The sequence below is a fragment of the Pseudoliparis swirei genome, chromosome 17 (assembly GCF_029220125.1).
Source record: "Pseudoliparis swirei isolate HS2019 ecotype Mariana Trench chromosome 17, NWPU_hadal_v1, whole genome shotgun sequence".
Taxonomy (NCBI): domain Eukaryota; kingdom Metazoa; phylum Chordata; class Actinopteri; order Perciformes; family Liparidae; genus Pseudoliparis; species Pseudoliparis swirei.
In genome coordinates, this window is record NC_079404.1 from 12641346 (window position 1) to 12785524 (window position 144179).

Here is a 144179-nt window from a genome sequence, read left to right on the forward strand (position 1 = left end):
GCTGTTGTTTGTGTGCTTTAGTCCGTGTCTAGATCCCCTATTGGAGTTACAGTGGGCTCTCTCTCTCTCTCTTACTCCACACAGTTTCTTGCCCAGCAGCATCGATATTGAACAATCAAACATGGTCAATATCACCAATATAGGTGTGGTTAAAGTAGTCATTTAAAATGAAGAAGTTCTCCAACTCACAAAAATAAATTGAATGTAATAAATCACCTCATCACTGAATACCTCCTGGAATGTGCTGAACATCGCTGTTGATACAAAGCAGCTGAGGGTGGAGCTTCCCTCGGTAACTCCGGCCTCTGATGAATATCATTGACATACAGCCCCAGTACATCGGCACAGATGGATGTCGTATTTGGAACACATGAGTGGCCATTATTGCTATTAGTCTTGACACACACAGATTCTTCGCAGTCCTCCCAGTAACACTGACTGTGACATAAACAGCATAATGCATTCAGAGTGGCTATTCATCAAACATGCAGAACGCTAACCTTCATCTGATAAGGTCTTTGAAATCAGTGCCAAAACTCTAATTAAGGAGTGCACACACACACACACACACACACACACACACACGGTGGCGAAAACATCAAAGAGAAGGATCTGTGGCCAATTTTCTTTCATCTACCGATCTATTTTTGCCAGTGGAAATCATGGTAACATAACCGGTCTCCTGTCATCTTTATTCAACAATAAAACAATGTTTATTAGGGAAACAAGCAAAGACAGGAAAGGTGTGTGCAGGTAAACTGGTGTGTATATGAATATGGCAGGCCTGCATTTCAGAGGCCCTCTGTGGAGAACAGCTGTATTATTGAGTGAGAATACAGCTGCACGCTTCAGTTGTTGCTATCGTAACTTTGGCCACAATGTAGTGACACACGCTATTATTAGAGGTGGAAACTAATACAATATATTTACTCAAATACTGCACTTGTAATTATAATAATCTGATTATTCCTTGTATTATAATTTTTTTTCTAAAAGCCTAGTAGTTATTGTACCCCACATCATGCCTTAAGTTATTTACTTTTGTTCATTCGATATATACATGCAGTTTTTAATTGAGGGATTCATTTGTATGGTGCGTGTGTGCATGTGTGTGTACGTGCGTGCGTGCTCTGGGTGGAGGTCTTTCCTGCCTGCACCTGATGACATCACGATGACGAGCTGTCAAACAGGAAGTGGTTTCAGCTAGGCGTTTTTCTTTTACCTTTAACATCTGTATCTTTTCTCAGATTTTCTCACACTTTTTTTTAAAGTGGAGCAGGTATGTGTTCCCGCCTCTTCGTCCCGCGGCTCTTTCCTCAGTCGTCTGCCACGCAACATTTGGGCGGATAAGGCGGACAGAAAGTGAACAGACGGTGGATGTCGTCAGAAAACGGGAGCCGCTTCAACAGAGCGCCATTATGTCTTTACGTTTTAATGCCATGTTTGGAATAACTGGACTTTCCAAGAACATCTTCATTTACTGGAACACAAATATAATTTGAGTTTTAATTTGAAGTAGGTCTATGTAAATTCCTTCGGGACCTCCTCGTTGTGGTCGGCAGTATGGCTCTCTTCAGTATCAGCGCAGCCAACAACACAACGTCGTAACCCGCTGAGACCACGTGGGCTTCAGATGGGCGTGTCGTCCTGTGGGGAATCATGCGTGCGCATGCGCCGTATGGATTTGTGCCACTCGCACCAGCTCTAAATCGCTTTCCTATCTTGAGGAAGTGGCTGTCGCACAGGTGGTAATAGTCTGTTTATCTATGTTTGTCTGACATACTCAATGTGCTGATAACTGATGTTTTCAGATTTAAAATTGCTTCAATAATAAAATAGCAGGCCTTTTGACAGCAGCCATTTTGACTTGCCACAGTAGGAAAAGCACATGTGTAAGTAATGAAATCAATCATGGCGTTGTTCTATTCAAGTTTCCCAGAAGAGTGAGCCTTGCATGCACAATACCAGGTGATTATAAACTAATATAAATTATTAAATAACATACGTAACAAAAAAATGTTGTGGTTGCAGACAAAGCTGAAAGTCTGCATCCGACAGATGTTGATGCATTAAACTACAGGTTTTAAATTAGTTACCAGCAAACGGACATCCAATTTGTTATTGTATGCTAATGTTTGCATTGATTTGTACAGGCCGCACACAATAGGCTACATTACTGAAAACGTGCAATAATCATAGGCCTATCCATTGTTTGACCTCGTTCTCAGTGCATGCATGGCCTCGATAAACCTGAACTCGTTTCACATTGACAGATTACCTGCTCTAGATGACGAGGCTGACTTGAAGCTCGGCAGTGACATAATTACAATCAACAATGCATTGTTGTGTGTTTTTAATAATGCTGTTCTTCAGGTGTTGTGGGTGAGCCAGTCTTGAGTGTCTTTGTCAACGACACCAACCACAAAGTAAAGTCATCTTATTTCTCGTCACATGCCAACGGCTTCTCTGTAATTCAAGACAAGGCTCAGAACTACTGATCTGTGAAAGTATTAGAGATCATCATACAGTGCATGGATTACTAATGAAGTACAGTGAGAGCACAACTTCATCTTTGCTAGAAATTGGCTCATAAATATGGCTGATGCTGAATTCTTTTAGCTCATTAAGTTAATGAGGCCATCTTATTTCCCATCCCAGATATATATTTATATATATATATAGATCTTTTTTTATTTTATATATGTTTAGATATAAAATGTATAAATATTATTTATTTTATATATATATATATATATTCTTATTTTTCTGCACTCAATAAAATGCTGTGGTGAACATTTCATTGTCACCATATGGTTGATGGTTAACTAATTATACGTCACAAGCTGTTTGGAGAATTGAGACATTTGCTCATGTCTTCGCTGTTATGGACAGAAAAATAGAACGTTCCAATGCAGAATATAATTCAATAACATTTTTTAAATAACATAAACATATGGTAGAACATTAAACATGTTACAGAGATAAAGATGTATGCACAACGTGTATGTTTATAGTGCATCTATACAAAAAGAGAAAGCCAAAGAGTCACGGGAAAGCCAGAACTGCTGCTTTCACACAAATGTGAAAGCAGCAACATATCATATTGAAATATGATATGTTGTGTGTGGGGGGGGGGGGGCTCTTTTAGCAAGACATTTGATTTTGCATTGAGTGATGCTTCATTTTCAGTCACATTTATTTCAACATGAAATGGACGTTAACCGCACTGGACGCCTCTCCAACCTCTACATGGAAGGTTGAGGACGTCACGCATCACACAGACACTGGACCATAAAACCCTTATATCTCATAAAAGTGGTGTACGGGTTCACAAAACACCCACTCAGCGCACGTGGAGCTGGATGTGGTTTATGAGTCAGAAAATAAGAAGCAGCAGCAGCTGCTTCAAGTCAAGGTGACATTAAATAGTTGGTGCATTGTTACACATTGATATGCTAACTGTCCCTTTGAGAGAGAGAGAGAGAGAGTGAGAAAGAGAGAGGGATGGCATCACTTACAAAACGTGACAACCACATGGGACACTCATGGGCAAGAGCGCGGGTACGACGCTGTGACGATGCTAAATCATCAAAGCATCCCAACCCGACTTGTTTTTGTGCCTCCCCCTCAGCCGCCTCTCCTTGTTAATAGAAAGCTGCCATCAAGGGCATCGCACAGGTGGTCCTTTCTCATGTTACCATGGCAGCACCTGGCATGACTTACGTGTTGGGAGAAAACGTGTCTCACGGACATCTGGTGCTCAGCAGTGTGTCTTGTTCAGCAGTCTCTCCCTCAACCTCTCACTCTTCTACAAGTTTGAGGTACTTGGGCTTTGCTTGAGTCTAAACCAACGATATCTACAGATCTCAAAGGTTAATATACGATGCTTTTTATGTAATGTCTGCAGCTGTAGTTAGCAGGTTCTTTACACATATCCTTCCTTTCCAGTGAAAAGCACGTATCTCCATTTGTGTTGTGTATGAAGGTTTGTGATAAACTGAAAGATGAAGTATTTATTTATGGGTTGAGATCATTCTCCTTCTTCCTACGCTGAGTAATCTCTTTAAACAGCTTCTTGGATCAGCTGCAAAAAGCTGCGTCACAAAGCTGAGCTTATGAAGTATACTTTTCAGAAATGTCTGGATCTCACTGACAGTGACCCTAAAAACATCTTGTGATCGGATAGGATGCGTTACTGTAGCTTTAAATGCCCAACAGAATATAAAGAAGTTTAAAATAGCACAACCTCAAAACTTAATTAAACTAAACTTTTGATTTAATGCAAGTTATAGTTGCGATATTAAAACCATTACTTCAGTGAAGTATCTGAACGCTTCTTCCATTCTGGCTGAATGTTTTTAAGAGGACTGTAATGTATCCATAGCGTTGTGTTGGGTGTAACGGTGCTTCTCCCATCTCTTCCCCGTTTCATCTTCCTGGTGCCTGCAGCCCGTTTACTCTTCCCACAGACGTTATTTTCCAGCAGCTGACCGATGGACACAACTTTGGACTGGACTTCAGTTTATTGGCTTTTTTCGCAGTTGAGTTATTGTCCAGATAAACCGTTTATTAGACAGCAAAGTACAGGTCAGAAACACTCTCAAATGGGGTGTATACGTGATGAAGATCTGTCCTTGTAATTAATTAGCTCTATGTTTGTATCCAATCAGAGTTCAGGAGCTCTAAGATGAAGTGCAGTGTGTCTCGTCCAGTCAGGATCCTGATGAGTCCGTCAGCCGTTCCAGTTACAATCCACAGGGATGTTGTTTACAGCCGACCTGTGTAGATCATGTGTGCACGAGGACGTGTGTACAGTACGTCGTCGTCTTAGTAACCAGAGGCAACCGAATCGGCCTTCATGAAGCTTCAACTGATATCACGATATTTACTTCAATAATTTAAACAGCAAGTTTCTGAGAAAATATGTCTTCACTCATGTCTAGTTTATCTTGAACTTGAAAGACCCTGAAAACCAATGTTTTAAATGAGCAACATAACGTACAAGAATGCAATCTTCAGAGAAAATCTGTTAATTCCCGTAGATTATGTTTATTCTACCATATTGTTAACTTGCTCAACATTGGAATTGAAAACATGTTTCAGGGTCTTAAAATAAAAAGATGGCATTACAAAATGTATCATGACTCAATCACAATGCCTAAATAAAAACATTCTTACGGTGCTTAAATAAAAGCTGTATAATCTTAATGTAATAGGCAAAAAAACTTTTATTTGTGATTTCAAATGTGAGATAAATGAAAACAATGTTTGCTTGATGCATTCACTACAGTACAAAATATTCACATTTATGAAGGCCATATCATATAGAACAATCTTTTGGGAAACAAACAATTGGATATATGCAAGTCATCTGACTTCAGTTGGAATCAGTCTGGAAACACTTATTTGCGCACACACACACAAATGATTTTGCTTTTACAAGAACATCACCTATAAACAATACCAGAATCCACTGGTTGCAAAACACATTCCACAACTGGTGCAACAACTCCATGTCAGTGGTGACTATCACATACAGTCTAAAACACCGGGTAGCATGTAATAGCAAAAACAGTTTTATAAGTAATATCAGTTAAATTCACTGCTGACACTAAGAGATCAGTGAGAAACTGACGGGTGGAAAAGAGGCAAGATTCTGATGTCACTTCCTCCAACAGCGTGCTCGGCTTCCACCACACTAAGCAGTCACATGACTGTGTGGGAGGAGCTTTGAAAAATGTGTCAGTCCTGTACAAAAAAAGGGTTAGTTCTTAAAAACACATCAGTGAGTGAGGTCGTTTCAAAAGACTCTGTGACCTCTCCGCCTACTACTACTACTGCTGCTGCTGCTTCTTCTTCGCTGGTTTGATGGGGCTGATCTCTTCCTCATCATCGGCATCCTCATCATCATCCGACAGGTCGGGCTCTTCAACCTGTGAGACTGCACAACGAGGGCAAAGTTAAATCACAGTATTAACATTGACTCCCAGCATTATACATTTCATTTTGATGTCAGAAGATGTGATATGCAGCTGCACACAGCGAGGAGGCCGACCGGCGGCATCAGCACAGATTCTACAAAATAAGTTATAATCTAAAATTAAAAAACTCTATTGAAAAACATGTTACGTGTCAAAAGAGACATGTAACTTGTGTGACGACCCTCCCCCGCTGCCGCACCCGGCCTGAAAGGGCTTCCTGGTGGGAGGAGCTACGAAAGGGCATAAAAGGGGTCTCTCCCAGCAGGCCTGCTGCACCAGCCTCGTCATGTGTTTCTTGTAGTGTTTGGTTATGTTGCTACAATAAATAGGTTTCATTTGGAAGATCAATATGTGGCTCCCTTTTTGTTCCCAGCCGTGAGCCAGGTGGTAACACTCGTCTTGTAGTCAATTTAAAGACAAAATGGAGAGAAACTATTCTAAACAACATTTTGAACCAAGGATCACTTTTTTTGCAAACAGTGCCCGTTTGTGTGCTGACATAATTAATAATTACTTACTTGAAAAAGTAGAATGGAAAATGTCTGACTTATTACATTCTGCTTTTTATGATATTCTCAGTGAGCCATCAACGAAAGTACGGGGAGGTTAAAATAGACGAGTTACCGATGAGGTGCAACCCGCTGACCGTCACTGGTCCCGTTCCCGCCTTCAGCCGGATGGTCACTGGGGCCTTCAGCTCAAAGTCTCCCAGACTGACCTGAGAGACAGAAGGGACACGTTGAGACACACCTCGACCGTGGACCCGGCATGCACCTGGGTTAGAGGTGTGTGCGGTACCATGGGCAGGCAGCTGAGGTGCAGGTTGGCGATGGGCACCGAGTTGGTCTTTCCCAGGTGGTTCATGGCCGTGACCTCCACCACATTGCTCTCCTCCTTGGCCCCCTCGCCCAGACAAACCTGTCACAATGAAACACGATGTTCAGCTCATTTGAACGAGCTGCTGGCAGTCAGAGCAAAGCATGTTTGAGTCTGAGGAGACACCGCCGTGGCCGCGCGCGTCCCGGTGAAGCCTGCGTGGAGCCGTCTGACTCAAACTGAAACTGTACATACTGTCCTGAGTTCAAGGAACTGCTCCAGGTCCTCATCTTCGTCTCCTTGGAACGTGTAGAAGGGGACTTTAGAGGACAGCTCGCAGCCTGGAAGAAAAACATCAAAACCAGGAAGTATTTTAAACAGTTGGTGCGCTGGCTGAAACCCAGAAGTCTGAACGCAGGCGCTGCGCGGTGGGAACGTCCCGGAAGAAACCCGCGTGTGCGCCGACAGCGCCGATAAACTGGAATAAACGCGACTCACTGAACAGGAAGCTCTCCAACTTCGACTGGCCGGAGTGTTCGTGGTCCGAGCAGTCATCGTGGCTGTGAGACATTTTGACGAAGCACAAATTGTGGCTTTGCTGTTCACACTTTCTCGCCAAATGAATCCTCCGCGAAAAATAACACGCGCGTCGCAGACTATAGGAGCATGCCTGGCGCGTCATCACTGTGCGCCTGTGGTTCGGAAACGTTTTGTCTTCTTCCCTCCAGACAGATCATGATGTATGAGACCATTATATTATAACAACAATACAACTAGATAAACAAGTACATTAATAAGTACAAACGATATATGGTTCCGCTACGTTAAATGCATATTCTAATGGCGTGTGGCTATCAAAGTGACAACGAATCTGTGTTTTTAACACAAGCAACTTTGACATTTAATTGAATTAACATTAGATTAGATATTCCTTTATTAGTCCCAGAGTAGGAACATTTCAGGATCACAGCAGCGGGTACACATAAGAGAATTAATAAAAGATACAAATATAACACAAAACACAATACTAAATATACAGAGAAAACTAAATATATACACAAGGCAGTGACCAAAGTGAATTTCCAGCAGGTTAAAGTTCCAGGGAAATAAAGAGCTGTGTGCCAAGATCTCCAGCAATCTACTGCATGACAGCTCTGGGTGTATTCATATGTATTTTGCCCAGGAACTCATGCCAACTTACGCATAGATATGATTTCCCATAAGTTCGTGGCTTGTTTCAGGAATATTACAACTAGAAAGGGAAGTTTAAAACTCCACAAATCCAAGCGTGGACATTTTGAAGCCAGGATCTCTTCTTGCCAACAGCGGCAATCCTGTGTGTGCAGACATAGCGGCCCCTTTATTTGTCAAAAAGGAGACCGGAGACAACGCCCAGCCCAGAAAGGCTAACAAAGAACACAAAGGAAGTCATCATGGTTTATTAGTTTTTAATCTTATGTATTTTACATACAAATTTTACATTGGTAAAGTGTCACTTATATGACCCCTCCCCTCCTCCCAACCCTAAACTCAGGTCATCAAAATGTACAATTGGAGCCCTTCCCCTCAATCCCAGAGCATTTTCTGTCAAGCAATGTTGGCAGATAAGAAAGCTTGAGCATCGACCAACTGCAACATGAACATTTTAAAACAAGAATGAAAACTCTGCCGTTATGTCAGCAGACGGACAGCAGACCGGTGGGTGTGTTTCACGCCTTGCTGCAACAAAGCAACTTGGATAGCTGGACAAGACATTTTAACTAGACCAGCACTTTCAACAATGATATACAAAATAATAACACTTTATGATTGACTGTCTGAGCTACAGTATCATGCTCATAGAGGCGAGTGGCATGCTTCTTCCTCAATGTAGCATAAGATGAGGTTGTTCTAATGACCGTCACGGCAAATCCAATACACCTCATGCACACTATGAATGTACACAGTATCAAAACATCAGATTGGCAGACAGCTACTGAGAAGCAGCTGATGATCCTCATGTAAGGAACAGGACACGCCTACACAGAGTCAAAGTGCTTCTCTTTAATCAACTACATAAGATTTACAAAAACAAATGGGAACTGCATCAGAATATAAAACATCATATGGACAGATCGGAAAAAGTCGAGGATTTCTGCTCCAAGCCCCCACAACGAGACCGCCCAACTGAGAGTCACTTCGCTGGGCGCATACGGAGAGCGCTCGCCGAGGCTCCGCGAGGAAGACTTTCATTTGAGACGATGCCGTGTTGACACGATGCAGGGAGGGATGCAAGCCGATAGACGTAAACTAATCATTTTATATTACCAATAGAAAGCAAAAATATATAAATATATTTTTTGCAAAGCACATATCTCGATCACTTGCTGCTTTAACAAGTCAGGTTTGGAATTAGTAAGAAAAGCTTAGTGACAGTGGGAAGGTTAATGCTTTTAAGTCTTTAGAAGTCTCACTAATTATAATTAATGCATTCCGAAGGATTACGTTTTTCTTCTTAATAACAGATCAGAAAATCAAGCATTTGGTCCCACGGGTTCTGCTATGAGAACATGTTGATTTGAGTTCATTATTATAAAAGGGTGTAAACTTTAAGTTCTTACTTAAATGAATTTGACATAATTAAACTAGATGGTCTGGATTCTCTCCAATAGGGAAGTCCCTGTCAGTTAGCTTAGCTTCACCAGATGTTTGGGATCGGGCAGAACATGTGACTGTCCATGTCGGGCCACATCTCTGGAATTTGAGCAGCAAGGTCAACGTCCCAAAATGACCGTACTCTGGTTATATCTGACCGATACCTCAAAGAAAGCCTTTAAAAACAAAAAAGACACGAGGGTCTGCCAAATAAACTTAAAATCCGAAAGGCAATGAACCAAAAAGGCAATAGCTCAAAAAGGGAAATAAGTCCACAAGCAAAGCTTTGGTTTGTAAACTTGTGAAAGTGTTTCTATTGCTTTCCAAATGTCGACCATTACTTTAACACTAATTCAGAGGATTTCCTGGTTGAGTATTTAACAATTTTAAAAATATGCTTCCCCCTTCCTGCTCTTTAACAATCTGTTACTGAGTGTTTCAACTCTTTTCAAACGGTCCACCTTCATGTGTGCAGGCTCAGTGTTTGATAGAAACAAGCCACTTAAAAGGCTTCTTTCTCCAAGTCTACTGTGGAGCAACTGGAAAACCCATGATGTGATGATGAAAGATAAACTCTCCTATAGCACCTCACATCCTCTATAAAGGTGTCCTACTTATGTCCACAGCTGCGTTATTTCTCTCTGCCAAAGCTGGGAAAGCCAGATGTAGGGGTAGTAAGACATCGCCTGAGATACAGGACATCCTATTTCACACCTCTGTCTCTTTTAGATACAGACACTTTGCATTAGGGCATGTGGGCAATATCCATGTAATGACTACTGGATTAAATCAGAAAAGGCGTATGGAGTTTTCACTTCCTGTCTCCTGGAGGTATACGAGTCGTGGGAAACCAACAACCATTGCTGGAGTGCCACTCTTCCATGTTGGCTCAAATCAACAGAGTACAAATCACTCGTCGGCCTTTTAGCTTTGAATCTGCTGAATCCAACAGAGCCATAACATCTAAATGGCAGCGCAGGGAATCTGTGTGCGACTGCTGTGCTTCTGTACACAAATCCTAAAAAGAGGTTCCCCGGGGCTTGCCCAGATGGTAATGCAGTATAAAATCATCATGGAAGTTTTTCTCATGAAGGTAGCAAACATGTTTCAGCCACGTTGACTTGCTGTCCCTCTGTCTCTTACTGAAGCCGGATGTTTCTTCATAGGCTTCGTCCCATAATGAGGACGTCTTTGGGAAAGCCCTCCATTTTGGCCACTTCAAAACATCCCAGTTTACTATAAAAGTCCAACATTCTCTTATCAGTCTCACGAACCTGACAGAACGCACCGAGGGATCCTGGAGGAAAAACAGGAAAGAGCAAAGTCAATGACACAAATCATTTCTCCCACATTTAGTATTGCCAAATAAACCGATTATGATCTTCTATTATGACCCTGATCAGTAATTAATTAAGTTAATTAAGTTCAAGACCTCTGTCGCAGGAAGACTATTTCAGTCTGTGCTTTAATCATTTGTGTCTTAAAGCTAATTTAATGGATAAACTAGTCGAATTAAAATTAATTTTCACATTACATCAAGACAAGATCAGTGAGTCTGCTCGTTTTAAACTGTATCAAACTGAGAAAAAGTCCAAACTGTTTCAATCTATTTATGGATTAACATCTTCATCTAATTAAATATTAAATGTCCTGACATCCTTTTTCCAACAACACTAATACAATATGTTCATTTTGTCGTTAGATCAAGTAGCAACAACAAACATGGACGTCGTCACAGAAACCGGCTGCCACCTACCGTTGGCCTTAAGAGACGAGAGAAGACATCCCATCATGCTTTTGGCCACACTGGGGTCAGTGACCTTGGCATGAATGTCAACTTTGATGAGCGAGGGGAAGTTGGAGAGGAAGGAGTCAGGAAGACCCTCCTCCTCTTCGTGGAAACTCAACATCATTTTCTACAGGGACGACAGAGACGGTGAAGTCAAACTGAACAATCCAACGAAGAACGACATCATGATGGGAAAGAGATGGATTAAGATCCTACTTCAGCGTCCGTGAGGTCCTTCTCACAGTCGGGTTTGAGGTACTTCTCCTGCATGAAGGGAATCCAGTTCAACTTGCACGTGTTGACGAAGGGCTGGACGTCCACAGTACCGAGAGCGTAACCGCAGATCCCTTCGTCGTCCTCGAGCACAAACCCGTAGTCTGAACTCAGCGTCAGGAGGCCGCCGACCAACCTGTGCACACACAGGGAGGAAGTGGTCAGCTGTGTTGCGTTGCACTGCGGGGGCGACCTGCAGACCGCGCTTTAGATGTCTCCGTGTCGTTACCTGTCTCCTATGAGATCAGGATCCTCATCGGAGACCAGGATATCCTCCATTCCTTCACTGTACATCTCTTTACATATTTGATAAATCGCAGGCTGAAAGAAAGAAGACAGGTGCAGCTGTAACTTGACCAATTAGGACGCTAGATACACGCGCCAAAGCTAAGCCCAGATGATGACAGAGAAATGGGCTTGTGGAAATTCACAATCTGTAGCCGCCTTTCCAAGCAGCACATTAGCGCCGCTTTGTGCCGCCGTGAGAGCAAAGCATTCACAGCTCAAACTAGGCCAAGTCTGCTGGGGATACGAGCAACTGGCCAATACAATAGCTGCAAAAATACACTTATTACATTTTAATTAAGAAATTATTAACACTTAGTAACTGTTGATGTTCAAGGCGGAACACTTTGGTGCTGGTAACAATACGGGGCACAAGGGCCTGACGAAACATCCTACCTCATCTTTGGGAAAGTACGGCCTTATGGAATAGATTTTGGAGGTTGGCATTGAAGGTGGCGGTTGGAAGAAAAGATCGTTTGCCCCATCTATTGGCAACAATCTCTGTGGGTATCAAAAGGAACAGGTTCAGTTGTACTGAGACCAGGTGGTGTGATGCATTGTTGTGCCACTATCAAACCAAAAGGAACGACAGAAGAAAGCAAAGTGCTTTGCAACGGCAAATATGGTCAAAAAGATAATGCCGATCCGACAGATTTAAACTGATGTTCCTTGTTGAACTGACAGTGGACAACAAGAGCAACCATCACATCTGTCTAAATGCTGCTCACGGAACATAGCACAGCAAGCGCACACTTTTGCTTTTCAAATATTAAAAACAAGGGTGGTATTTTGGTCTGACTAAGGTTTTACTGGCTGAAGGAGATGCTCCTTTCCCTTTTGTAAGACATCGCAATATTTCGCTGCGCGGGACCCTCCTGTTGAGAAAAATAAGGGCGCTGGCGCAGAGGCAGAGAGAACTCCAGGAAAAAAAACAATGAGGCAAATCAAAAATAAGCTAACGTATTCAATGGCATGTCAGTTGCCATTCTGAGTCCTACTCCTCTCCACAGATGGAGATGCTTCTTACGCCTGGATGGGTGAGTTTGATCATGGAGTTTTCCCATTGCAAACATGCTTGCGTTCTCGCGGGCGCTGCAATGCTTGTGCGTGCGCTGGCAAAGGGTTGTGTTGGTAATTTGGACACTGTGCTTTCCTGCAAAGAAATGAGATGTCATGAAAATATAAACCTAGCCATGCTCGCTTGCGCTGCGTTCGCTTGGGGAAAGCAGCATCTCCTTGGGCAGTTGCTGAAAGAAATTAAAATGAATCAATCAGAAAATGCCTTGTCAGGCATTGGCTGTAACCTCCCTCTGTCAGGCTGGGTCGCAGGTCACCCTCCCACAGCCTGACACTTTCCCCAAATAATTGAAGGATTTAAACTTCTCTGGAGTGAAGGGGACCCGGTTGTTATGAAACCCGACCTATTTCAATCAGCTCACCTTCGACAGACCAAAGCCCCACACACATATCATCATTGTCGTCTTTGCTCACAACACTCTTTTTTTCCATAAGACTGCTGTAAATTCGGTGCATTATATACCTGGAACTCTCCTGCTAGACCTCCCCTAAAGGCCAAGGGTTCTTGGTCTTCTCTAAGGAACTGTGCTGAGGACTGACTACGACACCCTGTTAGGAGCAGAGCCAAGCGGACATTGTTACCACAGGATAGGGCTCTCTGGCAGATGAAGTGGGGAAATGGGGAGGAAGGGGGTCATATGTATCTACTTACATAATCCATATTAATTAATTACTTTTATTTTACTCATTAAAACGTAAAAAAAGGACCTCATTTGTGATAAACTATACTCGGAGGAAATATCTTAAATGAGGCTCAAGCAACTAAAGCTTACGTGTTTGCCAGAAGAAATCAGGTCCAAGATATAAATGCTCCTTAAATTGTCTGTGTCAATACAACGATGTCAAACTGCTCCGCACTAATTGGTGTGCAGGTCTTCAGAAATAAGTTACTGCATGCAGAGGAACGCATGCTCTAGAACTGGTGAGAGAACTGGAATAAGAACAGTTCTACCCTTTGGCGTTTCAGTGAGGGCTATACTCTTTGGAAAAACTGACAGACGTCATCAATATTTCACTGATCATCGGAACAGAAACTACAAAAGGTAAGCTTCAGCTGCCGTCACCCCACTCGTCTTAGCACCTCGTGTGAAGTCACATTCTCATCTTATCTGCCTCGTCACATGACTGGGGAGTACGAGTCATCAAACCAGGATGACAGGGCGATGGGTGGCATGAACATTCCCCGAGTTAAAGACCTCTCAGCTTTCCATTACAATCCCCACTCAGCCAGACCAGAGATGAAATACACCGCATGGTTAAAGCACACCAAAAGTATACATCTAAAGCTCACAGGGTCTTAAGAGTCAGCACACATTAGTGTTCCTGCTAACCAAGTCTAACCCTGGTTGACCACAAGCCCCCGTCATGTGACCAGACAAATGCAGCGCGCAGTAAAAACACCTAATAGTGCTTTACATAACACCCCCCGCCCCTAAAACAATCCCTCTGATGAACTGACACAACACAGCACGCAGATGCACCCACGGGAGGAACGCTGACCTTGCTTCAACAAATGAAAAACCACCAAACGGACAAAAGAATGATCTCTTGGTGAATAACTTTGCACCTCAACGATCCATTCAACACAATCACAGCTGTGAAGAAAACACACAACGTTTGGTGTGTGTGTGTCTGTGTGTCTGAGCACACCCTCCAATCAGAAACATCCCGAGTGGGATGAAGATCATTTGCTGTGGTTCAAGTTCAAGGCAAAGTGTAAATTCCCTAAAGTAGGTGCATCAGGCTGGTTTGAGCCAGTTCTATCGGCCGACTGACAGAAACAAAAACACAAGTCAGAGAGATGCTGTCAAAGAGAGAAATTTGGGAGTTAACACTTAGAATTCAAAAGCTAAATCGCTGCACCGCAAAATGTGAGGGCTGCTTCTTTTCCTCCAAATAAATAGTTTACATTTATAAATCTAGTAATAAATGAATACTAAAAACAAAAAAGGTCACGACGCTTGCACTGTGCATTCATGGGTCACTGTTGCTCCAATAGCAGTAGAGACTTGTACTGTGGATTCTTCCATCTGTACAAAACAGTAGAAAATAGTTATTAGTAAGTGTTCTCAGTACAATAGCCAGGGAGGTTGCGACTAAGTGCCGGTTGCACAGCTTCTCTTGGGGTGAAACGTGGGGGCTGATGTAAAAACCTGATAACACCAACAACAGAAGTCAACAGGCTGATAATGACACTGCAGTTAATACAAGGAATACTCAAAGATAACTAGATTTGGGGGGTACTTGATTTCCTCGATGGTTGCCATCATTTACTGATGCATTGAGCCAGTACGGTGGGTTTTTGATGTGGTTGTGCCAGTGTGGGTCTGCTGCCTGCTGTGTACTGTAGGCTAGAGTCCTCAGCGTTACCATGTAGGACAGAAACCTGTGAATGAAACTGGGTTACAGGGGGTACACTACAGGCCATGCTGGTGCTTCAGACTAATTCAAAAAAAGACTCCAAAAAAGATGGAGATGTTATAACAAGGCTGAATGTCACTCAAACTGCATCACAATGGACCACCTGAAAGAAAGTGAGGTGACGGGAGAGACTATGCATGTGGTGGATCACACACTGATACAGATTGAGCAAACAATTCAGAGGTTTAAAATCCACCGACAGCCTCATTTTGAGTTATTTCTGACTCTTGAGTTTATGCACCAGAATGGCTTTCCATAGTCAGTCAGCTTGCTCTCCAAGCTCGCGTGCGCGCTAGGGTATGGAGGGGGGGGGGGACTTCCCCCTCGCTCCCATCCCCACAGACAGAGAGATGGAAGCAGGTGTGTGTGTGTGTGTGTGTGTGTGGGAATGCATCAGTGATGTTACTGGATACACAGCAAGCAGCAGTGACCCTGCTGGGACGTGTGCCACAGAGACCCGAGTTTAGAGATCACCAAAATGGGGCAGCTTGATATGGATTAAATGAAGAGGATGCTAGCAGTGCAAGCGGCATTCAGTCAGAAAAAAATGAAGAGAAAACAAGACAAATTAACAGAAACATAACTATTGAGAGCTGATGCAACTCGCCTGATCGGTGCATAGCGGATCTATATTGAACTGCCATAAATTAAAACTGGGGGTACAAGCCCGTCTAAAGGTGGTGGCTAATATCTCGAGGAGCCACATTTCTCTAAGTCTTAGATTAGTAAGCAGACGATGTGTGAAATAATTATAAATTTTCCTCGTTCAACTACATAGCACTGGACTATGACATAATCCATGCAGTGAACCACTATAGTGCTTTTTTACATTATCTGTTTTTACTTTAACAGGTGAGGTAACTATTTGTGTGTAAGTGTGTGTCTGAGAATAACAAGTCAGGATTACCAGACTTGAGCAGACTATTGCCATGCTACTGTATTGCTGTACGATTAGGTTCCTTAGGGTTGCCTTCATACATACCTAGCCACTGGACAAAAGACTTGATCATAGACATGATGCTCTTGATGTCCCAGATGTAAGAGTAGAGGTCATACAGGATGGTGCGGTTGGCAGAATTGGACAGCCGTCTGAACATCTGGATGACGGAGCCGCACATCTCCTCAAACTTCTCTGCCCTTAATTGCCATTCTGCTACCTGCATGCAACACAGTCAACACAAATAATGAAAGGACAAGCCTAAACCATTTCGTTAGGAAAAGACCAGTTTGTACAACAGACATTTTGAAGAGAAGCAATGAGTTTCATTATAAACATTAACAATGGTTGTGTTTTATTCAAGGGTTTGTCTCTATAATATATATATATATGTCTTTGAGAAAAAGGCAGTTGGTTTAATAAGTTATGCTCTAGTTACACAATCACAGAAAACAATGCTCCATGGTGCACTTCCATCATAACCACACCACCCAATGGGCATTATGGGTAGTACACATCCACCATTTTGTTTTCAACAACCAACACAGGACAACCAAGTCCAGTTAATATTTAACTAGTTTCCCCAGATACACCTCTTTCCTCCAACAGTGTGTTTTAATTCAAGGTATCAACCCACCTTTTCAGTTTCCTTTCTCTTGCAGTTGACACTGACGACGCTGCTGTTGGCTCTGAGCCAGTTGAACTCCTTTAACATCTGCATGGCCTTGGGCCCGTGTTCATAAGGCAGGTAGAAAAGCTCTGCCAGCAAGCTCAGGTCCTCGAGTGTGAGGGGCTCCGCTGTGAACAGGCACGTCTCATTGAGCCCATGCATGAACAAGTCCTGAGAAAACAAACCAGGAATCAGTTTGACTTTGTGGAGAATTCTAATTGTTTTTTTTCTTCAATTGCAGATATAAAAAGGAAAAAGGGAAAGTCGCGAATGTTTGTTGCACCTGCTTGATCTGATCATCTGTCTGCATCGGGGCAATATCACTCCCAAGGTCCTCCTGGATAGACTCCTCGGGGGACTTTGGCTCCGTCTGACTCTCCTTGTCAGTATCCATGGGCTTCAGGTCCTCAGCTAAAACAGGACCAACCTGCTTCTCCTCTGGGTCAGCTTCTGCTTCTGGCTCTGGCTCATCCAGCTTCTCAACCACCATCTCCATGGGCTCCTCATCGGAGTCCTTCTTCTCTGCCTCCACCTGCACAGGAGCAATACAGACGCACTATATACAAATGTTCTTGTCTCGAATACACACATGTTCAAGAAAGAAAATTTTCTGTAATGTACGACAAACCACATAAGAGGCCAAGAATCTTATCAGAAAGAAGCTTGTTCAGCAATTCTTAACTGTACAAATGACACCAAAGCAGCGCTCGATTTCTAGAAGGAACCTTAAATTCTCATTCAAGTCATACTTCTTTGTCTCATAGTAACAATGAGCCTCACCTCCTCTTCCTCCAGAGGTCGTTTGGCCAAGGTGTGTGAGAGTGGATCCAGGCAGAGCGGCGGCATGGCTGCAGACATGATGGGCTGCTGGTACACAGCTGTGTCTGTTGCAGAAGAGCAGAGCGACGGAGCAGCCATGGAAGACACGTCGATGGCAGTGCTCTGGGCACCACTCCGAGACACCTGTCGGCCTGAAAGACAGAGTTAAGCTTCACTGCGTCCTGTTCTTCAGTCACAAAACCATCACTTCAGGCCATCAATGACAACACTTTGAATGTACTCCAAGTATCACCGCTAGAAACACATCAGCATAGAGATACGTTATGATACTGCGACTGCTCTCACTGTTGTATTGATGAGGCTCAATAAAATCCCCAAGCCATTCTGTGAGAGCCAGTTTTAGAGCTAGCTGTGGGCTGTAGAGCATGTCGGTCTCCAGTTCTTCATCACTGCCTTCATTCTCCAACTTGATCTGGATGGACACTGTGCTGTCCTCCCCGTCCGCTGGTGAAGAGCAAGATGGATAATCAAACACAATCAACAGCATTAATGACCAACCTGCATCATGGTAGCACCTCATCAACCGTATCAGAACATTACCACTTAGGATCACACTTACTCATGACCACATCCTTTCGCACCCCATTCATATTAGACTTGTACCAGGTGGCCAGAGTGTGGATCGCTACAAAGTTGGACTCAAACTCGCAGTTTGGGTTCGTGAGGACTCCCTTCAGCCTGGGGATGAGCTCTGTGGAGCGGCCCTTGTATGGACCCAAGAACAGCCTCTTCTGGTCATAGTCATTGGCGTGAATGTTGTCCCAGATCACAGGGGCTCTTCGGATTATTTTTGACACCTCCTCAATTGACTCGACTGAGATGTCTTTGGACACCACCTTGGGGCCTGCCGGGACGAAAACATATCTCAGGTGATTGTTTTATCTACAACTATGCCATGTATTTGACAGCAATTGACAGGAAACTGTAAGACTCACCGGTCCACAGCACTTCAATGCCAAGCAGTAGCTTCTCTCCTACTGTATGGAGGTAGGGGGACTGAGCTACATTTGGGTAGCAGAAGGTCCCACAGTACTCTGTATTACAAGGCAACAAACAAACAAATAAAGAAAATATAAGTAGATGAAACAATTGTGGAAAATGTGCATATTCGGATGTAGAACTGATGTACCTGTGGGACAGAAGAGGAAGGTTTCAGGCTCTCCCAGGTACTGGTAAATTTCGTTGGTAAGGGAAACCTGAGCGTGTGCAAATGAACTGAACACCTCTTTGTCAGCAGAGCACATGTTGTGTTCAATATCGTCAAAAAGTAAGGCAAATGACTTGCAGCCAAAGTGAGAAACCTGTGGGGGACAGAAAGGGATTTGAAAATATATCCATTACAATTTTAAAATAATGCTGCAGCGGGAAAGATGTGGGAACATTTGATGGTATTAAGATGTAAAGACTTTAAACACATTATATATACACTACGGTCATACACAATGTTGCAATACCTGATCGAGTTTCCTCTTGAGTGCAGAAACCTCTTTCTGATTAGAGAAGGTGATGTCCAGTCCAGGGGAAATGGCGTAGATGAACTCTGTCCCATACTCCTTGGCAGCCCCAATTAAAGTCATGAGTTGGTCTAGGAAACAGATGGGAGGAACCTTTAACTGAATGCATGATTGTGCTTTTACAACACTTCGGATGATAGCTGTTTTCTTAATTTCACTCGTGTTTAAAACCAGGCATTACTCGTTTTCCTTTCCCTAAGATCAGTTGTGAATAGTCACCTGCTTCTTCCACAGAGTACAGCTCTCTCCAGAACATTCGGTGTTTGCAGTCATCTTTGGGTGCATAAAGGTATGTGCTCAGTCCCCATTTCTGCTGCCTGTGAAAAGCAATGTTGTACAAACTCAGTATAACAATTCAAATCATCTGGCAGTAATATTATTTGTGTTTGATGATGTGACTGCTTAAATAATTCACACAATTCATACCTTCTGAACAACTCTATCCTCTGTTCCAATGTCCATGGTCGACCATAAAAGCCTGCATTGGCAAACAATACATTCAGTTTACATGAAGTCTGCAGTACTGATTCATTTTCTTACAACTTTTGTGCATATTTAGCTTTTCTTCTTCAAATTACAATTGCATTACTGTCGGAATGTGCCTTATTAATTTTGAACGGAGGCCAAATAACATCAAATATTAAATCTATAATATGACAAACTAATTATTGTCCACCTTAATTGAGCTGCAACCTGACAATGTTTGCTATATGTTCTTGACATAACGATCATATGAATCCCATAACTACTCATTTAATTTGAGAATGATCACATGTAAATAACTTGATACCTTATTTATAAAATTCAACCATCTGTCATTCGTCATCACAGAATCAGAACTATTTTGATCAACTAGTATAACATAATTTTAAGTTTAAACATTTATCTTGAGACAATTAAGATGTTATATTAATCCTAGTGTTATTCCAATTGTGCACAACTGATTTTACAATCTTCTCCACCCAGGAAACAGGACTTCTGCAGGATTTGGATGTCATACTTATGATTGTATGCAGATCACGACTGGATCAAATGTATAGTTTGATTGTTTGAGCTGATATTGAATGTTACCTTCCACGACCCCGCAGATGAACTTCTTGTTGCCCGTCAGCTCGACTCCAATGTCGGACTCTTCTACTGTGACAGAGGCCTCCTCACAAGCCTCTCCGGAGACTGGGCTGGGGCTCAGCTCAGCGTCCACTTGAGGAGTCTCCAGCGCCTTATCTTTTTTAACCATTGTAATATTTCCCTCAGAGGAGGCACCGACTTCAGACAAATCAACGGAGCACCGAGTGATTTCGTATATATATATATATATATATATATATAACGTTAGTTTAGCAGAAAGATTCGCCAAGCAAACACCGTTCACGTTAGCAGGACTGCAGCATAAACAAGACTATCAAAATGCTTCCACAAGATGTTATCTAACTAGCATCCGGTGGTGGAGGACAACGTCTATATCGGTTAATATAAAGGCGAAAAACAAGACGGTCGCTGGTTTTTGACCGACAATTTCCTTCTGTTTATGGGAGATTTGTCCTGGCTTTCGGTCGGTTCTTCCTGTTTACACCGAGTGCGCATGCGCAGAGGACTGGGTTAAACCAGTCAAAACTAGATCTGCGTGACAAAACAGCGTAGATGTCACAATGGCACCGCGATCGACGACATGTTATCTCGTACTACACGCGAGTTACCAATTCAACTATTTGTTTTTTTCACGATACAATTCCCACTAACGACCAACTGAAGACTTTATGCAAATGACGGCATCCGCACCTTTACTTAACAGAAAGGACTTAAACACGATACATAGTTAAAACTATGAATAGTACTCGACCTCTCGTCTCCGTGGTCAGTGGTACTCTCGTGAAGTTGTTAAGTAGTTCTTAATGGTTGCATCATTCCTAAACGTGAAGGTGAAGCTGCACTAACGCCTATTGACTGGCTCTTCTCGGTGATGGAGTTTAACATCTCACCAGCTCTCCAATAGCTTGACATTCCTTATAACAGAGCTGCCAACTCTCACGGTTTCGCCGTGTGACACACGCTTTTGCATGTTTTCACACGCTCTCACGCCACACAACCAATTTCTCACGGCAAAATAAATTCTGATTTTGGGCCGAGGCGCGTTGGTTTCTTTTCAAACTCCGCGACGATAGATGGCGCTAAGGAGCGCATCTATAAACCTATTCGCTGCATAGACATCCTATTTACCCCAAAGAGTCCCGGAGTCAGCAACAGAAGAAGATGTTCAAACAGACACAACGAGCAGAGACTACGATGTGTTAATGCAGGGCTCTCAAGTGTCACGCATTGAGCGTGACACTCACGCATTCGGTCTTACGTCACGCACTCCCGCCACACATCGTATTTCTCACGCTGAAAAAACTCTCGGCTATTTAATGTTTTAATGTGCCGCAGCACGCAGACATGAGCTGGCCGCGCTGCCCTCACCGTGGAGGAATCAAGCGCTCCCCTGGAGTTCTGCTGTGAGGAGCCACTTATCAGCCAATCAAAAAGAAGAAATGGGCTACACAATAGCCAATCAGAAAAAAACCTATCTGGGTAAGATTTAATCCAGCAACCAATGAAAATAAAGCATCCTGGATAGATATGTCACTCTTGCCTGTCTTCAAAACGTAAGAGCCCTGTTAATGACATGTGGTTCAATTAAGTTCTCACTCTCTTAAACTTTAAATCTTGAAATAATGTGTTGTTTGTGCGTGTGATTTTGTGTGGTGATGTAAACTCAGCTGTCATAACAAGCAGCAGGAGAGCACCTTGTTAACCTCTTGGTATACTGCATGCTCAAAACATCATAGCATTGTTTGTTAAGGCTGCCCACATAGCATTTATCACTTTATTTACAGGCCTAGGAAAAGGACCCTCTCAAAAAATTTCCAAACACTTTGAACAAGTAAGATGTATTATAAATAATTTAACATAAAGACAGTACATTTGTGCAATAGAATTAGGCATGTTTTTGTAAATGAGTAGTTATTAAAAAACATTTTAATTCTTTAAGGTAGCAAAGATGTCTCGTAAAAGACCTTTGCCAGGCCAGAATGCAGGGTACAACATGGGTACAACGCCACATTAATTCAAATTACCTGATATAGCCACCAACGTGTGTGGCTGAGTGCGCGGCAAACTTGTTGTCACCCCCGACAAAATCTCACTCCAAGGTTTTTTGAAAAGTTGGCAGCTCTGCTTATAAGGAGCGCATGCGAGCTACATCACCACCTCCAAAAGGGGAGGCGCTGTGCGCTTGTGTACCGGGCCTGCGTAGCCCATCAGCAATACCCACGCTTTGTTCTTAATCTCTAGGATCTTTCCTTCTTATATATTGGTTTTATAACCCAGACATTGCAATACAGCACGTGACCGAGCAGTGGTTCATGTAAACTGAAGTTCGCGTCTATGGAGGGTTTGTCCTTAATTACTTTTTCACAGCAGACATTTTCACTTGTTAATAACCAGTCAAATAGCCATGTACCGGGCGTGTCATCACGTGATTTTGAGCCCATTAAACCCGTTTTAATAGCACATCACAGGTGTGAAAAACGTGCAGTTTCAGTGCCTGGTATTTTGCATGCTGGCTCACTGGGATCTGAGCCAATAGTTAACATAATTCGTTTCACCTGTGCCTTTTCTGCAGTCATTAACATTCGCGTTAAAAAAAATGTCCATGAAAACAAAGCATCAAACACATTTTCCCATTCAGTTATTTATGCATTTAGTTCTCTTTGGACATGTGAAAAAGGCCTATCTGACAGTCGACCTTTGTTTTCTCAAGCTGTAACCAATAACAAAGACAATGCAGACACTTGAGTTCGAATGAAAAGACACACGGTGCACATCATGTTCTTGTTTTATTTAGGTTTGTAGTACATTCAATGCATCACAACCTCCCAGTCATTAGGGAGCTCTATCCCACTTACCTTTCCCCTTTTAAAAATGATTCTCTCCATACAAATGAAATTTGATTATACATTTAAATAACTAAAAAAAGAATTCATTTCACTTTTCCCATTTTTTTTCTTTTCCTACTTTCATTACAAATCTTCACTTCAATAGAAGGTGTTAGCTTGCACAAACATAAAAACAAAATAAAAATAATGCAACAACCAAAATGTAAAAACAGTGTTGCAGGTGAGAAGCCAACCATTGGCTCTGAGGTAAGTGTCAGCTGCTTCCTGCTGCAGGCCTCCTGTTACCTCTTCTGATTCTGCTTGGCCTGCTTCAATAAAGTGTCGAAGTCTAGTGCATGAAACTTGCCTTTCACAGGCAATGGTTCGTACTCTCTACTTGAATCTGAAAAGGTAAAGAAAACAAAGTGAGCAATGTATTACAATAAAAAGGGACAAGGACAGCAGGAAAATCAGGAAATGCTTTCGTGTGGTTGAGCCATTTCATACGACTAGTGACAATGCTAAAGATGTAGCATGACATTTACACCCGCAAAGCCTTCTTAGTGTTTCACATACCAATGAACAATTAGGTTTGTGTGCATATCTCTATATGATCATTTAAGTCAGGGGTCCCCAACCCCCGGGCCGCGGAAAAAAAGTGAATAAAAAAAAGTTGTACATTTTTTTTTTTAATCAGTCGGAAAAATATATTATTTTGAAAAAGGAGTGGATCCACCCGTGTGTACGTCTGAGCCGCGTTCAGGAGTCTTAAAGTTCGGGTTTATCGCTGCAGGCGAGTCTCACCCGCCGAACCCTCTGCTGGCGGCACATTTCAGTGACAAAGAATATTCAAACATATTCAACCTGCTCAATGAATTCTGTCACTTTAGGGAAATGACAACTGTTTTCAAGTTGGCCGATAAAGTCGCTGCTGTGTGGGCGAGTGAACAGCGGAATATTCTACATGTTTCAGACGTTGACCGGGTGGAAGAGGCTTTTAAAAGAGTTTGAGCGGTACACCAACCACAAAAGAGCGGACTGCAAAAGAATAGACCTGCAACCCATTTGTAAACAAACCCACCCAGTGAATCGAGCCCGTCCGAGCTAGAAGAAAATGTGTTCGAGATGCAAATGACGGTGGCCTTAAGGGACATTTCACACAACAACTCTGCCGGTGTTCTAATGACAGCGACCAGAACTCGGTGAGGATGGGGTCCTTGTTCGTTTAATGTTTAATGTAAATTACTTTATGAGTTGAGAACTTTTGAAAACCAAAAGGGCTCGTTTGATTTAAAAACCAAAAGTGGCAGGGTTTTGATTCTTGGGGTTTATTCCAATATTAAAAATCCCAATTTTTAAAAAAAAATTAGTTTAAATAATGTTTATAGGTTTCTTGCAAGTGTGTGTGTTCTGTTAATTTTTCAAATGTTGATCCCTCGTTCAATGACAGTGATCATAATTCGTCTTAAAACATTTTCCACTATGAAATTTTTTCCCCAAATTTGCAGTAATGCTGGAATAGACATAGCAGGGGGTTTTGGGGTGTGGGGGTAAAGGATTGGGGAAAAAGGGGAACAAAACGGGCGACAAGCCACAAGATCACAGCCGAAAATAACGAGATTAAATCTAAGAGTAAGGGCAGTTGTGCAAAGTAGACTGTTACATCGTCGGGGTGACATTCAGGGATGCGCTTCTCCTGCTCCATGCCCAGTCGTCAAATTAGCTTAACCTCTCTCTGTGATTCACCGGGGATTTACAAAAAACGGAAGAACGATGAGGGGCAATTGTGCATCTATGCAGAAAGGGGTTCTGGGTGTATGCATGGAATAAATGTAAATGCACCCAGCCCCTGTCAGTGTTTCATGCGTCATTGTCCTTTTCTCATGCAATTTTGACCTGCCCCCAGTCCACCATGACTTCCTACTTTGGAATTTCCACCTACTCGCTTTCACTTGGGCAATTGTTTATATTTGAAACTAAAAGGGTTTAAGAGAAATTGTTTCTTTGAAACCCCTTTTGCAACCGTCTTTTTCCCCACGTGGATAGAAAGTGAGAGCACCTTACCAACACCCTTTTGGGAATTTTGTTCTGGGTACACACCTCTTGCCTCCCTTTTGCTCATTCTCTTTGTGCTGTTCTCAAGTTCTGGTTACTCTGGTGAAGCGTTCGTCAAGAACAACAACAGGAATTTGAGGTGTAGGGTTGCTGCTTTTCATCAGTAATTCCCTGCTCTGTGCTCCAGTACTCTCAAAGGGCTTACTGCTCGGGGAAACCTTTTTTACTGTCTTTGTTGGTTCATGCTCTAATCAGCACACTTGTTCAGCATAAGGTACAGCCTTGGAAAGTTTTTTTATTGATCATTAAACTGTTTGCTAAGGTTGAATGAGTTCCTGCTTTTTTACAGCGTAAAAATTGTGTTCATCCCTTTTCTCCTCTGCTCTTATGCTTCTTTTTCTCTACTCTTGAAGGTTTGGCAGTTGCTATTCGTTAAATCTTGTGTAGCTAAATAAGGTATCACTTCTTTATCTTAAATTTCTATGGTTCTTGAATGTGTCAAACTCAAGTCTATTCTGCTCAAAGAATGAATTTGGCAGTTATTTAATTATGGTATTGTTTGACTTTGATTGAGCAATTTTTAGCATGTTCTTGATTGTTCCTAAAACATCACGATACTCTGTCAGGTACTGATGGCTTTGCATTGAACTAAGGCGGGAAAGTATAAAGGCAAATTGTCTGTACTACAATCTATAGGATTATAATGGTCCCTCCAATTAGCCTTTTAACGTCTATGGTTCATCATTTTAGCTTGAGTCTCACTTTGCATAAAGCGTGGTCTTCTGCCCAAGTCAGTCTGCCAGAGCTTGACTAGGAGTGTAAGGAGTTGTACTTTCTGCATGTAATGCTGACAGAGCATCTATGTAGTGCAGATTAGTTGATCAATGCCGACTTGTGAGCTTGAGAGTACTAGTGTGCAGAATGTCCTGCGATATATACTTTCAGTGTTCTCTGCACATTCATATCGTCTTGCTGTGGCGAATTATCTTTAGCAACATGATCTGTTCATGATGCTACAAGCTCTAGCTCTATACTGCAACGATCTTCAGTCGACGCCTCTGCAGTTACTTACTTCAAGCTTGAGCATTGTGTCTGCATTCCATGATTCAGTGAACACGACTTCATTGTCTTTACATAGTCAACTGACTCGATATGTGTTGATTGTGCGCTTGCTTCATTACCTCGTGTCTTTAGAATCAATAGCCTTTGACATGTTTGACAGAGCGTATCGTGTGACACTATGTCAGAATTCTGCTTAGTGCATTTGCATGACTCATTGACTTGATTCTAGTTTGACAAGTGGCATGAATGATGTGTCGTACCAGCATGGCACGTATGGATGGTGTGATCAGGCTTTCACAGTGCAGTGATCTAGTTCACTACGGGATACACAACTGTTGATAAAGAGCTCTAGTCAAGTGCTGCTCAGCGATACTCATCTGTCCTGAGTAATTCTCAAATGCTCACTCCTTTACCTCTACTCCCATTTCCTCTATTACTGCTGTCATTTACTCGTACTGTCGCGATACACTAGATCTCTGACTTACAATCTTCATAGAGAGATATGCAAAAGATGGCTGTAGTACGACTACTGGGCATCGTACAGTCTGTTTTGACTGAGATGGCTTAAGCTGGATGGATGAGTAATCTGTTCAACTACTGCAGCACATTTATTGCATGCACTAATGATAATTTGACGTTAGCTGTCTTTATGTTTCCTCTTGCTCTCGATCTCACTGATCTGTCCAATTGATCTGATTTCCATGAACGTGATCATCAAGCTTTGAGACAAATGCTGCAAGAGTTATCTGTAATCTGTCACATTCTTCAGTTGGTTATCATTAACATGCATTATGTTGACGTAGAGAGTGGAAGTTATAAAGACTGCTTGGGACACATGTGACTAAGCATGCACTTTGAGTTACAACAGCAGAAGTGTTATGCTGTGACAGTAGAGCATGTGCTTTAAATTATTGAGGCTTGTCTTGAGTTCTATCAAGTGTGAAGCTTGATGCATGATTGCTTGAGAATAATTGCTATTAGGATTTGACCATTCAGTCATGTTACGATGTATGTGTATATTGTTACATAACTGCTTAAGGAGTAATGATCTGATTAGGTGTTAATATGTCATGGTTAGGAGTAATGTATGATCTGATAAATAAATGATCAGTCATCCAGTTTCACTAGATTGCGATTGCTAATTTCAATATTGTCTTATTGCAAGTGATCAGTTTCACTGTAATGACTGATGCGCTATTAGACATCTAAGAAATGACGTCTCTATGAAGTGTATACGCTTGATTGATCATGATGATTGACTCTTTCGTAGCAGTCTTGACAGTTTTATTATACTTTGTGAGCTTTATCATGAACTTAGTACATGCTGATATGTTACGTTGATATTAGTACTTTGAAATGACAGTCACTGTCATTGGAGTAGCTTTACATCTTGAATGCTTTATTATGGTAAAATCAACCTTGACATGTCTTATCTGCTAAATCTTGATCAGTGATTACATTGAACTCATGCTCAGGATCATTGCACATAATGCTAGTCAACATGACGTAACGTCAATACGATCATTCTGCCTCATTCTCACATGTGCCTACATTGAGTGCTTGTAGTCTCAGTCATTTCCTTATGTCATGTAGTGTGACGCTTCGTGTATATGCTAAAGTAACATATATCAAATGATCTTAGGATCAGCATCTCCGATTTCTGACCATGTAGTCACAACACTTCAGTTATCTGCATCTTTACTATTTAAGCTGTCTCTCGTCAGTACATCATGCCTATCTTGTTTCAGTACTATGCTCTATTCAGTGCTTAAATTGCCTTTGATAGAAGTGCATGTTACTGTCGATCCTGTGTGTTGCATATACTACCTGATTTACTGGACGATCATGTCTGTCAACATTGAGATTCTAATGCAATTGAAATGTTTACTATGTTTATCACTTTATCTTCTTCGTATTTAGTTGATACAGCTTTCACTTGTATGTAATGACAATCAGCTTTTGAAGTTAGTTGAGACCATTTCAAGAGATAGTTATGTGCATCATAAATTGACATGTGATGATACATATGAAACTTGAATGATATAATAAGATGCATGAATGAAATGTGCAATAGTTAAATAATACGTTTAAATAAAGTATCTATCGTCTAAGTCTGTCGCTAGGTTCTAAGTGTTAATGAATACAGTTGGGCCATAATGATAAGCTAATGTGAATAATAATTAGTGAGCAACAGTCAGCATTATACTTAAACATTGATGTATTTAGTTACTTATGAATAGTGAATGTATCAGCTTCTAGATAGCATTATGCATTGTCATTATTTACTTATAGAGTTCATAATTGTGAATTTAATATTGCAGCGATATTGCATTAGTAAATGTAATGTAAATGTTTAATAGATAAATTATCTGTAAACAGAAATTTGAGTATTACAAGTGATGAAATGAATTGTACAGAATTTTAATTCAGATACTGCTATTCATCAATCAGGTCAGTCATTGACTGCAAACTACTGACTCTATATAGAAGATGTGTAATGTTCTTCATATAGACTTCTATTATTAGCTATTGCATGCATTTTGCAAGACTTGCAAGTTTGCTTACTGTCATAATGTAGCTTAAGATTTACAATGTTAGTTCTCTAATAAACTTCGTCTTAATGATTTGTTTAAATGATGTGAGTTATTGCTATTAAAAGCTGTCAGTATTAGCTTAAATATCCTAGAGTCTGTTTCTCTATTTAGTTTAATTATCATCAACACTTTTAGTACAATTGAGCATTACTATGACTTAACCTAACTCTGAATTGCATTCAATGAAATCTGACATGTACTCTATACTAGTGATTTTACTTAAGTATCATATATCAAGTTGACTTCCAAGTGCATTTGTCAAAAGATTTGACAATTCTTGCTTACTAGTTATAGATAAAGCCATGCTCATTGAACTGTAATCATGCATAAACTGCAGTCAAAGTTGTACATGTCTTATTCTTAAATTCGTGGTATGAGCTGAATCAATCTGTCAATGTCAGATATCAATTCGAACTACAGTCAATATCTGGATATATGTCATTATACATATCTGATCTTTAAGTACTGAATTATCCAGTTCAGCTAATTAAGATAATGTATACTGTATAATGAACATTAGTTAAATGATACATTACATTAATACAATATAAGATTATTTAATATCATTGTATGTTGATTCATATAATGTACAACATATTCATAATAATTAAATAATGTCTGCAAATGTTTCATTAAACGTAATCATAACTCTAATCTTACCATGATTAATGTACTAGTAACAATTCTTATCACATATGTCAGCAGATATCAAGTATAGTTGTATTTTTAAATTTCTATAATTCATGACAATATAATTAGCTTGACCCATGTCTTACGTATTATCAACATCTATTTAACTGTACATTTCTAATTAAATCATTTTCATTTTAATTGACTATCATGCACATGTAAATTGTAACTATAATCACATGTACACATCATAACATTGATTTACTAAAGCTGAATTAGACTTGGCTTATTGATAGTATGATTGCTTACGACTTTTAAATGTATTGCTTCGATTGTAATCTATTGTCTGATCATATAAACTTTAGTTAAGTTTACTTATCTAATTATTTAAACTACGCTTGATAATTTAAATTCACAAGGGTTCCATTATTGACCTTCGAGTTACAGTAAACTTTAATGTAATTATTGATCGATCGTCTAAATGCAATCATGATTCTTAAGCCTTAAAATTGAACGTATAATTTACATTACAGTATAATTGCATCGAGTAATGGTAAATTGCCAGATATGCGTAAAGTAGGATAAGTCAGGTGTTAAATTAATTTCATTAAGACAAAGGTGTTATGTAGTTCAGCTTAAATGTTCTATTAAGTTGTTATATTACCTAATTGTTATGTTGTTTATCTTAATTATTTATTAATTATTCATAATATGTATTATTACTTTAGTATTATATTTAGCTTTATTTATGATCACTTGTATTTCTAACTTGCTTGAACCATGTTGATATGACATTATTTTATATGATTATTTATTATTATTCATGTTAATTTATTACAAAACTAGTAGAACCTTCTATATTACTGATCAATCGTTCCTAACAAGACCATATCGAGCACCGGTCATCGTGTTGATCGGTGCTCGGAAAGGGTTCTGCTGATGAGTGCTGTGTTTTGTGTTGGCTGATGTTTCTAGTCTGTAGTTAGAGCAATCTGACCAAGTGCTATATTTTGGATGACCAGGATGTGTTCTCCATTCTCCCCCTGGTCCACAACTTCAAGTAAGATTCCTCCTTCGGGCAACATCTGTTCCCCCTCGTCATCTTCCATACAAATGGACATACAGTACGGGTGCATCTGCCTGACTAGGTCCACCAGGCAAACTGAAATACCACCTTCAAGCTCCTGCTCGAAGGTGACTGGAAGCGGGAGGGCCAGACCTTCCCAGTGTAGCTGGTCAGAGCCAGGAGATGACTCAAGACTCGCTGGACTCAGAGTGAGAAAGCCATCTTCCTCTTCCTCCCCATCACTTCTCTGGAGAGAGTCTGCCAGTATCCTGGGGAGGCTCTGAGAGGATAACAAATATATAATATGATTCAGAAAAATGCCTGTAGCACAATTTAATATGTAGTGCTAATGTGTGAGAAAAGCTACCTTTCCAGTTGATATGGCTCTTGTGGTGCATAGTGTGTCCTTCTCTGGAGGGGAACGGGACAGACATACCCATCTCCTGAGCTGGAAAGTGAAAGAAAAAAGTTTAATGATTTCATTTGTAAAGTCAAACATAAATAAACAACTATTTCAAGAACAACAAAATTAGGGCTAGATATGTCAGACAGCTTGGCACTAACCGGAGAGTGTTCCCTGCCCCTCTGATCCGACAGCAGGTCGGAGTCGGGCAGTGTGTCAAATGGGGACAAGTTCTCATCATCCACATTGTCAAGGATCTCCGTCAGGGCAGTCAGAAGCGTCGCTTCGCTCTCCTCATATAGACTGCGAGTCTATTTTTTTAAAGAAACGTAAAATAGGTCAATGGGGAGTATAAACAAACTGGAATCTCATGCTACTGGAATAGTAATTTCAAACATGTGCCATTTGTCTTGCCTCTATTGTTGGCGTGTCCTCTAATAGAGAAAGAATAGAGCAGTTTTGAAGGGCCTCCAGAGTTTCTGCTGAGGTCAGTCCATCAGCCTAGAGGGGAAATAAAAAAGACTTTATTTGGTAAAAAGACAACTTACAAGAATGAAAACATGATTCAGGCTAAACATATCTGCAGGAAATCTGTGCACAAGTATGTAACACGTAACAGTATTAAGTTGAGACACAATTGCTATTAAAACAGGCAACAACCATTTGCCATCAACTGCAATACTTTCTGCTCTCTAACGGTGCTTTCTTTACTGCTTTCTAAAGGTGTGTAGCTGTGGGGTAATAAGGGGTCTGAGAGTGTAGTCTCTGTTCCATAAGGTAATTAGCTGAGGGGTATTTCCATTACAATCAGTTCTACTTTAACAAATAATGTAAATATTTTAGACAGTTGACTTCCTGTTTCAAAATAACCAAATGACTTAAACAGAAGTTGTTTTGGGAAAAACGTGGGCTCTTTGTAGACGTTGAACAGTGAAATAAGTCTACCTAGCTATTGGATTAGGTGGTTGATGCTGGGAGTCAGCCCGAACTTAAGTAAAGCACTTATGAGAGAGGGCATGTGTTTTTAGTTCCAGCTTGATGTCAAGCCAAACAAATGACTTAGAGACTTCTTATAATATGAAATATTCAAGAGCATTAGAGCAAGTATCAATCAGGCATGCGCGACTCCAGTGTACAGTAGCAATATACAATAACTTAAATATCTAAACAAATAACGTGTTCAAACGTGTTTTTTTAAAAAATAGCTGTAAATCCAATAGTTAGACAGGTAAACACAAACATAACATTAAATATACAGTTTCAAAGTGAAAGATTCCATGTGAATTACGTAGTGTATAACACCTCTTATATTTGTATTATATGAATGACTACAGTAAGTCGGGCACAGAGGTCCATCTTCATAAGCAACCCTAACTGATAAAGGGATGCACTTTGATCTAAAAACGCAGCGGTCTCTTACAGTGACCCACGTGTTGCCGTCTACGCATGCACACACAGCGCGCAGACATTTTTGATCCTCGCCTCACCCCGTCCATAGGGAGGCTACCTAGCCCACGTGTTGCTCTACAATAACACGCGCAGGGCCCTCGCCCTGTTCCTGCTCGACATTCAAAGAATTACCAAATTATACACAACATGTAAATGCCCATTTTACACTGCACTTTTGAAAACGTCACATCGTAATCAATAAACTCGATGGACGGGTGTGTGAAGAGGTTAAATAGAAGGTGCCTGCTGCGCATGTGTGAAGGAAGCCAACATGTGATTCACCAAGACTAAGCCACATGTGGATATACACAGGCTTTGAATGAAAACGTGGTGTGCTGCTGCAGTGATAAAGCCCAGGTGTGTTACTTTATTGATTGCAGTCACTGTCTTAACATAAACGCTTAATCATCATCATACAGTTGACACAATGCTGCAATGTGCTGGCATTGAGACCTTAAATAACACTAGAGCAGAACTAACGTAAGGAAACATCACGGTAACCACGTCAAAGCCAAAAAAAGGAAAGGAGTACGCATACAACCCATTGGGATGTACAGGCTCGTGACCCGCATAGTTTGTTCCCACGTGTGTTCGATCAGTTGGCAAACTACATTGATTACGTTTGATTACATTGATGAGCTTAAATGCGCACCATTGATAAGGATTATACTGCGGGTGCACATGCCAGGCCAACTACCAATACAAATAGACAACTGTCACGTCACATGTTGGAACCAATTTGAGTATTATAAGGGAGGAAACCTGTGTCGTTCACTCACGGGACAGTGAAGCTACACTGGCTCACCAGCTAGCGTGAACATTTAGCTCAAAGACAACAGCACATCTACAGTCACGCATTATGTATTATTCAATCAACATACCACAGAACACATTTCGAGCTGGAGCCATCTCAATACAATAAGTACTTTTAAAAAATAAGTTTTACTCTCGATACTAGGGTGTCATCCACGTGTCACTTTTCCAGGCGCAGTGTACACACACACACTACGCTCTGCGCCGCTTCTGAACAGGCACCAAAGTAGTCACCCTTTGGCGACATGAAAGGAAATAAAGTGTAGAACATATGCTGTACCTCGTCTAGTGTATCCATTGCGAAAAATTCCATGTTGCCGGCTGTTAACATATCCTCGCCTGCTCCCCACCGCGCCGCCATCTTGGTCCTACACGCCCTGCTGCCCCGACTCGTTTCGGAATGAGAAGTAATGAATCGCGCATCCGAGGAACAAGCACGCCGGCAGGAGACACGTGGTCCAACATTCCCGGCAAAATGACGCAAAGTGACCCGCCCGCCAGGGGTTACGCTTCATGCTCACGTCTTATTGTAGTTCTGTTTATTACATCGATACATTGGATACTTCCTCTGCTGCAAAACGAGGAGGACATAGATGCACGTCACACTAGTTTATAGATTATTTAACCTTTTTAAATAACTGAGCTAGTGATTACAGTGGCAGAAACAACAGGATATACACTAATTTACCAGTACATTCACTCATACAAGGAAGTTAGTGGCAGTGTGATAAATCAAAATGCTCAATATTTGATATTTCCAGCTTCACAAATGTGACACAACATGTTTTCTTTCGGTGTAGTTATATTTTAAGTTGAGTATGTTTGTGGTTTAGATTATTAGATGGACAAAATAAGACATTTGAAGACGTCTTCTTGGACTCTCGTGTCGGAGTATTTCACATCAGGCTAATATCCTTTTAGGTGGGGATTATATGCATTTAATATAGTTTGTAACACATAAGATTTTGCATGCTATTATCTAAAAAATCATCATGGGATTGCTTTTTTGTAAGAACAGCCAAATTGCCTGTTTGTCATGGCTACTAACTACTACTTCTTTCTAGAATGTTTACTATATTATTGTAAAGAAAAAAAGTCAGTTTACAATGCACGTGCTGTTTGAAACTCTGTTTAGTTTCTATCTTGTTTTAGGACACATTCTAGTTTGGAACTTAAATTATTGGAGAGAGTTTAGAGAAGTCATCTTTTAAGTTAATTGAAGGTTTCTTGTTATGTTACATCTGTTTGGCTCCCACAGTTTTACTCATTGCTGCTGCTTTCAATGTGGAAACAAGGAAGTAAAGAGGCTATTTAAGAATACTAATGTTGGTCATTGGATGAGAACAACCTAATCTGTGTGGGGACTTTTCTCCTTCAGACAAGATTTTCAAAAATGTTTGCACTATTTTTGAATTAAATCGTTTATTTAATTAAATTTATATTAATAAATAAATACATTTATTGTGGCTTTTGCGTTAAAAGTGTATGTATGCATGTACGCATGTATGTATGTGTGTGTGCGTGTGTGTGTGTATATATATATATATGTGTGTGTGTGTGTGTATGTATAGGTTAGATAAAAGTTCAAGCTCCTGTCCTAAAGTTACTTTATACCTTTTGCAGAAATAACACATTAATCTTCTTGATAATTAAAAGTTTAATTCAAAAGAAGTAAAAGTTGACTTATTTTTAGCACGTATCCTGTAATTGTCTGTTGCGGCTCTAGTGGGCACTGTTTAGCAACACTTATATGAGCTCTCTTTGCTACTCCATCTGTGTAAACACGTTTTAATTTTGAAAGTTGCTGACATTCCTATTTCTGATGCAAACTTTGCCCCAACAATGTATATGAAATTATCTGTTGTCAAGGCATCAGTAGACGGCTGCAAACAGATCCAGGAGGCCATCCCTTGATTTTTTAACAGAGACAAACATTACAATCTCAGCCGACTGCACTAATGGCTGAAGACTTTGAGATGCGGTGAACGCTCTGGGAAAAGCGAATAAGTAGACCTATTATTTTGTTGGAAATTGATATGCTCCTGTTTAGACCTAATAGTGCAAGACCGTAAAAGATGCATACAAAATTAACTCTACAGAACCGAATACCATCGTGAAAACATATATCGCTCACTGAGGACTATAACCAACCAGCACATTGAGAAGTTAAGTAGTTTTCCCTCAGAGCTGGGGAGCTGGTGGTCTTTTTGTTACTGTGTGTAATACATAAAGGGATAAAGAGTGAACAGGAGGACTGTGAAACACACAGGTGAGGATTAAATTGGGTCAAATACAAAAGTGTGGAGGATGTGTCCCTCATTAGGATCCATACTGAATGGCACAGAAAAACCATCGGGTATTCCCTCTGTCCCACAGGCAAAGACAAATTAAAGGTGAGTCCACACACCACACACACATACCTACACACACACACACACACACACACACACGCACACACACACACACACACACACACACGCACACACACTGCCACACGTCTTTCATTGTGGTACACTACTTGTTCTGTGTTGCTGAAGAATACATCTGCTATGTTTGTCATTTGTTTTCTAAAATCTTTTTACATTATTTAACAGCTTCCACACTGTCACAGATCTTTTCAATAAACTCATCCACATGTTATGCTTAATTAGAAAAAAAATACCCTTGTCTCCAAACAACAGACACACCAGGTAAGAGACCCTTTGCAGTTTTTTGTCAGTGAGATGTATTTTTTCTTTCATTGATCCAGGAATCCCTCAGGCCACTATTATAAGTCTCACTGAACAAGAACACAGATTTCTAATGAAGAAAAGGTCCATTTTAGTTATGTGCCATGGCATATACAACTTATTTAATATGATATATCATGTTCATTTAGTATTAGGTTTGCCAACAATTTAAGGGTTGTAGTTTCCTGTCCACATGTTGAATTACCCTTGAGCAAGCCACTGAACCCCAACTGAAGAGGGGTCAACCTTTACTTGAAGGGCAAAAAGGAGGTCGGCACACTGTTAGGTTCCAAATCAATAGTTTATTTCTCTATCTCTTTTGAGGGAACGTTTTGATCTTCATCAAATATTTGACACTGAACAAAAAATATGCTTTAGGTGGAATAACAAAGAAAGTTTTGCACATTTGTTCCTAAGTTAGCTTTGGCTCCACAGAGACAGTAGATCACTGTCTTTATTGTCATTGTGTTTGCCGTGATTTACATTTGACCTCGCCTCTATTTCAAGTGGCCAAAGTAATCAACATGTTTAGAATATTTAACACACTCGTAACTCATTCCCTTCCAGCAGTTAATTGCTGTTGTAGAGGAATTCACTTGTTCTTCCTCGGTGCCGGTTCCCCACGTGTCTGAGACACAACCGGGCCGACTGGTCTGCTTTTCATTACCAGTCACGGTCTAATGAATCCACCACTGCGCCACAGCTTTTCCTGCAGTAAACTAGAGGCTGTACACTGTACATCTGTGGGAGCTGAGAGACGTGTGAGCTTGTCTGTGTGTGTGAGAGAGAGACAGAGAGGAACAACACTGTGGCCCAACGCACTCCTTAACTGCTACCTACCGCTGCTCTGCCGTTGCCATGGATACAGGGCCCTCTCTCCTCTCTCTCGCTGGCTATGGAGGGATGGGGCTAGAGAGGAGAGAAGAGGCTCTGGCTGCTGCCTCTGCGTCATATTCATACCAGTGCAGCTAAGAGCTGCCCCCCTTACCTCCTCCTCCTCCTCCTCCTCTTCTTTCCTTCCTTCCTTCCCTCCCTCCTTCCTTCCTTCTCATCATCCAATTTGCACACTGCTAGACCCCCCCTCCATTTGTGGCTCCTATCTGCATCTCCTCATCACAGTTCTCTGTCTCTGTCTCTCTCTGTCTCACTCTCTCTCTTTTTCTCTCTCTCTCTCTCTCTCCCTCCCTCCCTCTTTCTCTCTGCTGGCGCAGCTTGGTTACTTCTGCGTGGCTGACCCAGGCAGACTTTTTCAAGCGAGTGTGGGCGCAGAAGAAAGAGAGGAAGACAAAGGTAAGCATTGAGATGGAGGACATTCTAGAGTGTTTATGAGAGAGAGAGTGTGAAGAGACAAAAAGCTGTGGAGTAGAGAAGGGGGGGAGGGGGGCAGAACAGCTGCAAGACAAAAGACTAAGAGGTGAGCATCAATGGCATGAACTCACCTGAGATAACAAGTATGCCACCAGTATACTGAAACATTGTGTTTGAATTATGGAGAAACAAGGTTTTCAGTGCATGTTAGCAAGTGTGTGTCTGCTGTCAGAGGACCACAGGAGTGCATTAGAGTGAGAGTAGATGTATGCCTCAGTCAGCGTGTCCGTGTGCAGGCACTTTGCTCTCTGGCACATACTGTTATGGAACTGCTGTGTGTTCCCACAGTGGAGAGAACGGAGGGGGAACTTCATTATTCTCAGAGCAGCCTTTTGAGCGATGTGTGGATGTGTTGACAGAAGGGGAATCTCTGTATCCGCAAGAGTCTCAGAGTGAGAGGAAGAGAGGAGAGAGAGACCGCCTGACAGTGCAGTTAGTGGTGAAGTGCTCAGCTTCAAAGCCTAATCGCTCCTGGAAACAGAAGCCATTTTCCAAATCACATTCACACACCCCTCCTCCTTTTCTCCTCTCTCTTCTTTTTTTCTTCTTCTCTGTTGCAGTGTTTTGGATGCCTCTCTCTACCTCTCACATCTGCCTTTATTCAGAGTTCACCATTTTACAGTGGCAGAATCCTCCATGAATGTCAAACCTGCAAATTGCGACCTAGAAGGCTCACAAAGGACCAAATGGTAACAGAATAGCAACGAGAGATGAGAGGACCCGGAGAGAGGCAGACTTTGTTGAAACCCCAAGCTAAAAGTGTGTGTGAAGTAAAAAGGAAAAGAGTGGGAGAAGATAAGTAAGGGGAAGCGAAGACGAGGCCCGCAGGGTTGTTCATCGTGTCTCGGTCCTGAGAACTGTGTCTGACATCGTGCATGACATTCAACTGTGATGCTTCCGCCAGCGTGCTGGTGTGTGGGGAATTCGTTTGTCAGCTTTCATTTCAGTGGAGACAGTTGCTCGTCTTCTGTGAGCGTATTGGTTGTAAGTGACAGACCACAGAGATGTGAGCTTTGTTAACTGGGCTTTGATTCTCTTGGGGGGCTTTCGGATGTATTCCATCACAATTACACTTTTATTTTAAACTGTTCATGCGTCACTTTTTTTAGCAAGTATTTAAACTATACATTACTTTTAGATAACTTCTCTTCTCGCTGGCCAATTGTTTTTTATACAGTCTCCATTGCAACACGTATGGGTCAGGTGTTAAAGCTGACTCAGTATGGACAAATATTTGCTCATGAAATCAGACTAATAAATAGAATGACCCTCTAGTCTTTACAAATGTAGACTATAATGTAGTCAATGCTGTCAGCCTCAGTGTATTTCTTGCTGTCAGTTAAGACTGATGTTCTGTGTGTCTTGAAACATTTTCCATATTAGATTGATATTGTATTCAGTCACACAGCCTCAATGACACAGTCTGTTATCCACCTGACAGGATCAGGTACACCGGCAACAAAGACATCCAGCTCATGGGAGTCACTTGTGTGCTCGTGTGTTTGTGTTGTGAAGTGTCAGATTATGAGATTATGAGCCAAGAGAAGTTATGGGATGAACGGGAAGGGAAACCAGAGACGTTGAGGGGGAAAAGGAAATGAAACAAAACCACAACCGAGCTGCAGCAAGGCCGAGCAAATATCAACAGGGAGGGGAGATTAAATTGACAGATTAAAAAGCGAGGAAAGAGTTGAAAAGAAGCAGAGGCTGCTGTGCAAACAGTCAGACTGTTTACATGCAGCTCCTGTTGGGTGTGAGCATGTGCACGGTCGTACATGCGCTTTCTTCCTGCCTCCCGTGGGTCTCCAGTGTCCCCAGCTACAGGTGGGCTTTGCATTTTTAATCGATACTGTCTAGTGATTAACACCAGTCCTCACTCTGCAGCAGAAAAAAACAAACGGAAGGAACGCAAGAGGGAGGCAGAAATAGAGATGGAAATATGTCATACACGAGGCAGGGTGTATGAGTGTGTGTGCGTGTGTGTGTGTGTGCGTGTGTGTTTGTTTGGCAGTAATGACTCTCTGCCTCTGGGCTCCTACTGAGTATGTTTATCTCCCACGGCAGCACCGAGCAAAAATGGACGATGCATCATTGCCACGCACACACCTTGTGTATTTTCTCTCTTTCCTCTCCTTCGCTCTAATTGCCTCCCTCTTGCATTCTCCATTTCACAAACGCATGCACACACTCAGGACAGTCCCTTGCTCCATTCCATAGTACTTACTCAAGTCTCACATTATGTAAAGGCTCTTTCTTCCAATTTCACTCCTCTTTCATTTTCCCTCCCACTTGTGTTGCAATATGCCTATTAATGATGCAGTTAGAGCACCACTGCCAACTTCCTGCATCTGACAGAGAGAGAGAGAGAGAGAGAGAGTTGTGGTGTACATGCCCTGCTTTGTACCACTCCCTCTAATCTCTCCACCCCTCTGTCCATGTTGTTTCCCTCACAGTTAGCCCATGCGAGCAGCGTGTGGACTGAGTGCAGCTGTTTCGTTCAGAGCAGAGCCCAACATGTGAGAAGATGTCTGTTGGAGGTTGTGCTTGTCCCGGTGAGTGCCGACTCTCTTTCTCTTTCCTCCTCCGTCTCTGTGCTCAGTGGTGCTGTCAGAAAGATGACTTATGTAAAAGTGCTGCAAAGCCGCCTATAGGGCAAGCTGTGTGAGTTTGTGTGTTGGATAAGCCGTGCTTCACTCTCAACACATGTCCTAAAACAAGGTTATAGACCGAGGGTACCACACTTTGGGATTGAGTTGTTCAGCAGACCCTCTCAGTCACGCTAGCTGGCTGTGCAGCAGATCAATGGCTCTTTGCGTTCTGTCACATACAGAGACACTGAGATATCAATAAGTGCTTTGCTTGCTTTTCACTCCTTTTCTCGGCGTCCTCTGGCCTCCACAGTTCTGCTTCTCTATTATTCGTGCTCTTATATGTCGAGAGGAGTTGGTGGAAATCACTGCTTACTGTTACAATAACTCTTAAATGTGTCTCATGGGCCCAAATGAAGGAGGCAAAAGTACTTTACTCACTGCAAAATGGTTTAAAGCTTGTCTCTCTTGATGAATGTGAACCATTAATGAGGTACTTAAGTATATTTAGCTCAGAGTTGAATTTGAGTTGAGCTGCTTTTTGGATATTAGGCAGCTCATTGTCATTGTGACTTTGCATTCCTGCATATTTTGATTTTTAATGCACTTGTTATGCTTGACTTGGCTTTTCTTGAAATAAACATTCTTGAGTTTTAAATAAATGTGGTATAAAATATGGTTTACTGCTAATGTTATGGTGTCTTATTGATAAACAGTATCCACAATCGCCTCTTGTGGTGTCTCAGAGCCATAGAAATAAAATATAGTCAGTCTTTAGCAAACAAAATGTTGAGACAATTTTGATCAAGTATCTTACAATCCATTCTCTCCCATATAGCGTTGGATCCTGTTTGACTTTGGAGAAATTTCTCTTGAACAGGTACGGTGCCCCGGTAAGACGCTCGCCCCGTGCACACAGTGCCAGGGGACGGGCTTCGTGACGCACAAGGGAGCAAGTAACGGGTAGAAATTGAATCGTAGCATCTGCTCAGGGTGAGCGAGAGAGAGGGCAGATTGAATTAGGGTGTCAGAATCATTTAAATGGGGCCGCTCTGATTCATTGGTAGTCGCCTATCAGATGGAATAATAGGAGAGAGGCCTCTGCATGGTGTTCTCCTCTCAGATCTTTTCTTTACCAACTCGCTTCCGGTGCTTTCTCCTGCCATTTTCCAGAATATCTGCTCCTTCGCTCCCTCTGTGGACGGACTTAAAACCTTTAACGACATCCACATGTTTCTGAAGGATGTAAGGAGAGAGAGGTGAAACCAGAGTTATCTGCCATGTGCATGTTGTGCACCGACACTCGCAGGTTTGCACATGCAGCTTCACGAGGAGCCTGCTTGGACAAGTTTAGCTGATCTGGCAGATAACCACAGGGCAACATTGATCAACACCGGTTTGCAGTCTCTCTCCCTCGCTAACGTGCACTGCAAATCATTACGTTCGAAGACTGGTTTGTTTACATTCTTGTACGATGGTGGATGGAAGATCCTCCCCATCCTTTGTGTGTGAATTTGCATCGGAAAAACAAATCCCCCTCTTATTCTACGGTACTGTCTCTTTTCATCTGGGCCCGTTCATCTTTGTTTGGTTATTGGGTCAGAGCATTACAGAAGAGAGGAATCTGAACTGAGTGCATTTGCATGTGGCAGAATGTGAGCCATAATAAAGAACAGACGTGTCATGTCTGTCTCGTTCATCGACAACCCTGTGGCACCCTGCTGTTGTTGTGACTTTGCTGTGAATCAGCCTTTTTAAGGCTTTGTTGCCCGCATGAAGGAGATCTGTTCGAACACAGTGGAGCCAATCACGTCCTTTGTTCAGACTAAATGGTAAAAATAGATTGCCCGTGAGCTGAAGATCCCCCCCTCCCTCCCTCCCCTCCATTCTCACATGCAATCAAGCATGCGCTCCCCTCTGCTCACTACTCTCTCCATCTCTCACCCATCTCACTTTAACCCCTCCCTCCCATTTCTGCCTTCCTCATCTCACTCCCCCCGTCCCCCTCACCCCTACCTCTCCCCCTCTCTTGCTCTCTGTCACTCCCTCATATACTCTTCACTGCCTTTTGCAGTAACAGTGGCGTTACCTCATGCAGAAAGTCACATGGCTTCTGATTGACGAAAAGTGACTTAAAGCAAGATGGCAGCCAAACAGCTCGGGCTTTTTTGATTACCATTACACAACAACACGACTGCCTCAGCTTTATCTCACTGTGCTGAAAGCTTGTGCCTCATTTTTTCCTTCCTCAATTCTTCATTTCTTCTCTCCTCCCTGTCCCCTCCTCTCTCTCTCTACCCTAGTGAGTCTCTCAGATCTTGTTTGCTAGATCAAAATGGCTGTGTGCAGAGAGAAAGAAGGAATGCGTGGGAGACAGAGATGCTGGGGAGTCAGAGAGATGGGGGGGGGGGGGGGGGTAGTGCTGTAGCGATGTCACATCTGCTGCGGGTCGACAGGATGGCAGAGGAAAGCTGGCATGTGCCACAGCCGAGAGGAGGGGGAGGATGGGGAGAAGACAAAATGTGTGGGAAGGAGAAAAAGATTTTATATTAAAGCACACCTTTTATTTGCGGAAGATGTGCGAGCCGCAGAGTCTTTAAGACATGAAAGCAGGCTTGGTACTGACTGACAATAGACTGAAACAGAGCTGGGCTGAGAGCAAAAGGTGTGAGGACAGCCGCAGTTATTTAAGAGCTTTGTGCTGTATTTATGTGCCAGTGTGTGTGTGCAAGTGGGATTGTTATAGTAACTTTAACATGGAAATAATTGTTGGTAATGAGCGTATCTTGAATTGTACAGCCTGTTTGAGCTGGTTGGGGTCGAAAATTAATTGTTCAAACAAACTTGATTTGATAAACAAATCATGGCAGGTGTTACAATGTTGTGAAAGAAATTGCTGCCATTTAACAACATTTATATTGTGTTTTGGATTGTAAAATAAAAAATCAGAAATGGTTCAAGACTTGAATTGATGATGCTGTAAAATGCAAATGAATTTCCATGAATTAGAGTTTGTCCATTCATTTGGAATTAGCGACTAACTCAGGGCTTCATTTTGTGAATTAGATAAAGTGTCCTTATTCCAATAAAATCAGGTGCTATAGTTGTTTCATTACTATCTGTGGAGCGGCTCTAATATTGACCTCTAAATAACATCATCGCTGTCTCTCCATTGTTCAGTTTAAGAACGTACATTGAAACTGAGCAGTATTATAAGAATACAAGTTGCAAATTATATTTCCTGGTGGATTTACATTTAGAAAAGTATATAACAAGAGGAGCTGTATAAATGACCAAACCTACAGGATAAACCTTGAACAGCAATCCTCTATGGATTGGCTGATTCTGCCTGGATTCAGATCAGTGACCTCTGTCATTGCGAGCGTCCACCACAGCGAGCCTTCTTTATCTTGAGCACATGCAGTTTAACTTCTTGCAGTCGAGCCACAGCCTTTGAGAGTTCCGTCTGCTTGCTATCACGACCAGTCAGGTGCCACAGAGCCGTGTCCCTGACACGTTTGTGCTTCCACTGTGCGGATAGAAAAGCTGCGACAAGAGTCTGAACATGCTGTTCACCAGCGCTCTTCTCCGTGTTCATTACACATGCTCGACTCTCTCTGTCACAAGTGTGTGTACAGACACAATACGCTGGAGGGTTTCGAAAACGGCTTTAAGGCATGTTTACATGTGTACGCCGCTTCGTAGAGTCAGCTTGTTTACAGCTCACCTCGGTTTCTTTATCACTGTTAGTTTTGTTTCAAGTGTAATAGCTGTGTAACTGTAAGGATGCTTGAGTAATGAAGCACATTATTAAATATCCATTTTACATTTAACTGTTTTAGAGACCACATTTCCATTACAATGCATGGTAAGCATTTTAGTGTTAATGTTACACACTCCCTCTCTGCATAACATAGTACGTATTAAGTGGTCTTTGGAAATCCGGATCTATAAATACAAGAGATTGTGTGTCGTACAAGACTAGTTTTCCAGTTACTAAATTACAACTTTGTTCTTGTGTATTGCCATTTCATGTTAACGTGCCTGCCAGTCCTACTTGTCAGGTACTCTGTGTGTACTAAATGGGACTATTATTGAATACATGAAATCGGGACCAATTTGCAGGACTGAAACACTCTTACAGCAATGAATGCAATCATCCATATTTTCAGCTGTATGATCCACACTTCCATACAGCACATATTTTAATGTTTTTTTTAGGTTATTTTGTTTTTGTAATGATAATGCAGACTTCCTTCAGAAGCCATCAATATAAGCACACTTCTGCATATAACTGTTACTGGTTGAGCAAAACATAAAATAAAATGAAAAATAGCAGAACATATTACATTTAAGAATATGAATAATAAAGGAAATGAAAATGTAAAAAATACAATAAAAATGAAAGTGTACAGAGTGTCTCTTAAGTATAAAGTGACAGCAGTGCACGGTGTTGATGATCAGTTTGAGGAGGATTTGGCTAGAGGAGATGTATTATAAAGTCTAATAGCAGGAATGTTCTCATGGAATAGGCAGATAAAGATCATGACTTCAAGACACAACATTTTGATTTTATAGTTTATGTTAGCTGTGAATAGTGTACAGTAGAGTTGTATTTATTGTATTCAATAATGCTATTCTGAGGCATGAGGATGTTTGCAGCATTTGCCAGCAGAGGGAGTTGCTGTTCTCTGTCATCTCTTCTTTGTGTCAGTCCATCAACACCGACAGGGGAATCATTGTTTTCAACAAAAGCTTCTACATCTAATTTATTTTCGTTTTATAATCTAATTTATTATTTGTCAGAACTACACAGTCGCACTTTTCAGATTGGACCACAGATACAACATTGTTAGTTGCTTCGTTTTCCAACATTTAACAGATATTAACGTGTCCTTCTCCTCCAATCTGAACACTGAGTACATGCTGCATATCTGCCCTCTAAGCCTGATGGGCGTTATGCATTCAGAGTGACTGGTCTGGGTCAGATGTGCTTATACTCTCAATGAAATGTATTGCTTCACTTTTCTCTTCTGCTCTCCTGATTTATATCTACAAGCTGACTGGCAGCTCAAGTAAAAGCCTCAACAAATTGAGCTTTAAATGCACTTTGAGACCACAAAAGGTTTTCCGGGCTTCAAATATATTACTTGTAAACATTAGAGTGGTTATTGATTAAAAGTGAGGCTGCAGATTATACCCTTACATAATCTGAGGCTCAGGATTGAAGATTGGAGTCATCAGCCAAGTCAATTATTTTTCTTAAGCCTTTACAAAGTTGGCTTGCATTAAACATCCTGTTTAGGTAACTAGTCTTTGTGGCGGATTTGCTGAACAGTGTGAAAAAATGTCTGAATCCCAGTCATGTTGAAAAAAATATTGGGACTGTTACAGTCAGGACAGGCTGTACAGTTCTGGATGGCCAGGGCTTCCAGCAGCCCTGGCAAAATAATTTGACCTCCCCATAAATGCTTATAGGACTGAATTGAATGCCAATGCCCCCACCATAAGTTATATAAATACTGCATACTGCAGCGTTTCAAAGGATACAACCGTGCCAGTTTCTGTAATTAAGTGCAGGAGTTCCAAACTCAAAAAGTAAATATAATTGTATCACACTGACATCTATTGTTTATATTCAACTGTGATACTGTATTATTCTTCAATAAATATGCAGAGATATACTGAGGCTCTACATGTCCCAGCCTTTCTGTTAATATATTTAATACAATCTAGCCTCTTTCTTAAATGTATGGCAGTCTTAATGCCTCCTAACAGACATGACGTGTCATCAAGTTTGTATTATACACTGACTTTTTTAAACTGTTCATCATTTGTCATCAATATGAGATCACAGGAATATTTTGTATCTCAGGACATCTGTCTTGTAAGAATAAAGAAATACTGTAAATGTAAATTCTTAAATTCCTCTGACCCACACAATTGCTACTCTTTATAAACCAATGTACTGCAGCCACATCTTTCCTGAATGCACCACACTTCAAATTCCAGTAAAGACCCCACAGTTTCCAAAAGTACCGAGTTTTGTGGAAATGGGTTTAACATAATGCACATATGAAGAATGCTTCCACTTCATGGTGACGTGATGAAAACATGAACGATGTTGACACACTGTAAACATTATATAGCTTTAAATTTTTTTCTTCTTCATGGTTTATTTAATAAGGGACAATGCACATTGATAAAAACATTGCAGTAAATGTGCCAGAGTTAGCCAAGAGGCTATTTTTCATCTGTAGTCCCTTCCACGAAGATTTGGAACAAGCTGATATAAAAGGATGCTTTCGGACTATGGGATGAGATTATTATGTTTATCTTAAAACCCATTTTTATAGAACAGCTTTTAACCCTTGTGTTGCCTTAGGGTCATTTTGACCCGAATCAATATTACACCCTCCCCCCGCTTTAGGATTAATTTGACCCCATTCAATGTTTAATCTCGGTGTTCTTTCGGTAGTCAACAAACAAACATAAAGTGCCTCACACTTAAACTTGGAAAACAATATTAATTCTAATAATTTTCTGGAGGTTTTAATTGCTGGCGTCAAATTGAACCCAAAGGGTAAAATATGTTAGTAAATATAAAGGTAACAGGAGGGTGAAACATTGAATCGGGTCAAAATGACCCAAAAGCGGGGGGAGGGTGTAGTATTGATTCGGGTCAAAATGACCCTAAGGCAACACAAGGGTTAAGTGATCTAGTCTTTTTATGCAGAACTTTGGTTCCCCTAATTTAGTTGTCTGTTTTTAATTTATTTGGTTTTTAATTTATTATTATTTTATTTTCCATTTTATTTTTAATTGTAATATATACCTTTGAATGTAATATTGGTTTCTTGCTATTCCACTTGTTTTGCTTTGACTCTCTGTGGAGCACTTTGTAAACATTGTTTTTAAAGGTGCTATATAAAAATGTTTATTATTATTATGTTATTATTATTATCTGCAAAAGCGTGCTAAAAGACCAAATATATCCTGATAACCGTTCCTACTGTTAGATGCCACCGATGGGTCCCGGACAAGACACATCGGGGAGGCCGGCCTGTGTTTATCTGTGTGTTTGACGGGATGGGCGGGGTCGCCTGGAGGAGGCGGGGCCTTTATTATTTTTTTCTTGTCTCGGCTGGCTGGAACAAAGGGTCCTGTAGTATTAGTAAATAGGTAGCGTCGCCCCCTAAACAAATGACATTTAAAACACTTAGTCGGGGATTGAAAACTGACAGGAGCCAGGGCAACTAGCCGGAGAGTAGTTTTGCACCCCGTCTCGTGTCGCCTCGTCGGGGACTAACGTTGCAGGACCGACGGTCGGCGCTGGTGCTATCGCCGTCCAGCTAGCAGCGAAGCTAGCTGGCTAGAAACACCGCGTTTCGGTGGACCTTTCTCTGCAGGTAACTACAACTTACAGACGCGCTACTTTGGCAACAGCTGCGCCGGTTCACAACACACCACCGAAAGCTGCTCGTGAACAAGCACGGGGGGGGGGGGGGTTATTGGATGTCGGTGGTCACGGTAGGTTAGCACCCAGCTAGGTTTATAGCTTAGCGACGGCATCTGTCCTCCGAGGACGTTGCCTGCCTGCGGCCCTGTCCGCTCCAGGGTGGCGAAGAGGACACGGGCGTGCTGTCGTAGACGTAGCCTGAGCCGTATACGCATCCGCACGTTGACAGTCTTTGCACATGTGTTTCCCTGGCTGTCGCCAGCCTCTGGATGCAGCTCCATTGTTTGCGAGGAGCAGTTTGAGAGGACCGAGTCTCACTTCTTGCTTCACGGTGACTCATCTGAATTATGACCTCCTTTAAAAAAAAAAAAAAAGCTTAGTTGCTGCAGTCATTCATCTCTATCATTATTTGTCACGTAGGAAGCTTTCCTTTGACACGTCTTTCATCTAGAAGACGGGCCGTCCCGCCCGTGAAGCGGTCTCCCCATCACGCATCTGTCGGACTGGGCTTGTGAATCCGTTTTCCGCTGTTGACGGCACATCCATTTACGCTGTGTGATATTTCAAGGTGATAATGCACTGTGTGTCGGCATGTTTGCAGATTGTAAGCTTCTGTATGAGGAGACGTTGCATAATGGAGAAAACAATAATTATGTACAATTCTTGCAGGAGTTTGTGCATCAGCAGGAGATTGAATGAAGACGTATGTGGTTGCATGCTGTCTGGGGCTCGTGGTGTTGTTAGGGGGGCGGTGGGGGTCCATGGGTCAGACGTAACGTGTCTATAGTTATTGTAGTTTCTGAGCCGGTTCACTCGCACAGCAATTGGGAGGAGGAGAAGATGAGCTGGGAGCAAACGAAGGAGGAGTTGTGGTTGTTAGAAGAGCAGCAACTCGGCTGTGAATGGGGATGGACAGATCAGGGTTGACACGGGCATACTTACAGCTCCTGCCTTTCTCCCTTCATGTGTATATCTTGACTTAAACCATTACCTTTGTGGAGTAGTCCATGTGCAAAGCGTAAAACGTTCCGCAGTGATGGTTGATGCTGCATTATTGTGGCCCAGTGGTTCCCCCTGCCAGTTTACATTTGGTACAGTAACCATTTTATATGCCTCGCTGACAGCGGCCAAGTGTTGTGTCTGTAAAAATAAAACATTAACATAATGCTGCCTTCAGATGCCTCTGGGTAATGCCACATTTACGAGCAGGACACGCATACGCCATTTTATAAATGGGGCAAACACAGAAACACTCAATATTTTCTATGATCTCAACATTGCCTTATCTGTTAACCCGATTACGAATGAACCGCATCAAATCCCTCTCGGTCCCTCCACAGTTTTTGTATCTGAGCTAAGAATGAGTAACATGGTGGTTATGGGCCGGCCCAGGTCATGTCTGATTATGGAACCACTGGGTTTGTGAGGTCTCTGTGAATGAATAGATTAGATATCGAATAGATATCTAAGAGATCTGAACTGTTTGAGCGTGAATGCGTTATCTGGACAGAGAAGGGTTAACAACAGCCGGGCTCTGAATGGGGGGATGGGTAGGAAAGGCAACGAGGGGGGAGAAACACACAGACCGAGCAGAGGCCCACGGTGAGTATCACATGGGCTGTAAGCAGAGAAGAGGGCTTCCTATAATAGTACAAATGATACAAGACCACAAAGAACGTGTCAGACGATCTCCTCATCTTGTCTTCCCCTGATTGTTTCCTCAGATTTCTGCAGCCCAATACATATTTCTGTTTTTTTTCTCCCTATGAGTATTTGTTTTCTTGTCCATTTACCAGATTGAAGATGGATTAGACAATGCAAGCAGCAGGGAATTGGTTTGGCAGTGTGCTTTTTATTTGAGTAAATCTCGACAAAATCATCCAGCATTAGATTACTGAGATGATGCTGTGATTTGAATGAGCTAAATCTAAATCTCTAAATCTCTGCTCTTTCCCCCTCTGTCTCTGCTGCTGTGTGCAGGCTGTTCGTCAAAGTCATTCAAGCTGTACTCTCCTAAGGAGCCCCCCAACGGCGGCAGCAGCAGCTTCCCCCCCTTCCAACCAGGCGCAATGCTGGACAGAGATGTGGGGTACGTCTGGTTGTACTGGCACGAGGATCTCTCTTTACCAAAATATGGCAAAACTATGTCTCCTTTTTACCTTTGTACACCGGAAGATGTGATGTCAGAATTTGTTGACGTAGATGTGTTTACTAAATAGCAAATATATTTAGATGAGCATTGTTTTTTATTGATAATTGTATTGAGGTTTTATGGCTTATACTCGCTGTTATTTTGATGTTTTTCTTCTTTACTTCGATAATTATTTCTGGTCTCTTTTTAGACACCAAATGTATTATCCCACATCGGGTGGTGTAATTTATGTTTGTAATTTCGTTTCTCCCTAGGCCTACACCCATGTACCCCCCATCATACATGGAGCCTGGAATGGGGTGAGAACACATAGTGAACATCCAGTTGTGGTTTGTCTGAGCGCAGAAGTCATTTAAAGAGCCTCTGTTCATCTACAATGTTCCCGTCTTTAACATAAGTGTGAAACTGCTCGTCGCTGATGTTATTGTTTTTCTGCGCCGGGTCTGGGAAAGCCACCGAAGCGGCTCAGTCTGCAGAGTGTTGAGTGCCCATGTTTTCCGTTTCAGGAGACCCACACCGTACGGGAACCAAACAGATTACCGGATATACGAGCTGAACAAAAGGCTACAGAACTGGACAGAGGTGAGAGTCACTTCATCACCCACGGAGAGAGCGATGAGAAGTCCACACCAAACTGGTGCTGCGCAAAAACACAGCATCTGATTTTTATTTTCAAGTTGGTTGTGATTACAATCTGTCGGGCTACATTGTGCAGCTCCTGTGAACTACTTTTCATATTTTCCCTACCAGCTGCTGTTAGTGTCGCTAACCCTGCTATGGATTTAGTGGGAAATGAAGAGAATTGACTAACTTAATTTACATTCAGGCTATAATAAGATTATCTGAGTGCCAACTGTTAACATGTTACTGTTTACATGCTTGAGCGCGCAACTGAGCACTTGTAACAAGCCCCGATTTTTATGTGACGTCTGTCTGCCCTCTATTACAAATGTTTTTACACTAACCTCTGTGCATTGGAGGGATTTCAACCACAATTAAGTTCTATGTCCAACAAAACACCTGATGTCTGAATATTTAGAAAGTTCACCTTCAGTTTAGTTTTTACTTCTTCACTTCACCAACAGCATATTTACTCATCTGCTCATGGTTATGAACCTCTGCATGGATGATTGTGACGATCATGAAGGCCACACCTGTTTTCAAAAGTCCATTGTCTTACGTTGATGAGAGGAAGTAGAGGTGAATAGTAAATAGTACATTTGAGGAAACAAGAACGTCTGTGGTTTTAGTATGTTAACAATCATTCTTTGTAGTTTCCTCTCCATAGAATATAAGCTGTATGACACTTGAAGGCTATTTTAATTTATTGTGATTATATAATATAGTAATTTGCCTCATGTAGATTTTTTTCCCAAAGTTCGGCTTGCAGTTTTAAAGGAATGAAACTTGAGAGGAACGATTCTTTATCTGCTTTCAGGACTGTGACAATCTCTGGTGGGATGCCTTCACCACAGAGTTCTTTGAGGATGACGCCATGCTCACCATCACGTTCTGTCTGGAAGATGGACCCAAACGATACAGTAAGAAGAAAAAGAGCCATCTGTTTTTTTACTTTAATGTTTTATATCTTTCTCAAATCATATCTTTCAAATATACTGGAGAATTTGTGATTATCATTCATCAAAATGAATGAATAATGGTAGCATTATGTGTATCCATGATGTTCTTAATTTGATCCTTTTCATGTCTCTCAAATGTTCTGCTACTCTACCAATGTGGCTGATAACAATTTTGTGTGTGTGTATTGATTTCATAAATTGACAAAGTTACATTTTTGTGTGCAGCCATCGGCAGGACTTTGATTCCACGATACTTTCGAAGTATTTATGAGGGGGGCGCCACTGAGCTGTTTTATGTTTTGAAGCACCCAAAGGAGTCCTTCCACAGTAACTTTGTGTCTCTCGACTGTGACCAATGCACCATGGTGACTCAGAATGGCAAACCCATGTTCACACAGGTACCGGATGCAATATGTACAGCCGTCCCTCTAATTCCTGCTGCTGCTGTGACTTCTAACGTTAACTTCTCCTGTGGTTCAGGTCTGTGTGGAGGGCCGCCTGTATTTAGAGTTCATGTTTGATGACATGATGAGGATCAAGACGTGGCACTTCAGCATCCGACAACACCGAGAAGTCCTACCAAGGAGCATTTTGGCTATGCATGTGAGCTCCACACTCAAATAACCACCCATTCGCACTTAAATGCACATCCTGTACTTGCACTTATCAATTTAATCTTTCAACATAATCGTACAGGATCCGCAAATGCTCGATCAACTGGCTAAAAATATCACCAGATGTGGGCTGTCCAACTCCACACTCAACTACCTCCGTGTAAGCAGATTTCCGTTTGATCAGGTTCTCTTTTTATCATTGAGCTCAAACTAAAACCACAAGAACCTGTTCTCACTCTTCCTGTCTGTTTTGTTCCCCTCTTTATATTCCATAAAGCTATGTGTGATATTGGAGCCCATGCAAGAGTTGATGTCAAGGCATAAGACCTACAGCTTGAGCCCCAGAGACTGCCTGAAGACTTGCCTCTTCCAAAAGTGGCAAAGAATGGTAGCACCTCCAGGTAATACACCCACCTGTGGAACTGCAAGTGGCATTCATGGCAGTGTTGCCCTTATATTCATTAAGCTGTGGAGTCGAAACAAATCCAGTTGCAATTGCAAGACGATACTTTATCTGCGACGGGCCAAGAAATAACCGATTTACATCTCTTCAAATATGTGCTTATGTCTTCCACCTGTTGTCTTCATAGCCGAGCCCGCCAGACAAGCTCCAAACAAGCGGCGGAAAAGGAAGGTGTCCGGTGGAAGCACCGTGAGCTCCGGGGCCGGCAGCAATAACAACACCAACACCACCAACACCAACACCAACACCAACACCAACAGCAACACCAACACCAACAGCAACAGCAAAAAGAAGAGTCCAGCCAACAGCTTTTCTCTCTCCAGCCAGGTACCTGTAAGCATTACATTTACTTGACCTCCAAGTTCAGCAGAGTCAGGCAATGGAGGACGAGACTCCGGGTGGAGGGCTTGGAAAGAAAGCCAAGCAGGTTAGGAAGTGATTTGTGAACAAGGGGGGTAGCTGGGGTTGTTGGTGAGTGGGGAGGAGTAGGTGTAGCAACAGGATGGAGTTAACGTAGGGATGCCTCTGGAAGTGTGATCTGGATTCAGGTGTGGATGGGGAACAGGGGTTGCTTTCTTCAATTCGTCTACGGATGAGTAGATTTAATTAGTCGACCCCTGATGTGAACCAGTGATGGGCGGTCCATGGTCCTCTGGGGCCACAGGTGCATGTGTTTATAGAGACGTAGATGTGACCTCCATCACTAAGTAATGCTCAGCATATTTTGGGGGCATGGGTTCGGGCTACCTTGCTCTGCTTTCCAGTGCTACAGTTAGGTTTTCTCTCAACTTGGTTTTAGAGTCGGTCTCAGAGCGCACGATCCACACAGCACTGCTGTCTGTCTTTGCTGACTTTGTTGCTTGGTTGAGTGAACGAGACCCGAGGTGGAATGAAACGACCCCGCCCCCCGCCCCCTTGATGCAGCACTCACGGTTCAGGGACGTCCACTGCTGGCCAGTAGCGAGGGCCCTTGACCCCGGTTCTTGGAACTGGGGAAGGAAGTCAGGGCCACAACTGTCAGGGTAGATGCCCCGACAACACAATGTCATGTTGTGATTGGTTCAAGAATGAAAGGACACTAATACCTCAGGTTTTAATAATCTCTTGGTCCCTAAAGCGTATCAATTATCATGCATCGCATTAATAAAACAAGCTGGAATTGAAGTTAAATCGCTAGACCATAGGCAAGAAAACACGACACTTGGAACTCGCCCGTGCAGCCAGTCATTCCGCGCGGCCCCCTGTAGTATGGGGATAATATGTACCGGCCCTTGCTGTCCCCTTTAGGACGTGATGATGGTGGGAGAGCCCACTCTGATGGGAGGGGAGTTTGGTGACGAGGACAAGCGTCTGATCACACGACTGGAGAACACGCAGTTCGATGGGGCGAATGGCCTGGAGGATGAGGACAGTTTCAACAGCTCGCCTGCACTTGGGGCAAACTCGCCCTGGAACAACAAGGCTCCCTCCAGTCAGGAGAGCAAGAATGAAAACTCCCAGTCGTCCCAGTAGAGTGCTGAGGTCTCAGCCAGTCCCTTTTTCAATGCTTAAACCCAACTGGGATCCGCCTGAGCCAACACACTAGCGAGAGGAGTCAGTGAGGGTGGCCTCGAGCACTTGTGTTTAATTAATTTGTGTTCATTTTGTTCCGTCATGTTCATTTTATGACGAAAAGGAGAGTGGTTAGGAAAAGGGCCGATAGCTGAACGGACTGCTAAAGCTCTCGACTGCCACATGAAGGACAGGGTCAGCAGAATCCCACCCGCTCCCTCACAACGCTGCACTTGACCAGTGGTGCTCAGCCTGGGCCCTTGTCTGCTCGGCTGCAGTCGGTCCTCCTAGAGGAGTGGCAAGTCTGGCGGGATGGGGGTGTGTGTGCATGTGTCTCCTCCTCCCCCCCCCCCCCCCCCTCCCATCGTAGCTCACCACAGCGTTTGAGCCAAAGTTGGCATGTCCTGTTGTCCGAGTGCTCGCCATGGCGACCATGTCAGTGGGTTCTTGTTCCAACCTCGGGTCTCTCAGGCGTTTTCCTTGACGACGCACCACGTGGTTTCTGTTGTGCTCATGTCACAGGGAAGAAATGCTTTTATTTAACTTATTTTTTTGCAGGCTGCAGAAAACTGTGTGCACTCTTAGTATCAAAATTGAACGTTCAGTTTTTAAAAACTCAATTATTTGTTTTTGTAGGACCTGGTTGGAACAAAAACCTGTACAGTGCCGGAGCTTGAGGACCGGAGTTGAGAACCACTACGCTAAATCTTAAACACACACACACACACGCATACACACACGCATACACACACACACACGCATACACAAACGCATACACACACACGCACGCATACACACACGCATACACACACATATATACGCTCACACAAACACACTCCCATACACATGCATACACACACGCATACACTCATGCACACACACACACCTACACACACACCTACACTTGCAGCATAAAACATTGAGGTACTGGAGAGAGGTGGTACGCAGCATGTCTGGACCAGAGCCCCAGATGCTACAGAAGTGTGTTTTCATTTTCTATGTTTTGAATTGTTTTGAATTGTTTTTATTTTTGTAAACAATTTCTAAAAAATAAACAGACAAGCAAACAAAAACACCCCCAGAATATTCTTTGCACTGTTTCCCACTAGTAACTCCAATCTATTTTTCTTATGAATTGACGGTGTATTTCTTTTCTATTATCGCTAATGTAAGACCTGTAAAACATCTGAACGCTGCAGTATATTAATGTCTACGTAATGCTGTTGGATCATTCTTATTGTGACGGTAATAACTGCCATGTGAGTCTCTGCTTAATAGAATGTCCTCCATCCGTGTCAGACGTCACGCTGTCATCAGGTCCGTTGGCTTCAGTGCTAGACGACAAGTTGGGGCGAACGAGGCCCGTGTTTTCATACTGTACCCCATCTTGTAGAGAGAGCGGCACACTGGAACACCCCCCCCCCCCCCTAGTGGATCCCCCCACCAGTTCTCCATCCAGGGCTCGTTCTGGATCGGTTGACTTGTCGTTGCGGAACTGTTTGCTTTGTCTTGAAATCTCTATCTGGGGCTCTTCAGAGAAAACGTCTCAAATTTGCTACTCGAAAAATATTTTAAAAACAAGTTTTGACAGGATTGTAAAATAAGAAAAAAAGACTTTTGTATTAACTTAAGTTTCCCTGAAGTGTTTTTAATTACAATTAAGAAAGCTGCAGACCAAGGAGCTAAATGTAAAGATTCTTTAGATATTGATTACACTGTGCTGTTTGTTTTATGACGAATCATTTTGTTGGCTTTACTCCTCATATTTGTGTCTTTGCTTGTATATTTTTAGGTAGTCATTTCTGTAAAAGTCATTATGTATCCCTCCCTAGAATTATGAGAAACTCAATCTAATGTAAAGAGATTAAAAGCCTCTTAAAAGTTTTTTTTTAACGTGATTTTTAATGGTACAATCACTGAAAAAGAATTTCGCCCTCATTTTAGCAAACTGTATTTATTTTTCTATGTATTGACATTCTGTTTAGCTCCACCTGTACTATACTCATGATATATGTAGAAGTCTGTTGGGCTGCTGAGTCAGTAAACGCTTATACACGTCATTCCATTACTTGTGTTTTTGACATGTGGCTCCCAGTTCTGGCCAGTTCATCACAATGGTTCGGTATGTTCACATTAAAGAGACATTTAATGGCCATTTTCCTGGTCTATCTGAAAACTTGTCAGATGAACTGAAAATCAATAAATAACCACATTTGGAGAACGTGTTGACCTCTAAGTTAGCCTTATTCTTCTGTTATGCCGCTCATCTTCTCATAAAGAGCATCAGATGCTGGGAATGTTCCACAATGGAGCAGTCGTGACTGAAAGTTGATCAGATTTACCAAAACCCTCAACGATGTGATGTGTGAGGTTTGTAATGCATCTGTTGGATTTCCTCCGATACATTTCAAATCTGTAACCAATGAGAAAATTGCAGAGGAATGTAAATATGCTGACCATTGACACGTCATCTTATCGTGAGGAGGGGACACTGGGCTTGACCTTTAGCTGCTGTGGTATGGTTTCCTGTTGATGGGCTTCAGCATCACCCAGCTATTGGACAGCAATTTCCAAACTCACCCAGCAGGGGTCTCCCAGAGCAGCAGGACAGACCGAGCGGGGAGGAGTTCTCCACGATATGTGACAGGAAGGCTGTTTGTAAATGTACACCGAGCTGCAGGCTATTGTTTTGAAGCCCTTACTCCTTGTCTCTTGCAGCCCTCTAGTCTACTTGTGTGGTGGTGTATCTACTCAGCAGGCCCACACAGAATCAATCTAGGGGGAACTTTTCGACACCCTGTGGTTCCTGAGATGAAATAATTGAGGGAATAAGGATTTGTGAAATGTGAGACAAAGCTGAAATGGCAATTCACCAATAGCTGGCTCCTGTAGCACCTCACCATAGGGGTGATTTTATATCTCTATTTTTTGCCAGGTTTCTGTCATTGATAATTCATGTATGGTATCAATAAAGATGAATTTTCACTGAAAAACGTTGTTGTTATTGGACTTCGTTGTATAAGGAGCATTGTCACAGCTATCTGTGAATGTGCTGTCAAGATGTGTTCCTCATGCTCTACTGCTCCTGACAGGATAACCGCACAAAAAAGGCAGTAAAGAAATAAAACACTGGCATTTTTCTTTAGTAAGCACAGGAACCAATTACTCAGATATACTCTGGTAAATCGGATTCCTAATATTGCTCTCGTTCGAACTGGAATGTGAACACGAGGCTGCAGCCCTTATTTCTGACTTATTACACACCAAATTGTCAAGGACGGCACTCTGTGTGGCCTGTTTGTCCTTTTTTGGCAGGGCAGAACTAATGTAGAAGATCGTTGGCACGAAAAGAGGAATGAATGGCAACAGATGACAGAAACTGTGACAATGTATGTCGGAATTATCTGATAAAGTAGAGCCAACTTTTTCCTCTGCCACGCTGGTGAATCAAACAAGCATCTCATACACATACATACACACACACACATATATATATATTTATACACATATATATATATATTTATATATGTGTATATACATACATACACATATATATATATATTTATATATGTGTATATACATACATATACATATATATATACATATATACACATACATATATATATACACATATACATATATATATACACATACATACAGTATATATATATACATATATATATACAGTACATACACATATATATACACATATATAAATATATATATATACTGTGCAACAAAGAGACCACATGGAGACAGAAGGGCAGAGTTTTGTAAATAAGTAATGGTAAAAAAAGTCACTCACACACTTCAATCCCTGTTAACGGTGTTTCTCTAATTCATAGCTATATGTCCACCAGTGGGACGCTGGTGAGAGATGACGTTCTTATCCCAACAATAACTGACCAACCCGTAAGAGTCTGATGCTGTTTCAGAAGCACAGAATCAATGAGGTCCATCACTGAGTGGCAGCACGGCGAGGCCTTGAGACGGTTCACAGGCCAAAGCCACTTGGTAAGAGCTCTCTTGGTAGCAGATTAAAGGATCAGCCTGTAATTGATGACTTTGGGTTGAGGTGAACCAGGGATGAGGGATCTGCAAGTGAGACACGAGGACCGAGGTACACTCCTTTCACTTCATTCAGAATTGGGAAGCCGATAAGGGAGGCCCAACCATGTTCCCTTTCTTGTCAATGTATTTCCTCTCAGCGGTGTAACAAATGAGTTACAACGACCAGGAAGTGCCATCACACCCCGGGTCAAGCTGACAAACAAGACTTTATACAACGTGAATAGTTGTCACAGATTATTCTCTCCCTCATCAACGTGTTGCCTCAGCAGAAGCCAGTTGTTGGTAAGTAACAGCACCGTCTCCATTTTGTCCTGGTGTGGTTCTTCTTGTCCTGAAGGTAGTTGAATACGAGGCGTGGTTCAGTCTGTGGAGCTTTACTTCTAGTTTCTAGTAATACTGTACATCTTGAAAAAAGTGATAACATGGGGGAGAACTCATTTATTTCAATAATGTCAGCCGAAAGATTTCATGGTCACATTTAGATAAAACTCTAAAACTCTAAAATGTTCCCCCTCCCAACTGTCTCCTTCCCAGCTATGTTGTCCTGCATATTTGGGCTGCGTTGTTGCTTGTTTGGATACCTCACCATTGCAGATATGGGCTTGTCGGTATACCTGGAGAGACTGGGTGACCGAAAATCACCTTTTCATCCGGCAAAAAAACAATATAACAATACAGTATATAACTGCAATTGGTACTGGCACAATAGCCTTGCCAACCTTGTTATTTCCACTTGATACTCTGAATAATCCAGGAAGCAAAGTTGTAAAATAATACCATTTGTTGGAAGGTAACACCTCCCAATTATGTGCTTCTTTCCCACCACTCACACTCTTCTTTCCCACGTCCCTCCCTCCCTCTCTCCCTGGGTCTCTCCGTAAGAACCTCCCTCCTCTCCCTCCCTCACTTCTCAGTGTTCTCCAGACGAGCACACAGCTCCAACTTCACAGTGAGAGCAGAGCAGGTTTCTACAGGACCTAAAGACTCACACGCCCCTCACTGAATTACTGGAGATCAGATCAGGCGACTCTCCTTATCTGTCCGGCCAAAGAAGGTGAGTTGACTCACAGGAAATAAGTGCTGACTCTGCTCTCCTGTGTTTACGTTGTGTTTCCACTGCCTTTATATCTCTTTCTCATTTGCTCTCTTTGGCCTTTGAACTCAGTCTTTTACCCTCTCACTCACACCCTCACCTGGGCAAGTGGCTAAACTGGGAGGAGCTGCTCAGAGTGTTTGCTTCCATGAGGCTGTATGGACAGTAAATATCCTTGAGCTGCTGCGTGTAGGTTTAAGGAGGCTATCGTGTTTTAAAAAGAACAAGTCGACTCTTCTCTGATGTCGACCGCTTGCTTTGACCAAAGGAGGAAGTAGAAACGTTGTTACCCGTGTGAAGTTATTTTCTTAAGAGAGCTACATCTATAAAAACACATAGTTGATGATTGTTCAAATATCGTGCGGGAGCTTAGTGAAGGAAGAAGACTTTATAAATGTTATATACTCAACTGCTATGAGATACATGGGTCACGGGTTGGGATAAACAGAGTGGATGCAGGTACCTGAAGCAAGTGGATGCAGCTTTTCTGTTTGTTTACACTAGGAACACAAATGAGATCACAGCCATACATGTTGTAATAGTTCCTCATTTTTTCCAGGACATTTCCTGTAACTTTTTAAATGTCAGCACCATGTACTGTATTAAAAAACTCAGAAGTCTCCGGTCAGGTAGTAAGTATGAAAAAAAGGCTTAAAGGTCACTTCGTTCCTCAGAAACGTTTGTGTAGGCGTTGGCTTAATGTTTATATTTCCCATTTATGAAATGCCATTGTAATGTTTCTTCTGCAAAACCGCAGCAGTTTTTTTCCTGTTGCCAAACCAAACTGCTCTGCGACCTCTTTCTCTGTGACTCAGCCTGTGTCATTGTATTCCGTCTCTCTGTCTTGTTTTCCAGACGCATCAAGACAGAGCCATGAGGTGATCACTCTGTCTCGCCGAGTTGTTCTTCACCTGCAGTCATGAGATTTTGTGAGAGTGTGAGGGGTCAGAGGGGTCAGAGGGGGCAGGGCGGCGCGGGGGCGTTCAGGGCCGCGGTGGCGGTGCTGCTGCTCAGCCTAGCCCAGTCGGCCCCCCCACAGACTGCCTGTCCTGCAGCTGTGGCCCCGAAGAGCCTCACCCAGCCCCAGTACCAGCACACGGCAGAGGAGGACACCAGTGTGGGCTTCATGGCCGCTCTGGTCCAGTCCTTCCTACACACAGTCCAGCCTTACCCCTTTCCTCAAGGTCAGTGTCATCAGTGTATCAGTCACTCATCAAACACTGAGTATTTCTTCATGTTCTGGAGCATATAGGACCCAGTCTACGCCATCATTGCATAACTGTCGACCTTTGTCCAGGCTTCAGGTGCACCATAAATGACATTGAAATCCTTTCACGCTCATAATTTCCCTAGGTGACGCATCAGTTTTAACCTTTCCCCCTCCTCTAAAGCTAATAATGCCAGTACGGAGCGATGACAGGATTTGGTTAATCAGTGAGGAAATGGTATTTCTTATATTTGTTTTGTCAATCTGTAATCTTTATGTTCTGCACTGATGTTTTTAGGCCACCGTTTTCTCTTTATCCAGACTTGTGTTACAGCGGTCTTTTGTTTGTCCCTGTGACGCGTTGCACTGGCCAAAAACACCTTCTCTATTACTTCCTGCTTGCGATTGATTTCAAAAAGGGAAAAAACGGACACAAAGACAAAAGTTATTATTCTCAGTGAACATAATGTTGGGTATTAATAATTTGAGTGGATTTAAACTACTCGTAACTTACTTAATGAGGCATAAAGATGCTTATGTTTTATTACAAAGCTTGCGTCCACACAAACACAATGTCTGCTACGCTCAGAGTTCCTCCTGTTCTCTCTTCAACTCCTGCCCAGCTTGAAATGGCCTGCATGAACCCCAAAGGACACACGGGACAACTCTTTCCAACACAGCTCAATATTTATTTTGTCCTTCTTTGTAAGTTGTTGGTTGGTTGTTTGGTTCATCAGGTTGAAAACCTTCAAAACACTAAAAGCAAAAGTTCTACACAAATCTAAATAAACTTCAAACAATTTCAATCAGACGAATTAATTCAAAGAAGAAAGCACATCACAAAAAAGACTTGTTACAGTACCAGCGGCGTCTTTGGTTGTACCACAAGTTGAAGCCAAAGTCAAGTGAGCCGATCAAATGAGGAACTGAAATAAAACTTACACAATGGCAAAACTGGAGAATTCCACCGTTTTGTCTCAACTGATGGCTTATTGTAAAAATGCTCATTTTTGAGACCATTTATGCCAGAGAGCAATCTGATGTGACAGAGACAGATGGTGAGAACTATATAAATACCATGTGTGAAAAACACCTGAACAACATATCTTCTAGTTACCTGTGCCTGTGTTTAGTGAATAATACCCAGGGCCATAAACCACAGGCGTTGCATTGTGTTTCTGTGTAGAATTCCAATCGCTCTTGAAAGCTGTCCTAGTTTCCTAGTAACCACAAGATGGAGGTGTCAGATTCCCACTTTCACAATGAAAGAGATTAAATTGTTTGTTTGGCGTACAAGACATATTGTGTACCCATGGCCGGGCTTTTGTACAAGGATAACTGGGACAGAGCCTGGCGGAGTAGAACAGCAATTAGCTATCGCCGGTTTCTGTGTTTTATGAGTCACACATTTTTTTTCTTTCTCTCTGATTTCTTTTTTTTAGATCTAATCCTGAAAATAGTCAAGGGTTTTGAAATGCAGCTAAATCAAGAAATCGTCAAAGAAGTAAGTGAATGTACATTTATTCACATATCACTTCTGTTTATGTTCAGTGAGTGAGCCGCTCGGCCTGTAATCTGAGAGTTCAACGTTGAAGCAGCCGTGTGTGTTTTCATCCCAGTCGACTGAAGTTACTCTTTTCATCCTCTCTGATCGTGGACTCTCACCACAGTAATGTACAACTGCCTGGTGATGTCTCTCAGTGTGTGACGTCACAACAAACCACAGAGACGTCTCGTGACATGTCTGTGTGTGTGTGTGTGTGTGTTTTGTGTTCAGGTCCTGGTGTATGAAGTGGGGTTCCTGGTGTGTGCAGCCATTGGCGTCCTGTACATCGTTCTGATGCCTATAGTCGGTTTCTTGTTGGCATGCTGTCGCTGCTGTGGCAACTGTGGTGGGAAGAAGTACCAGAAACAGACATCCTCCACTCACTGTCGCAGAAGAACTCTCTACTGGACTGCATTCGTCACCACAGTCATTCTCCTGTGAGTGTGTGTGTGTGTGTGCGCGTGTGTTTTTTGACAGCATAATGGTGTGTTATCTAAAATTAGCATTGCATAAAAACACCTTGAATATGCATGCCTCACTGCCTGTGTGTCTCACTTGGATTGTGTTCCTGACACATTTAATTGTGTTTGTGTGTGTGTGTGTGTGTGTTTGTGTGCATATTTCTAGGGCTGGGAACATATGCATGTTCAAAAGTAACGAAGCCATCAAAGTGAGTGTGGACCAGAGCCAACTGGAGCTTAACAAATCTATAAACAACATTCACTCCTTCCTCACTGCGGTGCCTCAGGTAAGAGGAAACCAGTCGATTGAGTATGGAAATATACAAAAGCTCTGGGACTTCAGTGTCGCAGCATGATCAGATTAGTCAGATTATGTTCTACACCCCGGCCATCAATGTGCTGTGAGGCGACAGCTTTTATGTGAAGAGCAAACAGACCCATAAATCCTCCAGTTAAAGACCGGCTCTGCACTCTGCAGTGTCAATACACTTATGCCAAGATACCAGCGAGCGGGAGAAGGTTAACGGGAAAGGCAGGGTAGGGTTGTGTTTGTCCTTTATTCGCAAAACAACAAGTAGTTTGTGTTATCAGTCATTGGTCATCGATGTACTGTATGTGCATTTTCAACCCATATCCTTATTGCACACTTTTAAGTGATTATTCCCCCCCTCTGCCTCTCCAGCAACTTGACTATGTGGTGAATGTGAGCTACGTCACCATACAGAATGTGTCCAGCAATCTGGACGGTAAGAACAGGGAACTAATAATCTGTAAATAACAGCTCCGATACAATGTATGTTCTCAACCTTGATTAACACCTCACACCTGTTTGTACCGATCAGATATTGGACCTCAGTTGGGAAGAGAGATCAAGGCGCAAATCAGAGGAACCGTGGACCGAGCGCGGCACTCGGTGAGACTGCTGGACCAAGGTACAGTGAACCCGCATGCTCCCCGTCCGGTTCAGTCTGAGCATCTCCATTGTAGTGCGCATATTTGACAGGAGATCAGTTATCACGTAGGTGGGGTCCTGCTCATGGGTATATTATGTATTTCAATTTGTTCCTTTATTTATGTATATATATACTGTATATAGTTTCAGTTGAACTGGAATACACTTCCACATTGGAATCGGGTGTTTTTTATGCTCCTTCGCAACAGACAGCTGCAAATTAATGTATTTAATATATATTTATTGGGCCGCAGTAATTCTGCCTTTTCTATGATGACAAATGAAGTGTTGATGCATCATTTACCAACATTGTATACTCACTAAAAGCAGTTGGATTTTAGCTCCCTCAATAATGAATCTCCTTTCTCCTTTAGTGCTCCCTTTTTGTTCAGAGCTTCCGTTCATTTCAGCTTTTTAAAATACTTTTAATCTCAAAGCCAGCATGAAAAAAGTCTTTGTTTTATAATAAGTGTTACTTTGTAACCATGTACATCGACTGACTGTGTTTTTTATTTGTGTGAGCAGAGACTGTAAAGACCAACCTCCAACTGGAGCGTCTGAACTCATCTTTGGCCCAGCTGCAGTCCAGCATGGACCACCTCCAGGCCAACCTCACCGCGATTCAAAATCAAATCAATACCACTCTATCCAACCGAAACTGTCGTGACTGTAACGACCTGAAGCCTTTGCTGCAGACCCTAACGGTGGACACCTCCATAACTGTAAGTCCTGCTTTTTACAAACCTGCACTAGGGAAAATATTTGCACGCTGCCTTTAGCCTGCGGATGATTTACAGGCTCGTGCGGCCTGCGGATCCGTCAGTGCAGCCGACGTACGGCGTGGCTGCGCCGCTCGGAACTCTCGCAGACTACACAGCGTATCTGACACTGCGTCTGACAACTTACGACGCGTACTTGACACGCTCGCGAACACCACCAGATTGACGCCGGGTTACACCTGGATTGAGCTGCACGTGATAGTCACGTAGGTGTAGCTAGCGAGATTCCCCGGCGCGTTCGCTGCCTGCGGCCCTGCCGCTCCGGCGCGCTGCGAGCTGACCAACGCTCGCGACGTGACGTCGCACGTCGTCGCGTGACAGCCTTGCCTGTGCAGTCCTTGCAGTCGTGCAGCCGCATGTGCCGGTCATCTTTTGGAGCGTTTGTGCTACTACTACTGATGCTCTTTAAAAAAAAAAAAATGCTGTATACTTCTCTACATTATCCACTGTCATGAAGCTTTCTCTGACACGCTTTCACTCGAGACGGGCCGTCCCGCTGAAGCGGTCCCCATGCTCGATCGGTATGATCGTTTATCGCTTTGAGCATCGTTTCGCTATTATGGTATATTTAGTGTGTGCATGTTGAGATTGCATGAATTGATGATATGAGAGAGATTGCAAATGAGAATATAGCAATTAAGATTGTGAGAGTTATGAAATGTATGGCTTGAGGTGGGTTTGGTGTTGGGGTGCTGGTGGGGTTCAGGGGTCATGGGTCGTAGTGTGTATAGTTATGTATGAGCGTTTGATGCATGAGAGGAAGATGAGCTGGGAGAAAGAAGAGGGAGTGAGGTTGTAGAGTGATGAGACTAGAAGGTGGAAGGGGATGGCAGCGGTTCACGGGCACAGCTCTTCTGCTTCGTTTCTTGTATATTTGTTATACCTTGTGAGGAGAAGATCGCAGTGAGGTATGTCATTATGTGCAGTGTTCCCCTGCCAGTTACATTGGCAGTTACCATTTATTCTGTGACAGCCATGTTTGTCTGCTAAAACGTTTAAATAATGTTAATCCTTGCTAATGCCCATTTAGAGCCGGCAGCATACGCCATTTTATAAATGGGCAAACGAACACTAAATTTCAGCTATTGATTCAACATTGCCTTATCGTTAACCCGATTACGAATGAACGATCAAATCCTCTCGTCCCATCACATTTACTTGACAGTGAGTAACTGTGTATATGGGAGGCCCAGATGAATGACTGTTATGAACTCTATTGGATCATGATGTAGATTGAATAGATCAGTACTGATATCTAGAGTATGAAGGATTAAGACGTGGAGCGAATTATGAAGGAGTAAGGGTGTAAGCAAAGGAAGCACAAGGCAAGGTCAGCAAGCACGGAGGCAAACTAGTCCTGGATCCCGTGAAGACAAGCTTCAATATGATACATATGTCTAGAAGAACGTCAGAGTTCTACAGACATTCTGAGTTCCTAGTATTTGAGCATATATGTCGATTTAGATACTGAATATGAATTGACAGATTACAATTGCGTGTAATTTGTCAGTAGCAGCAATGTTCGATTTCCTATTTAGTAAATGCATGAAATGATGCATTAGACAAAGTCTGGAGTGCATGCTAATCTAGTCGCAAAGCTCGTTCGTTCGTGTCAGCTGCTGTCATCTAAAAGACTTCCCAAGCCACAGTCAGACTTTCGACAGCGGTTGATGCAGAGATCTCGTGCTGGTTACAATTGAATCTTCTTCAAATTGTCCATTATCTCCAATTATGTTTATGTCATGTGAATTTTTTGACTAGATTGTTTACATATGCATTAGTTTATGTATTTATGGGTGTTGGATATGCTGTTTCTTTGAGTTATCTCTCTTTATTGACATATTGGCCTGTTAGACATTTTGTATTTCACGATGTGCGTGAATTTATGTTTTATTTCGTGCTCTAGACGTCAATTGACTCATGTATTTCTGTAGCTCGCATGAGGTATGTCATAGGCATCTTTAGTATGTCGTCTTGACGAGAGCATAAGTACATAGATGAGTGCATCTCATTCCGTTGTATGTAATCTCACTACTGTATACACAGCTCATGTGATCCATGGCAGTCTGATTTCTGACATGTGGCATGAGTCATACATCGACGCAAAGTTGATGACGAATGTACTTTGATAGACAAGTGAAGTTACGATGAGCTGTATATTGTTCATATTTCAAGTGTCTATGTCGTCATCATGCTGATTTGTGTGCGTCTTTGCATTGACTACTTAATCTATGCTATTCTAAGACTGTGAGTTGAACCATTATGATACGAATGACGAGTGAACTAAATGTAGTATATAGCATTACCTGCCTCTTTAACTTATGCGATGTGACCTATAAGCCTGAATAGACCTTTGAGTACCCTGTTGCTATTTTCATGATTCAGGTCTATTAGATAATTGTATTTCACTTCTACACGAATAGACTCTTACTAAGTTATTCTGCTAGTTAATATATGTCACTTTAATTAGCTTTGAACTCGATGAATGTGATGAACAGTTAATGCATAGCATTTTTAGAGTCATCACGTTGTACTATAGTCTAAATCTGAGCTACATTGTGAATATAGCTTTGAAATGAAGCATTTGTAGATTTCATCATTCTTATTCCTAAATGTGATTTTAACATTTAATTTGTTCAATTGAACATGTGATTCCATAGATTATCGTTTCAGTTACTTGCATTAATGGATGTAACTGCATTAGTACCTACTTACAATCTTGTGATGCCACACGATTACATGAATCTATGACTCTGTTAGTTGAAATCTGATCAAACTATCATGAATTTAAGCGATTTATATTTTTAAATATGCTCAATTGCAAATTATAATTTCATGATGTTTTCATCTTATTGATCAAGATGTCTGACGATCTCTCATGTCCTATGTTAAATTCTGATTCTATTACAAGTTTTTGTGTATACTCTCATGATGTTGATAGTTACTATTAGACCCTTTTGTTGATTATTAAGATATCCGATGATTCAGAATTTCTAGTACTGATGTCCTATTACCAGACAGGTCTATCAGCAATGTACTGTCGATGTCATATCATGTATCTCTAATCGGATTCATGTACATACTACATGTGTACAGTCTTGATGCCCTGTATTAAGTCATTTGTGACATGTGTATAGACGTAGATTCAGTGTACAACTGTCTAGTCCAAGCGTGCTTGATTATCATATCACATTGAGATCAGCTCATAGTATCACCATGCCTTATAATTTCAACTTCTATGACTGCACTTACAACTGTAACAATTCATCAGATGCTTCAATAATCTCAGTGCATCGCTATGTCCAATTGCTCATATTACAATCGTGCAGTGCAGACCTTTTAGTCTTTATCTGTATCTGTACTTCTTATCACGAGTTGAAAACCCAAAGCAGTTTCGACTCGTTGATGATCCTAACCTATGCTATGCATATGATGATGCACATTACATAAACTACAATCCAAGACTACCTGCAACAGTAGCTGCTAAATTTCTAGAATGCATACTCAATCATCAATACATGACAATGTGATCAGGTGATGATCGTTTCATGACTAATGTTTAATCTTGGACATACTTCCTTTGCATGCAGCCAAAATAGTGTATAGCTCTGCATAGTCGTTATGGGCTACATGTACTTCCGCGAGCTGCCGTAGAACTTCCAAAAAGCAACAAGAAGTGCACCAGGAGCTCACCAATCACAGGCCACAGCAATTTACTAACCAACAGACTAACAATCACAATTTCCCAACAGTCCGCACGACATGTTCAGCATAGCATTATTCGCAATGGCTAAGCTTCTTCAGAGATCAGACCAAGCATGACTGTGACTAAGCTAGCTGTGTGGATGATGTGAACGGGTGCAGGTGGTAGCAAGGACATAAGTATATTAGTCCGGTCAGGTGGTGCTACGGGAGATGTGCACGGTATAACGAGGTTGGACACTGTGGATCCTGCATATGTGATGATTCAGCTGAATGGCTAACAGGTATTAGATTATTGACGACATTTGTCTAATGGCACTGGTTAAGTTAGCATTAGCAGGATACAGCAGGTGCTCACAGTATCACAAGATGCGCATTTTGCTCGCATGTCTGACTGCCTCCTGTAAGAGTCTCTAGTTGCCGTAGTGCCACTCAGGACCAGTCAGCATCTGCAGTAAGACAGCATGCATCGCAGAACTGCCAAATTGGAGACCGAGGCATCTCGTCAGACCTATGCGCCAGCTTCCAGGTAATCTACAGTCCCTAAGTAGTCGATTCTGAATCGTTCTACATGACAAGAATGAGCCAACGCAAGCTAGTAAGTCAGCCATGTCATGCATTGTCAGTTGTTCATTGATGTAATCCCATAAGCTGTCTGAGTAGGCGTACAACGTAATGAGCATGTAGCTGGATAGACAACTATCGCAGACAGTGAGAGCACGGTTTAGCTCGATGCTACTGCTCCTGGCCTGGTCTTGCAAATGCTGCTACATGTCCCGACGGTGATGTCTCCACCTGATGCAGCACTGGATGGACCAGGTCAGTCTGGCCACACAGGAGATGAAATTCTTTGTGGCCAGAGTATCAACAGTATTCAGTGTCAGAAGCCTTGTCACCTACGAAGCTTGCAAGCAGTGACGGAGTCTGAGAGTTCAGCCGAGCCTCATGACCAAGCTCACCAGGACTCAGCCAGCCACAGGCCAGCGGAGACGTCTGAAGTGGAAGTCGAGTTATGGGTGGCATTGTTCCCCTCCCATGACTCACAAGAGCATACAGGCATCTAAGGCCATCGACTGCCGACAGGGCGTAGGATCATTCCGCTGTCTTCTGGTCCTGGGCTTGTTTCTGACGATCAGAGAGTGGCAAGTTGGATAGTTGTGAGATGCAATGCTTAGCGTATTAGCAGAACAGATATCTGTGAGCATCCTGTCAGTGTTACATGCTGTAGGTCTGACTACTGACGTCACCGAGTCTAGTCTCATACAGCACTTGGTATGTGACATGCTAACTACATACTACCACTTCAGCTCAAATAACGTGCTACACTCAGTTAGCAGTTTAGCGACACATACGACCCTTGTGAGGACTGGTCATGTCATCTGGACAGTCGCTAGGGACGAGATGGACCTAGTTACTATGCCTGAGCATGAGCACTGAGTTCAATGCATCTAGCAAATGATACAACTACACAGCTTCTATCAAGTAAGCAAAATACTCTCAAACTATTCTAGATCTATTACTACAGACACCTATCAACAACACGCACTCCTGACATTGATAGATGTAGTAAGCTGAGACATGACAGTGTGTATACTGCTTGTCTGCTTTTCACTATGAATTGAACATCAGGTCAGCACATCAGAACACATCCTATCGTGCTACCTCATGACAGTCTTAATGACGTAGCCAACTACACTCTTAGACTAGTAACCCTCAGTCTAAGGTGTACGGTGCCGACTGGCAATTTGTGGATCTTTCTGTCATTGGTTGATTGTTATAATCTGAGCCTTTCAAACCGAATGATCATGTTACATAGTTCCATCGTTTTATATGAACAATTGAAAGATGTTAATTAAAATTTAACCTCTTAACGAGGCCATGAACCTACGCTATCATGGTTCTTAGTCTTTGTTTGAGTCTTCTATCTGTGTAGAGTTGGATGAAACTATTTGCCTCAAACTTTACCCATTAGAAAGCGCAAAATCACCATTTCCCAATGCATTACAACAGGCTTTGTCCTCCATGTATGTAAAAAAGCTTGTCAGTACTCCTAAATTGACTAATTAGCTGTTCATTCAGTGAGACTTTATATGTTGATTTTTGAATTGATTTAGGGAAATTTTTTAAAGCATTTTTTATCTTGTCATTGTTTTTTAATTTTTTCATTCGAATGTGTCTTTTCAATTTGTAATTTAAAAATCTAGTTTAAAATTAATAACTTAAGTGGTTAAGCCTTAATTTTTAACTAAATCCACCTGAAACTAGCCTCATCAGCATGGAGTTGGGAGTCCCAAAGCATCTATAATTAGAACAAGTGAATCAATGACAGCTCCAGAGTGACTCAGCCTTGTAATATGAGAATCAACCTGAAGAGAGAAATGCTTCACACAAAGGAAAAGCTAAAGAACACTGAGGGAAGAACATGGAGGGATTGGCTGAGGCATGTTCGGCATCAGACCAGGACTGTTTCTGCAGCCATCCGACATGTCTGGGCCCTTTTGGGAAGACCCGGCCTCTTGTTACCCTGAGCGTCCTCCACTGAAGAGACATGAGTCACCCTCCTCTTGCCACCGCTGCTCTTATAACACTCCTGAGATGTATCATTGCCATGTGGAACCTGCCTAGTCGCTGTGAGAACCAGCAAGTGTACTCTCTCTCTCTCTTTCTCTCTCGCGCTCTCTCTCTCTCACACACACACACACACACACAGTTTTGTTTTCAGAGTTAGTTAAGAGAAGCTTAATGGGTAACAACTGCACATTCCACTTATAGGCCCTGACCATGGAAACAATTGACACACACACACACACACCTACACGCACACACACACACACACACACGAAACTGCAGCTATAAGTGGATTTGTCCATAGCAGGGATATGCTGAAGCTCAGAATCGGGGGCAGTGGATCATGTGAATGGATGATCGAGTGTACGAGACGTGGCTCAGCTTTTATATCAGTGTTTCTGGTTGGACTGAATTAGCTGTAAATAAACTTTTACGGATATATTGGCCATGACATGCTAGTTGTTTCATATTTAAATAGTGTGTGACCTGTCAGCAGAGCTGTTGTGCAGGAGTGTGAATGCAGTTTGCTGACGGAGCTGAACGAAGCCGACGTGGCAGGTCGTGTGACGGACGCATGCGTTGTTAACTGGCCATCTGTTCGGTCCCATCATGCATCAGGAGGAACAGATGCAATCAAACAGCACCTCACACTTTCAAAAGCTGCCAGAGTGCAATCAAAACTTCAGTCACAACAATGAGTTTAACAAGCTTCACATTTATTGCAGTAGCAACTCGATATGAAAAACTCCGGACAGCAAACATTCGTTTTATCGACAGTTTAATAGCTGACAGCATCTGTTCATAAATACTTGAATACTTGTTTTTCCAAAAAACACTTATAGGAGAGCATCATTAACAGTAAACAAAGTAAGAATGGAGGCGTGACAGAAATCAGTTTGTGGTAAATACACATTTAACCTGCGAGCCGTCATCAGGACGAGCCCGGTTCTGACCCACGGCACTGATCTGCACTCAGTCCTACAGATTTGGTTGAGCTGGTTTAAGTGCACAACGCTTGGAATGACATCATTACTGAAATGAGACCAGAGGAAGAAATCAGCAGGTTTCATATTGAAATCAAAATGTCCTTCAAAATAAAAGCTTTAGACTGGAGAGGCTGAGAGTTGTTCCCCTGATCCGCCTCCAGTTCTTTCTCCAGGAGGCGAGACTCAGCAGGAATGTGACGCTCCGCTGTAAATAAAAGGCACTCTGGACTGATTGTTCTGCAGCATTTTGGAGTCCGATTGTCATCCAACAGTTTTGAGACGTCTCACCCAAAGGGTTGTTTTAGTAGTCTTCAAACGAGTGGGACAAAATAAACAACATTTTGTTCTTGGCTTCCATTGATTAGAAGACAATATATAGACTGCACAAACATGAATAAGGCATCAAATACTATAGGCACTTAAATATACTTTTGTTAACAGCACTTAACCGGACAACATTCATTTGAACAGATGCATTGGACACACAATACTGACGAGGGTGTTACAGTGCAATCGGTTCCAGAGCATGGAGGAAACTAACAGGACCCGACATCTCTCACAGCATCCCCCGGGTCCATGAAGCAGGACCTGCGTGACCTTACGCAAGCAGCACGTCTCTGCTAGACAGACCAAACCCACACTTGAATACTAACTGAATTACCTCCATCATTTAATTTAAAGTCAAACTGTGAGTCACTTTCACTGGGTATCGTGTCTGGAATGTCCCGTGAGGCTTCGAGGGAGCGATGCCAGGAAGGCAGACACGCTGTGAGGGTTAGAGGTCACATGGTCTGGTTGAGCCCATCGAAACCAGGTTAATGTTTAAGCACTTATGATATGTTAACATATCAATAAAGGAACCTTGGACCTCCCGACCCGCCTCCTCTTCTAAACTATTACACACTCAAAGCAAACATTCGAACACAAAGGCCGGCTTGTCTCGGTAATTCCCGACTGCATGACGCCACTTGGACATCAGCAACTCAAGGCAGCCACACGTGGCTACAGTTAGCACACACACGCGCTACTTTAAGCCAAAACGGGAGTTAGTGGCTTCGTTTAAGACCGAGCAGATGAACACAATATATTATACTTTATTAATGGCGTTTTGATAAAGACTATGCAAAAGCATTATTATACACGTGCAGTTAAGGCTTAAGAGATAAATAACATTGCAGATAGTGTATATATATATAGATTTCAAATTATCTGCACTATTTACACTTGTCAGATCTTCAGTAGTCATTTCATAGTTTTTAGTAGTCACACTTTATCTGACATTACCAAATGTTCTTAAAAACACCATCAAATATCACAATTAACTGCATCACATTGATAACACCTTCATCAGTGACACGCTGCATCAAAGCTCGGTCGGGTTATGTGTGGAATGTTGTACGAGGGAGGTTTGGTTTTTTTCATGTCGCGTGTTCACGTCTACGGAAATGAGACCGGGTCGGCGGGTCGGGCCCCCCCGGCTCTCGGGACCGCCGTGTGTGGGGACGACAGCCGGTCGGGAGTTTCCGCGAGAGAAGCCGGGGCCACGTTGTTGCCGAGGGAGGAGCCCGTGCTCGGCCCCGAGAGCGACCTGGGCCGCTCGGCGGGCGGGCGAGGAGGTGCAGGGGGGGGGAGCGACGGAGACTGGAGGATGTCTGCGTAGCGCTGGCTTGGCTTGGTCTCCCTCTGAAGGACTTTCCTCAGCAGAGGCTTCAGCAGCCCGATGGTCAACTGGCTGCTGTGGGCGTCTGCAAAGGGAGCAGGGCACGCGGAGGCTTTAGTGGACATGGAGAAGGAGAAGGAGGAGGAGGAGGAGGAGGAGATGGGGGGGGTGGTGTTCGGGGAAGGGAGGTTCTTCAGCACCAAGTTGAGAACGGTGGTGACCGTGAGGTCCTCTGGGCACAGGGCCCACAGCAGGTCCAGGTAGGGGTCCAGTTCTCTGTGCTGAACCACCTCGTACAGCAGGGTGGTGAAGATCTCCTTGTTGAGCAGCGGACTCTGTTTGCAGAACTCCCGGGCCACCTGGGTGACCCGCTCCCACCGCTGCTTGGCCATGAGGATCCTTAGCGCCTGCAGGATGGCATTGGGCCGCCCACTGACCAGCAGCAGCTCCACCTCCAAGTCCTGGCGTCCGCCTCCGTCGGGGGTCAGGCCGGACAGGACGCACAGGGCTCGCTTGTAGAGCGGCGCGCTGTTCTCCCCGCCCGTCCCCCCGGAGAAGCCCCAGGAGGAAGAAGCCAGGCTGAGGCCCAGGCCGGCAGAGCCCTGCTGCCGCTGGGCGAGCTCCAGGAACCTGGGCAACCAGCTGGGCTGGAAGGAGAACACCGAGTGGCAGAGGAGCTCGAACACGGGCAGCGCCGCTGGCGGAGAGGGCCGCGCGGGCCGAGCGGCGGCACTGGGGTCCCCTTTGAGGCCGCTGCTGTGTTTCAGCCCGCCGTCTGTCAAAGGGAGGCCGGTCGGGGTGCTGGGTGTCGTCGCGGGACCGAGGACAGCTTTCCACACATCTGGGGGCGCCCTGCTGGACAGAGAGCCGTCCCCGTTGTGCTGCAGCTGCAGGGCGGCCTGCGCCGCCCGCCACAGCTGGCAGGGGAACACGCTGAACAGGGAGTTGAGGTAACGCAGCGCCTCTCCGTCCAGCTCGGAGGCCGAGAGCAGCCGGGAAACTTCTTTCTCGACGAGACTCTCGCACACGGCCTCCACCTCTTTGGTGTTCCCCCTCACTAAACTCCCCTTCACCTCCTCCAGAGAGACCAGAGCCTTGAGCTCAGGCTCCAGAGAGACCACGAGCTGGTCTTGTGCCGCCGTGCATCCGTCTCCTCCGTTCCGGGACGACTCGGTTCCTTTCGGCCCGGCGCTGAGGTAGCTCCCGAGGATGGCCGCTAAAGAGATGGGCGCCTGGAACCTCCCTCCTTTCTTCAGCGTGTCCACGGTGAGCTGGGTGCTGCTCAGGCTCCTCTGCTGGTAGTATTTACAGGCCTCCTCAAAGACGGCCTCGACCAGGAGGGCTTCTGGGTGAACACTCTCCGCCGCTCTGAGACCCGGCGGCTTCCGCTTCGAGCCGCAATCTCCGGAGTCCGTCTCCCTGCTCACCACCACAAAAAGACCGGTTTCCAAGAGCAGGTGAGGTGCACATCTTTCAGCACAATTTACATACAACACCCCCTCGCTCTGCAGCGTGATCTTTTCCAGCTCTCTGCCGCAGTTCACGTCTATCAGATGCAGGTTTTGGCCGATCAGCACCGCGATGACGTCCTGGTACATGCAGAGGCTCGTGTGAGTCCCACGCGGGACCAGGCAGTTGTCTTCCAGCTTGAACACCCGCCGCAGCATCCCATCTTTCTGCAGAAGACACACCCAGCCGGTGCTGAGCAGCAGCAGCAGGCCTCCGCAGGCCGCGGGAGAGAAGTCGTGGATCTCAGGTGGTTCGAGAGTCGATAAATATCCCAAACAGTCCGTCAGCAACCGCTTCAAGTCAGACTCTTGAGCCGAAAGCTTTTTGAGGGGGGTGCTTTTGCACGTGGTGCCGACTGTGAAGGAATCGTGGAGAGGGGACCAGGAGAGAAAACATTTGGAGACGGGCATCGGCGGCTTCCCTTTCAAATCAGGAAGAAGATGTACAAATTCACCCGAGCCGACCACGGTGAATCTAGGATTGTTGTGGAGGGCGATTTTCACCCCTCCCAAGGCCACGGTCCCCTCAGACACCTCGAAGTCACGTCTGCAGACACAGTACCTCAACTTATTCCGTGTGGAGCTGAGGGCAGTGGTGCTCTCTGAGGGCGGCCTCTCCTCGCACCAGATGAGGAGGTTGGACCAGGCGCAGACGGACACCACTCTGGCTCGGGGGCTGTTGCACAGATCGGATGTCTGCAGGAGGTGCCAGCCTGCTTTGCACTCCTGGAATTTCCAAAACTCCGCTTTTCCATTCTCATAAACCACCGCCACGGCCGCCGTGTCTCTGCTGCTGTCACGGTGGTCCAGATACAACACGTCCACGATGGGCACGGCTCGTGTCGACCGCAAATCCAGCTTCTTCTGGTTCTGGACCAGATCGGGTCTTTCGAACTTGTCCAGAGTCACGAGACCGACCTGAGGCTCGCGGAGGATGACATGGACATGGCGTCCCTCTGGGCTCAGGCGGACTTGCGACAGGCTGTTTGTGTTCTCGGGACTAGTCCGTCTCATGAGCTCTTTACCGCCGGTAAAGTCCCCGAAATCGGACAGTTGCTCCAACACCAACCGCGCCATCACGTCCCGTGTCCAGCCCGACCTCGTGAATCACAGCCCGGGGACTAGCCTGCTAGCTCCTGCGCCACATCGACCCGACCGCGGGCTCCGGGGAGACTAGCCGAGCGCATCCCGTTGGTCCCGTTAGAGGCTTCAGCCCGCTGTGGACGTCCGTCCCCCGACAGCCTTCGACCCCGGTGACCCCATGTCGGTGCGCAGCAGGGCGAAACTGTCCGCTGACAGGAGCCGCGGAGCAAGTTTCAGGTCCAAATCGAGGACAGCACTTTACTCATTCCGATGCTAGCTCTGCCCTCACGTCACGGGGTTGCTAGTTTCCGGATACCGATGACGATTTGCATAAAAGGGACAAAGAGTGTTTGGAGGCGGAGAGAAGAGCGACTGCTGCTGCACGCGCGTCTCCAGACAGCTCGTCCTCTAGAAGTCCAGCGAAGTGACACCTCCTAACATATTTGCGTTGAAAATACAAATACAACATGTCTATCTATCTATCTATCTATCTGTCTGTCTGTCTGTTATTTAATAGCATCCTTAAAACAGTTTCCGTTGCCATCTGCAGTTCTGTGAATATCTTTGTCCATCTAGAATCTTTCACGTCTCGTGCACCAGCATCTCCGTCTGTGGAGAAAACATGTTCACTGGCAAAAAGTAATGAATCAGTTTTTTCTCTCTCCAGTCAGTTCATTCTGTGGTGTGCTCTTGTTTGAAGTCTCTCATCATTAGATGTGGCCTACCTGGCTTTGAATAGCCAACGATCTGCCAATACAATACCATTCAGGTGCTGACCGCCATTGAAAAATTGTGGAAACTTCTGATGAAAGTGTGATTAAATATCAGCTCCCAGCAACAGCAACAGCAGTATTTATGTGTGTATGCTGAACAATATACTGAACTGCTTCCAGATCTGGCGTCAGGAGCTGATTTTGACCTCTGACCTCTCTCTGACCTTTCAACAAACAAAAAAACCAACAGGTCACTGTGTGAATCAATAATAGTGCCCATTTCGTTGTATTTATAGATTGCACGTCTAAGGCGGTGTGCAGTAATGCTGGTACTATTTTAAAACAATATCTTGATATGGTTAAATGAGGAATTGCTTGAGAATAGTTTCCTTGTCTGCGTTGACATCATACTTTAAATTATTTTTTTAAAGCTAAAACATACACAGTGTAACTATGGAAACCAGTTTTATCTTCAGGCAAGATTCCATCTTATATTGTATCCTGTAAACTGATCTTCCTGTTCCTGTACCTACTTCTTTATAGTGTGAATGTGTGTGAATGCTTTTTATCAAAATCAGCTGGACTGATGTCAATCTGTCAAACTGACTCACTTAAATCAGCTTCAGAAATAAGAGCCAGCCGGCCTCACACCACAGACGTGGTCGCAGGAGGTATTGACATGTGATGCTGGTGAGGCTTCGATGAGTCTGTGAAGGACGGCCCTTGAACCTGGGGCCATTGAACCTGGCACGCAGAGGTAAAAGAAAGGGCTCGGTCTTTGAAGGGAAATACTCGAAAAGGCTCAGACTGTCAGTCACCACAGTGTAAGTGAACGCCAGCCTGCTGTGAAGGTGCTAGATTTGGACAATTTTAAAGGCTCTCAACATGACCACGGCTGAGCCGATGGCCAAACACTAACGGTGCTAATTATGGCAAAAGTGCTGACAGAGCGAACAGTGTTGACTCGAGGGGGTACAGGACGGTGAACACACAGGCTGGGATAACAAGGGAGATGGATTTATGCTGCGCTCAAGTACATTACTTCACTATATCTTTCTATATCAAATAGTTGTTGGCTAATTCATTAATGTTCTGAATCTTGGATATTTCACCACTAACACATTTTCCCTTCAAATCAGCCCACACTGACATTTGAATTCTTAGATTTGACTGACTGGCGTACACTAGTTGGAAATATACATGTTAGATATTTTATTATTTACTCTTGGCTGCATGTAAAGTCTATCTCAAATCCTCCTTTCCATTATGTAGATAAATACCAGCAATTAATGTTGTGTTTGACTTTCTTGTCTCTCCTCTGACTTTGAGGAACCTTTCTTGGTTTATTTACATCTTCTTAGATATCGACGTTCTTGTTGTTATAAATCCTGTTCCCCACATAGATCTTTATACACACCACAAGTGAAGGCTTAAGCTCACATATTGTGATCGAATGAGGAGAGCAATATAGAATAAAGGACATGTTGCTTGTATTAATGATATTAAGTTAATTAGCAGCCCAGCTTGTGATACTAATAATATAATCCAATAATGGTGAAGAAACTGTCTCCGTCATCCTGTCACATGATTATCGATGACGCAAGCCTTTTGCTCACATCCTGGTTTAAAACTTTAAAAATATACAACTTTAATACAAATAGTCTCCTAAATTTAGGGTAATACTTGGATTATTTAGCTGGTGTCAGGTTTGTATATGTAATTCCACCTTGTCGCCAGGAGAAGGCAGTATTGACTTTCACTCACTGCACGTGGGTGTTTACAAAGGTCAATGAGTTGTAATATCTACATAAGTGCTCACAAGGGTATAAGTTAAATAAGGATGATGTTGATCTTCATCATTTCCTCTTTTCTCTGTGACGATGAGGACATACATGCATATGATAATAGTCTAAAGCATCACAGACAACACTCATTGTGTTTCTCAATGAATATCACACGGCTATCACAAAGCATTCAAACTAAATGTCTCCATTAAATCTCATTACTTTTATGGCTCCTGTTTTACCTGCTTCTTTCCAGTAAAATTGACATCGGGCTCTGGGGGTCCACTGAGAACTGAAGACACCCTTTCCCAGTCGAATGATTTGAATTCATTATTTTGTGGTCGTAAAAGCAGCACCTTTTCTTCAGGTTCATATTACTCTCCGGCTGAAAGTAGGTAATTTCCTTGGGAAAAAGCGAGGAAATTCGTGTAATGTGTTTTTTTACTTGCTAGTTTTATTACACTATGTCCGAGTTAACTAGCTGAACAATAACATGAATGAGATTTCTCGAGGTTGCTCTGTCAAAGCTGGTGCTTTTCTTGCTTCAGCTCTCATGTATTTATTTACAGCTGTCTGTATTATTGTGTCAGAAAGCATGTCACCCATTTATAGTGTCCATGTATTTATGTCCTATTATTATGCCTCTGTGTCATAGCTGATGAATTATATGCATGCAGTGTGTATTTCAAACAGTAGATTCCAGCCCTCCAGATAGGCTTGCGTTGGACACAAACAACGTCTATTAGAGTGTGTTTAGTCTGCTGTGCCTGTGGACAGGAAGATGAAATGCTCGTCTGGAGACGAGAGGGGGTTGGAGGCAGGGGAGATTTTTCTTTTTTGAGTTATATGGTGGAGAGGAGAAAACCAATTTCTGCAAACGATGCTGCTCGAGGTAAAGAAGATGGGTAGACTGTCCGCTTTGCATCCCCTCAGGAAAGAATGATTATAATTTTGAGCACAATTTATTAGAAAGGAATGTTGGCGCGTGTGAGAAAAGAAAGATATAGTCAGCCTGTTTGGGGTTTGAGTGAGATGCCACTTCACTGTGTGGAAGTCACAGCTGCCTGTCAGCCTTCGGTCTCCTGTGGGAGCAGATATTACTGTCAGTTTGCTCTCTATTTGGTAAAGCTGTCATGTGCTCGCTCACCATATCTCCCTCTGCTTCTGTAAGTCCATTCACTGGAGCAAGTTGTCTTGAGCTTCACGGAGCTTTCATTGACTCCTCTGTGCTGACACGCAGCATAGCATTGTGGGAGGTGAAGTCATCCATCATTTCTTTCCTCTCATAAATGTCCTTTATTTTTACATTTGAGAAAAGCGAGATCTGAAGAGGAGGAATGGAGGAAAGATGGAGACAAGAAAGAACATTGCCCATCATTGCTGACATCTTTCATTTATTTGAATGATTTCACCGCAGAACATCAACATTCACTTTAAATTAAATCTAATCTCTTTGATCGGCATCGATTTCCAAATTAACAAATTGTCATATTTTCAGTATAAAAATAGAAAACAAAAGAGAGTATTTGCCAAAAAACAATCAGAAAGTGTATTAGCCACACGGCTCTTCAGAAATAATTTGCTCTCTGGAGCTTCATTTCTCACACTGATGGAATCCTTTAAACTATAACTACTTCTTAGTGAGATTATATATTTACACCGAGCACACATATCAGCGGTGTCTCTGGACTATTGGCTGCTAAATGAATTTGTACGAGCATAAAGAGTGAGTGTCAATTCATGTCAATTCATGACCGACTGTGAGTCGTTCAGAGAGGAGAGATGATGAAGAGAGGGAGGCTTAGCGGTTCATGAGGGAGACACACAGACGTGGAGACAAATGAGTTGCGACTGACTCTTTGACCAAGATGACTGAGCTACAACAAGCTGGGTGAGATGTTCACAGCCATTTTGGAATTTGGTTAGTTATTTTGGCGGAATGAAGAAAGTAGATGCAGAGCGAAAAGTTGTATTGAGGATATCCCAATATTAGTGAAATCATTGATGTTCCTCAAAATGAGAGGTCAGTGTTGAAATGACTGCATCGCGGTCGCTTATAACAGATACCCCGCCTCATGGGCTGATGAGATAACATGCCATTTACAAACATCTGTTATGTCTTATCTCAATGATCCATACCCCGACTCTGAGCATAAATAACATTAGCTCTCACATCACACTATTTATCGGATTTATGGCCCCTGGCTCATAGCAGGATGTGCTGATGTGTTGTGAGCGCTTTGGCTCTCTCATATCTCTGTATCTCCAATTCTTTCCTGTCCTCAGAAAGACAGACAGACACACACACGCACACACACACACATGCACACGCACACTCACACACGAACACACAAACACACACAGCCACTGAAGTGTAGTACCATTAGTGACCACATATTGGCAGTATCTGCATTGGCTGATGGTGCAGTCAGGTTGATCATGTGAGGATGAAAGGTAACTGTTCTTAAACACTGAACTGTGAGATATATATATATATATATATATATATATATCCTCCCTTCTGTGATTGTGACAAAGGAGCTTTCCAGCCAATAACCCAAGTCCATCTCCTTTGTGTTCTTTGTGTTTTACAGCGATGGAAACAGCTGTGAGTCTCTGAGCTTTCTGTAGTTTTGAGTGTAAAAAGTCTCACTGGAGCAAAAGACCAAAGGACCGGATTCATCCATCGCTTCCTCCTTGATTTCCTATTCATTTCACCTCACTGCCTCTTCATTAATCAGCCTTGAAATAAATCACGGGTTCCCTCTACCTCTGGTATTTATGCTCTCTCTTTTTCTTTCAGCCTTTCTGCCTGTCTCATGGTCTGCTTCCATCTCCTTGTCCCCTGGATCAGATATAATTGCTGTTGAGATAAACTCTCCGGTGCAATTTCTCCTTTTTTGTCTCTGATAACATGGAACAGTCACACCGGTATCAGTGTAGCCTTCGATCATGCAGAGCCTCCTCTCCACAGCATTGGCCGAATTTAACTGGTTCTGTCACCACAAAATCTCGATGCTGTCACTTAAAAGTCCTCCATCTTGGCAGCTGCATTCTCAGGTGAATTTGACAGCCTCTCAGCGTGATCAGCCTCTGTAAACTCAAGCACGGTGGGTGCTTGTGTTAAGCATGTTGCTGGCGGTTTCCTCTTAAGTTTGTTCCATTTGCGTGAAAAGAGAAGCAGTGAAACCTGGATGAATGTGTGTTTTGATGACTTCAGACGACGAGCTGTGAAATTCTCATGTCTTGTCACATCATCATAACTCAGTGGCATTTGAAACGTCTGTGTGTGCTTTCAGCTACAGCCTGTAATCGTTTATAGGTGGTAACAAAGTCTCAGATAGAAATGCATTAACAACAAAGTCTGTTTCCTACTCACAGGCATGCCGGGCCTCCGTTCTCTCCCATCCCTCTCTTTCACTGAGCAGTATATTCAGCTGTAAGACGTCTGCATATGGCAACGCTTTCTGCCTGATCCACCAAGCAAACGTTTTACTGGAGACAGCTGATTATAAATGCCAGCCTCCGACAGACTGAAGGTGAAAAGGAAGCAGGTGTTACCTGGTAAACCTGCCAAGCTTAGAAGGAAGGATTCATACACGTTGTACTCACTATGGTCTAAGAATGCAGCAACATTGCTGAAAAGAAGTATTAGACCAGAAACAGTAGCACTTCTGTATTAAAGAAAGCCCCAAGTTTTATCAAAACTTATTTGAAAGTAACTCGATCTCTGACAAAAAGATTAAAAAGATGTTAAAAAGAGTTGCAAAGTACACTTTGGCGGCTCTTAATGTCACTGGGTGGCCCACCCAAGTAAAGTGGTACTTTAACATGAGGCAAGAACCCACCCTTCTGGAGTGTTCTTGAGCATTCCCAGCTTTAAGTGTGCTGTCCTGTGGAGGTTACAAAAGGTTAATTTCTCCTTTAAACATGTATCTCAACATGTAGCACAACAATTAACTACCTGTGCACCTCTGACAATGCATGAAGGCTTCCTAAAAAGTTAATCACGCTAAGCGACGGCCCCCCAATCTTTCCTTTGACCAGCAGGGGAGTGAACATCTGGAGAACAGGCAGGGGGTCGCTTCCAGTCCGTGCTAGACGGATTTGTGTTGTCATTGTTCGTCTGACCGCTCGAACATCTGCCGTCTGCTTCGTCTTCGAATTTGGCTCAGAGAGAGGCGCTCGCTTGCCCAATGTGGGCTCAAGGAATAGCTGCAGCGGAGCTGGTGCTGTGTACTTTTGTTGGGCTCATATTCATCCCTCAGACCTCATAAGACGACGGACAGAAAAGACAAATAAATGTTGCTTTTTGGGTGTAATTTGACATTCACATTTCAGGACAAATTATCAAACCTGTGGGTCTGTGCAGTATTTGAGGTGTGTGGTATGACGGCACTTATAGAGTCAGGGAACTATCTCAAAATGAACAACAAGACTGGGATGCTGACAAAGGCGAGGCTTAAATCAAAGGGTGACTGTGCTTTTGCCGTTAGAGCCCCTCGACTTCGGAGCGACCTACCGGAGGGGATAAGGCTCACAGAATCAGTAACTTCTTTTGAATTACTTCTTAAAACCGATTTTTATCGAACAGCTTTTAAGTGATGTCATCCTTTTATGCAGTTTGGTTCCTCTAATTTAGTTTGTCTGTTTGTTATTTCTTAATTGTAATTTTAATTTAATTTTGTAATTTTATATTTGTATCTTATACTATTCTATTTGTTTTGCCTTGATTCTCTGTAGAGCACTTTGTAAACGTTGTTTTTAAAGGTGCTTATATAAAGTTATTATTATGATTATATATTGACTGGTTGTGCTGGTTGCACATGGGAAGCGTGTATGCTATCAGACGGACTCTTCTCAAATGACCCGTTAATCATTCGTATTATGTGTTTAATGGAATGCTCTCCTTTGAGCTGCCATGCACGTTTTTTGAGAAGTTTAAAGTTCAGCTGAATGCACCAGAGCAGGATCTTCACATTTAAGAGAGTGACAATATAAATGGCCATTGTCATGCTGTAGCTTTAAAGCAAAGAGAGTTGTGTGGCTCATTTGGACACATCGACACACATTCACCTTGAGCGTCAGAGATTACTCCAATACAAAAACAGGAAATATATTCACATCACGTTACTCAACGATAAATCAGTATTTCCCGGTGAGGAGACCTGCCATCTTGCATTATCCTCCCTGCAGACCTGTGCATGCCTGTCCGGTTTATTTGACTGTAGCTCTCCCACGCGTGGATGCTGGAGGGAATAAGAATACCTATGGCAACACCTTGCACATTACAGCCTCATTGAGTCACTCGCTGTGTGGCGGCATCCCACGAAGAAACGACATTGACACTGTTGGCCTCAGCTTGATAAATTGGGTCCCTGGGTAGGCATCCAACATGACACTGCACATTCGTTATGAGCTAACCACAGGCCATGTGGCAGGGAAAGTTCTATATTGCCACACATTCACATGGCATAATCAGAAACATTGTGAGCCACGAACGTCCCTCCAGCATTTGAAAAAAAAGCTTTTCACCTATCCTCAATACTCATAGTCACAGCACATGACTATATGCAGGCTGTGTAGTCTTTTGTCATTAAAGACTGCAACATCTAGTGGGAGTAAAGAGGAATGACTTCAGACATGCAATGGCTAGAGCAATCAGCCAGCACACCACCTAATTGGTAGAAGGTTGAGCTCAGGGGACAGGAGATTAGGAGAGAGTTTCGCTTTGGGTGTAATGATTTCCTGTCGGCAGCAGAGGAGCCAGGAGCAGGCCCGATCAGGTAGAGGTCAAAGGAGGAGGAAACAACGATAAGAGGATGAGGAAAACAGCTGTCTTGAGACTCATTTGTGTAGCAGTTCTGCTCTGAGGGAAAGGGATGCCTCGGACTCTTGGGCCTGGATCAATGGCAGACTGTCTCAGTGTGTTTGTCTGGTGCTCGACTTATTTTATTAACTTTTAGCCTGAGGAGCTTTAGGCAAGTAGCGACTATGTGAGTGACCTTCTGTCCTTCCAGGAGTATTTCTTGCATTCTTTAAGTCCTACTTTATTTTATTTTATTCTTCCTCATTTCCAGAGTGCATTATACAAGCGGTACCTCCCTGGGCATCGCACATCAGGGATTCTTCAGTGTGGACCAAGTTAGATCTAAGACGTAAAAAACAGTTTTTAATACGTAGGTGGTTCCATCGTCTGGCTTCCTGGGACACTTGATGGAGCGTTCACAAAATGCGTTCCACCTGCACTTTCACTGCACTGACAAGTCCAAATATCTGCTTGACAAAGTTTTGTGGTTCACAATATGTCATACGGACAGAAGTGTGAAAAATGTATGGAGCAAAACCAGTTGAATTATTTACTAAATAGATTAATGAATGACATTTTATTATTAGCTATATGTAACAATGATACCAACTGATACTAATTACATTTAACAACTGACTCTTTCATAATGTTCATTATATTTTCAATTGTTATTCTATCAGTTCAGTACAAAATGTACAAAACTTGAACATAACATGTAAGACTAATAGTATGCAGGTAGCAACACATGTCTGTTCTTGTTTTTCCTAAAGTTGTGTCAATAATCTAATAAACTAGAACGGGCACTCGGTAGAGCGCATACCTTCGCATTTCACAAGATTGGGCATTGAATTATGAACATGTTGGCATTAGTTGCATGCCAATTGGATAAAAATTGACGTGCTATGGTAAAAAGAAGATTTTGACCTTTTCATGACCTTGACCTTTGACCCGATTGATCCCAAAATCTAATCAAATGGTCCCCGGATAATAACCAATCATCCCACCGAATTTCATGCGATTCGGTTTAATACTTTTTGTGTTATGCGAATAACACGCATACAAATAAATAAATAAACTAGAACGGGCACTGGGTAGAGCGCATACCTTCGCATATCACAAGATTGGGCATTGAATTATGAACATTTTGGCATTAGTTGCATGCCAATTGGATACAAATTGACCGCGCTATGGTAAAAATAAGATTGTCGTGACCTTGAACTTGACCTTTGACCCGATTGATCCCAAAATTTAATCAAATGGTCCCCGGATAATAATCAATCATCCCACCAAATTCCATGCGATTCGGTTTAATACTTTTTGCGTTATGCGAGTAACACGCATACAAATAAATAATAAATAAATAAATACACGGCGATCAAAACATAACCTTCCGCATTTTCAATGCAAAGGTAATAAATAAATAAATAAATACACGGCGATCAAAACATAACCTTCCGCATTTTCAATGCGAAGGTAATGAATGCAGATACAAGGATTACGATGTTTCTTTATGTTCCCAAACTAATTTTACTGCAATGATACCCACGCTACCTTTGAAAATAAAAAGGTAAGTCTTCAATACACTCTAAAGTCTTTTTTGTGAGGAAACTGAATTCAGTGGCGTTTAAGACTTTAGGACCTACAGATTCCCAAATGCAGATTACAGATTAGGTTGCCATCAAAGACCTGCTCAGATGCCTTTGGTTCTTCACTAGACTGGTATTTTCTTCTAACTTTAGACAATATTAGTTTAGTTCTATAAGAATATTTTCTGTTTGTTGAAAAAGTACAGCATTAAGTTCATCAGTACCGAAAAAACACACGAGGGGTGTCCTGGTGGCCTGGTGGGTGTGGTGTACTGACTATGAGGTCACAGGGTTGTTCCAACTCTCTCCCTCAGCCACTTTCCTGGTTTATATATTTGTCTTTTTTCCAAATGGTAACCCTACTTTATCCTTTCAGTCTCTTATTTTCTCCTCCTTCTCCTCTCGGTCTCCCCACGCTGCTTTTGTCATGCCCATTAGTCCTCGGCACGCAATCGATACCTAAGACCTACAGCTCTGCCTCCATACAAGATGTGAAGTAAACGAGGAAGGGCAGGAGAAAATGAAAGTGTAAGACACAGTGAAGACTTGTGATGGTTTCTCTTAATGCAGCTGTTGTTTATGAAGCCCTCTTTTTCTCACAACTGTCTATCACTGAAACTACGGCTATTGATCAGATTTAAGCTCCAACATAAGAAAACCCAACTAAATGCCCAACTATTGAACCGGCAGTTGTGTATTGCAGGTTCAGTTCCTTTTCAAACACCATTAAAACCTCTCAACTATCTCTCTGCCTTTCAGTGAATTAGTGCATTATATCAAAAAAACAATACCACTACTAATGCCTCTGGACACATCTTCAGTGATGTTAATGATTGTATGTTTCAAGCTTTTCACCGTCATACACCCAACCGGGGCTGATCAGACCCCCCCTTGTGTCCAGATGGCTACCTACTTACCACTCCATGGATCTCCTTGCTTTTAAAAACAGAAGCATATTGACTAGTGGGACTCAGCAACAGTGCACGATTATATTTATGGTTATGGTTTTAAGAGGGATAAGAGCAGGTGTCTGAGGGGTGTATTAGGCTGTTGATCAGGGAAAGCAGCAGATACTGATGCTGCAGGCCTGATGAATGGATAATGGGGCCTCTGTTCCAAAGAGGCCCTCGGCATATGGCAAAGAAACAGCATCCACACATGGAGGGCCAGCAGACAGATAGGTGTGCGCACATGCACACGGATACACGCACAAACACGTTCACAATTTCTGTATCTCGCCAAGAAGCTACAGACGAGAGGATCTCAAAGTGAATGCAAAGCGTGTGGTTTTGATGAACAACTTCAGTTTGGGCACCTGGGAAATTACAGTTTCTCTCATATTAAACCATTTAAAGCCTTAACGTACAACTTTCATGAAAGGGTTTCTTTGCAGGGGGATAATACAACTTTTAATCATGTATACTGCGCTAGTGTAAAATCAACATACTACATTCCAAAAGCAAGTAAATATTCACCAATTTACCGTCTCTACTTTTCACGAAGACAAATCATTTAAATATATTAGTATTCTACAACATTTAATCATAGTTAAATACATTACGTGAGCTGCAGAGCTAAAAAGATAACCAAGATGTGTTATAGTGCTCAAACATGTAAACAACATGAACCGGTGAATCAGCTGTTAGCTGTTATGCTCTGAGCTGCTGGAACAGTCTTAAGATCCCAGAGCTCTTAATTATATTCACTTATTTTATTGTAATTAAGTTGTAAAATGTTATTCAGTTTTATTGTTATTGTATTAATCTCTTATTTTATTGTACTTGAGTTGCATAATTGTGTTTTATTTTATTGTTATTTTGTTTACATAGGTCTTTGTTTTGTGCTGTTTTATTACTTACTATTGTTATTATTTCTTTCAATTATATTTTAACCGGTCGGTTATGAGTTCTAATAGTTGGTCGACCCATTTGATATTTGTGGGGAGGGTTAAGAAGCACTGAAACAATTGAAGGGGTAATTTAAAAGGTCGACTCCGTTATTGACGAATCATTGAAACGATACAGTGATTAGAATGAGATATTGATTGCTGTTGATCTATTTGCCTCGGCAGGAAATGAAAAAGTCTCAAACACCACTCTGCTGCCTCTTCTCAGTTGAGGATGGAGGAAATAGTCCCCTCCTGTTTTGACCTATTCCATCACTTTCTAAATCTACTGCATCACTTTCTAAATCTCCATCAAGCTGCAACTATGACTCAGCTGGTGTGTCAGGTAATTGAAAGATGGCGATAGAGACAACACGAAGCAGTGCGTGGCTTCTAAAAACAGCTCCCTCATTTCATCAATCTGAGACTTTGATCTTTAATCTTACAAACACATTCATCATATCGTCACAAATCATACACCTCTCCTTGTGCAGGTCTTCACCTAATTGAAATTGGTTTATTATCGTCATTTTAAAATGATGTAATCATGAAGCAGAGAGCCTCCTTTCATGGCATGTTGCACTTGATTTGGTTGTACGATGATAAAGTATTTGCAATAATGCAACAAATAGGGCCGTAATAAATAATGTCACTTCCTCAGGTGATTGATGATGTTTATATCCAGGAGGAATGACAGCAACAGATGCTGTGGTTAAGCAGTTGTAGTCACACACACATGCAGTTTCAAACACAGTGAATACACACACATATGCTTGCACACAATGATTACAAACGTTAAACAATAACGTGATGTTTTTTCAAAGTATGTTGCAGATGTTTAAATCTGACATGATACCGTACAAAGTAATTTACCATGTTTACATGCACTGATATTTGATGAAATCCCGGGCTGCATTTTCGTATATAAATAATTGATTCACATTTTTTTACAGTTTCACATGGGAGGGGTCAGATAATTGACTTGATTAAATTATTACAACTAATGTAACCTCTTAATTGCAAGAATTACTCAAAGCTTGGAATTATTAATGTTCACATTTTAAATATATAATTGTACTGCTCATGAATCTGTGTTAGAACGGATTATTGTGCTAGGAAATTGCTCTGGAGTGATACAAAAAAAGAAACAATTCTTTCTCTCAATTATTAATGTGATAAGTAGCAACCCGTTGAACAACTGAAGTGTGCAAGATTGTGTGAGTAGGCACTGACTAACCAAATATTCAGACAAAGTAGAACTTTCTTATTTCCACTAAATAATAAAAAAATGAATTAAATCATTCTCGCAGTCACAGTTCAGCCAATAATGTGATTATATTTTGTATCCATGCATTTCAAGAGATGATTCAAACACTTGAGCTGATTAAGGTGAGAGGTTCCACCGTGATTGACAGGCCCCTTTAGTTCAAAGCGTGGCTCATGTTACAGCATGGAGCCCTGATATGACTGAGACGCAGACACACTATCATGTCGTCCTGCCTATAATTCTCTGAGAGCATTTCATGATTCAGCCAGCTATAGCTGTGCTGTGGAGATAATGTGGTGGCTTTGAGGGGATTTTCACAAGTGGGTGGGGTTTTCACTGTTGTCTGCTTGGAAATGTTTTTGACTGCGAGCGATGATGCATTGGCAGAGTGTGGTAAACATGGGCTGTTGTCTAATACCTTGGCATCAGCTGTCAGGACAAGGACGAGAGAATTTGATGGCCCACTAAGCAAATATCTGGGGAGATAAGTTTTTGGCCAGACTGATTTTGAAATGCTGAGTGACTATTTGAAGAAGGGTTTTTCCAAAACTCACTCAGTCCATGTTTGGTCCTCTGTGATCACCAGACAACTGGATTGTACTTATTTCATTTAAAATGAAAAGAAAATGTTTGATTTTGGTAAAATTGCTTTTGTCAAAGTTGGAAAACTTATATTCGGCCCTGTTGTAGATGTGAGTGACTGCTGAACAGACACAACTATTGTAAGCAAGTTATAAGACATCATCAGCTCCAATGGCCAGTGGTGGCTGACCAGGCGGAGGAGGCCTTTTAATCGACATGTGATCTTTTTGCAAGTTCCTCTGTTTGACATCAACAAAACGTTGGCAAAATGAGACTTACTGTACATTTGCTATTTATTAGACATGCTTCTAATTATAGTGTGGTAGCAATACGAGTAGTTATTTCCATGTTAATTGTATTTTACAGTGAGAATGAAGCAAACTTTTTCTCTCGTTTCTTTCAAGACACAAAATGGTGCTCCAAAAATAACATTGACTCGGATGGTCAGAGAGGACTTGCCAATTGATCAAATAAACTCTGTCCTTGTGTTAACGTTTTAAACTTTAAATCACGTATGGCGAGTCAATGTGGCCTCAAAGATTAGCGTTGATTAGCGTTTTCTCTTCTGAAACCCCATTCAGATGAATCGGACAATTTCTCGCCTTTTTTTTGCCGTTTTAAGCGCTGGTCCGATCTTTTAGAAAAGTCATTCCACACGATTCCCAATCAAGCCGCACGTTTGATGTATTTTGACACATTTGCGAGGTACGCAGTGGGACCCTTCGTCGTCCAAAGTAGGCAAATGTTTTTAAGATTTAAATGTACACGATTCCTGATCAAGGCGCATGTTTATATTTTTTTACGCATGGGCGACCAACGCTGCGAGCTGTACGCTAGATCAAAGTTCTGGCGGAAGAGAGAGAATAAGAAGATTAATAGTGCTAAATAATGCCGCCGAATAACAGTCAGTGTGGCTTGCAGCAGCAAGGCTCGATGAGCCTGCCTGCTTCGTATAGCCACACAGAATAATAAAGCATCCATCACGTTAACGACGGAGAGGCTGAATCCTTTGACCAAGTCTTACTGGCTACATGAAACATCACGAATTAAAGCTGCAGTATATAAAGGACAATGAGAGCCGGTGTGAAGCTATGTTTAATGGCTAATGAGCCGGCTGTGAGTAACGCTCTGTAAGTTACTAAATGATTAAGATAGATTTCAGTGATTGCATTTTAAAACAAGATTAATGGAATAGCCACTTGGCCCATATGGATAAACCCTACTGAATTATACATCAGCATTAGCTGGCACATGTGGCAGTCCTCTAAATCGTTATCATTTGTTCCACCTTAGTCCTCATGTACAGAAGGACCTCTGATACTTTACTGGAAATGCCACAGTCAACCAAGGTCATTATTTCTAAGGACTAAGAGTTTGAGCCAATTAGGAGAGTTTCACGCAACTTTTTGAGTGTTTAGGCCAATTCATTAATTTTGCTCCATAATGATTTTTTTTTTCCTCATATTTTTTTGTTGGGCAGTTCCCTTTTCAGGCAGCTGTAAACTGAATACTGCGTCTTCATGTCTGTCTCTCTGTCTTCCTGTCTGTCTGTCTGTCTGACTCTTAGTCCGTGAGCATTTTCATATACAGGTTTTCGACATGCTCGCCCAAGCTTTAATACTTCACTGTAGATGGCACGTATACACTCACTCACCCACCCAACAAACACACACATGCATGCACACACACACACACACACACACACACACACACACACACACACACAATACTGACTTTCCATCCAACTGACAAAAGCTGTCTGCTGCACTTCATCCCTAAAAGACTTGTCAAGTCTACCTAAACTCCTTCTCTCTCTCACTTTCACACACACACCAGTTCACTAAATGTAGCTGCACATACACCGCTTCCCGCTTTAATGGTGGCAGGATGCTGGTATTCAGCTTTAGGGAAACTCTCCCCTCATTATCTAAGATATCTGTGTGTGTGTCTGCATGTGTGTGCGTGCGAGTGTGACCATGTGCATGTTTATGGATGACTTTCTGCCTCTCTCTTGGAGATCATTAGAGAACCACTCAGTTGTAACAGATCCCTGTGGATAGAGGCAGAGGCAGAAAAAAGAGGTAAACGAGAGAGTGAGCTTTTGTTTTATGATGAAAAAAATGAAAACTATTCTTTTCTGACTTATTTGGATTCATGAGGAGACAGTAAACCAGTTGAGGAGTACCAACATGGTATCTAGTCGTGAGATCAACAATGGCTCTTTTGTATAGTAAAGTTTGCCCGGCTTTATAAGAAAACCTCAGGCGTTCTATGATATATAAATGTGCTTCCTTTCCCCACATAGCTGAAGAGTAATCCTGCGACTGTGAGGAGCAGTACACGTCTATCTGCCTGTCACAGGGCTTTGATAAGAGGCAGATGCTTGGAAAAGCCTGGGGAGATGCGACATTAATACTGCCTCCGATTAGCAACGCAGAGATGAAGGCTTCTCTGTTTGGTTTGCAATGTGAGGTGGAGGCAGGTGCTATCAAAAGACAATGGTTTATAGATGATATCTATTGTATAAAAACTAAATGCCGTCACCTGCATTTTCATCCACACCCTTTATGAACCAGGCCAAACTTATAACAAGGACACAAACAATTCCAGTAAAACACAAACTACACTTGTTTGGTTTGTGAAAAATTATGACATGAAGGCGGCTCAACACAGGTGTTACTAATACTAATAACAGTTCCTCGATACATGTTGTGACAACAGCCTCTGCTTGCTCAACCGTCTCTCTCTCTCTCTCTCTGGAACTGGAACTGGAACTGGCTAAATGACTAAATATTATTGATTACGCATGTGCTTATTATTATAGGATATTTTTTCATCAATGTTATCTGTAATAATATAACACCAAAGAGAAACAGCTTTGCTGGGAACCTTCAACACCACTACAATAATAAAGGGAACCTGGACAGCCAGATGATTACAGGGTGCAAAACCAACCCCAAGGCAAGCTAAGCATATTTGGAATATAAAACAAAAGCAGAAGGTACAACTAATACCTAAACTGTCCTTAACATCCAATACAGTTTCCATAAAATGACTCTCTTAATAATGACAGATTTTGTATGTCCTGTATGTCTTGCTTTTGGAACATCACACATTTCCACAGCTAAGAGGTCAAAGTAATACTGGTTGTCTCCACTGGTGTCTCTCTGCGCCTCGGAGGAACTGTTTAAACCAAAGTGTGAAAGATAAAGAAATGATCCTTGTTGCTTATTGTGCATCCTTATGCTCTGCTGTACACAGATAACGTCTCATTGCATTGCATTGTGCAATGATGCACCAGGGGGAGCACGTGACTGCAAATACACAAACAACACAAATGCCCTCTTCCTTTTCCTCATTAACCTACATTCTTTCTCTCTCAAGCAAGTTTCAGTTAAGACTCTCCAAAGTTCAGTTCAGACTTATTAAGGGATATCTTTCAGCTTTGCTTGACATTAGTGACTCCAGTCCAATGCAGCAGGGACCCTGCCTGAGAACAGAGGACCCTGGGCCTGGCTGATCATCACATCGGTTCCCACATGACATCAGCCACACTGTGGTTCAGGCTCATTTTATTATGCTCGAGGGGCACAAGGCCTCGTAAATAATGCAAAACGGAGAACATACTTAACCGGACGGGGACATTGTTTGGAATGACAGGTACAGTGTTTCGTAATGTTTGGGAATCATGGCGCTGGTAGAAATGACATGAGTGTCTTTATTTCACCTTGAAAGCTTGTTCACTGTCCAATTGTTTTTGCAGAAGGAGAAATTAGAGCAGGCATTAATTAGTGTCATTCCAAGTCAGTGCAGGAGGTTCCCAGGCAGTCCTTGGCTTGTTTGTTGAAAGAAAAGAGAAGCACACCAAAAAAATAAGTATGTGTGGTACACTATGCTGAAGAATGCAAGCTTATTATTTGCATACGTAGGGATATAATCACATTTAAATGTCTCCTTACAGTCCAACATTTGATTGCATTTATAATTAACACATTGATGTCAAACATTTCCCTCACTTCTCCCTCTCTCCCTAGACATGATTCCTACCAAGCATCATCTATCTTGCGTTGACGGGAAAAGAGGAAGAAGACAAAAGGTGCGTTAGCAAACCTTTGTTACTCCCTCCCTAATTGAACAGGTACCACCTGGATTTTGTTGGCCTCTGTCCACGGTCCTGAAATCAGGCTGCCATATTATGCTTTATTACTTCCGTTTGAGAAAAAAGCCCTCACAAGAGCCAAGTGTGTATTAATTTGATGGGACTACAGCCATTGTGCAATATAAATGTCAAATATTTTCAATTATTTTCAAATATATTGAGCAAGTGGAAAGCTCATAGTGACTATTTCTTTGCTATTCTTCAGGCCTACATGGCTATTAAAATGCCTGCATGCTCAAGCAAACAAGAGAAAGACAACATGCATATTAAATTAGACCAAATGTCAGGGAAGTTTATGCAAAGCATGAATACTCTAGACAACTGGAAATCAAGATTTGCCTTTCATTAGAGGACTCTGAATTATTTAACTCTCCTCATGATATATTATCTCTCTGCTGCTTTAGGTTTATGTTACTACTCTGGAGCTGGGTTTCCTTCACTCTAAGGGCTGTGATTAAAAAGAGAGGGAACTCCAGTAGTATCCTTGGAAAATAATTGGATTATTTTCAGTGCGAGCCAAAGGAAGTGGATTGTAATAATCTACTTCAACTCACAATTTCCCCTCATTGTTTTAACTCACTTCGCAGATAAATAAAAATACCAAACTCTCACGCGCCAAACCTGATACACACTGCCAAGAATACACACTCAAACGCACACAGAGGAAAGAGAACTACATCTTCCAGTAGAAACATTCGCGAACAGAGAAATTATGGTCCTTTTAGACTATCCTTAGAACTGAAAAGATGCCATCCATCCATTTTCATCCGCTTAATCCAAGATTCCTATCCTCATAAAGGCTCGATGTCTTTTCAAACTAATTCAGCCTCAGTGAGGTGACTAAATGAAATGGATTGTTCAGTTGGAGCTTGTTTAGCATGCTGACCTATGCAGCCAAAGCCGCTCCGTTGGCTGCTGTCGACTTGGTGACTGCCGCCGTGGAGAGCTGGGCGAGCTCCTGGCTGCTATTAGAGTTCAGTGTTCCAACGGCATGGGAAATGTACACGGAATAATACATGAAGAGGCTTCTCAGCCGCAGGTTAAAGTGCTGAAGAATGTGGCACAGTGAGAGCATTTGGGAATGTCTGCGTCGGTTTGGGTGGCATTATAATTGCACGGAGAGTAGATTTAACATGACAAAGCCTTTTTATTTTTAAAGTTGAGTGGGTGGTCCAGCGTGGACTTGCTCTGGATTTTTTCTTTAAATTTCAGTAAGCCTCGTAGATAACTCTGCTCTTAATTGAGATAGATTCAAAGATTCAGGGTGAAATTGGAAGAATATCTGCATTAAGTCATTTATTTAAATTCCATCTATTTCAATGTGATCAATGTATTTTCTTTGTTTTATATGTTTTATAAACAACGTTAAACACATCAGTAGATGAAGATTGTGTTTTCATATCCATCCTCTGGTACATACCCTTCCCCTCTCAGTGTGTGATCAGCAACATTCCCCAGTGCTCTCTACTATCTGTTAATCAGCTCCATTATATAAATGTCTGTGGTAATTATGAACGTAATTTGTTGCAATCAAATCCCTGTGGAAGTTGTGCAGGTTCCATGATAAACACTATTGGGAGGAAACTGTGAGGCCCCCGAAAACCTATTTAAACTGTCCCGAGCATCGTTAACACTCAAGAATTACAGGACATCGGTGTCTTGATTGGTTAATTCCTTTCACCTGCTCTCAGCCACTCCTCTGTCTCTTTGATTGGTTAATTCCCTTCACCTGCTCTCAGCCACTCATCGTCTCCCTGATTGTCTCATGCCGAACACCTGTTTCCCCCCTATATATTGTGCCAGTTTTGCCCTTGTCTCCTGTTGGTTTGTTGTCTTTATTACTGTCTCTCGTAGTGTCTCTCTGTCCATGATCAATGCCCAGTCATTGTTTGCTAGTATTGCATGTTTCTCTGCAACTGAGCGTCACCCTGTGACAACCCGTGACACAAACAATTTTTGATGGGACAGAAACATTATTTTTTGGATGCCTTGAATTCAGGGTTTGTTTTGGTGTTCAATTCGAATGTTAATTGCTGTTGGAGATACTTAAGATTTTACACAACTAATTAAACTAATTGCGAAATAACATCAGTTAGTGAAAACTGGGGATTTGTAATAAAAAAAAAAAGGGCCACATATTATGTTTGATAATATATATATCATACAGATATGCTTTTAATAAATATAAATAAAAGTGATACACACCTGCATTTGGTGTCGATCCAATATTTGAAATAATTATTTTATTTTCAATATTGACAACCAAATACACATATGAGAAACAAAAGGGAGAAAAAATAACAGCAAATAAAAAAGATAATATTATACATGAATCCACTTATTTAGTACACATTTATCAACACTCATATGCATTTAATGCAACAAATCAAGGAGAATCACACATATTAAATATAATTGAAACACACATGCAAGTAAATGTAATGCACACATTAAAATGTACATACATTTTAACATACTGTATATAAACACACACAGACTCATTACCTTTTTATGGATTATTTTTCGACTTGAACAACCACATAAGAAACTGCTCCAAGCATCACATCGCAGAACATTTTCCGACCGACTTGATGTTTCTTTAACATGGAATTTCATCCCCACCGAGATTGTAAAGCTCTACCTGTGACATGAAGCCTGTTTTCAGGTTCCACAGCTAAACAGCAACCTTCTAATGTGCTTGAGGTCCCTATTTACGCAGTGATTGATCTTACCGCTAAAAATACTTTTCCACTCCTTTCTTAAAACAGCAGAAAAAGTCTTCTGAATCAGGAGGAGTGTAAGAAGCTGTTCACAGGGAAGCTTTTACAGTTTTTTAGGAAAAACAGAAGCAGCTATAACCGCTTTAGAAATATCAAAAATATCTCAGTAATGTGTGGTTTTAACTGGCTAGTGAAGAGGCTATTATGGCAGTAATGACCATCACCACTACATTTTCAAAAGTGATGCAACAAGCCAACCACACTTAGGGAAGAATGGTCATTTTAATCATCAGCATTGTGATGTAATCATTTTAAATGATCTCATAATTGTTGAAGAGTTACAAGCATCGTGATGGATTAAGAAATGTATTGCTCAGTAAGTATGAATCAAATTTAATTTGTCGTAGTAAATAATAGTTTAATCCATAATAAACCTCGATGCACCTCTTCTTTGAAATCTTTTTTCCTCCTTCAATGCTCGAAGAATTGGTTTTAGAGAGGCATATCAAATTAAATAGCATTACTTTGAGTTTTTGTCCCTAAATTGGCCAATTAGCACCACCTTTTAGCTTCAGATGGCTTTGTGAGAACGTCCCCCATTCATGATTATTTCATGTGCTCTTATTTGAATTCATGAAGTATGCAATGGATATCATGAGTATGAGAGTTTTGCAGCGTGACAAACTTTTTTTGTGGCAGTGTGGGTTCATGTGAGTTTGAGTGTCCCGACTCACTGAAGGAGTGAGAGAGATAAGTGAAGGAACAGATTTAAAACTATTCTCAGTGAAATACATATCCTTATAGATATAAAACAGGAAGGAGGATTTAAACTGCATAGCTCTAAGCTTTGTGGGTAAGTTGCTGAGTCACAAAACCAAACAAGTGCACAAAAGGCCATGCACGTGTAAAGTGGAAGCAATAGACGTGTGTGTGTGTGTGTGTGTGTTAAATAATATAACAGCTCGGCCCTCTTTCTTCTTTAGTGTCTCGGAGATTAAGCAAAGTTCCAGAGACTGCAGTCACAAACCCACACTACACGCATGAACGGAGAAAGCATTACACACACACGCACACACACACACACACACACGCACAAAACACAAAATGATACACACACACAATAACAATGCAATAAAACTAAAATTGATGTCAGTTGCAAATTCATACAACAATTGGGACACAAGCAAATATCAATACAATACAACCAAGCAAGTCTATACTGGATCAATAACTGTCTGGCATAATGTTTCTCTCATCCCAGTCTAGTCTGTTGCTACGGCCATGACACTGAAGTCCATTGTCCGGTAGCTGAGCAGATGTACCCATGTGGTTTTAGGAATAAAGCACTCAAAGCATCCATCCGGTCAGCTGTCGATTTAAACGCTTCTAGGCTTACATCGACTCATCACTCTGTAGGAATCTCCCCTCTTGCCCGCGTGTGTGCACTTGAGGGGCAGACTCGAATCGTGACATCAATGTTGATACCCTTCCTTCCTGGGGGTAGACGAGCTGAGTATGACATGCACATGCATTAGGGGTCGTTCCATGGCAGTTTATTGGCTTGTAGTGTGTTGCATTCAGTCTTCTTGGCAGACCCGAGGCTGCAGAGAGACTGGCCGCATTCATTCCTCTGTGTTGTCTCTCCTGGCACAGATTCACATTGTTACAGCCGAGCAACAACAACAACAACAACAGCAGCAGTCAGAACACTCGATCGTCTCTATTGCTTCTGAATTTCTGGTCATTTATTTGGTGATTTCATAATTACACTTGAATCAAATGTTTAAGATTGGATGATGGCAACATCATGTAGCTAGTAAGATGCAGTAGCTGGGACAGGGAATGAGAGTAGAATAATAGGAAAGTATTTTAAAGTAATTAGGTACAGATGGTTGTTATGTGAATATTACATGTAAACAAATAATCATGGTATCTCTTCTACTCAACCGTATAATCATGGCAGACGTTGGATGGTATTATGACATTTTATAAAGATCACCTTCATCTTCCTCTTTGTTTTCGGTTGGATGCTTAGAGATCGTTCAGATCTCCCTTAAAATGTAAATCTTACCAGTAGCCCCTCTAGTTATCAATCATCTTACACAAGGGCCCACGCTGGGGATTTAGAGTGAATGTAATGTTCACACATGCATGATCAGTTTGATAAATGGACTTGAATTGATATTTCTGTGGATGAATGGGATGATATCTCACTGTAGAAGGTGGTAAACTATTCCTCTCAAGCAGGGCATATTCTATCTCAGAGAGGCCCGGTTATTATATTGACATTGACAGAGACACGAGACATTACATTTTGGGTTGCCTTGTGTTTTTTAATTGTTCACCAAAGTCTTTCAGAATTGTATAACAAATGTTTTTCTCTCGTCACCCCAGTGATGTAACGAGCTCCCCAGTGAAGAAGCTCCCAGTGGTGGAACGAGCTCCCCTGTGATAGAACGAGCTCCCTAGTGGTGGAACAAGCTCCCAGTGGTAGATCGAGCTCCCCTGTGATAGATCGAGCTCCCCAGTGGTAGATCGAGCTCCCCAGTGGTAGATCGAGCTCCCCAGTGGTAGATCGAGCTCCCCTGTGATAGAACGAGCTCCCCAGTGGTAGATCGAGCTCCCCTGTGATAGAACGAGCTCCCCAGTGGTAGATCGAGCTCCCCTGTGATAGAACGAGCTCCCCAGTGGTGGAACGAGCTCCTTAACCAACGAGCGCAAAATAGAACATATCTTAGCCAATAGCAGATTAAAAGTAAACTACTGTGAATGCAATTTTCTTCACGATCAGAGTTCACTTTTATATCTAAGAGGCTACATCCCACGGCTTTGTCCCTGGCTATTACATGCAAGCTGTTGCGGTCCTGCATTCTTAACCTGTAGCAGCGACCAAAACAAGCACCGTTTTGTGCTGAAGGAAGGGATTTGTGGAGGAGAGAAAAAGCAATCAGCGTTCAGACGCAGAGAGGAGGAAAAAAGACCTCAAGGAGTCTGGGAGAAAGGCAGAGGGGAGTGATACAGATAGAGATGTTTAATTTGCTGCGGTGCTCCGCTGAGACACTTAATCTCCTTCAATCTCAATCCTTGTGGAAGGTGAAGGCAGAGGGTGAGAGGGGCTGGCTTGGACAAATGGAGAAGCCACAAATCTCCCGCAAATGACCACTGGAAGCCTTCAGTGTGTTTGCTGCTGAATGATTGTGCCCCTCCAGTCCTGTAAATGCCATTCTCACGTAAACTTCTAAAGTCACATATTATCAGGAATGTATTTACTTTTCATATAAAAAGAGGAATCGATGAACTGAGTCGTATCCGGCACACAGATTGACTGAATGATGAGGATGTAGAGGAAGATCTATTGAGTTCAAGTCACGGCCCATCAGTGCAGACATTATTTTGGCAGCAATTTTAATGCCAATTAACAGTCAATTAACAGTTAATAGACCATTAAAATGTCTCTGGCCATTTGGGAGATCACCTAATGATGATTAAGGCAGTGTTTTTCTTCTCAATGTCTGGATTATCACTGGCCACACTAAACCTGTGTGCAGGTGTGTGCCATAGGACAGAGAGATGGCACGAGGAGGAGGAAGGTGATGGTGGAGGGAGGAACAAGAAATACTTCTCTTGTTAGATGAGTCACTAACAAACTCCTGGATATTTGATTATGCATTCTAAGAAGAAGGAATATGCAGTTGTTTTGCCCAAAAGAAATGACAATACATTTGTGACTGAAGGAGATATGGTGAGAGGACACAGCTAAGCACAAATACAGAGGAAGCAACGACAGTGTGTTTCAGGAACAAGGAGACAATCCAGTATAAGAAACACAGACTTGGATCACAGTATAATGAGGACAAGTGGGGTACGGAGATATAAACCGATGTTGCAGAGATGCTAACATGTTACATTTCCACTGTGCTTGGTGTGTAAGAGTGCTGCGTGTGAGCTCAGGATAAGAAGAGGAGCGTGGGAGTCAAACGTAAGACCAAACGTTGAGCCACTGAATTTACCGTAATGATGACCCAGCTCGGCTAAGGGCAGAGACGATCACGGTGATTGTGTATTGCAATAAATATATTGCAAATAAGCTCATAATGACACTACAGACAATATAATATGCAATATAGAAGTGCAAAACAATCCTTTGCTTTTGGGAGCTTCCACTTTTTAAAAATATGATCAGTAGTTCTGATATGTAACTCCTATCTGCTGTCACCTTAACACCCTATACTGGCCTGCTCCATTTAGAAAGGCAATGGTGTGTGTTGAACACATTACACCCATTCTCAGGTCTCTGCATTGGCTACCAGTACGTCAGAGAATCGACTTCAAAATACTGCTGCTCGTTTATAAATCTCTAAATGGTGTAGGTCCAAAATATATCTCTGACTTGCTTCCACCTTATGAACCCTCTAGGCCTCTTAGGTCATCTGGGGCCGGTCTGCTAACTGTTCCCAGGGTTAAAACAAAACATGGTGAAGCAGCATTCAGTTATTATGCCACACACAGTTGGAACAAACTTCCGGAAGAGCTTAGATCTGCACCAACTCTTACTACTTTCAAAAACAGGCTAAAAACGTTTATGTTCTCCATTGCCTTAAATTGAATCTTGTATTAATCCTGAAATAATAAGACAACGACAGAAGGAATGATTCTTTGCACTTAGATTTGTATCTTTATTTTTTCTTTTATTAATCTTCTTTTATGCTTTTATGCCTTTTAAAATTGTTTCTTTGATGCACTTTGTATTCCTCTTTTTTTATTTCTTATTCTTGATCTATTTTTTGTAAAGCACTTTGAATTGCATTCATGTATGAAATGTGCTATATAAATAAACTTGCCTTGCCTTGCCTTGCCTTGTTTGTGTGTGCGTTTGTGTGTGTATGAGAGAGAATTTGATGCCTAATTACCTATCCAACACAGGTGGTGTTGGGATCCCCCTTTCAATAAAGCAATGGAGATGAGCTCATTTACACATGGCTGATCACACACACACACACACACACACACACACACACACTTTGATCCGAGCGTGTGCGGTACAGTGACATCGGTCCCATATGGTTGTCCGCCACAGCGCTCTCTTTCTCCAGTGGAGCATATGTTTCCACTTCGCATGGTCCAATGCTTTTTTTCTCTCTTTCTTTGATGTTATATAACATTTACATATTTTATGATATTATTATTATATGATGTATGTTTGCTATATATTTTAATTAATTTAGCACTATTTAAATATTTGGGAAGCTATGTTCAAGGAAGAAGGACCCGACACATCCCTCTTCATTACCTGGAAGGGAAAGTTGTATTTGCCCCGCACAGTGAGGAAGGAGGGGATTCAATGCCTTGCTCAAGGGTGCTCAGCAGGTCAGAAATGGACTGACATGGAGCTTGATCCTGGGTGCCTCTCCCCCCAGGTTCTCTTGCCGGCCTACATGATCACCAGAGCTGGGCGTCATGCTGCACCTGCTGCCTGTCTGCTCTGTGCCAGGGGGTATCGCGGGGCTCTATCCAGCGTGATGGAGGGGCAGATGGCCAACAGAACAAACTGCCTCATTCCTCTGTTTGCAAAACGACTGAGTCACACAATATGATTCATAAGTGACTGACTGCAACTTCTTCTGTGCCAAAGAAAGCAGCTAGAAGAAAATAAATAAAAGAGGTGTAGCATCTGTTCATCTCATGGTCCTTCATGCCCATTTGAGTGCTTTGACTCAATTAAAAAAACAATCCTAAATGTAATAGATTTAATGTGACTGTCATGGTTAATTATCACAAAATTCTGAAGTTCCTCACGGACCATTTTAGCATCCTACCAGTCTTGGATTTATGGCCGCGACTTTAGTATTTTAGCTCACCCTCATGGTTCTCATTACCTCGTTGATCAACTCAACGTATCCTCATGCAACGGATGGAATTTCTGACAAAAAAGTTTTTTCTCATTTTTGTCTTTTCCTATGTAAGCCAGAAAAACGTATTCATTTCTACTCGTTACATGATCTTTTCAAAATACACTTTGCTTTCTGAAACTACGCCCTACTTCTTGTTCCTTATTGGGTAATGGATGCCCCGCCCTCATTGTTTCCACCTGTGTCTCGTTCCCCTGTGTATTTAGTCTACTCCTTGTTCTGTGTCAGATCGGTTTTGTACTTCACATATGTTTTGTTTCATGCTATATGAACTTTGTACTGCATGTCAGTGTAGTGTTTAATTCTTGCTCCGATGCTCCCAAATAGGCACAAAAATCCTCATTTTAAAACCAATTCATCACTGATCACTTTATTTTTTTTCCGTGACTGTCACCGTTACCCTGATTGACTGCGCTACCATTGGACCCAGCAGGGTTATTATATGATTTTCCTCCTCTCTACTGAGTCTCATGATTTCATGTACATTATTTTAAAGGCTCTATGCTTTTTGTAAGACATCCTTCACCCTCCCTTTGAAGAATATGTGGCTTTGAATACACTTTGAATGAATTATCCCACCTATAGATCCCTACACATCCAGTAAGGGACGTATATACACACACAATCAGAATGCCACTAAGAATTGCAAAATCAATGAAATTTATGTTGACTTTATGACTATATCCTTTTTATGAGTGATGATTTCCATCAACTGTGTAACTGCAGAATAGTGATGGGAACTTTAGCTTGAGGATAGGATTGTTTGACATTTTATTGATTGCAATCAAAAGGCAAATACAGTGTTCAGTGTTGCAGGCAGATGGAGGGATTGGTTCAATTAAAGCCCTCATCAATTTCTGTGTCAACTTTGCTCTATTCTAGGTGGTATTGAAGGAGCTATCAATTGCAGCCTCTTTTGTATTACTCTGAATGTGGCACTTTCACACATACACACACACTTCAATCTCACACAAGCTGTTGCACTTGAAGACCAACAAGCTATAATTAAGCAAGCAAACCAGTTAACTACACTAAACTGTCTCATCATTTAGCATGATTTCACACATTTGTCCGCACATTCTCTACAGTTGAGATTGAAAAAAACCTAATTTAATCTAAATAAAAAAATGGAGCCTTATGTAAGAACACTTTCAGAACAAATCAGGGAGAGAAATGCTGGTGTCAAAAAGAGCAAAAGTATCCTTTCCCAGAAAAGTGTTACATTGCTATGACTACACACCTACAGCTCTTATTTATGAAAGTCATTTCATTTGCAAATGGACCAAACGACACCAAAGCCAATCTTATGAGGGTAGACAACCGCTACGCCTGTTTATGTCATAGATATGTTTAAAGTCAAACTAAAAGTGAAGTAACCTTTTATCCCGCGGACTCTTTAAAGTTGTTGTCCGAGATGGAATCGTGTCAAAGAGTGCATGGGTGGACCTGCATGTGGGCGAGAGCTAGCCAGGTAGAGAAAGAGATTGTTATCTGTAGCTGGAGGTTAAATTCTGTGTTTAATGCACGAAGAGTCGGCAAGAGAGCAACAGAGAAAGAGAGAGGGAAGGAAAAGAAGGTGAAAGCTGTTGCGTGTGGACCATTAACATGCCAGATCCAGCATGATTCCATTTGGACAAATGTGTTTTTCTTTCTGGCTCTTCGTTCCTCTTTTCAGAATGTGTTTTTAATAAACCATCAAAGTAGCATTAGAAGAAAAAAATGTGAAGAACGATCTCATGAAGAGTTTCAGTCGAGAGAAGAAAGATAACGAGGGCAGATGGGAGGAGTTGACATTGATTGAAGGAGGTGTAAATCCGACTTAATGGGCAGAAAGAGGTCCTCAGGTGTCTATAACAAGACACACACACACACACACACAAACACACACACATACACACCAGTGTGAGTCTGTGCTCACAGTATGTGGCCATAAAAGAGCAGAGGGGGACATTTGTGCTTTATGCACAAAAGACAAGATGTATTTATGGGATGGCAGCTTAATGAGTCTTAATGGGAGATGTGTGATCAAGTGTGTTACTGCTGAGAATAAGAGGTGAATTAAAAATGTGGGTCTACTTTTATTTAACCTTGCTTCCATCTGCAGCACATGTACAGTGCCTCTTCTCTCACCCCATAATATACAGGACTGTCTCAGAAAATTAGAATATTGTGATAAAGTTCTTTATTTTCTGTAATGCAATTAAAAAAACAAAAATGTCATGCATTCTGGATTCATTACAAATCAACTGAAATATTGCAAGCCTTTTATTCTTTTAATATTGCTGATTATGGCTTACAGCTTAAGAAAACTCTAAAATCCTATCTCATAAAATTTTAATATTTCCTCAGACCAAGTTAAAAAAAGATTTATAACAGCTGAGTGTTTGTCAAGGCTCAGGAAACCCTTGCAGGTGTTTCGAGTTAATTAGACAATTCAAGTGATTTGTTTAATACCCTACTAGTATACTTTTTCATGATATTCTAATATTTAGAGATAGGATATTTGAGTTTTCTTAAGCTGTAAGCCATAATCAGCAATAAATCAGAATAAAAGGCTTGCAATATTTCAGTTGATTTGTAATGAATCCAGAATGCATGACATTTTTGTTTTTTTAATTGCATTACAGAAAATAAAGAACTTCATCACAATATTCTAATTTTCTGAGACAGTCCTGTATAAAGAGAAAGGAATATTTCCACCACTCATATATGTGTGTGTGTTATAGGACAAGCTTCTATTTGGGCTTCAGCAGTGTAATCGAAGTCTGTCCTTAAAGGGACATGAGCAACGTGTGTTTGTGTTGTGCAGTGCTGTTTACATTTTTCTGATGTGGCATTTGTTCAGTGTAATCTTTCTGATTTAAAAATCAGCTCTTTGTGAATTTCATTTCCCAGGGTGGTAACCTTAACATGAGGAAGTCTCGGCATTGTAAGGAGTTGTGAAACATACGGCTTCTCATGAGGGCGAAAACTCTGATCTTGAACTGATAAATGGTCTAACTGTGAGGCCATCGTGTTAAATCCCACTGTGAGGATTTGACAAAAAAGATGACAGGGGTTTCTGCAATAGTTGTAAAGGAGGATCATGAAAGTGCAGAGGATGTCACCCATAAACACCTCTATCAGTTCTTTGTTCAACCTTGGAGGAATTAGGAGAGGGGTTGGCTTGGAGGATTGGCTCCGGTGGTTAGCTGTGGTCCCTTTAACGAGTGAAGCTGTGACAAGTTGTTAGTTGTTGTAAAATCACAAACAAGATCACAATCTCAAGTTGATTTCATAAAACGGCCAATCAGTTTATTTAAACAAAGCTGGACTCCAATGAAGGAGGAGACCCATCTCAAGGAGGAGCAGACGAAATGGACCGCATGTGAGTTCAATATGAGTCACAGCAAAGGGTCCTTATACTTATGACCATGTGATATTTCAGTTTTTCTTTTTGAATCAATTTCTCCATTTCTGTTTCTTTCTGTCAAGATGGGGTGCCGAGTTAATGAGAAATAAAATGAACTTTTTGGATTTTAGCAAATGTCTGCAATGAAACAAAGATTAAATATTTTAAAGGGGTCTGAATATTTTCTGTACCCGACAAGGCTTTATAAAATATACACACAACAAAAAGAAAACCTGCAATAATCCATTGATTATAAAAAGCCATTCTTTCAGCCAAACAAAGCATTTCTTCAGCGACATTTAGCAGAACGGTTGCCAAGCAACACACATACACAGTGAAAAGACGGGGACATCTGGACAGATGTGTTTTAATCACACCCATGGGGCCTGTAGTATAAATAAAGTGAGGAGAAAGAAAACGTAACAGCGTAGACCTCAAGGCTTGGTTACTGCTGACTAACCAAGCCGCACTGAAACACAAATGATATCACTATAGCAACTGACGACATAGTAAGAGAAATGTGAGAACAATCGTCTACACATCCCATAAGCTAGCTAAAGTAACATTGTGAACTAACCATACATGGTTGGTTTAGTTTGTCTGCGATGATCAGGTGCACAATGCCTGTTATTTTTTATCTCCCTCCTCTATCCTGTCATCTCTTCCAAAAACTAATCCATGTTTATCTCACAAAGTAAATCAATATTCAAAACAAAATCCGATATTTAGAAACACAAGGGTGACTTAATGGCGCAGTGATTCTGTTGTTATGCAGTCCCGGCTGTGTGTTTACTTTGCACTGGGTTAGAACGTGACTCAGACAATAATAAACAAGGATGGTAACTTTGGGCCAAATGCTTGCTGAACATAAAAAATGTCAACAAAGATCCTTGCTTTGATTCTGAGGGTCTGAGGCTTGTACGTCTCACAGTTTCCTCCTGGTACATGCTCAGCCTGTCCTCACTTCCCATGAAAGGACAGAAGGTGATGTGAAATGTAGGTCGATAAGTCAAATGATAAATCTTTATAACATCTCACCAATCCCTTTGTGACACAGCCTGTCTTTTTGTGACTATTCTCCATCGTTCTTGTCTTTAACTCTCGACCTTTTCTGCTCCCGTAAACATGAGCATGACTCTCTTCCTCTTTGAGTTTTTCCCATTGCTGAGTCACAGTTGGCGTTCTGCTCTGAAAGTCTATTGTCATCTGGAGTCTCCTTTCTCTCTCGTAGATCACTAATTCTGTAAGGGTTATAGGTACTGGAACCCAAAAGCACGACAAACACCGGAATGCAGGAGGAGGCAGTTTACTGTGTGTTTCAGGCAGGGTCAAAACCAGGTAGTCAGTCCAACAGGGCAACAAATCCAAAAAGGGGCAGGCAAAATCTTGAGTCAGGTAAACAGGCAAACAGGGTCGCAACAGGCAGGTCAAGAAGAAACTCTAGTAATGCTGGAAGGTTTGGCGGTGACACACAAGACAATCTGGCAGAGGACAAGTGGAAGTGAGGGAGCTAAATAGTGAGGGACTAATGAGGTGATGGGCTGCAGGTGAGAAGGGCGTGAGGACCAGGTGCAGGGAATGAGGGACAATCAGGTGAGGATGACAGGAACTGGAATGACAGGAGAGTTAATGAAACATGTACGCAGGATGACTTTAACTAGGATGGTGGGGAATTCGTGACAGAACCTCCCCTTCTAGGGACGGCCCTTGACGTCCCACTGGGCTGATCCGGATGAGCATGGTGGAAGGCAGTAATCAGGGAGGGGTCCAGAATGTCACGAGTGGGGACCCATTGTCGCTCCTCCGGCCCATAGCCCTCCCAATCCACGAGGTATTGAAGTCCCCTACCCCGTCGCCGAGATTTGAGCAGGCGACGGACCGCGTAGATAGGATCCCCTTCGAGGAGCCGGGGGGGTGGGGTTAAGCGGGCTCTCCTCGACAGGTTTAACCCTGAATCGTGGAAGGTGGGGTGAACTCTCATGGCTGGTGGTAGACGCAGCCGGACGGCTGCAGGATTAATGACCCGTGACACCGGAAACGGGCCCACGAAACGAGGAGCCAGTTTCTTGGACTCCACTCTGAGGGGAAGGTCCCGTGTAGAAAGCCAGACCCGTTGTCCTGGAGCATACTGAGGTGCAGGGAGGCGACGTCTGTTGGCAGACTGTTTGTAGCGCATCAGCGTGGAGCGGGCCTGCTTCCAAGTGCGTCGGCACCGCTGGATAAACGCCTGGACAGAAGGAACACTGGCCTCAAGTTCCTGCTCCGGGAAGAGTGGGGGCTGATATCCACGGGCACACTGGAAGGGTGAGAGCCCTGTGGCTGAGCTGGGAAGGGTGTTGTGGGCATACTCGACCCACAGAAGTTCCTTGGACCAGGATTGCGGGTTGCGGGAGGAGAGGCATCGTAACGCTGTCTCCATCTCCTGGTTCATGCGCTCCGCCTGTCCATTAGATTGCGGATGGAACCCAGACGACAAGCTGACTGTGGCCCCCAGTAGCCTGCAAAACTCGGCCCAAAAACGAGAGGTGAATTGTGGGCCACGGTCGGAGACCACATCCATGGGCAGACCATGGGAGTGAAACACCTCCTGCAACAGAATCTCAGCCATTTCCTTGGCGGTAGGCAATCTTGTCAGTGGGATAAGCCGGGCAGATTTGGAGAATCGATCAATAACTGTCAGAATAACTGTGTTACCACTGGAGCTGGGTAGGCCGGTTACGAAATCCAATGCAATATGGGACCAAGGGCGATGCGGAAGTGGTAGAGGGTGGAGTAGACCAGAGGGAGCCTTGCGGGAGGTCTTGTGCTGAGCGCAGATTTGGCAAGCACCAACGAATCCCTTTGTGTCCTCCTCCATGGACGGCCACCAAAAGCGTTGCTTGAGCATTGCTAGTGTGCGTCGGATCCCGGCATGGCAAGCAAGGCGAGAAGAGTGACCCCACTGGAGCACCTGCGAGCAGAGGTGAGCAGGAACAAACAACCGGTTAACCGGACAAGCACTGGGAGCAGGATGTTCGGCGTTGGAGCGTTTACCCTGTCCTCCACCTCCCAGGTTACTGCACCGACAACACACTCCGGAGGGAGGATACCTTCAGGATGAAGGGGGGAGCTCTCAGGCTGGAACTGACGGGACAAGGCGTCTGGTTTGAGGTTCATGGAGCCTGGTCTGTAGGAGAGCAAAAAATCAAAGCGATTGAAAAAAAGAGCCCACCTAGCTTGACGAGCGGTCAGTCGTTTGGTCGAGCGGATATATTCCAGATTCTTGTGATCCGTCCAGGCCACAAATGGCTGCTCCGCTCCCTCCAACCAGTGTCTCCACTCCTCCAATGCCAGTTTGACCGCCAACAACTCCCGGTTCCCAATGTCGTAATTCCTCTCCGCAGGAGACAGCTTCCGGGAGAAGAAGGCACATGGATGAACCTTTTGGTCCTTAGCCGACCGCTGAGACAGGACCGCTCCTACCCCCGTGTCAGAGGCGTCCACCTCCACAATAAACTGCCGGGCAGGATCTGGAAATATGAGGATGGGAGCAGAGGTAAAACGGAACTTTAACTCACTGAAGGCCGCTTCAGCCGCAGAGGACCACCGGAAGGGCACGAGTTGGGATGTGAGAGAAGTGAGGGGGGTAGCCACGGAACTGTAGTTACGGATGAACCGCCGGTAGAAGTTGGCAAAGCCAAGAAAGCGTTGAAGTTCCTTTCGAGTGACAGGCACAGGCCAGTCAGCGACTGCTCTCGTCTTGGCTGAGTCCATCCGGATATCACCAGCATTGATGACAAAACCAAGGAATGATACCGTTGTGGTGTGGAACTCACACTTCTCTGCTTTTACGAAGAGGTGGTTCTTCAAAAGCCTTTGGAGGACTTGACGAACATGCACCACGTGTTCCTGTGGAGACTTTGAAAAGACAAGAATGTCATCCAGATACACAAAAATGCTAATATTGAGCAGGTCCCGGAGAACCTCATTGATCAACCCCTGGAAGACTGCCGGGGCATTGGTGAAGCTGAACGGCATAACCAAATACTCATAATGTCCACTAGGAGTATTAAAGGCAGTCTTCCATTCATCCCCCTCTCGAATTCTTACCAAATGGTAAGCGTTACGGAGATCGAGCTTGGAAAAAATGGTAGCACCTTGTAGCAGCTCAAATGCAGAGGAGATAAGGGGAAGAGGGTACCTGTTCTTCACCGTAATGTCATTGAGTCCTCTATAGTCTATGCACGGCCGCAGGGTCTTGTCCTTCTTACTGACAAAAAAAAAATCCAGCTCCCGCAGGAGACGAGGATGGTCTAATGAGACCCGCAGCCAGAGAGTCGTTGATATATCTCTCCATTGATTTAGTCTCCGGAGCAGATAGTGAAAACAGTCTACCCCTGGGAGGGGTTGTACCTGGAAGCAGGTCAATGGCACAGTCATATGGACGATGCGGCGGCAACGATGTGGCCCGGGTCTTGCTAAACACCCCCTTCAGATCAAGGTATTCCTTGGGAACCTGGGAGATATCTGTAGAGTCAGAGGGATCAACCCGACTAGGGACCAATGATGAAACAGGCTTTAGGCAAACAGCATGGCAATGAGCACTCCATTGTAATATAGTTCCTGTAGCCCAGTCAATGTGTGGATTATGTCTCCTAAGCCATGGATAGCCCAAAATGACTGGCTGCTGTGGTGAATGGATGAGGTGAAAGGTGAGTGTCTCACTGTGAGTACCTGACATGGTCATCGGCAGCGGAGTGGATTGATGAGTGACCCTGCAGAGGAGATGGCCGTCTAAAGCCGTGGCGCGGATGGGTTCCTCCAGGGCTATCCGCCCGATACCCAGCTGTGAAGCGAGAGTCATGTCCAGGAGGTTTGCATCTGCACCAGAGTCAATGAGAACAGAAACCGTGTGATGGTTCCCTGAACATAGCAGCTGAGCCTTAATCAAAGGTCGAGAGGGCGTTTTAAAGTTCACATTCCGGCTCACCAGCGCCCCTTGGATTACTGGTGAGCCGACCGAAAAATCCCTCTCCTTTCTCCGTTCTCGCAGACGACTGTCGATACGGATGGCCAGAGCGACCAACTCATCCAAACCAACAGGAAGATCTCGAACCGCCAATTCGTCCTTGATGCGGCCCGAAAGGCCGTGGTAGAATGCGTCAAGAAGCGATTCATCGTTCCAGCTGCTGTCGGCTGCTTTGGTGCGGAACTCGATGGAATATTCCGACACGGGCCTCGCCCCCTGCTTCAGCTCTAATAACCCTCGAGCGGCCTCTCTTCCCGGTGTGGCGTGATCGAAGACCTTCAGCAGTTCGTCAGAAAATAGCTGGACCGAAGAACAGCTTAACGATCCTCGTTGCCACTCAGCGGTCCCCCAGTCCCTGGCTCTGCCCGTGAGTAGAGAGACAATGTACGCCACCCGGGACCTCTCTGAGGGAAAGGCAGAAGGCTGAAGCTCAAAGGCGAGAGAGCACTGGACCAGGAATGGCCGACAGGAACCAGGAACCCCCGAACAACGCTCCGGTGGAGGCAAGCGCGCCTCTGACCCGGACGCGGGGTGAGGCGGAGGTCTGGAAGAAGCAACAGCATCTGGACCCCGAGCCGCATCAGAGAGTTTCAGCAGATGATCACGGAGAGACTCCATGTTGCGCTCGTGGCGGATGTTCATGGACTCCATAGCTTCCGTTATGTCGGCGAGCTGCTGCTCGTGTCGTTGCGTCGTGTCCGTCTGCATCATAGGTCCTGTCCCGAAAAGTGGGAAGTCGGCTGGGTTCATATCTTGGCCAGATTGTACTGTAAGGGTTACAGGTACTGGAACCCAAAAGCACGACAAACACCGGAATGCAGGAGGAGGCAGTTTACTGTGTGTTTCAGGCAGGGTCAAAACCAGGTAGTCAGTCCAACAGGGCAACAAATCCAAAAAGGGGCAGGCAAACAGGGTCGTAACAGGCAGGTCAGGAAGAAACTCTAGTAATGCTGGAAGGTTTGGCGGTGACACACAAGACAATCTGGCAGAGGACAAGTGGAAGTGAGGGAGCTAAATAGTGAGGGACTAATGAGGTGATGGGCTGCAGGTGAGAAGGGCGTGAGGACCAGGTGCAGGGAATGAGGGACAATCAGGTGAGGATGACAGGAACTGGAATGACAGGAGAGTTAATGAAACATGTACGCAGGATGACTTTAACTAGGATGGTGGGGAATTCGTGACAAATTCCTCATTCTCTCTATCTGCTTTTCATCTTTTGTTTCACCCTCCCTCTCATAACACTGCAGCACTGGTGTGTGTGTGTGTGTGCGTGCGTGCGTGCGTGTTTGCGCATGTGTGTGTGTGTGGGGTCTTTTATTTTCCATGGGAAATAATGATCGATCTCGTCGGATCGTGCATTTTGCACATGCAAGAAAACACTGGCACAAACTCGCATATTAATAAAGGATGAATACATTTTTGATTTTTGAGGCCAGAGACATGTATTGTGTTGTGGGGATTTTATTTGTTACTTTCTTGTGGGTCCATTACATTTTTGGACTCGCGCCTCAGTCTCATGCACATCCTCTCTTTTTTACACAGACAATCTAAATGCAATCCCTTCCTCTTGTTTGAGAATTTGCTTTCATATGCAATAAAAAAAGATGAAGAAAGAAAACAACCCATTTCGCAAACCGTCATGGATATTTCATAATGGAAAGTGGAAGGTGCCGTGTGTTTGTGTGTGCGTGTGTGTGTGTGTGTGTGTTTGTTGCGGGAAGGATCAAGATGGAAGTGCATGCATGAGTTATGAACTCGTATCAGCGATACAGAAGTAGAGGGTCTCTGTAGAAAAGACAATCCTGTAAAATGAAAAAAATAGTTTGAATTGTACATGTCATTGTCATGTGAACTTTTTGAGGTGTTTTGGTTTTTGCCTGAAGGGGGGCAGGGCTTTCTCATTTATGGTCTTTTTAATTTGATTTAAAACCACAAAGTGAAGAGTGAAGACCTGCTCCCTCAGAGATATAGCTATAACGCTCATAATATGTGCTCCATGAAATGGGCTGATATGGTGTTTGTTGCTATGGGTGAGAGGAATACACAGTGCAGACGGCTTCCTGCAGATATGCACCACCATAACGGATAAGACTCAGTATCTTTGCATTCTATGGATAAGAAAAATAGATACATTCAATGATTATATTTCGGTAGAAATGTGTAATTCAAGCAAAAAATAATACGACAAAAAACATCGAAGTACGATTTATAATAACTGCACGCTATATAGCATTAGTTAAGTGTGAGTAAACACTTAATTCATAGTTTATTAATCATTGTTTCAACATTAACACTCATTAGTATGCTATTCACAAACACAGTTATACATTTTTTTTTCTAGATTAATAAGGTTGACTATTATGCGTTTCATGATTGGGTTTTCATACTTTATAAATGATGGATTCCACATTTGTAAATTAAGTAATATATATTTGTGTTGTGTCTATTTTCCTTTTCTGTTGAGAAGATAACTAAGACTTTTGTTCGCTTTGAGGCACTGCTGGCCTTTCAATGTCATTTATAAATGTGTTGTAAAGCATGTCTCATTTGAGATGAGGTCACACTAAATACTTAAGTAACGACTAGTAACTACCTGAATTAATCATGAATTGCAATATTAAAACAAGTTAATATAGCACATGTTAACATAGTCCCTAACCATTAGTACCTTATCATTATATGTATAAACAAATTCATGAATAATTCACATTTTAGTAACTTCTTAATCATTAACTAACACTTTGATGAATTATTGTATGAATCATCTATAAATCCTAATAATTGGTTACAAAAGATGCACTGTTATGACATGAATTGCATAATCTGAACATAATAACCAATAATTAACATAATGTAGTTGCAACCCTACAGCTGTATTATGTAGGAGTAAAAAACAGACAATAGAGACAGAATTTTATTTAAACCATGTACATTAAAAAGCTAATTAGGAACAACAACAGTACAGTAAACACTAAGTGCAATCCTTGTAAATGTCCCCATAGCAGACACTAATACACACACGCAAAACAAACGGCCATGCATATAAATAGTGTTGACATTTCTCCACTTGATCCCCCTGAGACACAGACCAGCGCAGCAGTGCTAAGATGTGGACTTTGTGTTTGTGGGTTCCATCAAAGCAGCAGTCCTCATCTCCACCCGGGTGTATTTATTTGGTCCCTCCTGAAGGCACTGTGCGTGAATACACTGTGAATGAGTGACATTTCTAGGCCATTCACACTCATTGTTAAGCTTGTTCATGAAATCCAGCGATGAATTTTTCAGAAGTCAATTTAACAACCTGACATTTAAGCCTTCCATTTATGCAAACCACTGCAGCGCTGTCCTCAGTGAAACGGGCTCATTTAAGAAACAATGGAATATGAAGAGTCTAACAATGTTGTCCTGTCCATTCATTGTAAACTTTGCACGACTTCCTTTTTCAATCCTTTTCATGTTGGAGTCACTTTTGCAACCATGTCGTCAATACTGGAATGTAATGAGAAGGACTATATGTGTTATGTAAGATCACGTCAATGAGAAGCTCATTTAGATATGTCACATTTGATTTGGAGTCAAATAAGTCAACTTTAATGGAGGATACATTATACATTTCTTCTGACAGACATAAAGGAATCATGCTGAAGTGTCTTCCAGAGGAAATATACTCATCAATTATGTGCCTTTCCTTTTAGGTCGCAGTATCCTGGAAGAAAGAATCAAGGGCACCGGTTTCCAAATCATGTCTTTCATAGAAGTTTTCATGGTAAAACCTTTATTTCTCATTACGATGGCCAGCCAATTGAGCAAGTAACAAGACTAGACATGCCCCGAAGCAGAATCAAACTAATGCAAACCCTAACACTGACTCTGATATTCATAAACCTCAAGCTCTTCCGCCTGAGCTAAAGCTGCCTGGAAATAGCATAAAATACAGAAAAATTGTTTCATGAAATGACATATGACACAAAGTCTTCTGCCCAACAAATTCACATCATTTTGACATTGTTATTTGGGAAAAGAAAGAAATCTGCTAAAGTGATGATGGAGGGTGTACAAATGGAACAAAACTACTTTTTTTACTGCATCCAAACCCGGACTCCTCAATGAACTTTCCAAATTCCACGCACACACCTATCACACACATACAGTGATCAAGAACACACAAGGAATTAGTTAATTCATCCTGATTATTGTGGGTGTGTGTGTGTGCGGGGGGGGGGGGGGGGGGGATTGTGTGTTGGCAGAAAAGCAAGTATAGAAGGGGAGAGATGGGGTTTCCTACTCTGCAGTCCGGCATCAGACCTGTTTGAAGAGCCCTGGGTTCAGAGCCTCGTTTGTCATGTGGACAGCTCTGCTTATGGCTCAAACACTCTGTGTGTGTGTGTGTGTGGGTGTGTGTGCACGTGTGTGTGTGCCTGTGTGTGTGTGTGTATGAAGGGATGACTCTGAAGATAGAGCATTTGCATATCGCTCACCCAGTGGCATTCTCCGGCGCTCACTCAATCAAAAGCTTTTGGGATTTCGTTTGAATAATGCGAGTTATGAAAGATGGGATTCATTCATGGCCAGAAATAGCAAAAGCAGAATGAACGGCCTCAGGTCTGACTGTGTGTACGTGTCTGAGTGTGTGTGTGCTCATTTGTGAAGGTGTGAACACCTATTGCAGCTGATGGGCCAGAGTGATAACATGCTTTAGCAGCTGATGAGTGTGTGTGTTTGTATTGTGTGCATTACACACGGATCACAATCCTCGGGTCGTTAGAAAAATGCTATCGCACTTTTGACAACAATATGCAACGTGTCAATGTTTCTCTTGTGATCAAAGTGCAAATCTTTGCTTAAAAATGTATAGCATTAACTTTAATTGACCGGAATGTTTTATGTTTAGCTCTGTATCAATATTTGTGTGCACTTAAATCTCTCTTCTATAACTACCACAGGCTTTTTCATAAATGTTTGGTTTCACCATGTCAGAGGGGCGAATCTGTCCGTTTGTGTGAAAGTGAGCACAGCGTCAACAAAGTCTATTTGGGGACCAGTCAGCAACCCGGGGAAAGATGCACCTGGGTGTTTTTTCCCAGCCACAGCAGGAAGGCTTCATGTATTCGTCTGGTATAACACTCTTGTGTGAACATCACAGTGTGTGTGTGGGTGTGGGTGTCATCTTTAAAAGGAATATATTTTATTATATCTGTTGCTTATCTGCCTTTACACCCTCTCCCTCGAGATGGATGTCACTTCATGCTCCCGTGACTGCATGTGTGTGTGTTGGGCGTATGCTCCGGTGTGTGAGGATGAAGGACAGAAAACAAGGCGGGGTGGAAAAAGCAGATGAAATCATTCACGTACTTAATAGACCGACAAGACAAGTGCTAAGACAATGTGCGATTTTCACATTTTCTACCTCCCCGTGTCTTTTTCTCCCTCTCTCTCAAGTCTGGTTCTATTTTTAGGTTCCCTGTTCTTATTATAGTGGTTAATAACACCACAATAACCCAGCAATAAATCCTATCTTTGTAAAAATACAAACATTTGATGGTTGCTGAGCCACTTACAGGTTGGCAAAATACCATCGCCCTAATAGTTACTCTAAGGTATGAAGTTACCCGTTGGGTATTGGGACCGGTGCTGGGCTCATGCACTCATACTCGTGAAATAACAGAATGATACAAGCACACCTGATACCTATTAAAAGAAATGTGACTTTAATGTGACTTTATCAGTTCATAATTATAAGCCGCCAAGCTAAAAATCCATAATTTATTGGCAGCTGCAGTGTAGGCACAAAACAGGCAACTGCCCCTGGTAGTTTCATTTTCATGATGTTCATTTAGTAAATGTCTCATTTAGAGTAAAATAGAACATAAAGCAGGGTATGCTTTAGGATGGGCTATCTTATTCAATTCAATTTATTTTGTGTAGCCCAATATCACAAATTTGCCTCAGAGGGCTTTACAATCTGTACACATAAACATCCCTTTCCCAGGACCTCACATCGGATCAGGAAAAACTCACAAAAAAAAGAAAAAACGTTTTCACAGGGAAACAAAGGGAAGCAACCTTGAGGAGAGCAACAGAGGAGGATCCCTCTCCAGGATGGACAGAAGCAATAGATGTCATGTGCACAGAAGGAATCATTACAGAGTTACAACACATTCAGTGAATATGACAGATTGTATGAATAGTTCGTCATGTTTATGATTGACAGTTCACTCCCGCTACCAGAGCCATACGGCGTCTCTACGTCACTCCTCTGCATCCCAAATGTGGTCACTTCTGTTCACAAAAATCCAAGATGGCCATGGGGTTATTTGAGGTCATTTTAGTTATATGTATTTCAATTGATTAGATACATGTTTATTCAACATTTAAGCATGATTTAGATTTGTGTATTCATTAGTCGAATAGTAAGTTTTTATTTAAGGTGAACTTTTTTTTGAATAAAGTCCATTTTAATTCAGGACCCTCTGAATAGTTACTGCTTGTATTAATGAGACATCTGTCCAAGTACAACTTCTCGCACGCAGCTTGCTTGATTTCAAAGTAAAACGATTTAGAAGATTTTAAGTTGACTGACGCTTAAACACTACAATATGTGGACCCTCTCAGTTACAGACCATGAACCCTGATGCCATCTCATGAGCCTTCACTTCCAATAGGCTGCCGTCGAGACAAGTTACATGAAGAACTATTGTTGTTTGTTCCTCTCTGTCGCAGCGGGGGGGGGGGGGGGGGGGGGTTCAGGGAACGGCACCAGGTCCATTTGACCTCAGCTGCTGGCTGATTAACAATCAGCAACCAGCTGAGGTCAATCTGTGTGTGTGTGTGTGCGCGTTTATCTCCATAAAGGAGCAGTAGGCACTGAGGAGCGAGCTGTGGAGAGCTGAGGCACAGTCTGCAGTCTTTAATAAAATATATTCCCAAATATCCTTCCTGTATGCTCATCCTTTGGTGCCTGGGGAAGAAACCTGCCGGTGACAGCCCAAAACCTGTTACACTCTCATTATATTCTGTAGTTTCCCTCCGTTCTGTTGATGTTTTTCCCACCTCCTGCTCGATGCCGTCTCGTGTCTGTGGTTCGATATTTTGACGTTTCGGTCCTGCTAGGAGATTAATTAGCTATCTACCGCTGAGATTGGGATAGGTGCTTCATGGCATCCTTCAATTGGCCTTGTCATCTCTCTCACACACTCAATTATCATTCCCTTCCTTCCTTGTGTCTTTTCTGTTCCCCAGTTCATTGCTCTCTCTATTTGGGGAGAGGAGATCCTGTAGCTCTGAACTCCACATTTCAGCCTGATTGGCTTTGAATGCGTGTGAGAACCACACCGTGATATGATGTCTGCTTTGTATACTTGGGGCTGGCTGTGTTATTGAACAGTTTATCCGTGTTAAAATCAGGAGCTTGTGAATGTTGTTTGTACAAAGAAGTCAAATAGGTCACCAGAGACAAAAGCGTAGCCCTTCGATGAAAAAAGGATCAATCACTCTGCAGAGGACACGGTCAAGAAGGTTCAGAGAGAGACGTGCCTTGTTAATTGAGAAGGTTTGTGCCAAAGATTTCTTTTTTCCGTCATGTTCCTTCCACCCTTTTCCCTAAATGGAAAGTAGATGTCAGATCCTTGAAAGCACTTAGCAAGCAAAATCACAGCTTTACATAATTGTATGCGCTTGGAAAACTAAGATGCAGCAGTTTCTTAGTTCTTTCTCCATTACAAACAGCACTCTATTTCAAAACGTTGTGTGTTTTTAGAGTCAGTCCGTCGCAGAGTAAATGCTGTGGAAGAAGGTCTTGTCAGGCTACGTTAACTAAAAGCTGTGGTGAGAGAGAAGAGAGCAACACAATCCGCCTGTCAGCTGATTGTTGCATACTCTACGCTTTATTCTGTTAACGTCTCTTGTAGATGTATTCCTGTATTATACAAATTTAAATTCAGCATAAAATCCTAGGAGATGATTAGGTTTTTAGATATAACCACAACTAGAACCTTGCATGTAAAGGCAGGGAGTGCATGGAGAGAAAACAGTGCAGAAGGCGTTGCTCTCCCACAGCCAACGGCCTTGTCGTATGGCCTCCTTCTCGAAATATGGATACAACTAAGCTACTAAACTGTAGTATGGGGAAAAAACATGATCTGCTTTTGTAATTGTTAGGCATCCCAGTCATTCACTTTGAATGACGAAGCTTACCAATATTGATGTTCCTCTAGATTTACAGTTGTTTCACACATTGAAGTCAAAGCTCCCTTCAGGTTCGATCACACCAGACCAGACTTGTAAAAACGCGCCGGGCAAAACAGTGCGGTACACCTGTGGAGCATGCACAACCGGGCGATAAAATTTCATTTACAAAAATGGATTCAAGCAGACTTCGCGCTCTTGCTCAGAGGTTTTGGGTTCACGATATAAAAAAAAAGCAGGAAAGAGTAGCCTACGGCGAATACCACCATCTATTCCGCGAATTGTGTCTTGATGGCGAGCGCTTTTCAGTTGTCCACAAATACATCCGCCGTATGGTATTGGAGTAGTGTTTCGATTTAGAATAATTCAGCTCTTGGTAATTAAATTCCGCTAATATTAGTGTCTAGTCGGAGTTTGCCATTTTGTAAAAAACGCGACGTGCGGCATAAAAGGCGCGCTTGAAAGGCGCGCCGTAGCTACCATAGGAAAACAATGGTTTTGCGAGCGAAGCGTCGGGTGTGATTGGCCCCTTATGATATGCAACTCACAGAGACGTGAAACCTTGTACAATACTGTACATATCAATCCAAATCGGAAGTAATAGTCACCTTCAGTAGGATGCACATTGTAGAAAAATGTTATATTTCCTCCCGTATTGCAGCTGTGATTGAAAAAAGATTTGTTGAATGGGATTTACCAAAACAATAATTGTAGTCCATATTTACCTCAGTGGCAGAAAGAGCCAGGCCTTTATGTTGACGTATATTAAAGTATACACCAAAATATAAAACATTTTTACCCCAAGGACAACAATCTGTGTTCACCACAGCCCACACGACTAAGATTCACTGACCTCAATGTTATCAACAGATGTTCAGCTTCAATTTGTTTAGTGTTGAAGTGCACAGTAGCCTACTAAGGCTTTCTCAGGGAGACAACATGTGGAGACACCCAACGGTTGTGTAATCTGATGATTACTCCCATGGTGCATGTAATCTAAATCTGAGAGTGTGATTATTAGTATACGTGCGAGAGTGTAAGCACGGTTTACGCTGTTACCAAAATAAAAACACTTCAACTTTGAATCATCAATGTCAAGGCCACCAAAAACAAAGGATATATATATATAAACCGACACACAATATAAATAGAAATAAAGATATTACCCTCGTGTGATAAATCCAAATGATAACTTTCCATTTTCGATCAAGCAGGTCCTATTACTGCAGAGTGCGATCAGTATAGCTCAGCCTTTGTGTGGTTTTGGAATTTTTTTTTTTTAGAAATGATTACTGTGTGCTCTTCACACAGGCGACAACTTCTCATCCTTTACTTTGTTTTAGGAGACTGTAAGGTTGTAGTAGATTTTCTGTACACTTGCACATATAAATAAGGAAGTCTTATGTCTTAAATAATGTATATAGAAAGATAATTTACATCGGGGATATTATGAGGAATATTCTGAAGAATGTATTATAAAGCATAGAAAAGTATGATCACTGTATTATATTTGTAACTGTAACATTGATGGTATGAATGAGATGTGTCTATTATAGGAGAGGTACGTTTCTCTTGAGATCGTGGCTGTTTCCTGTTTAAGCTCTTATTCTGAAAAGTCTGAAACCGGAAGTAGAACTCTGCAAACCGGAAGCGGGGAACAGCTGCTATCTCTGGAGGCGCGTAGCTCGGCCCTTTTGAAATGCTGGAAGCGAGGGGCCAGTGGCCGATGCATGAGAACACAAGACTAATCTGGGAGCTTGAAGCCCATCGCATGGTGGATGTGATGATACTAACCCTAGCTGTGAGACTTGGTCCTTTACGGGTTCGCAACAGATAGCGAACTTTCTGGGAACTTTCAGGAGGTCTATGGCCTCGCGATCTGTGAACACGTCAGAATGATGGCCATTAGCCGGGCTCAAAGCAACCAGAAACTGTATGTTTGTTATGCTCAAATAAATACTGGACGGTTGGTTTTGAGACTCCTTCCACAAACACCGTGCTCTGCTAGACTCTCTGAACACTAGATAGATAGATAGATAGATATATACTTTATTAATCCCCAAGGGGAAATTTGTCGAGTCAGTAGCAGCAACACACAAGAATAAAAAAACAAAACACAAAATATAAGAAGGGTTAGGGTGATCTGGCAAGAGGTGAACTGTTGTAGAGCCTCATAGCCGTCGGCAGGAATGTTCTCCTGTATCTCTCCTTGTGGCAGCGGAGCGTGAGGAGACGTCTGGAGAAAGTACTCCTCTGTCCCTGTAGGAGGTGGTGGAGAGGGTGGTCCGGGTTGTCCAATATGGACACCAGTTTCTTCAACGACCTCCTCTCCACCACCTGTTCCAGGTGCTCCAGCTGGCAGCCGATGATGGAGCCAGCCTTCCTAACCAGTTTGTTAAGACGGCTGGTGTCACCGGCTCCGATGCTGCTCCCCCAGCAGACAATGGCAAAGTGCAGCACACTGGCGACAACCGACTGGTAGAATAACTCCAGCATCTTGCTGCACACGTTGAAGGATCGCTTTCACAGGAAAAGAAAAGGACTCATCCCCTTCTTGTACACAGCGTTGATGTTGGCCTTCCAGTTCAGTCGGCTGTCGATGGAGACGCCCAGGTACTTGTACTCCTCCACCATGTCCACGTCCACTCCCAGGACACTCAGAGGTGTAGGAGCTGTCGCCTTCCTCCTGAAGTCCACCACCATCTCTCTGGTCTTGGCCACGTTCAGCCGCAGGTGGTTCTCATCGGCCCACTTTACAAAGTCACTCACCACTGCCCTGTACTCCTCCTCCCGTCCATCCCTAATACACCCGACCACTGCAGAATCATCAGAGTACTTCTGCAGATGGCATGACTCCGTGTTGTACTGGAAGTCACTGGTGTACAGGGTGAAGAGGAAGGAGACAGAACAGTTCCTGTGGGGCTCAACATCACTGACCACCGTTCCAGACAGCACACGGCCCATTCTGACAAACTGTGGTCTGCCTGTGAGGTAGTCAGTGATCCAGGAGATGGTGGACGCGTCCACACCGTCCACCCCCAGCTTCTCACTCAGCAGCAGTGGCTGGATGGTGTTAAATGCACTGGAGAAGTCAAAGAAAGTGACTCTCACAGAGACATCGGTTCCATCCAGGTGCGACTGAGCTCGTTGCAGCAGGTAGATGATGGCGCCCCACTCCCACATAAGGCTGGTAAGCAAATTGCAGAGGGTCCAACGATGATTTCACCTGCGGCGGAGGTGGGCCAAGACCAGCCTCTCCAGCACCTTCATCACATGGGAGGTGAGGCGACCGGTCGGTAGTCGTTGAGGCCAGATGGTGCTGACTTCTTTGGGACAGGGACCAGGCACGGCGTCTTCCACAGCACGGGACTTCCCCAGCCTCAGGCTGAGGTTGAAGAGGCGCTGCAGGACACCAGACAGCTGGGTGGCGCAGGTCTTTAGGACCCTGGGGCTGATGCCATCAGGACCTTCAGCTCTGCGCTGGTGTAGTTTCTCCAGCTGTCTTCTCACCTGGTCAGTCGTCACAGAGAGGGGAGGGGAGGAGCCCGTTGTTAGAGAGGCCTCGGTGGATGTGCAGCTCAGCAGGGGGTACAGAGGGGTAGGAGGTGTTTGGGAGGTGTGATGTGTGGAGGAGACGGGAGGGCTGTGAACTGAACCTATTGAAAAACAGTTCAGCTCGTTGGCCCTCTCCAGGAGCCCCTGGCTGTCTCCCTCCCACCTTGAAGCCAGTTATCTGCTTCATGCCAGACCACACCTCCCTTGTGTTGTTCAGCTGGAGTTTGGCCTCCAGCTTCCTCCTGTAGGAGTCCTTGCCCTCCTGAGCTTCACCTTCAGGTTGCGCTGGGCTTTCCTCAGCTCATCCCTGTCTCCAGACCTGAAAGCAGCTTTCTTCATGTTAAGAAGCGCCTTCAGGTCCCTGGTGATCAGGGCTTGTTGTTGGGAAGCAGCGCACAGTCCGTGATGGGATGGTGGTGTGTGCACAGGACTTGATGTGTACCGTGATGCAGTCGGTCATACTGTTGATGTCCTCCCCGTGCGGTCCACACAACACATCCCAGTCCGTTGACTCGAAGCAGTCCTGTAGAGCGTCGTTAGCCTCCAGAGACCACCTCCTCACAGTCCTGGTGGTCAGCAGCCTCTTCACCAGAGGAACATACCTGGGTGTCAGCCGGACCAGGTCATGATCAGACCTGCCAGTGGCGCTGTATGCGTCCTTAGTATTAGCATACAGCAAGTCCAGAGTTTTATTGTTCCTAGTTGGGCAGTCTATGTATTGATGGAAGGTTGGCAGAGCTTTATCCAGTGTGGTGTGGTTAAAGTCACCAGTGATAGCCATGAATGCTCCAGGCTGATGATTCAGCAGAGCAGACACAGTGGAGTGGATGGTGTCCACAGCTTCCTCAGCGTCAGCTGATGGCGGCACGTACACGACAACCAAAATGGCGGACGTGAACTCTCTCGGCAAATAGTACGGGCGCATCCCCACGGCCAACAGTTCAATGTTCGGGCTACAGAAGCGCTCCTTCACGCACACATGGTCCGGGTGGCACCACCGTTCATTCACATAAACAGCGATCCCGCCCCCCCTCTTCTTACCGCTCTGTGTAGCGTCTCTGTCAGCCCGAACAGTCCTGAAGCCGGGCAAAGACGCGCTGTGATCCGGATAGTCCGCGTGCAGCCACGTCTCAGTGAAGCACAGGAGACTGCTCTCACGGAAGACCCTCTCGGTCATTACCAGCGCGCCGAGCTCATCCGTCTTATTCGCCAAAGACCTCACGTTCCCCGTTATGATCGACGGTACCGAGGGTTTGTATCTCCTCGTTTTAGCCCTCCGCTTGACACCCGCTCGGCAGCCGCGAGCCCTTCTCCGTAGCTCCAGCGGGATCACAGGTCTTTCTCCAGGCAGAAGCTTCGGCCTGCACAGCGCGATCAGCTGAGCGCGCGAGTAGACGACGGTCCCAGTCATTGTTATGCTGCGGCTCACCGATACTCACGACAAAGTGAACACGGCTTGCTTCCTTTGCTGAATCCTCTCAAACACAATAAGATAAAGCTTCACTGAGACTCCTTTCATTTTAAATTTGCCTTCCCCAAAGATCATTTATGGGAGTGTGCTCTTTGTTTGTGCATTTGAGAGGAGACAAAAAAACATCTTTCATTCCACTCTCCACCTGTGCCCCTTTTCTGTTCTTTATATAACTTTTCTTGACTATTGTCTGATTCTTTTTCTCATTTTACTCTTTACTATTATGAGTATTCCCATTTCTTCTTACTTTTGCTCATTTTGTGTGACCTAAACCCACAATGCCCTCTCTTTCAGGTCAGGCGTGAGATTTCAAAGGAATATACTAACATCTCTTAGCTCCTTTTTAATGTATTTTTCAAGCGCTAGAGGCAAAAAAAAGACAATTCAAAGGTCATAAATCTGTAACTGAGCAGTACCATGATCGCTATATTAGATAGTATACACACGGCTTATGGCTTACAGGGAGAAGATTGAAATTGATTGTTTTGGTAAAGATCTTCATTGTGTGGCTGTGTCGTGGTTATTGATCATACTCTGTGTCATCGGGGCTAGCTTGGTACTCTTTAGTGTACAGACATGCACCAAACACACATTATGTTAACATATACAATAGTACAAAGTTATTGCCGATAAAAATAAATCCTACATTGTTTCTAAATCTGTGAGAGATCCTTGTGAGAGCGATCAATACAAACCTGTAGTTTCGTCCCTACACACTTTGTCAGGGCACTGAAGGGCAGACAGGAAACACTGAAATAAGGAGTGGAAATAAGAGTGAAAAAGAAAATCTGAGTGGCCTTTTTACAAACAGTCTTCCGAGAAACAGCTAAATGTTTTACCACTGTCGTGTTCCAAATAATTCTGTTATATTAGTCCCTTTTTACCACAAATTCAGTGAGTGTTCATTATCCAAAGGCCAACCAGTGAGCACATTTAATGAGTAAATGCCATGTGCAAATGGCTCTACCACGCGTCCCTGTAGGCTACCTTTGCTCTGCCATTTCTGCTTGGAGAGGTGGGAGAGGAAATGAGCCCTCATTTCCCTTCAGGCCATCAGGAGCTGGGACATTGGTCAGGTGATTGCATGATGAACAATGAGCAGGCCTGCCCTGCAGATGGCCAGGTAGCCCAGAGGAACAAGAGGTGTAGGTCCTAATAGCTCAAGTGGACGTACAGTTGTCGACTGAATGTTTGCTGCTGGCATTTACGTGTATTTGGATGCCTGTGTGCAAAGTGCCAGAGACAATTTTGATTGATTTCCAGTCTTTTCAGAAATATTGTGTTTTGATGCAGACTTACAAATACAATGTAAAATATACAGTAGATATCGTAAAACTGACTGTTGAAGTAGCTTGTTTCATAAAGATAATCTTTCGCTAGAGGCTGTATGCATGCAGGAAGCAGGGGCAATTACCCAGGACCAGCTTCAGACACAGCCAGGTTCAATGGACCGTATGAGACGTGAAGTCACAAAGAGTCCAGGGAGGAAGTTAAGTTAATAATTTGCAATGGAGAGATGTAAATCATCCATAAGGAGATGAGGAGAGAGGGGAGCTCAGTGTATCCTAAAACATCCCCCAGCAGCCTATGAGCCGATAGCAGCATCTCGAGGGGCTGGACCCGTATCACACATTGATACTTGCCTCAAGATAATTGTTCTGCTCAGACCATTCTCCGGTTTATAAAGAAAGTTAAACCCAATAGGATTCAAGTTGATTCTCTTCATCTCTAGAGATTTGGACTGGCGAAGCTCCAGCAAATCACAGCCATTCCTCTCATTGTATTTCACAGGCCATTGACCAGAAATCACTTAATCTATGAAAGCAGCTGCCGTCAGTCCTCTTATTCCACTCTCCTCAATCCTCGACCATATTCTCCCCATGTCAAATAGTCCGCTGTCCTTCACACATTCGTCGTTCATCAATTCCAAGTACACAGAGTAACACAGAGTAAAGACTTGTTCTTTTGGAGTTTGGACTTGGGAGTCCAGACTCCAAAGAACGAGGGGATGGGAGGACGGAGGACTGTCTTGGATTGTCTTTCTGCGATTGGAACAACAGCTGACTTGACGTCACCACATCAGCTGTTCTTGCTTATGAGTTTACTCCAATTATTCACTTTAAATATTATTTTACAGTGAAACAAAATATGACAAACCTGCTCTTTTCATTATCCTTTAAATTGTGTTTATTTAAATATATATATAGTTTATAAATATAAAGTTTATATATAAATATGTGTATATATATAATAAGTGTATATAATATATATATAGTTATATTACACTTGTAATTGCAAATAATTCATTAAAAAGTCAATGCTATAATTCAATGTTAAAGTTTAATTAAAATATTAAGTTATGGATTTTTACCCTGTCAAACGGATGTAACGTTAACCGTGAATAAATAAACTCTTTGCTTGTTAGATCCTCCAAAACCTAATTATGAGATTATTATGATATATTATAATTATTGTATAATAACACCCATTTTTTTCTTCTTGCGTTTATTTTATTTGGTGCATTTGAGTTTCTAATGCCGTTATGTGTAGCACGGAGAACAAACCCAAACGCACACTGACACAACAGCTTGAATTCCAACCAGGCCTCTTTATTCCATAGACACGGTCAGGATAGACAAGGTAAATCAGAACAACAAAGTCACAGGAGTCTCGTGGGCCAAGGTCCCTCGCTAGTCGTTCTGAGGTCGGGAGGGAAGCTCGAGCGACAATCAACGTCAATTGTTAATTCCCCTGAGGTCGGGCGGGGGGGGAACTCGACCGAACACTCAAAAACGCAGGAAGAGTTGGCAACCTTCTCACAGGTACGAGCAGGCGTCTACAGGTGAACTCCGGGAGAACAATCCCGACAGCCTCTTCACTCAGGTGATGACCGAGTCTCTACGCTGAGTGGCAACAGAAATTACGACAAGTTAAAGGATCAGGACGAAAAAACTCACAGGGCGAGTTGACAGACTTACGGACCGGCTTCGGGTAGGTCAACAAACGAACTGGCGGTGAGCTAGAGCAGGACCCGGGTATTTAAGCCAGCTGGAGATGATATGGGGAGATGAGCCCCAGCTGGCTCTTCTGGAGGGAGGCGTGACAGTGGGCGGAGTTCGGAGGAGGGAAACTGAGGGGTGAGACGAAAACAAAAACAAAAGCACATGGCACAATGACAACACACACGAGGAGAGGAGGTCAGGGGTCAACAGAGGAGAAAAACAGCAGGAGCAGACGGGGATCCTAACAAATGCGTGATTATTGGTTACTGCGTTCACACGTTGCCCTCCCTAAAGCTTTGACAGGCATCCTGAAAAGCCCACTGTGACAGCCGGAGAGGTGTGCCAAGATAAGCAGCAGTCAGCAGCATGGAGCATGCAGAAAAAGATTAAAGTTGTGCATGTTTAAGGCCATACTATTTTAGCAAACAGTGTATACATTCAGACACATTCAAGTGGAGTTGTGATTCTGGCCTCCTGACAAATGTACCTCCGATATTCAATCTCCTTGTAGTATCTCTGTTGCTGGGCTTTGTACTCTCTCCCTCTTTCTCCCTCCTAAAAAAACAAATTGCAGAGAAAAATGGTGGAAACTTTCCCCTTTTAATAGGTGTTTAAATAAATGCTAATTATTGGTAGAAATGAATCAATAGTGTTCAATACATTGATATTTGCAATGTTCTGACCAACCATTTGCAATTCAAAGTCAAAGTCAAAGTCAGTTTTATTTGTCAATTTTCCATATGTGCAAACATACAGAAGATCGAAATTGCGTTTCTCTTCTGTCCAACATAAAGTGAATTGTGCAACATATAGACAACATAGAGTGCAAAAATAGTAAAAAACTTGTGAACATATAGACAACATAAAGTGCATAGACAACATAAAGTGCAAAAATAGTAAGAAACATGTAAACATATAGACAACATAAATTGTGCTAGCAGCATTCAGACATGTGAGTCTGAAAGAGGACGGAGTGGGAGGATGGGGAAAGTTCAGCTTCCTGACAGCCTGGTGGATGAAGCTGTTGGACAGCCTGGCGGTGTGAGCCGGAGGCTCGGTATCTCCTCCCAGAGGGCAGGAGGCTGAAGAGACCGTGTGAGGGGTGGCAGGGTTCACTCACAATCGAGGTCGCTTTGCGGGTGAGGCGGGTGTTGTATATGTCCTGCAGGGATGGGAGGGGAGTGAGGCACCCATGATCCTTCCAGCTGCCTTCACTATGCGCTGCAGGGCGTTCCTGCTGTGGTCTGTGCAGCTTCCGCCCACACAGTGATGCAGTTGGTCAGGATGCTCTCGATGGTGCCGCGGTAGAAGGTGCACATGATGGATGGGGGCTCCTGCTTTCCTCAGTTTCCGGAGGAAGTAGGCGCCTCTGTGCTTTCTTTGCCAGCGATGTAGTGTTGGCTGTCCACGAGAGGTCCTCACTGATTTCCACCCCCAGGAATTTGGTGCTGCTGACCTGCTCAATGTCCGCACCGTTGATGGTCAGTGGTGGGTGATGGGTGTGGCCTTTCCGGAAGTCAACAACGATCTCTTTGGTCTTGCTGTTGTTGAGCAGGAGGTTGTTGGCTCTGCACCACGTGGTCAGAAGGTTGACCTCCCTCCTGTAGAGGGTCTCGTCATCCTTGGTGATGAGACCTATCAATGTTGTGTCGTCTGCAAACTTGACCATGTGATTGGTGCTGTAGCTGGTTTTGCAGTCGTGAGTCAGCAAGGTGAAGAGCAGGGGACTGAGCACACAGCCCTGAGGGGCCCCTGTGCTGAGTGTGATGCTGCTCGAGGTGTTGTTGCCAACACGTACTGCTTGTGGCCTCTCACTCAGGAAGTCCAGCAGCCAGTTACACAGCGAGGTGTTGAGCCCCAGCTGGTCAAGTTTGCAGATTAGTTGTTGTGGGATGATTGTGTTGAATGCTGAGCTAAAGTCTATGAACAGCATTCTTACATAGGAGTCTTTTGTCCAGGTGGGTGAGGGCTGGGTGGAGAGCAGAGCAGATTGCATCCTCCGTGGACCGTTTGGCCCGGTATGCAAACTGGAAAGGGTCCAGAGTGGGGGGGAGAATGGATTTGATATGCGACATGACTAGTCGTTCAAAGCACTTCATGATTATGGGGTCAGTGCCACTGGACGATAGTCGTTGAAGCAGGACGGAGTGGATTTCTTTGGCACAGGTATGATGGTGGTTACCTTGAAGCATGATGGAACAACAGCTTGTCTCAGAGAAGTATTAAAGACATCCGTGAAGACGTCCTTAAGCTCCTCTGCGCAGTCCCTCAGCACACGACCAGGGATGTTGTCTGGACCTGTTGCCTTGTGGGTGTTGATGGACGAGAGAGTCCTCTTCACGCTGGCAGCAGACAGGCACAGAACCTGATCATGGGAAGGGGGCGGAGTCTTGTGTGGACGAGTGCTGTTCTGTGCTTCAAACCGGGCAAAGAAGCTGTTGAGGTTGTTTAGCAGAGAGATGTTGCTGTCGCAGTTCTGTGGCGTGGGTTTATAGTCTGTGATGGTCTGAATGCCCCGCCACAGGCTGCGTGTGTCTCTGCTGTCTTTAAAGTGCCGGGTTATCTTTTTTGTGTAGGAATTTTTTGCTTTCCTGATGCTGTGGGACAGGTTGGCTCTCGCTGTTTTCAGGTCCGTTTCGTCCCCGGTACTGTTCCTCCTCTGTTTCTGGCCATCTTAGTTAATTTATGGTCTGGAATGTATTTATCATCTTCAGTGTATGGAAACAATTAAATAAAATGGAGCACAGTGTTGATAATACCATTCTGAGTGCAATAAGAATAATGTTAAGTGGAAATAGATATGAGGCACATATCTCCTCTCCCTCTTCTCTGCCATTGAAGCTTTTTCCCCCCGCATGAAATATATCAGAACGTCACCCCTGCCCCTTCCACGTTCTCCCCTCCTCCTTTGTCTGTCATTTATTCATAACCTCAAGCTCTGCCTCTTATGCTTTCCGATGTGCTCCTTTTCCTTCAACTCATGTTTTCCAATTCCCCCTCCCCACCCTCCTGCTCCCTCCTTTGTACCACTATTATCTTTCATTTGCTCATTCCTATTCTTCTTTTCTCCCTCTCTGCTGTCTATGAGTGTCAGACCCAGGGTCAGTGCCAAAGGGAATACTGTCTAGCTTTAGATTAAACTAACTCTATTTGGAGGTCTTGCCTTTTAGTATTTATAGCCCTGCATTGTCTGTGTCATTTGTTAACGTCCTCTTATTTTTTGTATGTCTTTAATTTGTTTGGTCTTTCTCGAACAGCCTTGACATACACTTTAGAAATTAATAGTGGAAATGAAAGCTATGCAGGAATTTGGAGTGTTTCCAAAGAATATATAACGCTACTTGAATATATAACACTGTAGAAACCTAGGGAAGAACTTGAGGTTTAGGAGAAAAGGCTGGTGCAGGTCACAATCACTCAGTTCAGAACAAGTTCATTTGAAAGTGGCTCCTTATCCTCTGAACTGGTTGGTCACTTCAACATATTCCGAAAAATAGCTTTATTTACCTTTCATTAACTGAAATATTCAGAAAGCAGCCAGACTGCGGATGCAGCTGATTTACGGCCGCCAGGGAACCAAATATACATTTCAACCAAGCACTATTGCAGTACTACTAGCTCATGATTAAACGCCAACGCCCATTTACATTCTAATATATGTACAACTCTTATAAGTATGAACAACTTCTATTAGGTAAATGATATTTCTCAGTCTTAGAAAAGTAAAATCCAGATGAGAGAACCTTTTCCTTTTTAAGGAGTAAGCTTCAAACAAAGTGCTTGTTGGAATGTTGATGTTGGAGGTCAGTTTTTGTAGCTTTCTGAAAGGACGCAGTCTGAACATCTGGCCCTCTTCACTCATTGTTTGGCCAGACATGCGGAGGTGAGAACGTATTATGGATTTGAACTTCTTTCTTAAACTCTCTCTTTTTTAACTATAGATCAATTATTAAACCAATTATAGTAATAATAGTGAACCCCGTCATCCAACATATTCCTATTAAAATATATATATACCATACTGTCTACTGCATAAAAAAATACATGTATTGTAAGCATACCATTATTAAAAAAGAATAGGAAAGTTTTTCAGATTTTGAAGGAGTTTATGGCTTTTAAAACATTTTCAATCCAGAAGTATTGATTTCAAACACACGCTAATTCAAATTATTTTGTTGAATGTAATTTTTTTCCAGATTAAGATCTATCTCTGACTTAATCTTGTATCTCATTATAATTTTAAAGATTTTTTAAATCTTTCTAATGTTATTCATGTCTCATATGGCATGTTATGCTATTATTTATTCGTTGCAATGTGTTTTTTGTTTGTTGTCCACTATGTAAACTACATCTGTTGCTGTCTGTACAAGTTGATTTGGTGGCAAATGAGTTTCCCCACTGGGGATTAATACAACTTTCTAATAATCTTCCGTTTGGGCCATGGCACTGTCCCATTGCTGCACACTGTTTGAGTTTGACCTTCAGATAGATGGCCAGCAGAGGAGTCGATGTGCCCTGCCCCCCCCCCCCCCTGACACAGACAGAGGATTCATCTTTACACCTTCATGACTGATTTCATGTTGGATTAGAGAATTAAATCCTTTGCACCCTTCCCTCGCCTCATCCCTCGTTTCCCTGCTGCTGAGCTGAAGGGTGAGGGACTCCAAACCCGTTGGGATTAGAAGGGCAGTTATCATCATGTAACGCCTGCGTGTGTGTGTGTGTGATTGCATGTACGAGAACGTTCATGTTTTCGTGTGTGTATGTGTGTCTGTCACACACTGGTGTTTGGACTTTAAGTGTGTGTTAGCTATGCACTGTACTGTATGTGCACAGGTGAGCCCTAGCAAATCTAATCCTCTGGAGAAAACTATATGAAGGTCTGATTTGTGGAGTGGATTCATCTTCTGGATGGCACATCTACTTCCTCGCAGAGGGAACTGTGCACACTCTGGGTGTGTGGCCTGTGTTATTATGCAAACTCAACGAGTAAGCATGTTCAGAGCCTGTGTGTAAGAGGTGAACGCCCTGCCTATAGCTGTAATTACATGCATGTCGATAGAAAGCAGCTCAGTCTGGCTTGTCTCAAATAATTAAATGTGGGTGAGATTGAACCTGACTCATCAATATTTACTAAATATAGATCCAACAAGCCATAATCCAGCACCTTGAAGAGCACCTCTGGATCTTCTCAATTTATTTCCTCCTGCCTGTTATTTCATCTTCAAAAATGCCATGTCTATAATTTGCAAACTCTAATGATTGTGTTGAGTGAGTGAGTGAGTGTGGGAATGTATGTCTCACTCTGCCGTTGCTTGTTTGCGTGGGGGATCTCTTCTGACACGTTTCTTGTGCTGTCAAAGCATATTGTGTGTGAGTGATTACCTGTCATCGCAAGCCTTGAGCTTGGCTTACTCTCCAATCAAGCCACTGCTGTTGCTTTTCCATCGCTCCCCCACTCTTTGTCTTTCTTTCCTAACCCCTGTAAACCCTCTTTCTCATTTTTCATCTTTCTTCTCTTTCTGTTTCTCATTTCGCCTTTTCTTCTGATATCAGACTCTTGAGGTTTGTGGTTATTTTGACCCGTTTATTATTATTTTTTTTTTCAATGTGTCTTTCCCAAAAGCAGTCAACCATGAAACAATGTCGGTCTTCGTGAAATTCCTGCCAAGCTTGGCTGCAGCTTCCATTTGTACGACATGTAACAACCAGGTCCAGAGGTCCAGAGGTGCTGATGATGCCGGGTCCACCAGCCTTCTCCCTCTGTGTGGGCCATGCATATTACCGCCTGGGGAACCGCCTGGTTCTCCGATGTTTGTGTGGGGCATCAGGACCGTGCTGTGGGATGATGACAATTTATGCCATTGCTTTTTGAACTTTTCAATTATATTTAAAATATATTTTCTTGTCCTTGAATTCTTTCTTGTTCTTCGTTTTGTTTGCAGGATTATGAGGTGAGGTGCATTTTAGTACAGTGGACTGTGCACGGCTGTGATTCCTGTTTCCAGATAGTTTAAAATACAATGGGGTTTCTCATTCAAGTCTTTTCCACTTCCTTGTGGCCAGATGTTTGACTTCCCATTGCTGTGCACGGTGGGTGCTGTTGCATCTGCATGAGGAGAACAAATGGCCTCCGGTTTGTTTCTCCACTCAGACATAAATATATGCAGCTAATGGGAGGCAGTGCAGCGGCATCAGGGTATTGATTGTGAGGACCGCCCTTTGCCACAACACTGGTTCTACAAATTCCTGCCTAATGGCTGTAGTAATAAGTCTGAAACGCATTACTCTGTTGGTGTGGATGTGTGTCTCACTGCCTGCCTTTCTTAAGTACAGTATTATTAGTCTGAAATAGATCAACATAAGAATGTTCATTTAACCAATAGACTAATAGTAAAAGTAGATTTGTGTGTCTGCTTTTGCGTATGTGTGTGAGTGCTTTTGATGATGCCATCTGTGTCAGCTTGTGTGCCAGTCAACTTCTTGCCTGGTGGTAAGAGAGTTGTCTTAAATAATTGACTCGACTTTGTGTCAGTCTGATTTTGTGACCGACTCTGCCTCTGATGCTTTGTGACATCTTCTTTTTGTCTGCTGGGTGACAACTGTCACCATCTGTGTGAAAAGAGGGCCCTGATCAGTGATTTGTTTCATGCCAAGACAAAGTTAAGGAACATACGGATGATGGCAGCACCCATGCCTCATTAAGGATCTTTCATTTTCATGCAACTAGAAAATACTTTTGTTGGTAGGAATATAGGCCTTTCCCACTGCAGACATTTTGACATGTAACTGTAGGACAAGCACAGGCTGAATGCCATGGCGCTGCCTTGGTGTTAGGAATGCATCAGTAGAGTACAGAGAGTAAATTGCTAAAATTACGAAATGAACCTAACTGTCAATTATCTCCATTTTAATCCTACTAACTATGAAACCTGCCACGTTGTCAGAATTGGAAGTTATTTGAGATTGTTGGGAGCATCTCCCAAGTCTATGTACCAGCAAGCCATTACATATCTGTAAGGGAAATATAATCACTTGCAGATCTTTCTTTGCCTATTGTGTGTGTGTTCACAGCCAGGAATCATCTGCACCATAACAGTTGAGCTCTTTCCGTATTAGACTTTATTATACTTATCACTCCCTCCAGGAAATACACGACACCGTCGTTCTTAGGTTACTGATGGATTTATTGGATTAATGCACACTTCAGTCAACCAGCGTCACAATCCACCGTCGAACTGTATAAATCATACCTGCAAACTCATGAGGGGTGAAAAAGGTGACAACGGAGGGTGACTTTTTTGTTTGTTTGTCGCACACCAGATCCACGTTGTTCGATGACACTTCAAAGCTTTTATAATTACGGTCTTTTGATTGTATCGACCGCAAATCAAAATAATAAAAACAAACATTTTAAGAAAAAAGGTCCTCTGGGGCCTAATAATAGTAATAAGAACTTTACATTGTCATTATATATAATATGGTTAAAGTCATGAGCTTTGAGTCTGTTCCATGATTCTGTTCCATGAGTCTGTTCCATGAGTCTGTTCCATGATTCTGTTCCATGATTCTGTTCCGTGATTCTGTTCCGTGATTCTGTTCCATGAGTCTGTTCCATGAATCTGTTCCATGAATCTGTTCTTTCCTCTCCCTGGGTGTCACGATCCTAAAATGATAACTTCTATACGATACCTGCTGTAGCGGGCTGACGTTCAAGCTAACATAAGCCCCCAAACGCTGTAGACATCTTAACGCTGATTGGCCAAGACTCGACACGTCCCATCAAAGATGGTTTATTGCGAAGATCACCACATCACATTTTCTCCGTGTCTCACTCCAATCTCATAGACGCCGGCCGAACAGTTGACCCCCCCCCCAAAAACAAAAACTCTTCAGATCTACACTATTCACATGGATGACCTATTTTTATCTAAAAACAGCAAATTTCGCCGAAAGGTGACAAGTTTGCAGGTATGATAAATACATTAAACAAAGGTTGCGTTGAAATTACATACAAATAGTTTGCACAGATGAAAACATGAACATAAAACATGTACCTCGCTGGCTTCACACAACCAAGAGGGAATGGGTCCACTTATAAGTACCAATCGTACACTTACTTACACTTCTTTACAAATTACTACGCACAGCACCTTTGGAGATGGTCGCAACCAAATGCGTCCCGGCACAACATAAGGATGTCCAAATAGTTCCCATCAAATGCAAATAAAAAAACCCCAATATTCAACAAAACAAATTGTAAAAAATAATAATATGCAACCAAACTTATTATAAATTACATAAATAATATCTATGGCAGTTAAAATACTATATTATTTACTGCATTGTTAATGGGTGCATTTTTATTCTCCTCATCTTCAGAATAATATCGTTTGACGGACCCTTTCTTTGTGGGCTGGCTCTCCTGTAAATCGTTACACTACAGGGGATGATATCCATCTTGTCGTCCTGTGTTGTGATTGGCACTACACAATGATGGCCTAGTCTACATCTGGACTAAACATTCCGATCCCGCTCTTTAATCTGTATGTCCATGTGGCAGTAAGCTGGTGGTTAGGTGACATAGATGGGCTGAGCTCCAGTGAAGCGTCTCTGTTTGATGACAACTCTACCCTGTGGGTGGACACAGCAGGAGGCCCAAGACATCTTGGCTCCGTCACGGCTGTCAACAGACGAGAGTTCAGTCGAATGCTGATCATCTGATATTCTGTGAGTGGCTAGAAATCAGTAAAGCAACTACCGAAATGAAATCCTGAGTGAAATTACTCATACAAAGGTCAGAATATTTAAATATTGATCATGAATTATTTAATATTTTTTAAAATAATTATATTGAAGTCAGCTGTTTTAGAATATAATGGAATCTCTCAACTAGCGAAGGAGTTGTGAGTGCCAGTGGGATGTGAAAAATGTCTTGTCTATTTTACTAACTGTATCCCATGTGCATCCTTTATTGCTATGTCATTATAAACCAACACACACACACACACACACACACACACACACACACACACACACACACACACACACACACACACACACACACACACACACACACACACACACACACACACAGCTGACATTTAAAGACAGATGGAAGCCTTGGGGCAGAAGTTTGCATGCAATATTGTTTTACTTAGTTTATTTTTATTGTATCGATTGGTTTTATTTTTCCATCTATTGTTCTGTTTTATCAGGGCTTGTCTTGCTTTGTTGTGCCTCACTGTTGTTTTATTGCCTTGCTTTCGCTGCTTTGTCTGTGAAAGTACTTTGTAAACTCTGATTTTAGAGGTGCTATATAAATAAAGTTGTGATTATTATTATTATTTAAACAATAAATAGGGAATATATTTTAATTTCCTTGTGTTGATCGGGGCCACGACGAGTCGCATAAATTGAAGAGATGACACTCTGAAAGTGTATAATAGTATCGACGAGTCCAGAGCAAAATGTCAGTCGTAAGATGTGTGATGAGATGGAGGCTTTATGGATGGAGAAGCACATTGATTGGAGCAGACTAGTTTGAATCAATAGACCATAGAAGTTTTGAGCTGCGTGGTTTACAAAGAATAATGGCTAAATACGATGCCTGCTCAAGTTGGAAGGTTCATGAGTGTCCAGCGCAAGAGAAAAGGACAAACAAACAAACTGTCGTCCTGATCAGAATCAGAATCAGAATCAGAAACAGGTTTATTGCCAAAGAATGTTTTCACAAACAAACGAGGAATTTTTTTTGGTGGAAGGTGCAACATTTGGACATGACAAACAAACAACAATCAACGCGACGGAAAGACAACAAATAATGTGAGAGTGTTTGGGTCTGTGCTTCAAGTGGTGTGTTTTAGTTAAAGTGCATGTTAAAGTGACGTGTGTGGAGGAGGGAAGAAGAAGGAGGAGGGAGGAGGTGGGAGGAAGAGGAGGAGGAGGAAGAGGAAGGAGCGGGAAGAAGGAGGAGAGAGGAAGGTGGAAGAAGAGGTGGTAGTCCTGGGGTGACAGTCAGTCAGTCCCGGGTCCATTCATGAGCCCGACCGCCGACGGGGAAAAAGCTTTTGTTGTGGCGGGTGGACTTAGTCATGATGGACGCAGCCTCCTCCCGAGGAGGGACTCGAACAGGAGTGTCCAGGGTGGGAGGGTCGGCGACAATCTTTCTGGCCCGCTTCAGTGACCTGTAAGTGAACAGCACCTGGACGGAAGGGAGATTGCAGCCGATAACCCTCTCGGCCGAGCGGATGATGCTCTGCAGCCTGCGCTTGTCTTTGGCTGTGGCTGCAGGGTGCCAGACGGTGATGGAGGAGCAGATGATGGACTCAACGATGGCCGTGTAGAACTGTACCATCATCTTCCGTGGCAGGTTGAATTTCCTCAGCTGCCTCAGGAAGAACATCCTCTGCTGGGCCTTCTTGGAGATGGAGCCGATGTTCAGCTCCCACTTGAGGTCCTGGGAGATGATGGAGCCCAGGAAGCGGTAGGACTCCACAGCGTCGGCGGGGGAGTCACACAGGATGAGAGGGGCGGGTGGGGCTGCATTCCTCCTGAAATCCACAACCATCTCCACTGTCTTCAGAGCGTTGAGCTCCAGGTTGTTCTGGCTGCACCAGGTCACCAGGTGGTCAGTCTCCCACCTGCTGCCGGTCTCGTCCCCACCAGAGATGAGTCCAATGAGGGTGGTGTCATCCATGAACTTTAGGAGCTTGACGGACTGGTGACTGGAGGTGCAGCTGTTGGTGTACAGGAGAACAGCAGAGGGGAGAGAACACAGCCTTGGGGGGAACCCGTGCTGGTGGTCCGGGAGCCTGAGACGTGTTTCCCCAGCCTCACGTGCTGCTTCCTGTCGGTCAGGAAGTCTGTGATCCACCTGCAGGTGGAGTCGGGCACGTGCAGCTGGGAGAGCTTGTCCTGCAGCAGGGACGGGATGATCGTATTGAAGGCAGAGCTGAAGTCCACAAACAGGATCCTGGCGTAGGTTCCTCGGGAGTCCAGATGCTGGAGGATGTAGTGAAGGGCCATGTTGACTGCATCGTCTGCAGACCTGTTGGCTCTGTGGGCGAACTGCAGGGGGTCCAGGAGTGGGTCGGTGATGGTCTTGAGGTGTGACAGGACCAAGCGTTCAAAGGACTTCATGACCACAGAGGTCAGGGCGATGGGCCTGTAGTCATTGAGTCCTGTGATCTTGGGTTTTTGGGACGGGATGATGGTGGAGGCCTTGAAGCAGGCTGGAACGTGGCATGTCTCCAGGGAGGTGTTGAAGATGTCGGTGAACACCGGAGACAGCTGGTCAGCACAGTGCTTCAGGGTGGAGGGGAGGCGGAGTCCGGGCCCGCTGCTTTGCGGGGTTCTGCTTCTTAACGAGCCTGTTGTCGGATCTCTCGAGGATGACGAGGGGCGACGCTGAGTTGATGGAGGGTGCTCAGAGGTGTGAGCCCTGATGGGCTGGGGAGGGTGGGCTGATGGTCTGTGGCTTGTTGGTGGGGCTGTGGGGATTGTCTCAGGACTGCTCCATTGTCTTTCAAAGCGGCAGTAGAACTCATTTAGCTCGTCTGCCAGAAGCACATTGTTCATGGAGTGGGGTGATTTGGGCTTGTAGTTGGTGATCTGCCTGAGCCCTCTCCAGACAGAAGCAGAGTCGTTTGCTGAGAGCTGCTGTTGCAGTTTCTCAGAGTACAGTCATTTAGCATCTCTCACCGCCTTGCTAAACCTGTATTTGGACTCTGTGTACAGGTCCTTGTCCCCACTCCTGAATGCCTGGTCCTTCTGCAGTCTTAGCTTCCTGAGCTCCGCTGTGAACCAGGGTTTGTCGTTGTTATAACTCACCCTGGAGCTGGATGGAATACAGCTGTCCTCACAGAAGCTGATGTAGGAAGTTACAGCCTCTGTGTACTCATCCAGGCTGTTGGTAGCAGTCCTGAAGACATCCCAGTCAGTACAGTCCAAGCACGCCCGTAGATCCTCCAGAGCCTCACTGGTCCACTTCTTGAACTTCCTCACCACAGGTTTGCAGAGCTTTAGTCTCTGCCTGTATGAGGAATCAGATGAACCATGACGTGGTCAGAGTTTCCCAGTGCAGCTCGAGGGACGGCGTGATAGGCCCTGCTGATTGTTGTGTAGCAGTGGTCCAGAATGCTCTTCTCTCTGGTAGGGCATTTAATTAACTGTCTATATTTAGGAGTTCGTGGCTGAGGTTTCCTTTGTTAAAATCCCGAGTACAATAACTAAAGAGTCCGGGAAGGTCCGCTCCACACACCGTATCTGTTCGGCGAGGTCCGTTGTGCCTCGTTCACGTTCCCTGCGGCATGTAAACTCCGGCCAGGATGAATGAAGCGAACTCACGTGGGAGTAGAAGGGTTTGCAGTGAATGATAAAGATTCCAGGTCCGGCGAACAGTGCTGTAGAATCACCGTTACGTCGTTGCACCAGCCGTTGTTGAGGTAAAAGCAGATTCCTCCACCCTTTTTTTTCCCGGAAAGCTCCGTGACCCGGTCCGCTCGAACAGCTGGAAGCCAGCGAGCTGGAGCGCAGAGTCTGTATCGAGCCACTAAGCCATGATTCCGTGAAGCACAGAACGGAGGATGAGGAGAAGTCTCTGTCTCTCCACCAGCAGCTGGAGTTCGTCCAGTTTGTTGCACAGTGAGCGGACGTTGGAGAAATATGCCCGGCAGCGCTGTACGAGATCCCGTTCCGTAGCCGCATAAGCGCCCCTGAGCGTTCCTCTCCGGCGTCTCACCGCGGCGAAGGTGAGCACACCTTTTACAAAAATGTCCAGTAACTCCACAGAAGTTAAAAACGTTGGAAGTAAATCCGCTGGAGTTGTTCCCCTGATGTTCAAGAGCTCTTCTCTGGTGAAAGAGCTCTGGGAATCCCAGCAGAAAACAGTATTTAAAACGAACACAACAAAAAACATCGCGCACCAACACACCGAGGCGACCGTCCGCGGCGCCATCAGGAAACAGCAGGGAAGATGTGGTGGTTGAATTAAACACATACGAAATGAACTTGCTACGCTTGGAGAGTGGTTGACCATCCTGTGTTCATTGGTTGAGCCTGGCAGCAACACAAACGTGTCTTTTAGAATAAAGTTATCAATGACCTCAGACTTGCATCATAGTTATTATCTTTGATAGTTATTGCTATCGCCAATTGCGTAGCCACACCTGATGCTTTCATACCCTAAAGAGGTGTCAGTGTGCCTGACTGTGCTTGCCTTTACTGTATAAGTATACAGGACTGTCTCAGAAAATTAGAATATTGTGATAAAGTTCTTTATTTTCTGTAATGCAATAAAAAATTATTACATATTAAAAGAATAAAAGGCTTGCAATATTTCAGTTGATTTGTAATGAATCCAGAATGCATGACATTTTTGTTTTTTTAATTGCATTACAGAAAATAAAGAACTTTATCACAATATTCTAATTTTCTGAGACAGTCCTGTATGTCGTAGAAGGTTATCACAGTCCCTTAAATACACGTATCTTCTCTTTAAATACGCTTGTCCCTTTAAACTGACTTACACTGGTTAAAGTTCAAAAAGCTACCTGTCTGTGCACTTCATCTTATCTTATACTTTTATATTTATATTCTTAATTCTCGCACTGTGTTGATTGTTGATGATTGTTACCTTCGCATTGAAAATGCGGAAGGTTATGTTTTGATCGCCGTGTATTTATTTATTTATTTGTATGCGTGTTACTCGCATAACTAAAAAAGTATTAAACCGAATCGCATGAAATTCGGTGGGATGATTGGTTATTATCCGGGGACCATTTGATTAGATTTTGGGATCGATCGGGTCAAAGGTCAAGGTCATGAAAAGGTCAAAATCTTCTTTTTACCATAGCGCGGTAAATTTTTATCCAATTGGCATGCAACTAATGCCAAAATGTTCATAATTCAATGCCCAATCTTATGATATGCGAAGGTATGCGCTCTACCGAGTGCCCGTTCTAGTTGCTAATGTTATTGTCTTTTGTCGCACCACCTGCCGTGACAAATCCCTCGTGTGTGAAAACATAAATGTCAATAAAATGTTCTGATTCGGATTCTAATATATATGAACTGCATTATAGTCCTGGGGTCAGTGGTGTGTGTCGGTGAGTGGCAGAATGAGTCTGAAGTTTTATATTCAATGATTACAAAAATACTTTCCTGCTGTGTCCTGTGTCTTCTGCCTCTCTTGTGTGTTTTACCTTCTGTGTTTGTCCCCTGTGCTTTTCTCTGTTCTGCCGTCTCTGAGCCAGTGTGTTGCACCAACATGTCCTCATGTCCTCATGTACCACAGGTACACCTGGTGTGTTCGCTCTCCTGAACCTGTGTGAACCTCTCATTCACATGACGATTCAGTATCTTCATACTCGACCGAGATCCTTTTCATCCGATTCTTTTGAAATTATTATGAATCATTCAATATGACAAGTGCCCATCAAAAGGTCAATGGACACCAAGACAGCATCTTTAAATCTTCTGTTGATAAACTAATTGATTAATTATAAATATTGGCAATTCATCCTCAACCACTCAAAGACAATCTCTGTTATTCTTAGCCGCTTGTCTTCCTCCGTGGTATTTCAAAATATTCCATTTCTGTTTCGATAAACGGAGCCTTGAATTATGTCTGACCTCTTTATCTGCAATTATTTTCCTCGCTTGGAGCAGTGTGTGCATGTGTGTGTGTGTGTTTAATTTGTACTCATCAATGCGTATCTACTCGCACATCTCGGCATGTGTGTGTGTGTGCGCATGAGAGAGAGAGTGCGTGCACTCCCTTAATTCAACTTTCATTGCAATACCCATTCACTTCTCGTCCCTGATTGTGCATTGTCTCAGTTCATTGTTACACCTCAACACACCAACACTCATTCCTTCCTGCATTCAGAATGATTCTGTCGTAGCTCGGCCGCAGTGAGGCGGAAAGCTGTTGCCAAGATTAGCGCTAAGAGATCTTCCTCACAACAATGTGTGGCGAATATAACGGCGGCGAATCCTCTCTCCATAGCTGTTGACTGGATGGCCATTTATGGGTGGTTTGGCTATTGTGTTTCCATCTCCTCTGTTAATCTGCAGGCAGCTGAAGTGGTTGATGAGACGCTTCAGCACTTCTTAGTATATCCACAAACAAACCGACACATTCACTGGCACCCGAGCTCAGCCTGAGCACAATGCACTCTGCATTGAAATGGTTTTGTGTTTTGTATTTGTGTGTGTGTGCCTGTGTTTGTATATGTGAATGTGTGTGTTTACTTTGTCTACAAAGAAGTAATATGCTTCAATATGAGTCACAGGTTGGAAATTAAAGCCTAGGATGATCCCTTCCTCAATGAGCAAACACTTCGTTTTGACAGATCATTACTCGACATTATCTTAAATTAGACGCCTCTGCATTACTTATTCAACAGCTTGAGGACACATATGCACATTCACAAATGCAGGCTCAGATAACCCCCTCCAAACACACATAAAGGATGGACTGATTTGATTCAACGCATGTGAAACGGTGCACTCAGAGCATTATCTGTGTCACTGAATTAGAAATAGAGGGAACATATTTATGATTAAAGTCTCAATGCAGCTTAGATTTTGACTTATCTAATATCGTATGTGTAACTGCCATGAATGTTATTTATGTCATTTGTAGTAAGTTTGGTTGAATATATTATTTGTACAACTCGTTTATTTAATGTTGGTTTGTTTTTGTTTTGTATTTGGTGGGAACTGTTTGCGTGTCCTGTGTTGCGCTGGGACGCATTTGATTGCAACAATCGCAGGTGAACATGTGGTTGAAGCTAGAAGTGCAAGTAAGAGAAGCTAGAAGTGCAAGTAAGTGAAGCTAGGAAGTGCAAGTAAGAGAAGAATACATGTTTAAGTGGACCCATTCCCTCGTGGTTTATGTGCAGCCAGTGAGGTACGTTTATGTTTTATGTTAATGTTTTCGTCGCATATATTTGTCAACTGTATTTTATGTAATGTCAACGTCAACCTTGTTAAATGTATTTTGTACAGTTCGACGGTGGATTGAAGGTGGATGGCGAAGTGCGCCCGCATCCAATAAACATCTGTCAGTAAAGAAAAAGAACAACGGTGGCGTCTAATTCCTGGAGGGAGTGATAGTCGAACTCAAGCCTGCTGATTCCCCGGACCTGCTCGTGCAAGACAGCTCGTCAAGACGGAGTCACAGCCACACTGTTAAAGGACACACCAGTTCATCCATTTTTCATGAAGACGTCCGTAAGTCAGGCACTTAAGTGTGTGTTCTGAAAGGTGACACAAGGATTGAAAAAAGTACAATGGACTACGAAGGGCTGTGTGTAGCCAAATAACATAACAGTGTTTAGCAAGATATTAAGTCATATTGATCATTAATTATTTCATTATAAATAGTTAATTGATTTCCTTAAGAAAAGTGCATTTTTCGTTTATGTGCATTTAAGAAAGCTGCCATTTGAAGTGAAGTTTGAAATTCTGTATTTTATTTGAAGGGTTAATTTGAAAGACAGTAACCTAACATGGCATATCCTATTCTCTTGAGTATGTTTGGAAAATGTGTATTGTAAACTGCATTGCAACTTAAGACAACTTGATTGTGTACAGGCTATTTTCAAATAATCTAAAATGTCACAAATGAGTGAAGAGAGTCAATATAAAGGATCACTTGTAGAACAAGTAGCAGAGGCAGAGCAGAGAGATGACTCTAGCGTTGTACAACAAGCAGAACAGTTCGAAGAGCCTCGACGAAGTGATAGAGCCCGTACACTAACAGAAAAAGGGAAAGAATTGCAGAAAGAAAAAACAAAAGAGCTTCTACTTCACTTTGACAATATTTACGAGCGCTGGAAGGCCTTAACTAATGTGGCTAAAAAATCTGTTATCAAACAAAATCCTAGCAACATCCTACAAGATCACATCAGCACTATTGAAAGAGAATCATCTGAACTGAATATTGTTTATGAAGATTATCGAAGGATCGACAGCCCAGCTCATGAGATGCGCCGGAAGCTGGATAGATGTATATCAGTCACCAAGATTGTTGTACACAATGCACAGTCTCAAATTCAAAGAACAAAGGAGGAACTGATTTGGCCTGATGCAAGCTCTGTATTCGCACCTACAATGTCCAGTGTTTCATCTCCGGACTCAAAGTGTTCTAAGGCTACTTCCATTCGCTCTAACGTTTCCTCCGTTAAAAGACAAGAAGCCGCGGCGGAGTATGCAGCTACCAGAGCTGTATTGAAGATTATGGCCGAGCAAGACTGCCAGCAAGAGAAACTGCATAGACTTGAAGTTGAGGACAAGCGGATAGTTGCAGACCAAGAAGCAGCTGCATTAACTCGCCGTCTTCAAGGCGAAAGAGAAGAGACTGAACGTAGGATAGAAAAAGAGACTGAACGTAGGAGAGAAGAGACTGAACGTAGGATAGAAAAGGAGACACAAGAGGCTTCTCTCTTAAAGAAACAGCAGGAAGAGAATGCTGCAAGAAAAGGTTCTGTAGAAGAGTTGAAAAGAGAGCTTGGACGTTTAGAGGAGCAAAAAAGACTGGATGCAGCCAGAGCAAGGCTTCAAGTCTACGATGAAAATGAGTTTTACCCAGACCAAAGGCTGAGTCCACATAAGTATGAGCTGCCTAGGTTCGAGCAAGCAATTGACCAGGTGAATCCTGTGTATCAGGACCCACAACCACTAAGAAGAGATGTGGCTCCAAGAAGTGTGCTTCAAAACGACACAGGAGAGCTTGTTAAAGTCCTGGCTGAGGCCATATCAGCAAATAGGCTTCCCATTCCAGAGCCTACAATCTTCAGTGGG

General features: G+C 43.0%; 6 protein-coding genes across 8 annotated transcripts; 2 read left to right on the forward strand and 4 right to left on the reverse strand.

The window, feature by feature from the left end:
• Positions 1-5204: 5204 nt before the first annotated feature.
• On the reverse strand, positions 5205-7456 carry npm3 (nucleophosmin/nucleoplasmin, 3). Its single transcript, XM_056435543.1, has 5 exons — positions 7296-7456; positions 7053-7138; positions 6780-6899; positions 6606-6699; positions 5205-5941 (listed from the first exon to the last, which is right to left on the reverse strand). Exons 1-5 carry the CDS (start codon positions 7366-7368, stop codon positions 5835-5837), a joined length of 480 nt encoding a protein of 159 aa, XP_056291518.1. The 5' UTR covers positions 7369-7456; the 3' UTR covers positions 5205-5834.
• Positions 7457-8228: 772 nt separating this feature from the next.
• On the reverse strand, positions 8229-21505 carry oga (O-GlcNAcase). Its single transcript, XM_056435364.1, has 18 exons — positions 20309-21505; positions 19664-19715; positions 19457-19554; positions 19178-19308; positions 18853-19024; positions 18659-18757; positions 18283-18567; positions 18009-18167; positions 17664-17854; positions 17167-17415; positions 16851-17054; positions 16259-16433; positions 13319-13404; positions 12175-12279; positions 11723-11814; positions 11437-11629; positions 11188-11347; positions 8229-10728 (listed from the first exon to the last, which is right to left on the reverse strand). The coding sequence occupies exons 1-18, from the start codon at positions 20472-20474 to the stop codon at positions 10592-10594; spliced, it is 2754 nt and encodes a 917-aa protein (XP_056291339.1). The 5' UTR covers positions 20475-21505; the 3' UTR covers positions 8229-10591.
• Positions 21506-30463: 8958 nt separating this feature from the next.
• Positions 30464-33608, reverse strand: pprc1 (PPARG related coactivator 1). Its single transcript, XM_056436224.1, has 5 exons — positions 33504-33608; positions 31376-31462; positions 31123-31272; positions 30926-31006; positions 30464-30838 (listed from the first exon to the last, which is right to left on the reverse strand). Exons 1-5 carry the CDS (start codon positions 33582-33584, stop codon positions 30464-30466), a joined length of 774 nt encoding a protein of 257 aa, XP_056292199.1. The 5' UTR covers positions 33585-33608.
• A 6179-nt stretch (positions 33609-39787) lies between these two features.
• On the forward strand, positions 39788-55963 carry LOC130207253 (LIM domain-binding protein 1-like). Of its 3 annotated transcripts, none has more exons than XM_056435766.1 (11): positions 39788-39872; positions 49348-49456; positions 49774-49818; positions 50026-50101; positions 50958-51060; positions 51325-51497; positions 51580-51702; positions 51796-51873; positions 51991-52114; positions 52304-52509; positions 53464-55963. In XM_056435766.1, exons 1-11 carry the CDS (start codon positions 39845-39847, stop codon positions 53686-53688), a joined length of 1290 nt encoding a protein of 429 aa, XP_056291741.1. In that variant the 5' UTR covers positions 39788-39844; the 3' UTR covers positions 53689-55963. The 3 variants fall into 3 exon arrangements, with proteins under 3 accessions (XP_056291741.1, XP_056291742.1, XP_056291743.1); XM_056435767.1 differs by having other exon boundaries at positions 39791-39872; positions 54364-55963; XM_056435768.1 differs by having other exon boundaries at positions 39794-39872; positions 52304-52503; positions 54364-55963.
• A 2066-nt stretch (positions 55964-58029) lies between these two features.
• LOC130207577 (prominin-1-like) lies at positions 58030-64002 on the forward strand. Its single transcript, XM_056436225.1, has 9 exons — positions 58030-58852; positions 59747-60075; positions 61541-61602; positions 61876-62081; positions 62272-62392; positions 62788-62851; positions 62948-63037; positions 63583-63779; positions 63886-64002. The coding sequence occupies exons 2-9, from the start codon at positions 59811-59813 to the stop codon at positions 64000-64002; spliced, it is 1122 nt and encodes a 373-aa protein (XP_056292200.1). The 5' UTR covers positions 58030-58852; positions 59747-59810.
• Positions 64003-70801: 6799 nt separating this feature from the next.
• LOC130206998 (BLOC-2 complex member HPS6) lies at positions 70802-75709 on the reverse strand. The gene has a single exon (XM_056435346.1). It carries the CDS (start codon positions 75335-75337, stop codon positions 72530-72532), a length of 2808 nt encoding a protein of 935 aa, XP_056291321.1. The 5' UTR covers positions 75338-75709; the 3' UTR covers positions 70802-72529.
• Positions 75710-144179: the final 68470 nt, after the last annotated feature.

Bases quoted from the DNA above. Each gene is read 5' to 3' on its own strand.
- npm3 (XM_056435543.1), bottom strand. From the start codon at position 7,368: ATGTCTCACAGCCACGATGACTGCTCGGACCACGAACACTCCGGCCAG. The intron at 7,139-7,295 runs GTGAGTCGCGTT...TTTTTCTTCCAG, and splicing joins GTTGGAGAGCTTCCTGTTCA to GCTGCGAGCTGTCCTCTAAA. The intron at 5,942-6,605 runs GTAACTCGTCTA...CTCGTTGTGCAG, and splicing joins CAGCGGGTTGCACCTCATCG to TCTCACAGGTTGAAGAGCCC.
- oga (XM_056435364.1), bottom strand. From the start codon at position 20,474: ATGGTTAAAAAAGATAAGGCGCTGGAGACTCCTCAAGTGGACGCTGAG. The intron at 16,434-16,850 runs GTGGGTTGATAC...TGTTGCATGCAG, and splicing joins AGAGAAAGGAAACTGAAAAG to GTAGCAGAATGGCAATTAAG. The intron at 11,815-12,174 runs GTAGGATGTTTC...TCTTTCTTTCAG, and splicing joins CGTACTTTCCCAAAGATGAG to CCTGCGATTTATCAAATATG.
- pprc1 (XM_056436224.1), bottom strand. From the start codon at position 33,584: ATGGCGGCGCGGTGGGGAGCAGGCGAGGATATGTTAACAGCCGGCAAC. The intron at 31,007-31,122 runs GTTAGTGCCAAG...TTCACTTTCCAG, and splicing joins GGGGCAGGGAACACTCTCCG to CTCAGGAGATGGGTATGTCT. The intron at 30,839-30,925 runs GTAGCTTTTCTC...TTATCCTCTCAG, and splicing joins GAGCCATATCAACTGGAAAG to AGCCTCCCCAGGATACTGGC.
- LOC130207253 (XM_056435766.1), top strand. From the start codon at position 39,845: ATGTCTGTTGGAGGTTGTGCTTGTCCCG. The intron at 39,873-49,347 runs GTGAGTGCCGAC...TGCTGTGTGCAG, and splicing joins TGGAGGTTGTGCTTGTCCCG to GCTGTTCGTCAAAGTCATTC. The intron at 52,115-52,303 runs GTAATACACCCA...TTGTCTTCATAG, and splicing joins AAGAATGGTAGCACCTCCAG to CCGAGCCCGCCAGACAAGCT.
- LOC130207577 (XM_056436225.1), top strand. From the start codon at position 59,811: ATGAGATTTTGTGAGAGTGTGAGGGGTCAGAGGGGTCAGAGGGGGCAG. The intron at 62,852-62,947 runs GTAAGAACAGGG...TGTACCGATCAG, and splicing joins TGTGTCCAGCAATCTGGACG to ATATTGGACCTCAGTTGGGA. The intron at 63,038-63,582 runs GTACAGTGAACC...TTGTGTGAGCAG, and splicing joins GGTGAGACTGCTGGACCAAG to AGACTGTAAAGACCAACCTC.
- LOC130206998 (XM_056435346.1), bottom strand. From the start codon at position 75,337: ATGGCGCGGTTGGTGTTGGAGCAACTGTCCGATTTCGGGGACTTTACC.